General features: G+C 32.3%; 8 protein-coding genes across 9 annotated transcripts; 2 read left to right on the top strand and 6 right to left on the bottom strand.

Annotated features, from left to right (window-relative positions):
* Nucleotides 1–4,983: 4,983 nt before the first annotated feature.
* LOC143066681 (universal stress protein in QAH/OAS sulfhydrylase 3'region-like) lies at nucleotides 4,984–11,054 on the top strand. The gene is made up of 4 exons (XM_076239516.1): nucleotides 4,984–5,269; nucleotides 6,426–6,506; nucleotides 8,211–8,302; nucleotides 8,718–11,054. Exons 1-4 carry the CDS (start codon nucleotides 5,203–5,205, stop codon nucleotides 8,940–8,942), a joined length of 465 nt encoding a protein of 154 aa, XP_076095631.1. The 5' UTR covers nucleotides 4,984–5,202; the 3' UTR covers nucleotides 8,943–11,054.
* A 2,896-nt stretch (nucleotides 11,055–13,950) lies between these two features.
* LOC143061942 (uncharacterized) lies at nucleotides 13,951–16,293 on the bottom strand. The gene has a single exon (XM_076233806.1). It carries the CDS (start codon nucleotides 16,291–16,293, stop codon nucleotides 13,951–13,953), a length of 2,343 nt encoding a protein of 780 aa, XP_076089921.1.
* An 11,260-nt stretch (nucleotides 16,294–27,553) lies between these two features.
* On the top strand, nucleotides 27,554–37,281 carry LOC143066666 (uncharacterized). The gene is made up of 10 exons (XM_076239512.1): nucleotides 27,554–27,652; nucleotides 28,602–28,829; nucleotides 29,442–29,675; nucleotides 30,295–30,466; nucleotides 31,767–31,953; nucleotides 32,813–33,002; nucleotides 34,323–34,487; nucleotides 35,015–35,087; nucleotides 36,304–36,359; nucleotides 36,886–37,281. The coding sequence occupies exons 1-10, from the start codon at nucleotides 27,640–27,642 to the stop codon at nucleotides 37,071–37,073; spliced, it is 1,506 nt and encodes a 501-aa protein (XP_076095627.1). The 5' UTR covers nucleotides 27,554–27,639; the 3' UTR covers nucleotides 37,074–37,281.
* LOC143061931 (uncharacterized) lies at nucleotides 37,129–55,131 on the bottom strand. Its single transcript, XM_076233797.1, has 20 exons — nucleotides 55,118–55,131; nucleotides 54,184–54,782; nucleotides 53,647–53,662; nucleotides 52,905–53,002; nucleotides 52,348–52,543; nucleotides 51,571–51,804; nucleotides 50,902–50,942; nucleotides 50,102–50,197; nucleotides 49,542–49,558; nucleotides 48,752–48,782; nucleotides 47,960–48,013; nucleotides 46,755–46,912; nucleotides 46,367–46,493; nucleotides 45,823–45,954; nucleotides 44,749–44,861; nucleotides 44,003–44,077; nucleotides 41,714–41,799; nucleotides 40,899–41,115; nucleotides 39,825–40,099; nucleotides 37,129–38,927 (listed from the first exon to the last, which is right to left on the bottom strand). The coding sequence occupies exons 1-20, from the start codon at nucleotides 55,129–55,131 to the stop codon at nucleotides 38,819–38,821; spliced, it is 2,688 nt and encodes an 895-aa protein (XP_076089912.1). The 3' UTR covers nucleotides 37,129–38,818.
* A 2,201-nt stretch (nucleotides 55,132–57,332) lies between these two features.
* LOC143066654 (uncharacterized) lies at nucleotides 57,333–72,119 on the bottom strand. Its single transcript, XM_076239508.1, has 17 exons — nucleotides 71,273–72,119; nucleotides 69,581–69,769; nucleotides 68,926–69,054; nucleotides 68,143–68,243; nucleotides 66,125–66,204; nucleotides 65,739–65,789; nucleotides 65,266–65,302; nucleotides 64,748–64,801; nucleotides 63,680–63,843; nucleotides 63,177–63,306; nucleotides 62,805–62,930; nucleotides 62,400–62,512; nucleotides 61,962–62,036; nucleotides 61,363–61,448; nucleotides 60,627–60,843; nucleotides 59,770–60,047; nucleotides 57,333–59,406 (listed from the first exon to the last, which is right to left on the bottom strand). The coding sequence occupies exons 1-17, from the start codon at nucleotides 71,392–71,394 to the stop codon at nucleotides 59,343–59,345; spliced, it is 2,016 nt and encodes a 671-aa protein (XP_076095623.1). The 5' UTR covers nucleotides 71,395–72,119; the 3' UTR covers nucleotides 57,333–59,342.
* Nucleotides 72,120–72,857: 738 nt separating this feature from the next.
* LOC143061920 (uncharacterized) lies at nucleotides 72,858–90,860 on the bottom strand. The gene is made up of 9 exons (XM_076233788.1): nucleotides 90,553–90,860; nucleotides 85,030–85,103; nucleotides 82,060–82,170; nucleotides 78,439–78,498; nucleotides 76,833–76,913; nucleotides 76,223–76,274; nucleotides 75,111–76,043; nucleotides 74,574–74,658; nucleotides 72,858–73,590 (listed from the first exon to the last, which is right to left on the bottom strand). Exons 1-9 carry the CDS (start codon nucleotides 90,704–90,706, stop codon nucleotides 72,858–72,860), a joined length of 2,283 nt encoding a protein of 760 aa, XP_076089903.1. The 5' UTR covers nucleotides 90,707–90,860.
* A 10,377-nt stretch (nucleotides 90,861–101,237) lies between these two features.
* Nucleotides 101,238–116,994, bottom strand: LOC143066634 (uncharacterized). 2 transcript variants are annotated; one of them, XM_076239495.1, is made up of 6 exons: nucleotides 116,871–116,991; nucleotides 115,695–115,849; nucleotides 114,116–114,619; nucleotides 109,047–109,132; nucleotides 108,028–108,209; nucleotides 101,238–101,405 (listed from the first exon to the last, which is right to left on the bottom strand). In XM_076239495.1, the coding sequence occupies exons 2-6, from the start codon at nucleotides 115,810–115,812 to the stop codon at nucleotides 101,315–101,317; spliced, it is 981 nt and encodes a 326-aa protein (XP_076095610.1). In that variant the 5' UTR covers nucleotides 115,813–115,849; nucleotides 116,871–116,991; the 3' UTR covers nucleotides 101,238–101,314. The 2 variants fall into 2 exon arrangements, with proteins under 2 accessions (XP_076095610.1, XP_076095616.1); XM_076239501.1 differs by lacking the exon at nucleotides 115,695–115,849 and having other exon boundaries at nucleotides 116,871–116,994.
* A 3,466-nt stretch (nucleotides 116,995–120,460) lies between these two features.
* LOC143066622 (uncharacterized) lies at nucleotides 120,461–128,711 on the bottom strand. Its single transcript, XM_076239486.1, has 6 exons — nucleotides 128,551–128,711; nucleotides 125,092–125,436; nucleotides 124,563–124,645; nucleotides 122,646–122,827; nucleotides 121,512–121,629; nucleotides 120,461–120,828 (listed from the first exon to the last, which is right to left on the bottom strand). The coding sequence occupies exons 1-6, from the start codon at nucleotides 128,651–128,653 to the stop codon at nucleotides 120,622–120,624; spliced, it is 1,038 nt and encodes a 345-aa protein (XP_076095601.1). The 5' UTR covers nucleotides 128,654–128,711; the 3' UTR covers nucleotides 120,461–120,621.
* Between the last annotated feature and the right edge of the window lie 15,468 nt (nucleotides 128,712–144,179).

Below are 144,179 nucleotides of genomic sequence, written 5' to 3'. Positions count from 1 at the left end.
CAAAACACAACGTTAATAATCGATGGTTTTAGTTCAAGGAACAGGGGCTATGTCATCGATTTTGGTATAATTTGTATACAACTTTAGCAAACGTGGAATGAGGATTATATTATCAACTGATTCTAACAGCATTAAAATATTGATCTCTGATTTCGTTATAATACATATGAGCTAGATTGAGAATTATAATACACCAAATTAGTACAACAGTAATTACATAAGTTTATAAACAAATAAATATGCTGCCAAAAATAAACCAAAATAAAACATCGCACCATCATCACACGTGTTCATGACGCTGTATTGATTACATTCGGTAAACATCAGCAGCAAAACCCGAACATCAATTTAGTTACAGCCAAAGTTTTCGATCAGCAATCATTGAAGGAATCTCTTTTTACCCGATTATAGTTATGGGTTCATTATTACAAGAGTTTCGAAAGATACCAGAGGGACATTCGAAAGATACCAGAGGGACATTCAAACTCGTATGTCGAAAATAAACTGACAATGGCTAAAAACGAAAAAAAAGACCAATAGACACACAATAGTAAACAAAAAACAACTTAAAAAACTAAAGACTGAACACGAACCCCACTAAACATAGGGGAGATCTAAGGTGCTCCGGAGATCATGCTCCACATCTGGCATCTGTCGTGTTCCTCATGTTATTTCAAAGCAGGTAATAAGTTTAATTCGGGAAAAGGGTACGGGATTGTAGCTACGACATTAGGAACATATCCGTTATCATCTGTGAAACGGATATTTCATAACGGTCAACCAACTCGTGTAGGCGTCCATAAAACCTACGAAGCGATGACTTTAACTTTACCACGTTAAACTCGGGTTTACTAGTAATAGTTTCCTTTTGAGCAACAACCCTCTATCAAGGAAATCATGATAGAAAATACAAGCCAGGGGCGGATACAGGATTTGACGTTAGGGGGGCGCAGAATAAAATTTCGCCGAGCGGAGCGAGGCGAAAATTTTTTTGAGGTTAAAATAATCAAAGTTATTGCATGAGCTGTTTATCCACCTCTCAACTCTATAACACGAAAGTGTAAACTTCTTCCCGCAAGATTAACGGTACTGGGTATTTCATTTATAAGCATATAACCCCTATGTGTGGATATTGAGTGGTAAAGATCTGTACCAAGTTGAAGGATATGATCAACGTCAGATGGAGTAGATGGTTCGTGGGTAACAGATGCCATGAAACACAGGGAGACACAAACGCATTGTCTTCCACCATCTACTAGCATACCTTGATGATGTGATCCTTTGCAAACCAATCTACAATCATGACATCAGCACTTGTTGTAAACTCATCTATATAGTAATATTAGGTAAAATCTACACTAAACCTTGCAAGATATGGCTTTTCTCATTGTTGAAGCCGTATGGTGACCTATACTATAGTTTTTAATTTCTGTGTCATTTGGTCTTTTGTGGAGAGTTGTCTCATTGGCAATACAACAAATCGAAGTTTTAAACGTTTGAACAGGCCTTACACGGCCGGTAGTTGCGACCTAAAGAGATACAGGATTTCCACAAAAATAATGATCTCTTGTTTTGCACAAAGTCGATGTGTCTAAGCCAACTGTACATGGTTTCAATAATGTGGAATTAAATCGGTTAACTTTAAAATTACTTTAACTCTCCATAACCACTAGCCCTGCCAAACTTCAATTTCTTGGTTAAGACGAAGGAAATGTGAAGAGTTGACAGATAGACAGTCGGACCGACAGACGCAAAGTGAGACGAAGCAAATGACGATAGCTCATCTGACCAATATAAGATTTTGAAAACGAAAATTATAACTGGTACATTTTATTTGTCAATTCATAATACGTGTTTTTATTTTTGTTCTATTTTCGGAGGTCGGGCTAGACTTTTTACTTACTGTAAAAAAAATTGGCCGCTAACCACTAAAATCAAAATGAGATCCTTAAAAAAATTGTGCTTATTTTCTTGGGATCCCATGTAATACTGTAGTACCTACGGGTTTGGTCCTTGACCGTTTATGCATGCTTCGGCAAATTTTATATGTTGCAAGTGAGAATCATATATTGTCACAGAGATATTAAATAATGAGTCAAATTAACAAACTAACCTCTCGCTTGAACCATAATCTTTATCTTTCCTTAAGAAAGAATCTAACTTAGACTGCTTTCTTGGTTGTGCCATGATAAAATAACCCAAATAGCGGGTAGGGCACTCCCACCTTCTTCGTGGGAAAGTGATGTAGGGATGTTTTTGAACTTCGATTATCAAAGAAATTGTTTATTAAAACTGCAACTACAATGTCACAAAAATAATCGTTTTATTCTAACTGCTGAAAGCCTATGATATTTGTCATCAAACGCAGTACCGCGTTTGACACCTTCCTTTGAAGTGTAACATGTTTATAGAACTTAAATAAACAGTAGGTCAGTTGATTAGTAGTTTAATAGTAATAATTCTGTTAAACTACTGTTTTATATAGTAATACTTGTTTGAATGTTAAAACAGATTGAATGCAACGACATTAGGCTAGCTTTCGTCGTCTCTTCGGAAACTTATTACGTGCGGATAACCCATGCTTTGCAAATTTTAGGGGGGGCGCACGCCCGCCACGCCCCCGCCTAAATCCGCCCCTGCAAGCCCTGGAATATCGTATCAACTTGGAGACATATTCTCCGTATGCAGGCGTGGTTGGAATGTTGCTACATAGAAATGGAGTTTTCAATTGGGATGATGAAATCATCTCTTGTTGTAAAGGTTTGTTTTTAACTGACCCAAATGTAAGAAACATGCACAGAAGAAACAGTTCAGTATGTATTTATCCGTTGGTTCAATAGTTTCCTTAAACATTATACAATTACCAGAAACTTGTTTTATATGACTTTAAAGTTGGACACTATAGTCATGTGAACCATATTATCTGACGTCATTTGTGACATATTTTCAAGACAGCTTATCTTACTGATTCATAAGTGAGTTTTTAATGAAAAATACCTATTTGTGTACCCAAATTATAATAAAATCGTGAAACCTGCATGAGAAAACGAAATCAGGCGTAAATACAAAATTAAATCCTGGAATCTATGAGTTTATTTACAACCACTGGGTCGATGCCATTGATTGGAGAGTTTTAATTCCCCGAGGGTATCATCAGCCCAGTAGTCAGCACAGAAGTGCTGACAAGAATTATCATTGATATGGTCATATTTATAAATTAACTTTTGAATTTTTGAAATACTAAGGCTTTTTCATCAGGAATAAATTACCTTAGCTGTATTTGGCAAAAACTTTTAGGGATTTGGTCGTCAATGCTCTTGAACTTCGTACTTTATTTGGCCTTTTTAACTTTTTTGGATTCAAGCGTCACTGATGAGTCTTTTGTAGACGAAACGCGCGTCTGGCGTAAATACAAAATTTAATCCTGGTATCTATGATGATGCCTCGTTCACACGTACCTTTAATTCGAATTGAATTCGAATCGAATTCGCTAATCGCGTTCACACACTCTTCTTTTTTAATTCGAATTGATTCGAATTGACTTATTCGAATTAACTAATTCGCATTATAGAAATACGTTTTTGTTAATCCGAATTAAAAGTTAACGTCGTTAGGACAGTAAAGCGAATTTGATGCGTATTCCAATTCGAATTAGAATTGACGTTAGGACGTTAAACGTTTCGAATGCGAATTAAACTAATTCGAATTAGTTAATGCGAATCGAATTCGAATTACGTGTGAACTCAGCATGAGTTTATTTGAAAATCAGTAAATCAGAATTCTAATATGACGTGCTGCTTACGTTTGGGGATGAAACTTAACGTGTTAGTTTTGCCAATCACTTTTTAACCGTTTAGTTTCTCTTTCTATTCTGTATGTTTAGTTCTTGTGTAAACCAATCAGAATCTTTCACACAACTATGGTTGATTTATAGTGCTTCCGAGTGATAAGATTAACATGGACGGAAACAGACGTTTTTACAGTGCATCGGAAAGACTATAGACTATTGTGTAAGAATGGAAGAATTTGATGTTTTAGAAGAACTTATAACAGCATTTTCCAAAAGGACACTGTCCCAGTTTAAGGGGTGTCTTTAAAAACATTTCAACCCCGCCACATTCTTTATCTCTATCCCTAGTCCGGAGCATATATTTCAGCGGTTGTCGTTGATTCGTGTTCGTCATAACTGTTTTTCGTTAAATATTTTTGTTATAATTACGCCGTTGGTTTCAATTTCATTGCTTTATATTTTTCATGTCATGACCTTATGGTTACCTATAATTGCTTACATCCACTTCATTTGAATTTTAGATCACAACTGTCTCATTGGAAATCATATCACAGATCCTTATTTTTATCTTCAGACAGTTCGAGTCTCAAGGAAAGGGTTGGGGCGGGGGGGGGGGGGGGGACTTACTATTGGTAGAATATTTTACAACTTAATATTTTCAGCTCCATGATATATGATTAAGAGAAAATAAGATTACGAGTAAGCTTATTACATCATTAGTGTCTCATTATCAGATATTTGTCAAATCTGTTTATCTATTTTGTTAGTAAGATAAACAGTACTTCTTTCTGTAAGTACTGACTTTTATTGTTATTGTCTTACGAAATCAGTCCGACAACGAGTTGATAAATAAAAACATGATTAATGGTAATAAGACCCGTCACGGATTGGCTGGGGAATTGGGTAGGCAAATGCTCACATTAATCTGTACCGATACAGGCTCCAAATGTCCTCCTTTATACGCCATAACTCATGGTGGTGCTCCTATTTAAAGGAGGTTCATACGGAGACAAGACAAGATTAATTAAATTTGTAAAATCTGTAATTTTTCTATTAAAAGCTGAAATAGGCACATTATATTATGTTGCTATGCTCGGCGAACTGTTTTGAAGTTGACAACCATCCAATTCTGATTTAAATGAACTACTAAAAAGTTAATCCATGTCAGTTATTTGGACGAAGCAAATGTAATCTTCGGAAATTTGTTAAAAAATCGTTGTAGAGAGGTTCTTAATGTCAACTGAACGAATCAATCATATATACACAACTAAAATTACGATCAATACACACTGGCATGTTTACCACCTTGACTGCTAATTAGTTTCGATTCACAATATAACTGGTTATCAACTTAACTAGTTTATTATTAACGTTGAAGGTATCGTTTTATTCATCGTCTTTGAGGAGGAACTATGGCAGCAGGGAGAGTTGTTGTGGTAGCTGTAGATGGAAGCGTCCATTCGGACAACGCACTTAAATGTAAGCTAGATTTATATAGTTCTTTATTATTCATATTTCTAACAACACGGCTTTCATAAAAATCAAGTTGACATAAATTATATTTTAATTTTAATAGGACTGCCAGGGATTACCTTCTATAAACTCGTAGGTCACAACAGCATATCAATTGGTGTTTATAAATTGGATATGTGTAAGATATGTGTGTGATCTTTGCTTTGTATTTATTACGATACTATTTATTTATAAATATTTTATAGTGTCAAATACTGAGGTGCTGTTAAAAATCATAAGATAGGCTTACAGGTAGCATATTACAATACATTCACAAATTACATTTGCGCTGTGAACAAACCATAACCAAAACTTTTTAGGGTTTTATTGACTCTTTTAAAGTGTTTACCTTTAGGGTGTATTCATATAAAAACCAGGTGAGCAAGACCTTGATATACTGCGGTCCAAAACACACAAGGCCATGTTGATTGTCACCATAAGTATGACGTGAACAACTTTTCGAAAAAGGTCAAAGATTTAAGTTAATTTATTTCCAATACATATTCAAAACACATAAACTTATAAATGATCATAAATGAAAATTTCATTTAATTTAATTTAAAATTGATTTAAGATTTTTTCATAACGATCTTTATTTTTAATGCATATACTACCTATTGTGTTGGTATATTTTTAAGGAATGACGATATAAATAAGAAGACTTGGTATGAGTGTCAATGAGACAACTCTCCATCCAAGTCACAATTAATATAAAGTTAACAAGTATAGGTCAAAGTACGGTCTTCAACACGGAGCATTTGGCTCACACCGAAAAACAAGCTATAAAGAGTCCCAAAATGACTAGGTGTAAACAATTCAAACAGGAAACTAGAGAAAAAAGAGAAACACCTATGAACCCCACAAACAAACGAGAACCACAGAACAACAGGCTCCTGACTAAGGACAGGTGCATACAATACAGAGGGTTTAAACGTTTGAAAAAACCGCAAGCCTTCATCCTAACCCGAGGCAGTAGTGTAACATTACATTATATCAGTAAATGACGTCTTTATAGTTTTTATTGTTTAAATAAAAATAGACAAACAGACAAATAAGAGGATTGCAAATATCTAAACATTCTCCAGACGCATGGAAATTATATATACTTCTATTTTAATTATAGATTACATTGATCGCGTGCAGATACCTGGTGATAAACTTCTGCTGGTGAATGTTCCAGAGGAATATAACTTTACTGATGCCAGTGAGTTTTTATTTTGTCATTAACAAGAAGAATGTTCTGTCATTAAACGTCGCCATGCGATACACAATTTGGGAGATCTTCAACTATAGATATAAGTTGTTACTAGTAGTTAAAATTAACCAGATGAGTTTTTGTATACTGATGCCATGATTTGATACTCTCCGCATATTACTTTGTTACTAGATCCATATATTTTTGTAAGGAATTTATAAGATCCTTCCTGGCTTTTTATTACTTGAAACAATACAAAAAATCTTTTACATTTTGATTTCTTCAAACCATTTTTGGGATACGATTGCTTTCAAGCAATCTGTAGACTTATACCGGTGGCTCAGAGCATTTCCCTCACGTCAATCGTTTTATTCTAAACATTAAGGAACATCTCGGATTATTATGATTGTCTTGCTTTAAAAGGTAAAAACAAACAAAGGGATTGAACTTAAACAACTTTCCTATAATGTTCTTTTCATAATCTTCATGTTTAATAATTCCCTGGACTTATATGCGTGTTTTTAACAACACGGAAAATCAGAATTAAGCAGTATTTATATTTAGTGTATTTATAAATTTAGAAACACGTCAGAGGGAATTCCCAGTTTTGGTAAAATGCGAGAGTTCTCGGAATTCCGATCAATCTATTTCTGTCATATAAGAACTGAAGTGGAGTTTAACTTATATGTTACCGTTATGAAACTGATATTTGAGATTGTAATAGAGAACCATCTAGGTCGTTTAATAAACATTTAATATACGTTCTTGCTTCAGGGTTTGTTTTGGAAATTATGCGCATGCGTATAGTTTTCTTGAATTCAAGGGGTTTTAGAGTGAATGGTTGCTCTAGATTCCCCACTCAAATATTTAATTTATAACTCCTGTGATCTTTTCTATATATTCCGCTATTGAGGGTTATTGTTGTTGCATAATTTTAAATCATATGCATCATTTAAATTAGAATAAATATCGTCCACATCGTAAAACACCCCTTTCGGCGAAATGGAGTCTTCCATATTATCGTATCGAGTTGTCTCCCTTCCGGAAGTAAATTCCGTGAATTCTGAAATCGAGTATTAGCTCGTTCTGTCAATAAACGTGGTATTATATTAAAAACGAATGCAGTTTAAACCGATAAATGTGTACGGAAAGGAGTCATGATCACTGACCCAAAAGAAATTAAATATTTAAAGAGTAAGGGATGGGGTGCCTCCACAGGCACTTGTTTCTATCCATTGGAAGACCCACTAGTAAATGTACGTTGATAGTGGGTCTTCCAATGGATAGAAACAAGTGCCTGTGGGTGCCTCCTAGAAATAACGTAGGAAAATAGGAGATAATGTACGAGGTGAAATACCTTCTCTCACTCTGAGTCTCGGTGACTGCTGTGGAAAGTAAACTTGGAATTGATAGTACAAAAATAAAACACAATAGGTCTAATTACATTGTTTATACACTTTTATCCGGGATTGGCTATTTTGTAACTATTTTACACGTGCAGTTGAATTAGTTTTAAAAAAAAATTATCCAGCTACATGTATACATCGGTGTCAATGAAACAACGGCAATCGTATCCCTCGGGGCAATCTGCTTGATTTTTCAAATACTGTGTCAAAATGTTCCAGGCACATATAATTTAGAAGTTGTCGTTATGAAAATCATATTTTTGTTGTTGTCTATCAATGGGAATCTTAAGTTGCCATGTTATTTCAGGTCCAGGCGTTATACATGAATTATTAGAAAAAATGAAAGAAAAGGCTAGTGAAGTAGAGAAGACATATACAGACAGACTTAAAGATATCAGTGTAAGATTAGCTTCTTTTAATATAAAGGGGATACTTTATTTACGAAGATACAAAGGGGAACGAAATGGACGAATACACCATAACGGGGGTCGGATTTGGTGGAAATAGGAAGTTAAAGGACTGAAAATAATAATAATAATAATAATGACCAGGAGAAACACACACACTTAAGAAATTTGAATGAATGCAGGTGCTCCGGAAGGGCAAGTTACATTCAGGTTAAATCGTGAAAGAGGAAACTTATAAGTACGAAAAAGGCGTTAATATCAGGGTTCACTTTCTACCCATATATTAAAACTTTTACATTTTTATTTTCAGTATCACCTAGCTTGTCGAGAATCCGATTTGTTAAAGAAATTTCTTCTTAATAATAGGGAATGTGGATTACATTTATTCAATACTTATACAATTGCAGGTTGATTTCCAGTTTAGATTAGTATACGGACACCCAGGTGAACAAATAGTTAAAGTAGCCGAAGAAGAAAAGGCGTCGTTAGTTATGGTAGGAAGTAGAGGTCACGGCTGGTTACGACGAACAATACTGGGTAGCGTTAGTAATTATGTTATTCATCATACCTCTATTCCTGTGCTTCTCTGTAAAAATATGGAGCCATTGGAGTCATTAAACCAAGAAAATTAACTACAGTGAGGCCAAGAAAGTTTATTTGTAGAGTCGAAAATGTTAATGTTGGAATTCAATTGGGAAAGAGGCCTGGACGTTTTATCAACATGTTGAGTTTTGTACAGCGAAAGCTTCTCGGTAAAATACGGCGATTGAAGGAGAAAAATCGTAGTGATCATATTTATGATTTCAACAATCAACCAATTACAAAAATTAACGGATTGGCATCGAGAGGGGCCATTCATATTGGCAATCTTTAACAATCAACCAACTACAAAGATACCCATTTGACAACTATATAGAGGGTGACATACAATCTTCAACAGTTAACAAACTACAAAATTAAACCAAAAGACATTTAGAGGGTGACATACAATCTTTAACAGTTCATAACCTAAAAAAAGAAACAAACTACCAAAAGACATGTAGAGGGTGACATACAATATTAAACAATCAACGAACTACAAAAACAACGAAAATACATCTAGAGGGCACCGATCCAGCTGACAATCTTCAACTATCGACAAACTACAAAAATAACCATTTGGCATTTAGAGGGCGACGTATAATCTTCAACAGTTAACAAACTACACAACAACGAAAAGACACCCAGAGGTTGAATCACAATCTTGAACAATCAACAAACTACGAAATTAACCATTAGACATTTATATAGAAGGCGACATCCAATCTTCAGCAATCAACTTACTACAAATACATCCAAAAGACATCTAGAAGGCGGCACTCCGACTGGCAATCTTCAACAATCAACTTACTACAAATACATCCAAAAGACATCTAGAGGGCGGCACTCCGGCTGGCAATCTTCAACAATCAACTTACTACAAATACATCCAAAAGACATCTAGAGGGCGGCACTCCGGCTGGCAATCTTCAGCAATCAACTTACTACAAATACATCCAAAAGACATCTAGAGGGCGGTACTCCGGCTGGCAATCTTAAACAATCAACTTACTACAAATACATCCTAAAGACATCTAGAGGGCGGCACTCCGAATGGCAATCTTAAACAATCAACTTACTACAAATACATCCAAAAGACATCTAAAGCGCGGCACTCCGACTGGCAATCTTAAACAATCAACTTACTACAAATACATCCAAAAGACATCTAGAGGGCGGCACTCCGGCTGGCAATCTTCAACAATCAACTTACTACAAATACATCCAAAAGACATCTAGAGGGCGGCACTCCGGCTGGTAATCTTAAACAATCAACTTACTACAAATACATCCAAAAGACATCTAGAGGGCGACACTCCGACTGGCAATCTTAAACAATCAACTAACTACAAATACATCCAAAAGACATCTAGAGGGCGGCACTCCGGCTGGCAATCTTAAACAATCAACTTACTACAAATACATCCAAAAGACATCTAGAGGGCGGCACTCCGGCTGGCAATCTTAAGCAATCAACTTACTACAAATACATCCAAAAGACATCTAGAGGGCGGCACTCCGGCTGGCAATCTTAAACAATCAACTTACTACAAATACATCCAAAAGACATCTAGAGGGCGGCACTCCGGCTGGCAATCTTAAACAATCAACTTACTACAAATACATCCAAAAGACATCTAGAGGGCGGCACTCCGGCGGGCAATCTTCAGCAATCAACTTACTACAAATACATCCAAAAGACATCTAGAGGGCGGCACTCCGGCTGGCAATCTTCAAAAATCAACTTACTACAAATACATCCAAAAGACATCTAGAGGGCGGCACTCCGGCTGGCAATCTTAAACAATCAACTTACTACAAAAATAACTAAAATATATCTATAGAATGACATACAATCTGAAACAACGAAAAGTTCTAAATCGTCAAAGATTTTGATAAAAATAGCACTTTTAATCAAATTGGTGTGTCCAAGGCGCTTTTCTGAATTAACCTTCACCAGGAACGTTCGAAACAAAGAACTGAAAAACAGAGAATGTGTTAATATTTAAAGAGCTATATGTCACGAAAAGACCAAAAAAAGATAAACCATGGCCAACTTCGCTTTTCAATGTTCTATATGAACACAGACAAAAGGGCCGTAACACATTCCTATCTACTTGTTATAACAACATTCTTCGTCACAATATTGCAGATTTGCTAAAGAATAGCAAACTAATAGAATTGTATGAACATAGACAAATATAATTGCTATTTTAAAGCCGTAATATATATCAACATCAATGTAAATCATTTCTGTTAATGTTTTCTTTTTGTAAAATAAAAGATTTTCGTCTAGGAAATGTGATTTATTTATGAGTTGTAATTAGCTTAGAAGTAGCTTTCAGAAACTGAATACTTGAGGATCGGTACGTTGTTCTTTATAGTTGTTTTGAGTGTGCTTTGTGTCGGTCTGATGAATCAAACCATTTCCAAACGATTATTGATTACTCTCACTTTTATGTTGTGCTGTTACGTCAATGTCGCAGGTAAATGGAGAATTTGGAGCTGGCAATAAAACTGAGAATGGAATGTTGAAACATGTTTAACCCCGTCACATCATGTATGTACCTGTTTCAATATTCTTTGAGAAATATATGGTGAAAGAAATATATCTAGAATAGAGAATGGAAACGGGATATGTTTTATAGATACAAAAACCCGACCAAAGAGCAAACCAATGGCCACCAATAGATCTCCAAGGCATCGAAAAAATCCTGCACCCGGGAGCTGATTCCTAAACAATAGTATGTACTAGTTCAGCGAGATGGACGCTACACTTAACTCAGAAACAATCAAATGACCGAAAATTAAAAAAAAGAAGAAAAGAAAACACAAGAACAAAAGCTAGAGGTTCCAAAATATGCGGCCTGAGATCTCACCCCTCCTAATACCTCTAGCCACTGTGGAAGAAATGCATGCTCAATGAAGCAGTAAGCCAACGGCATAATTAACTAAAGACATCATACAGTCTTGAACAAGAGAAGGTGTATTTTAAAGTTCTTATTTTATCCCGGTCGCATGTGTTCCATTTTAATTTCCCCTTAATTAAAAGAATTAACTTTTGTGAGTAAACTTGCTCTCAATTTGAAGATGTTTGTGTCTGAGCAATTTTTCTACAGTGTGTCAGTTGTTTGATGAAAATTGCTCATTTAGTTTTAACCTCAAAATTGTTGAGTGCAACTGCTCTTGACTTTTTTTAACGAATTTTAAGATAAAAAAAAAAGAATTTACTTTCTTTAATTTACTTTTTTTTTACAAATTCACTGAATTTAATCAGGAAATCTGTAAAAAAAATCTTAATTATTTCAGTGATTTTGTAAAATACCTTGTCAAAATCAGGGATTTTATAAAATCACTAATCAGTTCAGTGATTATACAAAATCCCTGAAATTTTAGTGATTTTACAAAATCCCTGATTTTACAAATTCACTGTAACATATAAACAAAGTCTTCATACATTTGCTATTTTAGCAATATAGAATATGCAACATTTACCAGCTTGAACTAACCATACATAATGTGTATGCATCCATATATTTGCTATTTCATCACTAGCATATTTAACATTTACCAGATTGATATAAAAGTACATATATACATGTGCTGGACCTATACACATTGGGGATACACCAAGAATACCGCAGAAGGTATATTATATACATGTATGTTTATTCTTTGTGCATTATACAAGATTTACATTTGGAACTTGTACCTGATTTGTCACTGAACACCTTTATCTTAACATTTGGAAGATTTATCAGTCAAAAATGAACACCACTGATTGTTTATTACGACAGCGCACCTATATCATGAATTACAACGTAAGCTGAATTTGAACATCTCCTGGAAAGTAATTTCTTAAGAGATTGATACGGCAATTGCAAGGTGAGAACGAGCGTACAATTTTTGAAAACAGAAGTACAGAGATTGAAACTATTACAAACACTGCATGATTACAGATTCCTGGCTTGGGACATAATCATACAGAATGATGCGGTGTTAAACAGTATTGGTGGGTGGCAAACCATCTCGTAACATGATACAGTGTAACAATATAACAAAACAAAATCCAACTGTACAACACATTAAGTAAACCAAACTAATTTAGCTACTCAATGTTGTAATGTTAAAATAGGAAATCAGTTTATTTTTTCACTGAGTAAAAGGATATTTTTGCTGTACGAAAAAGTCGATCGCCTCTTTTGATAATGTCCTTCATCATTCACGATCTCCATGAAAGTCGTAGTGATTTATTTTCTATTTGAACTATACTTCTCCGTTATGTTTTCCGCGTTATGTTTTCCGTACTAGGTTCAATGATATTCGCGTAATCTAGTTAGGTTTTGGCTAGATCAACATTTTGCAAATTGATCTGACAAAAATCTTTTGTTTATAGTAGTTGACCATTGACACCATCTCATCTTTTACACGGGAGAATTATTTCGATGACAGAGATGCACAACGACGAGATTGAAGAACTTGATACAACTACTATAAACAAACTTTTTAGAAGAAAAAGACTTTTTTCAGACCAATTGGCTAAATGTTGATCTAGCGAATACCTTACTGGATTACATGAATATCATTGAGCCTACGGAAAACATAACGGAAAAGTATAGTTCAAAGAGAAATCAAATCACTACGACTTTTATGGAGATTGTGAATGATGAAAGACATTATCAAAAGAGGCGATGGACTTATTCATGCAGCAAAACTACTCTTTTACTCAGTGTAAAAATAAATTTATTTCCTATTTTAACATTACAACATTGAGTAGCTAAATTAGATACAGTTTGGTTTACTAAATGTGTTGTACAGTTGGATTTTGTGTTGTTATATTGTTACATTGTCTCATGTTAGGAGAGGGTTGGGTACCCAATAACACTGTTGAACCCGGAACATTCTGTATGCTGATGTCCCAAGCCAGGAATCTGTTATCATACAGTGTTTGTCGTTTGTTACTGCATATCATCTGTATTCGGCTCTTGGGTTGATATTCAACTTTGGGCTGATAATACATCTGGTATAAAAAAAATGCGATGTTAAAATCTGATATTATTCTTAATTCTTTTGTGTGATATATAGAAAGGTTTTTGTCCATGCAATAATGAATCTTAAATCTTTATCATCAATAAAGTTCCTCTGGTACAGACTTTCATATACCTCTTTCATACTGTTAAAACTACTGTTTGATAGCAAGTCGACAAACTGAAGGCTCTTTTCGTATAAACTTAACTCTCCATTAAAGTCAGCAATAATTTTATGGGCAGTTCTTTGGTGGTTAACATAAGGTTTGGTAAACACCAAAGACAGTCCAGTCTTGTGAAAAAAGAAGTCTGCTATATAACTTCTCCATATATCACTTACCCGACCATTCACACTTAAAGGCAATGCCATGTACATAAATGCTTGTGGAAACCACATCGTTGCCTGGGCATTGAAAGGTGCATATTTGTTCTTTGGTAAAACAATGTATCTCTCAGCAGTGAAATTGAAAGGGAAGTCATGTGTGAAGCGGTATATAGCGTCAACATCTGCTTGGCCATTAGCTAATGACTGTATAACACCAATGTTGATTGGTTTGTCTATTTCACAGACTTCTGGGAATGTGTTCTGGTCTTTTATGCTCTGCAATGGAAATCCTCTCGGCCAAACACGAATACGCGGTTGAACAAAATACGGATAGGGGTTGAAAAGATTGATATCCATCTCTCTACAGTTTGTTGAATATTTTGCAGATTTAAAATCGCTCAAGTCGACTATCCCTTCGTTATCGTCGTCGAAATCCCATATGACTTTGGCTTTATGTTGAATAGCATATATATATCCTATGTTTTTTCGTCCAAAATGTCTGAAGGGAATAACGCTTGAAAGCATAGGGTATAACATTTGTTGTTCTTTCACAGAAAGATATTTGATTTTCTTTTGATTTCCTTCGGTAATATTTTTTACAAAGTTATCTTGTGGTGGCGTTATGACGTCAGCCACAATAACAAGACACCAATCGGACAACTTTGAAATGAAATGAATGGCTTTTGTCGGAGGAAATATTGTTGTAACCACTGCCCAATTATCACAGAGAGTAAAACTATCGTGATATGCTAATTCCATGTTGTTCTGTTCTAAAGTAGCGGGAAGAGTTCTTACCACTTTCCCGGTAAAACTTATTCCTGTAACAGAACCAATACTGGAGATTTTTGAAGCAAATGTATTATTTACCACTTTCCCGGTAAAACTTATTCCGGTAACAGAAACAATACTAGAGACTTTTGAAGCTAATGTATTATTTTCATTATAATTTTGTAACTTAAGCATTCCGTCAATGGAAATTTTATGAATGACTACTTTTTTCTCGCAAAGATTTGACTTTATTGATTTCCTATTTAGCCACGGAAAATGTTGAATCATTCTTCCATTGTCACTTTGGAAGTCGATGTCTGTATATTCGGCGAGCCACGCGCCAAGTGACGTACCTCCATTATTTGTGTCGATCAGCGTACCATTCGAGCAGTTTTTGCTAGGACAGTAACTCCTATTTGATATTCTTGTAATTAGAGTTTTTCCAAAAACAACAAAATACTCATCTATTCTTACTGATATCGAAACTTTCTTGCCAGTGCCATGCTTCAAGCCGTAATACAAATTATTAGATTTGACATTGTTTAACCTTTCAAATATCTGAGGCACACACAAATAAGCATCATCGTCTAATTTCGCACCAAGTAAAACATCTGGATAACGTTGATGAATATATTTAATCCACGTATACAATTTTTTGCCAAATTTAAAAGCCCGCCCTCTATCCGTTATATTTAAAAACAGGATATCTTGATGAATATTGTTTTCCTCTAATGTGTTTTTGGTTGCCTCATCAAGTAGAAATTTATACGTTATTCGGAACGGGAGGTAATTTTTTAGTTTATTCAGGGTTTTAATCCACGTGTTTCTTGAGGCTTCTCTAAAAATGTTATTTTGTGGGACACTAAGTATTCCCATAACCATGTGAGGACGACTATCATATCTTTTGTAAACACTTGATGTTAAAACCTGGTTTAGTGTGTGTCGACTGTTACCACTTGTGTTTTCACTTGTGTTACCAGTTGATGTTATAACCTGGTTTAGTGTGTGTCGATTGTTACCACTTGTGTTTCCACTTGTGTTACCACTTGATGTTGAATCCTGGTTTAGTATGTGTCGACTGTTATCACTTGTGTTTCCACTGGTTGTTAAAACCTGTTTTAGTGTGTGTCGATTGTCATATCCTATGTAATTACTTGTTTTTATAACGTGGTGAAGTGTTTGTCCTGATCTGTTTAAGTTTGGTAAAAACTTCCATGACAAAAAACTGACAATTAATAAGGACAAAATTATCTTCTTTGAATGATGACTTGCACGTTTATTCATCCTGATTAAAAAGATCCTTCTGTTAAATAAATATCTGGAAAAACAAGAAATGGACAATTTATACAAAAGCATATTTTCTTTAGGTTTCAATATGGGATGGGGTTGGGAGAGTTTCATATGTCATGATTGACGAATTCATCTGTAGATGATGTTTTACACATATCAAGATCCGTGTGCTTATCTTTATGCAAATTTGATGATTTTAGTGTATCGTCATTTAGAGTGCATGTCTTTATGGTCATTTAGAGTGCATGTCTTTATGGTGGTCATCTATTGGTGTTTATATTGAATAAACCGGTTTGTGTTTAAACTCTTACGTATTTCGAATTGGTCAAGCAGAAGTAGGAAAACCAACCGTCTAATCTATACAATGTATTAAAAACGAAAATCAAGAATCTGAAACAATTATGAACCACAAGAACAAACGATATCCACTGAACATTGGGTTCCTGACTTAGGACAGGTGCAAACAAATGCAGCAGGTTTAAACGTTTTAATAAGTTCTAATCTTCATCCTACCTGAGACAATAGTTTAACAACACAACATAGAAAGACATACTATAAAATATCAATTGAAAAAGCTTAACTCAATCAAAAGACAAATTGACACAAACAAGTGAACATACACTGAACGAATAAATTTGATCTATGACACAATGTAAATATAAAATCAATGAATTATAGGGTTAGATGTTAAACAATATAAGAAAGACAACAACAACATTGAACAAAATGCCGCTAAATAGAAAAATGTTAACAGCTAAATGAAAATAATTTTGATGTTAGTTATAAATTGATGGAATACGGAAATATTATTTTGCAAAATAAAATATAGTATAGTAATAATTTTGTTGTTCATAGTACAATAACAGAAGTGAATATTTATAGTCATACCAATCACTTATGACCAAACTCAGTAAAGATTCGTCTTAAATTCTCTTAAATGTTTATAACACTTATCGATTTTTTATGATATATTTTTGGCGAAGTCAAGAACTTTCTAAATATACTGTCTAAATTTGCTCAAAGCAACTACTTTAAATAAATCAAATATGAACATCAATATCTGTCCTTTTCAAGATTAATTTAGATATTTTAGTTTTACACATGAACTACATAAATAATACGACAAAAGAGACGATTTTTCGTTTCTTATTGCGCATTCCCATTTTTTATATGGTAACATTCCTTTGGTGCCACATTGGGTTGTTTATATCTCAACTCGTTTCCTACGCCATTGTCTATAATAACGATTTGCATTTCAAAGAAAGTAATCTCTGTATTACTGATAAATTACTAAGCGAGGACTTTGTAACAACAAACTGGCTTTCAGTATCGAATCTTTTACCCTTTTGAAGAAAAAAAAAAATGCATTTTTATATTTTGGTAAATTCGGTGCATAAGTATTAAGGGGACGACCATTTGATATTCTGGGGAGGATTTGTTTTTGATCGGTTATTTATTTTTGCAAACTAAGAGGACAGATTATTCATTTTCTGTACTATTGAAGCAAGATTTTTCATTTTCATTACAGCAAGGGACTGATTATTCATTTTCACAACAATATTTTTGATATTCGAAAACATACAATTTTTTAAATGTTTTGTTTATAAATAATACATATAGTATAGTCAAGTCATTATGTAACATTTAATTAGATTAACCATCCCCCTCTACAGAAATGAATCTTTTAAATTCCCAACTGCATATACACATAGTATTAAGTTTAGTTATAACTAGGCACTTTTAAATGTTTTGGCAAACCTACTACGCCGAGCGGAGCGAGGCAAAATTTTTTTTGAAGGGTTTTGGAGCCACTGAAGGCCCAAGAAGCTATAGAACAAATGATGCAAAATCATGCTTTCTGGGTGTTCGGAAGAACCTTTCATAATCTGAAAATGAAGTTTTGTTTTAAAAATTTTTTGACAATATTTTGGTCTCAAAGCAAAATGTATAAATTCAGTGTAAGACTGAAGTTTCTAGGGAAAACATCAAAAGACCAATGTGCATGATAAAGCAAAAATAGAATTCACATAGTTAAGCCTGTGGCTGCTGTTTTTTTTTTTAAACTCATGATCAAGTTCATAACAAAATTACTAGATTACAAAAGGAATGCAACATTAACAGAATACAGAAGGGCAATCAATGAACAAAAGACAAATAAATAAGAAACATTGATCCCGAAAAATCAGGGCTATAAGTCTGAGGGAAAACAGAACTTTCTTCTTGCAAGGCCGTGAACACAATTTGATATGGAGACAAGCGTTTGGTTTTGAAATTTCCTACATGGAGTTACGGCCCTGTTAAAATAAAGGCGAGGTAAGGTTTCCTGAGACAATATACTTCAAGTTAAATGAAACCAATTTTCAGACATTTAAAGTATATTTAAATAATATTTATACTTTTGTTATTAAAAAATTTGGGAAGTGTTTCCAGATTTTTTTTTTGGGAAAAAAAAATGAATTTATGAAGAATCTGGTGCCATCTCATACGTTCGATTAGACCTGCTGAGTTATTTATTTTCTATACATTGCAAGTCAGGTAATTTATTTTCAAACTACCACAGAACAAACCATTTATTTTTGTGATTATCAAGGCTGAGTTATCTATGTTCAAAATCCTCCTGCCCCCCCCCCCCCCCCAGAATATCAAATGGTCGTCCCCTAACTATTATATATAATTTAATTTTAATGTTAAGAAATACCATTCGACCCTCCGCTTCCTGAAATGTATATTAATAAATGTATATTCTGTTTATTTAATCATAAGTATAAATCTACAACCATCTTGCTTGCGAATTCCTATAACTGTGACTTACATCACCAATAATTGTTTTATTCAAATCCTTCAATATAGCTTTCTCGTACCAATTAGGTATTACAATGTTGATGCTTGAGCAACATATAAACATTTTCTTTTATCTTTTGGACTTATACCCTGACAATTTATTAATCCTAACAATGTATTAATTGTCATCAGTTTCTTAAAGAAAGTAAAATGTTTACTCAAGTATAAATTAGCAACATATTTTAGTGACATGCACAGCCAACCTGTTTTATTAGTAATATAATGTAACACATTATACACAAACTTGTAAATTCAATAAAATACATAGTTATCACATATAGTATTACGATGACAATAACTTACAAGTGTCACTGTATTATTCCATGTTTTGTTAAGTGGAAACTTCAAAATGTTTCTATTACAATTTTCAAGATAAATTGTGAAATTTCCAATTTATAAAAAAAGTAAATATTTTTTTAAAACATAGTAGATCTAGTTTTTATGATACAATACAAATTTAAGGTAGCACACTACAAAGATTTTTTTACTTCCAATCACTAACCTTTGAAATGCTGTAACTTTCTTATGAATGCATAGAAAATAATAAAAGAGGTATACATAGATAGATAAAAGATTAATCTTTTAAATGAATGCAATATTTTTATTATACAATCATTATGTAATCAATTATTATGTAATTAGTGGCCAAATCTGGGTAAGTTCACTTGAATGAATTTAGCTCTATCATTTCTTTAACTATACAGAAAATTTTAACGAAATCTTAATCAACATATCATGGGTTTCAAAAGGTTGTCTCAGATTGTCTCTATGGTATTCCATTATCTCATAAATCTCTAATTAGTGTAAACATCCTAACCACATAAAAGAAGATAATGTTTAATTAGGTGTAAAATTTGTTCTATACATTCTATCTGAAATCTGAGACACCCCTTTGTAGATAATGGCCATAGGAACAACATATAATAAAATCAACCCTCTAGGGATACCTATGCAGAAGCTAATTTCATTTGAAAGTGGAAATTTGGTGAAAAATATTTTAGACACAGTTAACATTATATATGGTTACATAATTGTTGCATGATACTAACATTGCATTAATTTGAAAGAGTAATCTGTTAGCTATCCAAAACTACCATTTTTATAAATTTTCAAACATTATTAAGAAAGTTACAGCATTTTAAAACTTGGGAGTTGGAGTCATAAAATCTTTGTATTGCTACCTTAAAGACTAATAAATCATATAGAACTTAAAGGTTATTCTAGTACTTGTTTTTCGAACTATTGTATTTAGGCGTTTAGAACCTATGATGACCCCTCTATATCAGTTACACTGAGAAACCGAAAAAAAGATTTTGGTCATTCTTGAAGAGCAAAGGACAGGATTCTGTTGGAGTTGCACCACTAAAAAAACAAGGAAGGCTCATAAAAAGCGACAGTCAGAGTAAAGCCAATATCTTGAATGAACAGTTTTTTTCGGTTTTCACCAAGGAAGATGGCAGCACTATTCTCGATAAAGGTCTTATAGTAACATCAATTCTATGAATGACGTCAAAGTGAATGAAAACGTGGGTTTCAAACTACTTAAAACCCTTAGACACCAACTAAGCATCACGACCAGATAAAATACTGACCAAAATACTGCAAATAATTGCTGCAGAATTATCACCAATTCTTACAAGAACCTTTCAATTTCCAATTAACACAGGAGAAGTTCCCACGATTGGAGAGGTACCAACAGTTTCATTATATAAGAAAGGATATTTACCCAGCGGCCAATTATCGTCATGTCTCCCTTAGGGACGACATCAAAAATCAATGAAGGATAAAACACTAAATTCAAATAGTTTGTGGGTGAGGCGTCAAAATTGCTACAACTTTTTTTTTAATTGATATCGATTTAATATAGATCCTTATTGGTCAATCAATTTTTTCCCAAATTAAGTTAAGAGAGGGGGGGGGGGGGGGTAGGGAGTAAGGGGGTCAGTAAAAAAACTATATGAAGTTTTTTTATCCTACATTGAACTTTTGATATCGTCCCTTACCTCCATAACTTGTGAGCTTTTAGAGCAAATAGTTCACAGCAGCATTATAAAACATTTTGATCAACGAAATATACTCAGTGACAACCAACACGGTTTAAGGAAACACATCTATCATGTGAAAGCCAGCTTATCATTACCATCGATCATATAGCCAAATACATTTCAAATGGAAAACAGGTGGACATCATACTCCTGGACTTTCAAAAGGCTTTTGACAAGGTTCCTCATACGAGACTTCTGTACAAACTTCAATTTTATGGAGTAAGGGACCGGACAAACTCCTGGATCAGTTCGTTCCTATCAAACATGAAGCCCACAGGTAGTATTGGAAGGGGTTAATAGATCTCAACAAGATGATGTTCTGTCATGAGTGCCAAAAGAGCCGAAAATACAATGTGCATATGGTGAGATCGTTTTTACTATATATTCTCTGAAAATGAATACAAACTGTAAAGAATTGATTAAATTAATATCGTTATTAAGATGAAGTTTATATTCATCTTTACAAATGTACAGCTTATATCGATCTTAACATGTATAGTATATATACACATCCAAGAATACATTCTAACAGATGCACAGTCGTTTTATATACACCTGTCTTCACATTTGTACATCTGTAAAGGGTTCTTTCGATTTAAAAATCGTGGAAAAAAATGATCTTAAATATTATGAAATGAAATCCTGACATCTGAATACAATCCAGGTATAACGTAAAAATTTCTCATGAAACTTTAAAAAAAAAAAAGAAGTTTCAAGACGAAAATATGATATTTATAAAAAAAAATAAAAAAAAAGTAAAGTTAAGTTGTCATGTTGCCAATGTCGTGTTTGAAATTGTCAATTCTAGCATTTGGTACTTTTTATGTTGTGTTTGGTTATGTTTCTCATGAGGAAATTCAGTTCCACAATTTTGATTAGCAAAAAACTGCATTTTGTTCGGGACATCCAAGTTTTAAACTGATTTCCAAATAATTGTATTAGAGACATTTATTAGTCGTGTTTTAAAACTTTTATTGGGTAACTCCAGTCAATTTCAAATGACAAAGGTTCCATATCGTGAAGTTGTCGTCTTTCAAATCAGGAGACTATGAATACATGAACGGTCACATACTTTATTTGTCATACATGCAATGTTTTTACAGTAACATAATATTTGTACATTTTGTAAATATAGTTTTATACTTTATAATCTAATTAAAAACAAATTCTGCAATGTATATACCAAAATTTTCAGGGGACCAGTAAAGTTCAAAGCTAAATTATGAAAAAGTACACTTTGACAATGTCACTGTTAAATATAATTTAGGATTGAATTGTTTCTAATTTGATAAACAAAAAATATAGAAATGAAAAAAGATAAAAAATTTCAATAGATAAAATAAATAACTAACCGTGGACAGATGAAATATACTGCACTACCAATGAAAATTACCGTATGATAATGATTAAATCAATAAAATGTTAATTTGAAATCATAATCAAAGCTGTTAAACACACAAGACGTACATTCAAATTAAAACGATGGCCAGATGGATTGATGTATGGGTATATGTGGACTGAAAAGTAGCAAAATATAGACCCCTGGGTTGACTACACATCAATCCAACTGGAAAAAAGTAAAATCACAAAAATACTGAACTCCGAGGAAATGCAAAACGGAAAGTCCCTAATCAAATGGAAAAATCAAAAGCTCAAACACATCAAACGAATGGTTTTATTTTTATAGCTAGCTAAACCTCTCACTTGTATGAAAATCACATTGAATTCTATTATATTGACAGCGATGTGTGAACAAAACAAACAGATATAATAGCTAAAAATGTCAAAAATATGGGTTCAGCAGTCAACATGGTGTTATAATCTTAATCACTATAAAAACACACAAATATGTAACACAGAAGCACAAAAAAGCATATAGACAAAGCATATTAGCAAAGCAAAAACGGAACGTTGTTCCAAATAAAACAATAGGGAATAATGGTTTCATGAAGCTATGAGGAAGCCTTAGTGGCTATAGTGTGGATGATGAATTGGTGTTGGAATGAAATTGTATGAAATTTGGCAGTTTAGCTCCAGAAATATTATGGTGATGAGTGACATTTTTGATCAAATTTGATAAATGTCCAGAAATTATGGGCTTTTTGTCCTAGATGCTGAGATTATTTATCTGATCTATATGTAAAGCGGGATGCCATTGTCTTAGCATTATTTCTAAATCTGCAGCGAAAAATATAGATTTCAATTTTAATCAAAAGTGGTTACAGTTGATTCTACTACTTGAATATCTGAGAACGACCTATTTCAGAAAACTTCGAAATCATAATTGAAAATCTCCAAAAGCATAATGTTCTAAAGAATTTTTTTCAAAGAATATTTAAATGTATTACCTTATAAGAACAAATAACTTAATGTAAGTTTAAAACTGCATATCACCGGCTACCTTTTATATAGAAACAGGCATGGAATTGTTAGACAGGGATGTTAATTCCCTTGAAGGAAGTTATTGATCTTAATGAATTCTTAATGTGACAGGTCTATAACAGAGCTGAGGGCCCTCATGGGGTTTTTGATTATGTGATTACTTGGCCGTTTTTTTAATGATTATTTGATTAATAAGCCAAATAGTTCATGATTATTTGATTACCTAGGACTGTATTTTTAGTTTATGATTATTTGATTACTAAAGATAAGCAAATATTTAATGATTATGTGATTATATTGGCAAAAAAATGGTGATTATGTGATTACTAGGACCCCCCCCCCCATGAGGGGCCTCAGAGTTTTACGAGAAATAAGAACCTAAATATTGTTTCAGTATATTTATGTACTGGGAAAAGATGCAAAGAATGTTTATTTTTAAACAAGACACAATGTACTCTCATTAGCTTAGAGATCTTATGGCTAGTCACATATACATATATGGAAGCTGAGAAAGGATATGAAGTTTACATTTTTGTAAAACACAAAATGAATTTTAATTGTCCATGAACAAAATTGCTTATAAAAAGGGAGGAAATATGATGAAGTCAAAATAATTTTTCATAGAACGACACTATTGAAATAACGACTTATTGTTATACTAGCTCTAAAGTTTTGGATTTTAGTCGATTGATTATCTTACTACAAATCTCCTTTAAACGTTTCTTGCATTAACTGGAATGGATTTTTTCTCTTTAACATATGACCATTACATTCCATTAAAAAAAATAATAAACTAATCGTAAAAAGCAAAAAAAAAAAACCCAAAAATCTTTAAAGTATGCTGCTATTGATGATTTTTTAATAAGAGAAATGGTATCTCTTTCACAGTAACACGTGACTTCGGGGTCTCCTTCCCTATAGGTCCTTACCAGCCCGCTGAAGGTTTGCGCATACATCTAAACATAGACATAGCTCCACTTTTTATGGGTTAAATTCGGGATTTCCTCGATACATTTTTCACTTAATTCCGAAGTTATCCAGGAAAAAGACGAAAAAAAACCCACCCCAGAACAACAGTTTGGGATTTTAAATTTATCGAAATCCATGCATAAAAGTTTAAGACTCATATGGAAAAGAATTTTATTTTCCATGAAGCAAACATGCATGGAACTATAAGAGATCTACAAACATTGGAATTCAATAATCATTCTAAATCATATAAAGGAAGAGTGATTTGCATGTAGAATGGGCTTTATTTATTGGTTTCACCGCTTGATGATGCAGTAAACAACACATAAGAATATGTTTCTCTCTATTTTATTCAAATCAGATATAACGATCGCAGTAAAACAGTAACATAAATTTTATGAATTTTCAATAATGACTATCTATGAAATAAAAAATAAAAACAAATCAGGGAACGGTATGCATGTCGGATGTCTCCTTGTCGTGTTTCTTTCAAGTAAGTCATGTATATCTTTGTCAGTTATAACCATTGATAATTCAAATTTGTTTGTAGGAATTTGTTTGGAATTATTACATTTTTTTTACCCTGCAATTCCAGCGGGATTTTCAAATAGAAAATTTCAGGATACAAATTAGTTTTTTTTGCCCTATGTTCACCAACGATGATCAAATTCAGACATGATTTTTTACAAGAAATTTTATAATGAAAAAATAACTTTAGTGTTGAAAAGTAAAATAAAGAAATGATTTTTTTATTTTTTTTAAATGTGTTCCTATAGCTGCCAAAAATGTAATATATAATTGCAATCTTGACCATGAAGACAAGAATAAACTGTTTCAACACTCTCTAATTTATGTCGATTATCATACTTAACAGCTTGCAGAGGAGAATTTAATGTTTCCGGACGGATAGATGTGGAGAGGAAAGTATCCACATCAATTGATAGATTGAAGTCTCGAAATTTTAAGATTGGGGATGTAGTGAATTTCAGCTTTGTCCTCAATTTCACTGGTACACAAGATATAAACTTTATTGACGTACTCATATCCGGGTCTTCCATGAAGGTTTGTATACATTTATATTATCTACATTTAATGTTGGTCTTTTGGTGATAATTGTAAATTTCAAGAGTTCTGCTATCTGAAATATCATAATTACAAGTTGTATAGTATTGTTGAACTGTCTAAAGAGTTACATCTTCCGACCGGCAGTCAAACCCTTGCAAAGTTGCAAAGTGGGGCGTCTGTTAGGTTGTGCGGGGTGTATCAAGTAAGCGGTCACATTCAGTAAGAATTGGAAAGTTAAATTCAATGCTTAGTTAAAGAGACTGCCATCTTCTCTGCACACCAGGAACCCTCGCAACAACTCTTTGAAGATTCCATAAGGGGCTTGTTACAAGGCCACATTTCTGTCCCTATCCTTTTAATCCCCATTTCCTGTGGCAGTCCCCGATCTTCGTCCCGGACGGGCTCTACTACAGAAACTACCTATTGTATTTATTGTTAATTTTTTCTTGCCCTGAACATGCATTAGATATTTGGTACTGAACGCTAAGCAACGCATACTCAATCAATCATTCTGAAATGGAAAAATGAATGTCAGGATGTAATTAAATGACTTGTACAAAGTATGATATGAAGTCAAATTTACTATATATCTGATATATTTTAACCTCTATTATTCATGTTTAACAAAATCAGTTTGGAAAATATGAATTAATTCTTTTAAAGATAATGGAATGAATTGGTAAATTAAAAGAAAAAAAAACCCATTCTAACGGAAAAGAAGACGTTTAACTGATATTCAAAAGGGTCAAATGGATCTGTTGGATACGACAGTTCAGAATGTTTTAATTATGTATCAATATATTGTTCCCTAAGCCAAAAAAACATTTCTACAAGAAATACTTCACTCTTTATTTGTGTTTTAACTTTTAAAGGATTTTTTTAAACAACAGTTATATATCTGATATATTATTCAAACAACTTAGATTACAGCTTTATTAATTTGTAGATGACATGGGCAATACCAAACGGAGGGATACATGTGAAAATGAAATCAGAATTAGTATCTTCCAATGTCCAACTGACCCCCATGTCTCAGGTAATTTTTATTGATAACAACTGACCCCATGTCTCAGGTAATTTTTATTGATAACAACTGACCCCATGTCTCAGGTAATTTTTATTGATAACAACTGACCCCATGTCTCAGGTCAATTTTTATTGATAACAGCTGACCCCATGTCTCATGTCAATTTTTATTGATAACAGCTGACCCCATGTCTCATGTCAATTTTTATTGATAACAACTGACCCCATGTCTCAGGTCAATTTTCATTAATAACATCTGACCCCATGTCTCAGTTAATTTTCATTGATAACAACTGACCCCATGTCTCAGTTAATTTTCATTGATAACAGCTGACCCCATGTCTCATGTCAATTTTTATTGATAACAGCTGACCCCATGTCTCATGTCAATTTTTATTGATAACAACTGACCCCATGTCTCAGGTAATTTTCATTGATAACATCTGACCCCATGTCTCAGTTAATTTTCATTGATAACAACTGACCCCATGTCTCAGGTAATTTTTATTGATAACAACTGACCCCATGTCTCATGTCAATTTTCATTGATAACAGCCTTAACTATTGCATTTTATCAAATCACTTAAAAAGTGCTTTCTTAAACTAAATTATGATAAATTCGACGGATATAAAAGTTAAAGTTTACGTGTCAAACGATTTTTCACTAATACTAGATATTTAAAAAAAAAACCACACCCAGTTATACAATAGAGAACGGAAACGGGGAATTTGTCAAAGAAACAACAAGTCGACCAATGAGCAGCAAATCCACAACCATACGAAAGAAACCTCTAACCATTGTATAGGCTTGTTTTCGAAGAACCATAATTTGTTTCACAATTTTAGCTTAATTACACACGATTTCCTTTAATTTCTTATGTATGAAAGTACGTAGGTTATAGCTTATATGTTATTATTTTAGAAAATAAGACCCAGTGATGACCGTTCCTTTGCAATCATCACGCTGAGGAATAATAAAGTACCTCTCAAATCAGCTTTTGGAACATTCGTGATGAAAGTTGACGGTAATTATATAATAATTGTATTTTAACCAACTTCTCCTTTCTTAAGCAGATAGAATTTTTCCACACATTTCTTTGTTCAGTTGTAAAACTATAATCCTCCATACATTTTTTTTTATTCAATTTAAAAACCTTTGAATAAGGAAAAAACACAAATACGGTGTTGTGAATGTAACATCTTACAAAGGATAACTCAAACCGTCTGATATTGCTGAATTCTCAAACATGTTGTGGTTCAAATCTCAAATCTGTTCAGATTTTGATGATATAGAACTGCATTCTGTAAAAAAAAATATTTGATGGACCGAAACTTACCAGACCAGACTGGGTTTTAGAAAGCAAACTTAACAAAGGTATATGGCAAAGATAAAAGGGAACATCCAACATCCAAGTTAAAACAATATTACAAGAAATATAATTGAACAAATAGGATGCAGTTCTCTTTCATTAAAGTCCAACAAAGTCTGGGCTGAATTTCCGACGAATGATTGATGTTTAACGCAACCTTCAGCACTTTTTTGCTATGTCGTTGCTTTCACTTTTTCTTTGCGGAGGAAACCGGAGGAAACCGGAGAGAACCACCAAACAAAACCACCTCTGGAATTTGAATTCACAACCTTAGAACTGACAGGCAAGAGATACAATAGGTCGACTACTTAGACCACTCGTCTACCAGGGCTCCAAAATTTCAGACGAAATATATATTAATATATATATAAAGATATAAAGAATTATATTTGACATTATTGTTTAAGTACAGTCAAGGTTTGTTATATGTGTTTGTCTGTAAGTGTTTCATTTGGAATCCTGTTTATGCAATCAAAAAACTAAACTAATGTGTTTTTATGTCTTGTATCATTCATTTTATCAACCCAAAAACAGCTCAAGCTGAATTAATAAAATCCAGGATAATAAGAAATTTACTTATTTGTTTACAATTATCTTATTTCAGATATTATAAACATACGTAGTGTATTGGAAGTAAGACCATCCACTGGCACAACATCGATGATATATTCTGAAACCATTCCAGTTTTTGTTCCAAGTTTTAACGTAACTCATACGTCCCCAGAAAAGATCAGGATGAGGGAACAAACGTCATTCAATGCAGACATAACTCTTCCCCTATTTGGTGTCAACAACGCCTATGCTAAACTCTATATGCCGTATAATGATAACGGTAATTTTAAAGTCGATAAATACAAGTATGTATGGCTGTTTATGTATGTTCTATGGGCAGTAACTGAGTATGAAACACACATTTTATTTTAAATTCTCTACTTCCAAATTATGCCCGATACATGTAGACATGTTCTTTTATAAACTGGAGTCAAACGAGTTTGTATCTTATGTTTGTATGCATATATTATAACGAAACTGTGTGTAGTTGTCACCGTAGATTGGGTACCAAAGCGTAGAAAAAGGACAAGTCAAGTACGATGTGATAATTCAGCGTTTATACAGAGGAACGTTCACCTAATTGATAACCTGAGCGCGTAAAGAAATGATCTCGTCCACTCTGTTATGAAAACGATTCTGTATGATATGTAAAATTCTAAATACCAGAAGAGCGACGAAAATATGTCTATAGATTAACGGAGACTACCATATATCTAGCATTGACACCAACTTCATTAAATTCTAATAAATAATTTTTAAGATAAATCCTAAAAAAAGAAACAATGAAGACGTTTCTAAATTGGTACATGCATTTAAACAAGAGTGGGGTATTGAACTATTTGTTTTAACTATATTTCTCCAATAACAAAAAGTGATAGACTTTATATTTCAGAAGCCAAAATTACTATTGCTGACTTTGCAGTATCTGGTATATCCGGAGTTGGTATTGGTGCAACCGATATTCTCAATTCACGACTTAATTCCGGGATAACTAAGTTTTCCCGGAGTATGACGTCAGAGGAAGATACTGCGACTATCACATTTCCTACGCTCAATATTACAGACGCTGATAACGATGTTATAATGCTGACGCTGTTATGTCAGGGTATATTACAGGATTTTATGGGTATGTAACTGTTTTAAAAAGTTTATACATCAAAGAGTAGATGAATTAGAATATCTGTCTGTCTGTCTGTCGGTCGGTTGGTATGTCAGTCGTTCGGTCGGCTGTGTTTGTATGTTTGTCCTCTTCTCATTGAACGAAAACGAAATCCAATTGTGAAATTGAGATCAATTCAATCATAATTAAAAATTCCTAGAGCGAACCCAACAATGTTATGGTTTAATTAGATAGTTAAATCAATGCATTTATTTTTTTCTCTCAAAGTTATGTATTGACGATATATTTTAATCGAAATATAAGTAGTATTGTTTTTAGAAATTTCAAAATATTTCAAAATAATAGTTGTTAAAAGATAAAATGAAATCAAATACTGCTATTAGTAAATTTTGTGTATTTGAGGGTACCTCTGCAATGCCAACCGATTACGATCCCTTGAATATTATTCCTAATATATACAACAAAAGCTCAATGCAAGAGATTACAAATAACATATGACATACAAAAAGCAACTTGCACTTACAAAATGTGTGTTTCAATGTAACACTTTTTCAACACGAGACCCAAATTAATCCATGTATCATTAATATTCAAAACAAGTTATATTGACTTCTGATTTTAACAGGATACTCTGATGGACAGAACATGGAGATGGATATTGGGTTTAAACTGAATGAGGATTTTATATGGATAGGTAGTACCAATGTAAGTATAGATGATGATACTGATGCTATGGATCAACGACCACTTCTATTGGCGGAACTAACAGAGATTCACAGATCTATACATCATGGGACGTAAGTAATCGTTTCGTGAAAATTGGAATATTTAAAGCACAATACGACTGAAAATGTAATTTTCTGCTAAAACTTATAGACACACTTATTACCTTTCGCAATCTAACTTAAGTTTGCCTCACGCAAATTCATACTCAATGATAAAAACTAGAACGCAGAGACATAGTTCGAATTTGGGCAGTGAGTCGCTTACCGTTTTAGATTTATTCTGCTTTATATAACTTAGTAACTAAGACAATTTCAAATGTTTTCGTTTCTGCAATCTAACTTAATTTTCCTCATGCAACCTTTATGAAACTCATATATAATGCTAAGAACCATAATACACAGACAGGGATCGAATTTGGACAGAACGTCAATAACCATTCTATGCCCATTTTTAACTTGGAAAATTGCAAAGCTTGAGCTGGGCCATTCATGTTCTCAGACACATTTTTGTTTTTATTTCTCTTCTTTCTCATCTATGCGTCTTTGGTGTAATACCACCATTGACTGATTTTCCTCTATTCGTATTTGTTAAAGTACTTTTAAAAAAAAAATGTGCGGAATTTATTTGTTTCAAAAAAAAAAAATACCCCGGTACTTGGCATAAGTAAAGTTTTATCCTGTCCAGTACTATTGAAAAAAATCACATAATATTTCATTGCATATAAGAAAATAACCATCACTTGAAGTTAACCAATCAAATGACCACCTCTTCTTAACCTGTGTATAAGCTCTAGTGACCATTTAACCTGAAGTTATCAATATTATTCTCTGGAAACCACAATTAAATAGAATGGGGCTTTGAAATACCAAAGACATATTTGTTTATGACCTAAAATTGTTTTACTGCAAGGAAATGTAGCATTTATTACCTACAACTGTCAAATTCAAGGGAACATATTTTTCGACCTATTTTTGTATGCAACCGGATGACGTACTACAACTTGGTGGTCTTACACCTATTATGTTTTCATGGTTTGACATGTTTCTTGTATACTTTTACAAAACTATATTTGCTGTATTAACATTGACTTCGTTTTCGTTGATCATCATTTATGACGTTAAGTGTATGTGATACCTGTAGTAAAACTTTATTCTTAGAATTAATAATATCAAATAAATCTTGGTTAGTAAAACAGGCGAGACATTTCAGCGTCTGCACTGTTGTGTAAATAGGAACGGAAACTAAAGCTCATGTGCTTGGGTAGAGAATTCAGAAAATGTTCTATCGTAACTTATTTCTACACATCGGTTACATTTGTTTTTCACCAGTTTTGATAGCCTCTTAGACTAATTACCCATTTACAACTTTCAGGATAAATTGTAAAATGAAACTGTCGATAATTCATGACGACAAATCATTAGGAACAGCCTATAACATAACCGTGATCATGTACTTACCAACCACAGTGACATTTGTGTCATCAACAAGACATGTACACTACTATGACGTTGTTAAACGTGCACACCAGTTTGAAGAAGATCAGACAGTGCGTTTTGAGGTAAAATTATCAATCACAAGAGAACCCAGTAATTTCGAACAACATATTTACTTCAAATCAGAAGTTAAACAAACACTTTTAAAGATAAAGTTGACTACGCAACTCAATCCTTCAGAGTCTTGTGACTCAGGTGAATTACGACGAACATTTTTAACCGGAAATTTTAGTCTTCGTATTGTCATCCAATGAAGCTGTAATTATGGGATATGTTTTTTTGTCTTTTTTTCAACGCTTTCAATAAGTATTTTTCGTAAAAATTGAACATTATAAGGTATGGTGAAAATTTGGACTCTATTTTTTTTTGTCATCTGCTTGACCACAATACTTTTCCCCATGAAATAGGGGATCAGAATATTTTTTTTAGGAAAAACACATACCCCCATGAAGTTAAATTGTCGTTCCCTAAAGGTATATCAATTTTTAATGTCTACATTCAACGTATACCAATTACTTTCTTTCAAACCATTTAACATGAATATTTTTTTAAAAGACGTTAATACCATTAAAATTTACGGTAAATCTTAAACGTCATTATAAACATGGACCACCTGAATACATTGTTCTGAAAGGACATTGGTCAGAAAGGGAAATAGATGTATATAGCAGTACTGCTCTTGTTTCTTTATCCCAGTTTTTTCAATTTCTTGTATGTTTCTTACTTATGTAATCCGGTAAATATACATAACGATTTTGCAATATGTTTACACTATTAGTTTAAACATGTTTAATTATAGTGGATTGGGAAACAAGTTTTGCAACTTATATTAATCCCTTTCCACTTTGCGGGTGCGAGTACTTTACACTATTGATATCACAAAGTAGAGAGACTACAGACAATTATTTTTGTTTAAAATTTTAGTTACCTAGAATATCATTTCCACATTCATCACGTATAATCTTCAATGTTACTATGGATACAAAGACAGCACTGTACCTTAACTCAGACAACACAGGTATTACGTATGAAGTATTGTATTCAGGTTGGAGAACGGAAGAGGTATTTAGCGTTTCTCTGCAGTACTTTGAACTGATGATTGACAATATCAAAGGTAAATATTTTCAAGGGAATATTCTAAGGGGACAATGAAAACTCATAAGTCAAAGAAATAAAACACGATCTTTTAAATAACAGTTTACAAATAAAGGCAACAGAAGTATACCCTGTTCAAAATTCCCATATCGATTGAGTGAAAACAAATCGGCGTTACAAACTAAAATCAAGGAAAACACATCAACTATAAGAAAAAAAAACAATGAAAGAACAGAAACATTTCACAGAAAATTACATTAAGCTTAAGAAAATGCATACCTCTATATTAATTAGGAAATACAAATTGTTAAATGTAGGATAGAAGGTGAGGGGATGGTTCATTACGACAAAGGTAGACCATCTCAAATAGTTTCCAACATATAGCATTTTAAAATAAGAACCAAAGTACAGTTATATTGTTTCCTCTCCGTAGCAAGAAATCGGAGAATATAACAGAAAAACTACATTGTTAGCAATGGCACAGCAAAAGAGAGAATGGGAATAATGAGGCGAAGCATTGTTCGTTTGGACAAATCTCAAATTTTGAATTAGATCTGTAATCTCTGAAAAGACGACCACATTAAAAGGTGATAAAATGAAAAGAGAGAGACAAACACAAAACTAAAATAACATAAAGACATTTTATAGTTTATGTGACTGGAATACACTAGAGAGGTGTGACTGGCTATAAAACAAGGTTTAAACCCTCGTTTCTACATAAGAAAATGCCTATACAAAGTCAGGAATATGACAGTTGGTATCCATACGTTTGGTGTGTTTTAGCTTTTGATTTTGCCTTTTGATTAGGGAATTTCCGTTAAATTTCCTCGGCGTTTGGTATTTTTGTGATTGAGCTTTTTACCGGTTATACTGATATCGATTTCTTCAGCAACACAACCCATTCTGATGTCAATACCACAGGTAATATAGAAGAGTATCAAGATGTCTTCAGCAACACAACCCATTCTGATGTCAATACCACAGGTAATATAGAAGAGATATCAAGATGAAGCTGCAGACGCTTCACCCGTATTGTCCAGTTGTCAAACAAAAAAAGAATCAACGCTGACAGATATGTTTACACATGAAAATTGAAATATTGCTAGTGTGAATTGTGTAATTGAATTTCTTATTATTGAAGTTTTAAGCGGATATTTGAATTTTATAAAGCCTTTTTTTTTTTTTTTTTTTTTTTATCTCATATGATATTTTGTTTTATTCTATTAAAGTATTCACCTGTATGCAAAAAGTAGTTGCCACATATTACATAACATGATGATTCCTTTGTAGACGGGAATGTCTGGCGTTTAAATTATAAAGCTTGTTTACTATTTTTCAGATGAGAGTACAGAGTTAATTACAGGAATGAAGTGTTCTTGTCCTGGAGACAGTGATGATAAAACATGTGCTTGTTGTAGCGAAAATGCTTGTCAATGTGGACAACAGAATCCCTACAATTGTGTACCGTGTGACTCTCTGTATCGGTGTGCAGAAACCATAAAAGGTAATTTGAATATGATGATGATTATTGCTTAGAAAATAATGTAAATCATTTAAATGGTCTTTAAAAGCTGTCAAATTCTTTGTCTCATCATCGATTATTTTACCTGATTAATAACTGTTTTAACGAATGTCCTAATTAGAAAAACAAAACCCAAAGCAACCGGTCATTAACAATGTATGTACTCATTATAATTGTGTATTTTAAAATGTTTTGGTTTGATTAACAACTCATTTTGTCGTTCGCCTCTTCTCAAATCATAAGGGATTCAAAATTAGTTTTAACTTAGATATTTTCTCCCGTTTTGTTTGCTCTTCCTTGAGTGGTCTATAAATACAGGTCTCACTGTGCTTTAAAAGTTAAGGAATTTTCACCGATGAACCATGAAAAGTCTAAAGAAAAGATAGCTATCTGACTTGGACTGATGTTTTGTCTACATGAACAACTGGGACAACGAATTGACCTATTATGATTGATACATAACTGATGTGGTATCTTTAAAGACTTGTAATAATTATAATCTGTTTTAGGATACTATCAATTATCAACACTACAAGGCATGAATGGAACTACATACCATTGCGATGATAGAACAAAACTAAGGTAAAAATGAAAACCAAACAATGAGGTTTATGTTGTTGACCAAAAACACTACAATAGCCTAAGTGAGAAGAAGAGACTTTATAGATATTCAAACTGATAGATTGAAAATACTGAATACAATATTTTGTTGAAAAACCATCCGTTATGATTAAGGACAAAGTTCACATTTGGGAAGCCAAATACCTAACTGATTGGACTCATCAAAATAATAACATGAAACCATAAAATATAGATAATTTCAATTTTAGAGGATTCAACCTTTTAGATTTAGAACACGTACATATCAACAATAAGTTTACCAAGAATTGAAAACAAAACAGTAATTATAATTACTAAAGTATTTCGATTTACATAAACCGAAAAATGATAATGTGTTTTTTTTTTAAATGAAACATAACTATAGAATTAGTCAAAATTCTAAGATTTGTTTTGTGCATTTTGATACAGTTGTTTTTGATCTTGTGCCAAATTTGCTGTTTAAAGATCAGACTAAGATCGTGAATAGTTGATTTGGTCTAGCTAGTCGAGTAAAGATCGTGTAAAGATCGTGAAATGAATTATCGAATAAGTATTTATTTTGTTGTCGGGATGGAGTCGTAATGGAGTCATTAAGGAGTCGTGAATGGTTGAGTTAAGGTCGTGTACAGTCGGATGGCAGTCGGGTAGAAGTCGTTAACAGGTACGATCAAGAATTTGGTTGAGCTTGGTGGTGGAAATTTCGACAATCGGGATCATCGAGTTGATCTGATCGGCAGTGTAAACCTAGCTTTAGTGGCTACTTTAGCATGTTTATTTATAATAAAATCATTTGAAATGGATTTGGAAACGATCCTGTTCTTTAATAGACCGACAAGCAGAACTGACCATATCAAGAAGGGAACAATCATTTATCTTAAAGGAGGAGGGGGTTATGTTTTTTTTTTAAAAGAAAAAACTCCATTCTAGAAAAATAAATAATCGCAGAATTGACCAAACAAATATTCTGTTTTACAAAATGATGAAAAAAATATTCTGGTTAAGGTTCAAACCAATTGATTCAAAGCGTTGCTAGAAAAATCCCAAGCCATTATTATCGCAAGAATTTGGTTAAACAGGGATCATACCACAAGGCGAGCAAATAACATAGGAAATCATTACTGAGGAATAAGAATTTCACTTAAATTTAATCTTAATACTGCTCCCTATAACGCATTTTGTTTGTCTGTTTTCATTTCAGGCCACCAAGAGTATTTGCCTCATGTATGGCAAGATTTTCTTCTGGAACAGAAAAAGGTAATTTTATAGAACAAATAGTATATGGTACAATAGAACCGGTAACGTATATACATTAGGTACTTCAAATTGACAATTAAAACATATAATATCAATTTTGTTGAAATATTGGCATTTATGATATATGCCATTAGATTAAAAATATACTATTATCCGAATCAACCTGCACGAAAAATCGACAAGGATAACAAATGTCATTACAGCTAAAATCTAAATATATGCACCCTTTTTAACCTGATATAATCCTTCGTCTCGATGGTTGATATTGTGTTGTTTGAAGATATTTTGATTATTAGTATTACGTTAATTATCAAATGATGCTGTTCACGTTTTATTTGGAAGAATAGAAAATACAAATTGATAAGAATAATAAAAATCAATTGCTACACACTTTTGCAAAAAAACACAAATGTAATGGCAATACTGTATACACTAGTTTAAAGTGTACAATCGGCCAGTTTAAATTCACTTGTAATACATTTTTATTTTGAATATTTTTTTTATATATTTATATTATGTATTCCAGTACTGTCTCCGTTGGTGTCCGTATTACTTGGACTTGATTATGACAACACAATTTTGTATGGACTGTCAAACAACGGTCAAGGTTATGTTTTCAGTTCCGATCTTGGCACTAGTTGGATGTCATGTTCAAGAGCAGTTTATATTAGTGCTTTGTACAATGAAAACTTTCTAAACGCAACACTCAACTAGCTGATTTTCAATTGGTATTAAATAAACTATTTCTCATGAATAATAAAGCATCAAGCTATTTAATCACTCTTTTAATATCTAAGAACTTACACCATTCAACATTACATTAATAATAAGAAGTAATTGGTAAACTGTTTTGCAAAAACAATATATTCATAAAAATTATATCATAGATTAGTTCAACAATAAAATTAAATCAGAAATGATATCAAACAACATGTTACAATAATTTAATTTTGGATGTAACGCATCTTCTGATTGGCTGACGTTATTTTGTTATGAGCCCATAGACATAATTTAGTCATGTGACCGTGAGGTCATCAACGTTTTTTCATGGGTTTCTACGGTTTAAAATGGAATTTAGAATTAAATTATAAGAAATGACTGTAATATTTTTTCTGTCTATTCGAAATAACATAAAAAATGTGGTGCACACTGTCAAATAACCCGCTACGCGCGTTATTCAGTGTGAGACAGGAAAAATATTAGAGTCATTCCTTAAATGATTACAATAATAATTAACATATATACTTCAAATTAAATTACAGTTACATCATACTGAGTACAAAGACCATAACACCCAACATTTTAAAATAATTACGAACCGACGAATTAACACATAAACTACAGACAATACTACTCATACATTTCAAATTTAATTACAGTCACGTCATACAGTCAGCGAAGCAATAGTTTTCTTCACTCTAGCACTTTAAATGCAAAATTCTAAATAAATCCGCATCATCACAGACAGTTCGGAACCAAGAATTAGTTTGAAAACAAAATTTTGTAATAAAATTGTTTTAACAATAACGAATATATGACACGATAGTCAATAAATTAATACTTTTTCAGAAGCAATACAGCTTATACAATATACATTTTTACGATCATTTTTAAAATATCCTCTTTATAAACGGGTTCCTGTGTCTGCGACACGTTTCCCGTTTCCATTCTCAACTTTACATGTGTTTAAGCAATATGCATTGGTTTTTCTGACATAATCCTTGTAGGTAACCAGTATGGGTGATTTCCAATAAAATCTGGGAATTTTCAGAAAAAATAACAAATAAAACCGGTATTTTGGGCGGTAGTTAAATGGTAATAATACTACATTATGAACAATTGTTGCTAATGCTATCTATCATATGTCTTCGAAATGAGACCATGATCGAATATTCAATGTAAAAAAAATCGTTCGTTTTCCCTTTCTTACACTCGAGTTATTGATACGAGTCTTAAGTAGACGAAACGCTCGTATCGTGTACCAAAATATGAACCTGAAATCTCTGACGAGTTCTGAAATGAAAGAAATCTTTTGTACACATTTGACATGTTTCAAATCTGTATAACAGTAACTCACATCCTTTTACTCATACAATACAGAACATAGCATCATAAAATTTGAAGGCATGCTGAACAAAATATATCTATTATTACAGATTGTTTCAATTTTCAATGCACATTGCTTGTGCATTTTTAGCACACTTAAATATTGGATTTCAAAAACAATCATTTCATGGAGCATTCACATCGTCTCACTACAGATCAAAGTATAAAATCAACACTGGTTTGGTTGAGAAACCACCGTTTCCTTTGTTTCTGAAAGTAATAACATGTTACTCATTTCGTTCTCAACTAGTCTAAGAATATTTAGATAAATAAACGGATCGAGAAATCATACTGAAAATAACTACTTATTACTACACAGCATAAGTGTATGACGTTCAAGAAACGGATCATCTTCAGTACACCCTGCTCTTTTCTCTGTAGAAAGAACTGCCGCTTATGTACTCTGACGTGGTTGAAACGTTTGACGGTTGTCGTTGCAAAATGTGAGGTATATCTGGTAACCTGTAAATAAAATAAAAATATAAAACGCTTGATTTGGTGATGTACGTCTTCAGTGAAGTCTGACTGCTGTTTGTCAACATATGGTTTGTCTATGATTATTCGTTTCACTTAAAAAAGGTTTTTGATTATTCCCTTGAAAATTTTCATTTAGTCGTTTAATTGAGAAAAGTGAATTGGTGATGTCTTTTTTGTTTGAGGGACACTTATCTCACAGAAGAACGTGTTTAAATCATGCCTAGAGAAGAACAAAACTAAGTGTTTCCAACATTGTGGTGCTAAATAGAAGACGCTACGTTAACGCAATTTGCGATAACAAAGCCCACGTTTAACACAAGACAATCTAAAAGTTAAATACTAGTATATTTATTTCCCAACTCTCATCAAATACAGATTGAAATGTGTCTGATATAAAACTAGTTGTACTTGTTTAATGAATAATAGTTACTGTAACTGTAATAAAACAGTTATTATAAAGTTTTATACCAAATAAGGAGATATGGTATGACTGACAACTATTCACCAGAGACCAAATGACGAGACGTTATTAGCTATGGGTAATCGTGCAGCCTTTAACAATGAACAAATACCATACCGCAAAACAAATTACAACACACCCAAATAGAACAAAAACTCGATCAATTATAAAGCATCGTCCTGATTAATGAACAAAACAAAATCCATTAAATAACAAGTTCTTGACTAAATATGTTATCGCCAAACTTGAGCTAAATCTCCATTAAATAATTCCAAATTGATTTTGTATTTGTTGGAAATGTGTTTTTTTTTAAAGTCTGAATTGTGATAAATCTAGTATTGTTCCTTTGATTTAACCCAATTGAAATACACTATTCTTTATATTCATTATATATCTAAATGAAAAGTTTAATGAATACGTACTGTGCATATTTATTGACCCGTTGCACGTATTCCTTCGTATAATGATCAGGATTAGCCGTCCCTTCTTCGAAATCAACAGCTTGTTTCCTGAGCAAAAATGCAGACTGTTTACTAAGTGGCTGAGATAAAGGATTCATGTCCCTCTGAACAGAAGGAGGTCTACGACGGGGAGGCAGTTGGTATTTCTGATTTGACATGTCCAAAGGATTGTCGCAAATATTGTCGTGCATCGACAAAAACAAAGGTATATAACACATGTAGTCCAAAAACGAGATCTGCAATATAAACAAGGTAAAAACTGCTTGTATTTGTTAAGTTGAATTAAACTTTAAATTACAACTAGATACTCCATGGAATCTGAATCACTAAACTGGAGTACTTTGGTTAAAATGAAACACAACCAAAGTAATGTTTCGACTTGTTTTTTCATCAATCATCGATCACCTTAAAAATATTTATTTTGAAAATTGATCAATCAGAAATAAATAGTGTCCACTATAGCCATGTTTTAAGATCAGAATCAAAGTAATGTGTTGTGAAGGACTTTCTATACATCAACTCTGTCCTCACTCCGGTCACTGGAATTTTTATACATTACTTATTCAAATTTTGGATAGTATTAGCGAAAATTCAAATAAAATGTTTAAGAATTGATTTCTCATATGATTGGCGATAAAGAATTGATTTCTAATCTCATTGAATAGGAACTTTAAGCTATCAATGTTACCACATTTGCCATCTGATTAACATTTAACTAGCCTCGTTTGTAGATATTCCCCCAATCATTCATTTTGTAAAGTTTCAGAATACTTCACTTTGTAGTTTCATAGAAGATTTCTAAGATATTGGTTAATTAGAATCAATGATTGCCTTTACATATATTCTGTTTAAAGTGTGTTGAGTTTTACGGTTCTAATAATTCGACATTTAAACACGGATATACAAGTTCTCACACATAATTTATTCAAAAGCAATATCTAGTAAATGCAACCAACTCTACTGATCTGCTGTATACCACATAGATTTAACATGACTAATTGTAATTTAGTGTTATCACATTCATGCTAGCATTACCTCGCCAAAAGTGTTAGGTTCCATTTTCTCCATAACATACTCTTGTTGCGACCAGTTAAGACCACCGGCCATCAACTCAATCTTCAAAGACTCTTCCGTTACATAATTACTGTCCCGATACGTGGGTACATTGGTGTAGAACATAGCTTTATATAAATCTAACTTCCGCTCTATGTCCAAAAGATTACATATTTCTAGTAATTGGCGGCTCAAATCGCTGAAATTAACAAATCCAGATTAAGAATGGAAAACATGATTATAATTATGCATAAATTTCAATATATATATATATATATATATAAAAAAATATATATAAAAAACAACAATAAGTTACATTTAATGTAATTTGAATATCAAACAGAGAATTGATGTATCGATATATTTTTGGTTAAGAAAGCTGTTTTAAATGTTTTTGTAATAAGTCAACATTTATATTTGCTTCAAATAGCGTTTCTGGTTAAACAGTAAGAACTTGTATCGAACACCACTCGATTTTGAAACTTACACATATCAATTATCAGCTATCAGAGTCAACACCACTTTTGCGTTTAAGTTTTGATTTTAGATTTTTTCATATTTGAGCATAATTGATTTTTTTTAAACGTCCCCCCCCCCCCCCCCATTCTTTTAATGAACATATTTGATTTACAAAATGGTTAAAAGAAATTAAAAGCATTTTTATAATTCCAGGAATATTTAAAAAAAAAGTGAAATATCTTTTGAAAACTGTAGATGCCAACATCATGGTGAAAATCAATTGTCTTCGCATATATTTATAATGTGCACTTTAACAGAAAATGAGTGCTATAACTTACTCCATTGTTGAAACTCTTTCGCATAATGCTGTGAGTACTGCGAACATTCTAAATGTAACACGAGTAGCTTCATCAATATTCAAAACCTGGCGAGAGATATGAATACATTTCATAATTATTTCTTAATCGAATTATGTCATAGTATAAACGAAGCTCTGCAAATATATATGTTGTGTACAAGTTATCATTTTGTACAAATTATAATTTGTACAAAAATATTGTACAAATTATAATTTGTATTTTGACTTTGTACAAATTGTAATTTGTACAAAAAGTGTTTGTACAAATTACAATTTGTACAAAAACGGGCAAAAAATCACTTATAACTTGTACAATAATTTATCATATAAATTTTTGTAAAAAAAAGCATGTTTACACATTATTGAATTGCTATTAAATGACTTCTTTATCATTCGTTTGAGCAGGTGATGTAGTGATTTATGGAATCGGGTTTTGCTCAACATTTTTTTGACTCTCAAATCGATGACGACCTGTTTTACAGGCAAATTTTAACTGCTTCACATAGCAAGCGTTGAAGCTCATGAACCACACTGTGAATAAAAATGTGTATTTCACTGCCTCAGTTAGGCGTTTAGACAAATAAATATCCCAGAAAGAAAGTGAGATTAAACCCACGATTTGGTTAGAAATATGACTTTGCTAAAGTCAGGAATATGTCAGTTGTTTTTCTGTCGTTTTTTATCAATGTTTATTTTTTCAACAAGGATCTTTGTTTTATAAATATCTATGACTGTGCATGAAACTTAACGGAAATCAGTTGAGGCAATACAAACTTTAAAAACAAAATACAACTTATGCAGAACAGACAGACGGACTTTTATTTTTATAAGAAAACTAGTTGGTGTAGTATTATAAAAATCATCAGACCCAATGGCATTGAACCATTTATCTTTTCACAAACAAAATTGAAGTGGAATAAGTCATGTAAATCCAATCTTTTGATGTACCAATTACAAATATAAATCATCACTTGTTTAAAGAAATCTTTGATTGTTTCCATGGACTTTTTGAAATAACGAATAAGTGGCAACAAATCTTTCGAGATCCTTTTCACGATCCATAATATCAAATTTTACAAATATACTCGTTTTTGCAAAGTTTCTGAATTAAAAAAAAATCCAAATAGCAACAAGAACTAATTATGCAGTACTATTTATTGATACTTTTTTTCTAAAGGAAAAGTGGGTTATATATTAAAAATTTGAAAAAAATCGTATTTGTTTACTTTCTTTCTCTCAAAAATTTCGAAAATCAATCTGCCTTTTGTAGTTTTGTGAAAACGGTGTATTTTGTTAATAAGGTTTAATGTGTGGTCAGAAAATTACAATTCTATCCTAGCTGTGAATCAATGCATTTTTCACAAAAATTCATATTTAAAACTATTGTACAAGTTATAAGTGAATTTTGGTCAAATTTTGTACAAATTGTAATTTGTACAGGCACTTTTTGTACAAATTATAATTTGTACAAAGGCAAAATACAAATTATAATTTGTACAATATTTTTGTACAAATTATAATTTGTACAAAATGATAACTTGTACACAACATATACAATATAACAACAGAGTACAAACAGAGTACAAACTTACATTTTGAACAACGGAACACACTCCACGAACGATTTATCAAGTTTTATTTGGATAAATAAGACTTTATTTTTTAAATCAGAAGTTACTCCTCTTTAGTCTGTTTTTGTCATACGGCACTTCACAGATTTAGACATTTTTATTTTTTGGGGTTTGAGTGTTCCTGGTGAGATAATCCTGAAAAGCGCTTTCTTAAACGCCTATATGATTTATAAAGTGAAATTTTCTTTTTCAAATGTACTGAAAAATCCATATGGCACTGTTTTCGTAGTAGCAAAAAGTCATATTCTATACAGACTGGTAGATGCAGTTCGTGAGTTATATATTAATAGTTATCAAAGGTACCAGGATTATAATTTAGTACGTCAGACGCGCGTTTCGTCTACATAAGACTCATCAGTGACGCTCATATCAAAATATTTATAAAGCCAAACAAGTACAAAGTTCATAAAATAACTGTTTTAGGAGTAAAAAAATGCGGCCAAAACACCGTATTTTGTTTGGTTGAATTCTGAACCTCTTACTTTGATAATTGTAATATAACCGCTAGGCCTGGTCTCGCTTATACTTAGGCTAAAAAAAATATAATTTTACAATGTTTCATTATTTTCCATCCAATTTGAAAGTTTAAAAAATATATGTTCAAAACAAACGCTTGAAAAATGCATTAGACGACTTACCCGAAAGACATATTCCATTTGTTTAGTCGTCATGTGTTGTATTGATTCAATACCATCAAGAGCAGATTTTGTGTTCTGAAATATGTATAGAGTTATAATGTGATGATTGATATAGTTTAACAAATAAGTATACCCATCATTCAAGCTCATTCGTCGCCTCTAAATGAATCAAATAAATTCATTTTTGTATGCATGTGCATATATATTGTAATTTTAGTTTTGTAAATTTTATAAATTTTCATTCTTAAAAACTTTTTGCCATCTTTCTTGTTGCGAATGTTTTTTTTTTTTTTTTTATCAAATTATCATTTGAACCTATATTCCTTCTTTTAACTTAAAAACTCAAGTATGTGGCTCATCGGGAATTTGTGTACTGCACTAGTTGCTTTAAATTTGAGTACCCTACTTTTTCCAGTAGTAGTTGGTTTACTGCATTAAAATAGATAATGCTGTATTCCCTTTTTTATGACATTTTTTACCAGTTATGTCTGCTTGTTTTGTTCACACATCGTTGTCAATATAATTGAATTTTATGCGACTGTCATAAAAGTGAGTGGTTTAGCTTGCTATAAAACCAGGTTTAATCCATCATTTTCTACATAAGAAAATGCCTGTACCAAGTTAGGAATATGACAGTTGTAATCCATTCGTTGTTTGATGTGTTTTAGCTTTTTAGAATTTCCGTTCTGAATGTTCCTTGGAGTTTTAGTATTTTTGTTTTTTAACTTTTTAATATATATAATTACATTATAATCAATAAATGTATCAAAATCAGTGTCTTCAACAACAAAAGCTTTAGCATATCCATCAACTTTCTTTGGATCAACAAGTCGGTAATGCGCTAGGAAATCTATAGATCCTAAAAATAAACAACAAAAGCTTGAATATATCCAACAACTATCTTTGTATCAACAGTTCGGTAATGCTCTAGGAAATCTATTAATCCTCAATTACACATGCAACAAAAGCTTTACCATATCCTTCAACTTTCTTTATATCCCAAATCTTTTATACTAGGATGCACAACAAAAAGCTTGCGCATATCCAACCAATTCCTTTGGATCAACCAGATGGTTTTGTGCTATCTTCTTTAGAGCAGACATTTAACCCACCCTTTTATGGTAATGACCAGGTGTAATAAGTAACATATCCGTCGGTTGTATCCATCATTTTTATTTGTTAAACTTTATTCCGATTTTAATTCTTATTCGATAACTGCATATTAGTCTTGCGTTCATAAAACGTTGCCAGTGATAGCAAAACATTCCCAAACTTCAATTGGGATGTTACAATTAAGGTTTTATCACATATATGTATGACCAGTATTCAGAAGAAAAAAACACTTGTGTTGTTTTATCATTGTTATATACACGAGTGTTCGATTAGCACTTTAGCTATTGAATACAACAGATGATTTCTTAAGCTTGAGCCACTTATATTGGGAATCGTCAACAATAATAGGAATTCCATTTTATTTCTTTAGTTCCTATATATAAATACGGACGAGATGTGAAATTATAGGTCTACCTTCTTAAACGCCTCGTATTTGATTTGACTGTCTCATTATGTTGATTATATATAGCACCTGATAAACACAGGAGACAAAATGCGCATGAAAGCAAATTGAAATTTAGTTTTTTTGAGTGTGTAGATTTAAATAAGTACGTCATCAGATGATTTTCTAATCTTAAAACTAATTATAAGATGATCCTTCTTTATTAACAAACTTCTAGAAGTGTTTAAAATTGCCCAACAATAAGTGTATCATATTGTCAATCATGTTTTTAATTTTCTATTCTAAATTGTTATCTGTTTAATACCTTGCTCATCAATACTTGCAGATTTATATGCACTTTCATGAAGTCGACATTCGGCTATTATTCTCAGCATATGGCGTCGTAATGCAGAGCCTCCTCGCTTCATCAGTATATTTATTCTTCTTTGACCATTTACTGCAACACAAAGGAAATATGATTCCAAACTAGTCAGGTTAAAATAAATTCACATAATGCAATACAGCTAACCATATTTGTCTAATGAATTACCCCATGGTAACCGAATCAGCTCCGGTTTTTGGAAGGGTTCGTGTTTCTCAATCTTTAGTTTTCTATGCTGAATGTTGTTTACTTTTGTTTTTAGAAGGTTTGCATTTGTTTTGCCATGCTGAGTTTGAATTTATCTTTGGTATCTATGACCTCTCTTTTTGGTGTTTTCTGGCTCTTCTTGATTTGCATTTTGACCAAATAACTTAAGGATAAATCTCGAAATTGTAATTCATTTGAAATCATTTTGACGTCTGAAATACAAATTTATGTTAATAAAAAAGGGATTCGAAAAGAAATGTGTATGATAAAGTAATCTTACATGTAGATACATCTAAATCCTCTTGCTTAGCTAGTTCGTCATCATCCATATCTCCAAAGTCATCAGCATGTTTTGTTCCAATAAAAAAGCTCCCCTCTTTGATTCTTATATCATTGCCAAAAAGAGCCTGTAAAAATTTGTTTGCATTTAATATAAAAAAAAAGAAGATGTAGTATGATTGCCAATGAGAAAACTATGCACAAGAGACCAAACGACACAGAAATTAACAACTATAGGTCACCGCATGACCTTCAACAATGAGCAAAGCCCATACCGCATAGTCAGTTATAAAAGGCTCCGAAATGACTATAGCAGACTTTAGTCTTCTAATAACTTTTTTAAGGATAGCTAACAAACAAGTTCATAAGTAGTCTTCTAGTAAGCTTACTTTTAATTTCCTTGCAATTTCTTTAGCAGTAAGTGTAGGGTCAATTCCAAGTCTTCGCAATGTTTCATCATCAAAGTCCTTTAAGTCTATCATTTGTTTCTTTAGTCGCAGTTTTCCGTCCGCTCCCATCTCTAATACCGACTCCCACTTTGATTTTTCTACAATTTAAAAAATTAAGGTGGTATGGGTGTCTTCCTCCATCTTGGATTGTAAAAAACAGAGAATCAAAGGTCCAGATTTTCCATCAAGTTAGCAAAATTTGATGCAGGAATGCAGATGTTTAATGTACATTTTCATTTAAAAGTACCAATTTATACGAATATAACTTCTAAACATTGATATTTTTGCAAATGTTAATTATTTTTGGTTGTTTTTTTTTTTTTTTTTAAATTGGCATTTTAAGGGGAGGTAACTCTAAAAAAGTGCATTTTCTGAAGGATTCTGTATGGAATTTTCTTTTTTCGTATTTTAGCCGGAAAAAACGTACGGTGACCCTATCTTTTCTTTTGATATTCTCAAAGCAGTGTCTGAAAGCTATCTTTTCCTGAAGTATTTAACAATTCTATCATTTTGTTTAGTTTCTAATTACAAAATGGTGTTTTTTCCTGTATAATCCATACAAAATGTGTCATTTTGTCCCGTCCTGTAGCTTGAGAAAATGCGCGGTGACCTATCATTTTTATTATATTTTTCAATATGTAGCAATAGATACAACGTTTTGGCAAAGTATGAACAAATTCTATCATTTTTATTTTAGACTCCCATACCACCTTAAACATTTTAAATTTTTTTTAAAAAGTGGTAACAAATAATCTCAACAACACAAATAAAATTATTTATATAGAAATATTTTGTGCTTCTGAATATACAAAAAGCGCAAAAAAAGACCAATAAAGCTGACAAAATCGAGCCTTGGACTTGCAATCAACTAACGTAACAAAAGGAAAACAACTGTCATGTTTTTTACTTGAACAGGCATTTCAGAAAAAAAATGGTGAGTAAAATCTGGTTTTATAGCTAACTAAAGCACCCACTTGTATGACAGTAGTTTTAAATATTTGTTAGTATATATATATATATATAAGTAATGAGCATGGGTTCGAATCCCGGCGAGGGAAGAACCAAAAATTTGCGAAAGCAAAGTTACAGATCTAACATTGTTGGGTTGATGTTTAGACGAGTTGTATATATATATATATATATACCTTCATCGCCTTTATTTCTTCTTTTCAAACTGTCATCGTCGTCATCACCCTCATCTGAAGTAAACAAGATGTTTTATATTGGCAACAGTAGTATACCGCTGTTCGAAATTAATCAATCGATTGAGAGAAAAGAAATCCGGGTTACAATCTAAAACTGAGGGAAACATATCGAAGATAAGAGGAAAACAACGAAACAACAGAAACACTAAAGTGCAACAAAAAATCAAACGACAATGCAACACACACAGAAACGAACTATACGATAACAATTGCAATTTTCCTGAGTTGTTACAGGACATTTTAAAAAAATAAATTGGGTTGAACATGGTTTTGTGGCTAGCCAAACCGCCCGTTTTTATGGCAATGTTAAGTATAACACTAAATTGACAAACTTAGTTTGTAAACTGTATAGTTATTTATAGAAATGTTAAATTCATAGACAACTGTACAAAAATTAACTTTAACTTCTACATATCTGTACTCTATTTTATTTTTTGTTTGTTTGTTTTTTAATTATACGTTAAAAAAAGTGTACAAAAAACACAGCAATATAACATAATATGTACTGAAATCAGAACCCATAATCACAAATTCCTGCTACTTGTCATTTACACATTAAGTAACTTCTCTATAATTAGTAGATTATCCATAATTTCATTTGAGAGGCGACTTAGAATACTGCAGTGATGGGTTCTTTTCATGGAGGAGACATACTAAAAGGCGTTTAATATATTATAGTTTTAACTTAATTGTTGTTATTTGACTAATATTGTTATCATAATTAATGCTTACATTGGGATGAATCTCTTTCGTCCATGCCAGGCTACAACGATAAATGACTTATCATTAAAATATAAAGTTTATTTAAGAATTGAATGCTCTTTTTTGTAAATTTATTGGGGTGTAAAAGCGTTGACCGAAGTACATTTTGTATGAAGCGCGGAAGCGCTTCATACTTAAAATGTGCGCACGGTCAACGCTTTTACAACCCTATAAAGTTACAAAAAAAAGCATTCAATACTTATTATAACATTTTTACCTATAGGATCATGAAAATACGCCTTTTATTTCATTTACCTGTGCACTTTATTGTGGGACCTCGTGTCATCATGAATGAAAAGTTGCATTGTGTAATGCAATTGATTAAGGAATATCACGAGATTGCTAGTTAGCCAATCAGAATAACGTATTATAATGAAACATACATCTAATGTAAAGTTTATTTTGAGTTATTCTTGACAATGTGAAAAAAGTCTGCGCATCGATATTACATGCTTGAAATAAAAAAAAAGTTTCAAACTAAAATTGTGAAAGGTTTTGTTAATTACAGCTATGTTAATCTAAACCGTGGGTAGACTTCTAGTCGCTAATTTCAGAATTCAATATTCACAATATTTTCAAACAAATGAGTTTTATATCTTTAAACAACTAGTTACCTCTTTGCCATATTTCCTTCTCTGACCATAAATATTAGATTGATTATTATGCACTATTGAAAAACAGAACAAGGAATATAAAATGTTTCTTTAAATAAATAGGTTACTTTATCGAATACTAGATGATGAATAATGATAATAGTTACCCTCTTCTTCTTTGTAGCTGAAAATACACAAAAAAGAAATGCCAATGACAATGCTCATAACATATTCTGGTTTGATTATTAAGACGTCTCTATAGCTAGGATAATCTTATTTAGATGGGAGTTTTGCTTCAGTTCATGATATGCAACAAAATAAATAAAAAGGCAACAAACGCATGGTTGTTTCCAAACTTGGTATGTACAACATGTTTCCAACGATCAAAATCATTTGAAATTTCACTAATTTTAAACACTTCCCATTTATAAAAGTACAGATATATTAACGGCAGCATTCATCACTAGATATATACGTTTTATTAAGAAATGTTTAAAAGAATAGATGTGTTCGTGTATGAGATATCAACCAAGCGACCTAAAAAACAAAAGACATAAAAACATCGTCATAGGGTGTTCAACAATAGACCAAGTGTCTAAACAAGCTCGTTGTTGAGACAGAACAAGTGAATTGAAGCCTTCAAAAAGGGAAAATAAAACAACATAAAGTATAGTCGTCGGCTTTAAAAAGGACCTGACTTGAAACATAAGTTTATTAATATATCTACCTTCAGCTATCTTTCCTTGGGGAATAGTTGGCAGCTTCTTCAACATTGTAGTTTCCCTTCTTAGTTTATTGGGAACAAAATCTGCATCACTGCTACCTATTTACGAAAAAAAACGACAGACATATATTAACAGTTACATTTAATTTAGAATATACTTCTAAGTCTGTACAAATACAATCATTATAGCTACCAGACTTAAATTTTGTAAGCCAGGCACGCGTTCTGTCTACAAAAGACTAATAAGTGACGTTCAAATAATAATAAAAAATGATAAAAAAGTTTAAACTATGAGAGCATTAAGGACCTAATGTACCAAAAAGGTTTTGCCAAATACAGCTAAGGTAACCTATTCCTAAGAGCAAAACAACGACGAAACACATCATTCTATGAGGTTTCAACTCCCTCCAGTAATAATTACCTAATTTAAAAGTGGATTTGGATATTTCTCAGACCCCTTTCAATCATATTACTCTGCAAGTTTTGAAATATTCATACAGCTTTGGCATTTAAATTATTTGATTGCATGTTTCTTGTAAAGTTCTACAAAAGAGCTACGGACAAACTTAACTTATACGGCTTCTATTTAATTTCCTTCGATATTGCATAAAGGTATTTCCAGAATATATTCCATTTGATCTGGAAATGAATCCTGGAAAATAAGCATTAGTTTTGGAAATATAGAAAAAAACATTTTTTTTATTAATGTATTTTTTTCTATTGAAAAAATAGTTCTACGGATTATTCGTCGGATAATTCCTAGGATTTAAATTACTACTGGGAATATTTTTTGAATTTCTTACCTCTTCGAAGGCTCATATCTGTCTTATCCTTTTTACCCCATCTGCAAGGCAAAATACAACGAACAGTTTATTACAAAATCAAATCAAAAGAAGATAGAATTTAAAACGTTGCAACACATCTTACATCTCTTTTTCTCTCACATCCATAAAATGTTACAATGTCTACAATGTGGTCCAACAACAAGAAAAGCAAAAACTTCACTGATCGCCTTGATCATTTTCAAATTGAAAGGTCGAATTCACTGCATATTCTCTTCATGAACTAAACACACATATGAATGAATTATAACAAGAAGCTACTAGTTGCCTTATCTGCTCATATGCCAAATGTTGAAGTTGCTCAAAGAAAGATAACTTCTGACAAATTCATTGATCAGACGAAAGCAAGGAGTATGGTTCATATGGTAAAGATGAGCTGCTAAAAATAATACTTTGCGTATGAAATAAGGTGCATTCCAACAAATAGAAAGGACAAAATCGAGAAGGGCCATTAAATTGATAACAGTAGAATAACCGATATTTGGCACCATCTTCTTTATTATATATTACTTCAAAATCTCAGATATTTTCACTGTGTCGTCAGTTTTTAAATTTCATGTTCACTGATAAGAAATTCATACATTGTTTAATGTAAAATAGGAATATGCCTGTGTTTTGTAAAAGACTTACGAGTCGTGTGCAAGACCGTGTTCTCTGCTATCAAATGTTTCCTTCCCGCCTGTTTCTCTGGGTGGTCCTTTTTCATATGTAACCATACTTTTAGCTGGTTCCTTTCCTTTACCAAGAGAATCAGAAAACTTTCTGAGTGATGATTTCCTTCCACTTGTTTTGTCATCCTTTTCTTTTTGGTCTCTTTTTTCTTTATCTTCATTTGACTGTTCTTGTTCTTGTTTTTCTTTTTTTCTGAAATTGATAACCCATCATATTTTTTATATTCTTATATAATAGTTTTAAAATTTCTAGAATAAAAAAAGAGGCAATAGTAGTTAACGATGGTCAAATACCGCAAAACCATATGAATACACAAATCAAGCATAATAAAAACAGAAGGAATCACAGCATATCCTTTTTTTTACACTTTCATTAAATAGGTGGCACATAAAGGAAACAGTAGTATACTGCTATTCAAAAGTAATAAATAATTAGAAAGAAAACAAATCTGGGTTACAAACTAAAACCAAGGCAAACACATCAACTATCAGAGGAACATCAGAAATATTTAAGTGCAACAAAAACAAACGCCAACATACATAGAAGCGAACTATTTAATAACAACTGCCATATACCTGACTTGTTACAGGCAATTTTAATAAAAGAATGTGTGATGAACCTGGTTTTATGGTTAGCCAGACTTCCCGCTTATATAACAATGATACAAAATATTGCTAAAACAAACGATGACCAGGATATAAAAGTAAGACATCGTTCATAATTAAAATTACTTACTCCTGCTTTTTCTTCATTATTTCATCATATTTATCTCCGTATTTAGCCCTTCTCCTGGCTTCTCGTTGCTTCCTACGCTCCTCTTTATTCTTAAAATACTCTTCCTTTTCTTCTTCTGTCATCTTAGATAAATCAACATCATCGTCATCGGTTGTTGCATCACTAAACCCAGAAGGAATACGTTCAAGATAATTTTCTAAAGAAGAAAAACTTAGGACATTTCAGTAAATACTTACAAAAATGAATAAATACATAAATAGTTTATTAGAATGCAACCTCAGTGCTAAATATATACAATATAATGTACATTGAGTATTTACACAATGATTCAGACAGCCAAGTACGTTTTTGATGCACTTACAATCCCTACCCTTTACTTTACATGTAATTTTTTAACATTAACAAAATGGCATACAAATTAGCAATGTCGTCATTAACAGCACAAATTATAACGTATCACGCCTACTCTTCCCTAGCAATGCCAACGCTAGATAACGACCTCAAGTTGATTATTTACTAAACTAGGATTTTTTATTCAAACAATTTATCAACTATACCTGGCCAGTCTAAACTGTCTTTCATTCCATTATTTTCGTTGTGTTCAATCACTTGTGGACCAAGCACATCTTCAACATTGATCCGATCTTTCACAAAACTTAAAGAAATAAAAATTAACCATTTTAGGATTTTCTCATATAGTACTCATTAAACCTGCCACATAATTGAATGCCATAATAGACAATTAAGATAAGTTTATTATCTATAAATGTGCATCTTAAATTAATGTTTTTATTTTATTATTTAGAGAAATGCAATGCACTTACTTTATCATTTTATAGTTCAAATAATCAGAGTAACATGCGAAGTCTTCTTAAACATGTAACATTGTATATTGAATTTTCATGAGCCTTAAAATGTTTCATTTAAATAACGCAACTGATTGAATAATACCCCGTCAATTATCAAATTACCGAATAATACTTATAGGAATGAAAAAGTAAAACTGAATTCTATATACTGTGTTTTTGAACTGAGTGGTGTTTCCCCAATTTATCATAGATTGTACATCATTCATTGTGTTTTGCCCTACATAAAGATGAAGGTGGGAAAGAAAGATGGGCGTGTTTTAAAAAACAAGTAATTCTTGGAAGGCTTGAAACCGAATTTTGCACCATTTTTGTAAAGTAAAAATGAAAAAAATACATAAATTTCAAGATTAAATTTAGAAAAATATTTAAAAAATATAACAAGACCCGTCGGCACAAGTGGCCTGATTAACGTAATTATTAATTGACTCACCTTCCATCCATTGATCCTGAAATAAAAAAAAGCATCATATATTAAAAATCAGCTTGGTAGAGAAAAAATACAAAAGTCATCGACAAAATACATATATAGACAAAATATCGGTTCGTATTGCCGGGAATTGTCGAATCGGTCAATATTTGATGTATTCTCAATATTACAACATTTATATCTCATGTAATTAGTTAATTTATCGATGCAACTGATAAAACCTTACACCTCTCCTTTATTGTTTTTTTTTAAATTACAAATTGTAAAGGCCCCAATGTTTACTGATCTCAACATCACTGTCTATCCGGACAAAATAGGCCAATATTGGTAAATAATACAATAAAACCAATACATTAAGGTCGATGGTTCAAAATTGAACTAAAAAAAAAATGCTTTTGAATGTTTTCCATCTTGAAAAAATTTAATTAACACGACCATATGCCACCAGTTATCTATCAACCATAAAAGCTACATATTCTTTTTATAAAGGAGAATAATTATTTAATAATAATAAAATCTTATATATTAAAAATAGTACACCTCGTCTTGTTTTTACAGATTCTGTATCACTGAGATTATCACCAGCTGCTTCTTTTTCACCATATCCAATAATATTTCCATCTTCATCTCGAAGTCGTTTGCGTTTGACTTCGTATCTCGTACCACCTTCGCTAACTTCACTTGCGTAACTATAATCACTGTCTCCATCATGGTGATGATCTCGACTTCCATTGCTGGTATTAGGGTTAGAACTATCTCCTGTTTCTGTATCGAGATCTCCTCTTTCTTTACGACGTTGGCGTCGTCGTTCTGCGCCATCTTCGTCCTGACTGCTATGGTATGAATCACTGTCACTGTATGTGCCGTCTGCTCTTTTACGTCGACGTCTCACGTGACGTGTGCCGCCAGCACTGACAACACTTCGATAGCTAAAATCACTGTCACTGTCAGCATTTCTCTTTCCTGCCTTCAGTCTTTGTTTTTCTTCCTTCGTTAATTTCCCCTTCCCTCCTTTTGAACCCTTTTTACCCTTTCCGCCTCCACCATTTTTGCCCTTTCCACCTCCACCATTTTTGTCCTTTCCACCGCCGCCATTTTGACCTTTTCCTCCTCCATCATTTTTACCTTTCTTGTTTATTCTTTTAGAAAAATAGCAAAAATATGGTCAGAGACAAATTATACATGTATGATATGTATCTGATATGGTGAATTTAGAATAATTGATAAAGTAAACAGTACATTTTAATTGTATATAACGTAACGGTACCCAAATTGCACCGAGTACCCAAATTGCACCTATTTAGCAAAACTAGCAGCGAAAATCTTACAAGATTTCCTAGAGACTAAATAATTGGTATTTTTATGATTTGATACTAAGCACATCTTTCAACATAGGTAAAACTATTTAGATATGCACAAAACGTTCACAGTATTTATCAACAGAAGAAGTATTTACTGAAACAACAAAATGTACTGAAACGTCGCCATGCGACGTCATCAAAACGTCATCTTTTTAAAATGAGCAAATACAATATGTTACAAGTATCCACTTAAAAAATAATGAAGAGTAAGCATGGACTAATATCCAATTGTTCAAAATATTTGAAGAAATTTAACAAAAGCTCTGTTATTAGACTTTTGACGATGTGAATTTAAGCATGGATGCAATTTGGGTACTCCTCATTTCAGAATCATTGATGGTTTGGAGGTCAGTTTAGACCAATTTTTCTATGATTCCATATGGAATAAAAATCAAATTGGTGTACCTTTATAATAAAGAAGGATACGGCTACAAAATAAACACAGAATGGACATGTTTGTCTTTATCATAAAAAAACGTAGATGAAAAAATTGTCAAAATAGGTGCAATCTGGGTACCGTCACGTTAGTTATAACCTGATAATTCAATTATAAATCATGATTTAAAAAAATCACAATTATCCTGGATACTCGATGACGCATCTAACTCAGGAATTGTTCAACCTTATTTTATAACAATGTTTCTCTATTCAAACACAAAAAAAACCCAAGCTTTTTACAAAGGAAAAAGTAAAATAACAATATTACTGAACTTTGGAATCTTGGCGACGGAAATGTATCTCCTAACATATCGAACCCTAGAACAAATTATCTCCAATATAAACGTTGACATATTCATTAAATGTTCTTTCAAAAGCATTCTAGTAAAAATGTAATGTAAAAGGAAATGAAAAATGTTTCAATTTTGGGGTTGCACACAATTCTTATTCAACAAGAGATAGGGTACCACGATTTCCCGAGAAATACAAGAACAACGAAATTTCCCCAAAACAAACTGATATATTCTGATAACAAAATTTTGAATGGTGTTATACTGTGTAAAATTAGTGTAACAGCATACAACTATAATGTTTAATGCGTTCATAATTAATAAAAGTACACACAATCTTCAGAAAATCGATTTATATATCTTGTATGCAAACTCCTTGTTGAAAACAATATGGCGGACGTTATATTCTGTATACAGGACATACAAATCGAATTCTTGAAGTGAAATTGCACTTTTATTGAGTAAAAACGAGTAATATCTTTAATTAATATTTTGTAATGGTATATACACGTATCAACCACAGAGAACATTTTGATATTTTAAATAAACTATGAAGAACAACATTTCACAAACATTTTAACATTTGAAAATAAAAGATGGAAACAATTCTTGAATTTATTTTTAAATAACAGGTGCATATTTAACTCCAAAATTACACAAAATTGGTATCTTCATCTGGAAATGTTGCTGAAAAAAATAGGTTAGAAGTGTCTTGTAAAATGAAGGAAGTGACAATCCAGAATAACTGGTGTATACTTTCAGTTGTTATCCGTTCGTTTGGTGTTTGGGTTTCTGATTTTGCCATTTGTTTATAGACTTTCTTTTTTGAATTTTCTCGGAGTTCAGTATTTTCGTGAATTTACTACTTTTCAGTATGTGAATTTTTCTATGACGTTTCAACGATCAGAGTGTCAAATTGTAGGTTTCATTAATGATATACGAAACAATTGAATTTCTTCCTGAAATATATCAAATGGCAAAATTAAAAGCTCATACACATCAAATGAATAGATAACAACTGTCATACTCCTGACTTAATACACGCATTTTCTAAGTTAAGTAGAAAATGATGGATTGAACCTGGTTTTATAGCTAGCGAAACCTCTTTTTTGTATGACAGTCACATACAATTCCATTATATTGACAACAAAGTGTGAAAAAAAAACAAACAGACATAATAGGTAAAAATTAAGTGAGTGAAGGTTTTAAATTGTGTCTTAAAATAAGGCAAAGAGAACTGAATTATAGTTTGTTAAATGAAGGTTGGAAGATGTGAATTCAGGAAAATTACAAATAGTGCAATTGTTAGGCATCTAATTTGTACTCACTTAGCTTTCTTCTTTTTCGCTTCTGTCAATGTATTTTGAGAATGATTATTTATCATGTACACTTTATAGTTTGAAATGCACGTCATTTCAATGTGATTTTAATGTCATTGATATTTCAATAATGTAACGTATCAGTACCAGCAATAAAGGCGATTTTATGAAGCAACATTTAAATAGTTTCATCGATCTAAAACTTCCTAGAATAGTCGGCCCGTCAATCGTGGTTAAGAACAACACAATTCACGATAAAAGACGAAAACAAACACTTTGACAACAGTAAAGAGTTTTATTCATAAAAGTAACCATATCTCTTATCAAACTGAAAAATATAGAAATTGCTATGCAGCAGCAAAATCTATGTCTTTCTTTACAAAATCATCTCACAGATTTTCAAAAACTATAAATATATAATTAAGTGCAGGAAAAACAAGTGCTTTTGTCATTAATATCCATGTCAAATAGTACACAATAATATATTTTGATAGCTACACATGTTCAAAAGAGACATATACCAACTCAATATAACACGTAAAGATGTGCACATCAAATCCTAATTATGCATATAATATATTGTTTTGCTCTTGCGTAAATTTGGTATAATTGCTGATACAATTTTTCATCATTGTTCGTATTCTCTTAATACACGGTGATCAAAACACATATCGAAATATCTGATAGTTTTCTGAATAATCATTGATAATATAAATATGTAAAGGCGTTCATCATGTTCATCAATATATTATATGCCAAATCACCAAACGTTTGTGTTGATGTGTTTACATTCCCGTTTTTTCTTTGTTTATTTCATTATTAATGTTTTCAACTTGATTCACATCTGACGTTAAAGACGTAGACTAGCCATTATGTATTCACCGAAAAAAAAAACACGCATGTGAAGTGTATGTACTGTAAATTTAAGTTTTATTAAAATATCTGATTTGATCATACATTGAAATGTACTATACCTGTTTTGACATACAAACAAATAACAAACTGTTTTTATATAATTAAACTATCAATCATGTTACCGGTTTCTATCAGGATGTATTATTAAATTGAATAGGATTGAGAGACATTTAAAATCTGCAGAAGATAATTTTATACTGTTCTACTTCGTTTCATTTGAAAAAATATATATTAAAACTCACATAATCTTATTAGTTATATATACATTAAAATGCACTTTGGTATGTAAAGTTCTCTCTAAAAACAAAACGTATAGCTACAAATAAAATATGGCACAACAGAAAGCAAATATACACACAACAAGTATCTCTTTTGGTAACATTACATGCAGCAGTCAATATATATTTACGAACATCTGGACACTTTAGATTTTTATGAGGTGGCATTCCCGGGTTTTACCTTAACCTTTAAGAGAATTCCTACCTAAATTTTAAATATAACAAAAGGTAATTTTTATACCCATTTCGAATATTATGGATTAGCAAAATCTGAAACACAATTTAAGTAATTCAATAAAAAATGAATTGATTTATAAATTTGTATTTCATATATAGTAAAAACACTAGATATCTGAAAGCCTCAGCAGCTTATCTAAAGAGGTGTTTAGCGTGTTAGACCCATTGACACGTGTAAATTGATCAAAACAAATGAAATAACATTAACTGAATTTGCGTTCTTGACTTATTGTTAGTGAGGTGCAACTCCACTAGATTTTGGAATGAAATAGAAGTAAGATTAAATAGAATAGAAAATGTGTCAAGAATATTTTTTATAACTATTGATTAGTATTTCATTTAAAAAATCTATTGTTTTATCGTGCATTGTTATAAGTGTGAAATGTATTTTTGAATTGCTAAAAAGGGAGTTAAATTACTTAACAGGTTACATATTTGTAAATAAGACCAGTTGCTACAACGTTACAGGGTATCATTTATTCAACACATAGCATTTTGTCGATAGCACTAACCTTATAATCTTAAAGATTTTAATCTTGTTATATACATACAGTAAAGTTAACTAGTTTTAATGGCAATAAAAATAACAAACAGAGGACAAAGAAACATCTAAACGGCTAACGACTACTTTGGCACATTTTATAAGAATAAAAACATCAATTTATAATGATTTACATTTTGCTAAAAAAAAAAACAGGCAAAGATAGGATTTAGGTTTTGAAACATACTGTAAATCAATTCCGACAGCGGTAGCAAAAATTATTTCACAAGCATATGATTTCGGATTTTATAATTTAATTTGTTTTCTTTCGTTATTTATTCCAGCATCATCAGTTCTAATGATTCGTGAAGACGTCCAATCTATTTGAGTCCAGGAGGTGATCCAGTTCTTGGAAGAGGCGTATCTGCTAAAAGGTCAGGCAATCTTAAAATATATAAATAATAAACGTTAGTACATTAATAAAAATTCAAAAACAATAATTGCATGAACTATTCACAAATGAATCAAATATAAAGTACACAATTCAGAGAAATGCATGGTTAACGGTCAAAACATTGTCTAAAGATATCATGAGCAGAAAAATAATTTTATCTGATGTTATGTGGTTTATAAAAATTCCCAAACATATTATATACCCCCAATCTATATCTTTATGAACAATTAATAAGCAATTCAAAGTACAAGAATACTGGACTGAACAGAAAACTAAACATGTTGTTGATTAAACGTGGATAGACAACATATTCACTCATAAAAGAAAAATAAATTAAAAGGTATCAGACATACTTATTGTATTTGTTCAGTAGTTCTATTTGTTCTTTCCTGAGGTCATCCTTGCTTATTCTACCCTCTGCAAGGTCTTTGGCCCTTTGTTTTAACATATATGTTGACGTCTTCTTTAATGGCTGACCAAGTGGATTAATATCTCGTTGTCTGAGTGCACCAGAAGGTTTTCGAAGCGATGAATCATACTTGTTATCAGACATGTCTAACGGATTATCACATATATTGTCATGCATGGACAGAAACAACGGAACATATACCAAATAATCCAAGAAAGAAACCTAAAACATACAAAAAACGTAATATATGAATAGAAATTAAAGTAAATATGTTAAATGCAAAATTTAGTAAAATTGGCAAATTCTTCATTTAATCGAAGTACATTAAAAAAAATGGCAGGTCCAATGAATATGATAAAAATCAGTGTTCAGCAAATCTTTATATCTATTTGGCATTATTAATTCATTTTGATACATCTAGCATACATTGCTCGCAAATGTTTAACTTTTTTGCATTCTAATATTTGGTTTTTGATTCGCGAGCTTTCTGATAGTAATTCCAGTAACAATTTGATTACATCAAATCATAGCATTTCTTTATTTTCAATTTCTAGAGAAAAAAATCAACAGTGACTATGAAAAAGTTTTAAACATATTAAAAACTTTGGAAGGCGTTTTAACTTTTATTTCCTGACCTTATCTTTTACATTCTGTATGTTTTCATTAGGGTACATGTATGATCGTTACGGTTGTTTTAATATATATGCCCAGCATCAACAAAAAATACTGCAAATTAAACATGATGTAGAATGTACTAAATGCTTGCCAAAGGTCTGAAGATTTTACGCTGTAAAGGTTTACCTCGAAAAAGCTGTTTGGCTGCAATCTTTCCATGATGAATTCTTGTTGCTTCCAGTTCAGTCCACCAGCAATCAGTTCTATCCTTAAGGATTCCGCTTTTATAAAATTGTTATCTCTTTCCGATTCCACATTACAGTAAAACATAGCTTTGTATAAATCCATTTTCCTTTCTATATCGAGTAAATTACATATTTCCAATAAATGTTTGCTGAGTGGACTAAAAATAGAAATTTTATTTTTTGTTAATTAGGAAATCCTACTTTACGCCATATTATTTCATAAGGATTTTTTTGATATATTTTAGGAAAAAAACATATTTACGTCTTGTTTCACTGTAAATAAACTCGTCATAGATACCAGGATAGAAAATATGTATTTGTGCCAGACAAGCGTTTCGTCTACAAAAGACTTATTTGTGATGCTCGAATAAAAAAAAAGTTAAAAAGGCAAAATAAAGTACGAAATTGAAGAGCATTGAGGACCAAAAATTCCTACAAGTTTTAAAATATAACAAATAAAATATTTGGAAATAAAAAGTATGCATTTTGATAAATTCCATCTTTAACTTCAAACAAATATCATAGCAAAACAATTGAACATCGCTGAATCTTATAATATTCAAAGTGAAATGGCAATGGGAAATGTGTCAACAATCCACGATCAAAGGGCAGAAACCAGAAAAAACGCCTTATCTATAGTGAGACAAAATTTATGTTGAAGTTATAAAAAAACTTACTCCATCATTGTTACTCTGTCACAAAGTGCTGATATCACAGCAAACATTCGGAATGTTACCCTTGATGCATCATTTAGATTCAAAACCTGCCAGAGAGAATGAAATATACATTAAATTAGTTCTTATTTGATGAAAAAATAAGTCAATTAAATACAAAATTATCAAGTGAATCTATATTCAGGTTTATCCTTTTTATATTGTGTTAAAATTAGTAAATTAAGCATAAATATATTTGCAAAGTAGTCATGATTTGTAATTGTTATTCGTGGAATGTGTTAGAAGTGAATTTAATATCAAATATCAATTTTGTATTGTTTAGAACAATTATTGATTGACTGTCATTTAGATAAAAAAAAAAAGAAGGAAAAATCCGCAGAAAACTACATGGAAAACTACAGACTGAGCAAAATGATCTCCAGATCTCCACCAAAAACATAGGAGAGAACTCAGCTGATCCGGAATGGTAGCAGATGGTAGGCAGATAAGTAATTCGTAATTTGTCAATAAATGAAATGAATTATTCATGTCTATCGAAAAGTAGACCCTGAACTGTATGTGTTATCCCAAATATAATTGAACATCTTTAAACTAATACTCACACTCAGCACATAATCCAGCTGTTTATTTGTCATTTGTTGCACACTAGGTACTCCATCCAATGCTACGTTTGTTTCCTTAAGACCAGAAAATTTACAAAATCAAATATCACTCATATGTATCGCTTTAAAATGTCTATATCCTTTTTTTCAAGGGTCCATAATCATAATGAAAGTTGCTCTCTATCACGGTACAATTAATTCTAAATTATAATGGAAGAAGCTATGACTTATATAATAAGTAGCTCTGAATCCTTGAATCTCGTTATAAGCAACTCTTTGATTAATGTAAGTAGCTCTTAATCTCAAGTAATTTTCTATCATACTATAAATTATTGTTAATCAATTAAAAAGTTATACCATCTAATGATATAAGGAGCTCTAAATCATAATATAAGAAGCTCTTAATTATGACATAAGTAGATGTGAATTATTATGTACCTTAAACGATAAAACCGTATCCATGTCATCATCTTCTACAACAAATGCTTTTGCATAAGATTCCACTTTATTGGGGTCAACTAGACGATAATGTGTTACAAAGTCAATGTCACCTATAATAAGAAAAGCAAAACTGTCATTATGAATGCTAGTGCTGAAAAATACAGTATTTTTTTTTGGGTCATATTTTGTATGATTCCTGCAAAAGTCTTTGCTTATGGTACCTGATTAGACAATTCTGAATTTTGCAATTTTATTAAGATATGAAATGTTGATTATGTTCAGTATATAGTTTCTGCATTTGAATTTATTATATGAAGTTTTCAACCATCAATCTGTTTGAACAGGGAAACAGACGACTTAAGGAATTTAATGTTTGGGAAGAAAAAATATAATTTTGCTTACCTCTTTCATCTAAATTTTTGGCTATTTCTTCTCTTAGGCTTGACTGTGTTATAATCTTTTTCATGTGATCTATAATGGCTTGTCCACCTCTCTTCAGTTTCACATTTACTCTCTTGTTTCCGATTACTTAAATAGAAAATATTGTATTCAAAATTAAAATATGTGAATCATCAGCATCAACTTCAATATTAACAAATATGTATGTGTTATTAAGTAAAAACAACAAACTTTATCTTAACAAACAGATTACAATTATTCGAACTTAGCTACATGTATGTCTGTAATTTGTCGCTATCTATCCTTTTCCAAAAGACACATCTGTAGATAATGTTTACTGTATTTTGATAACAAACTTCATTAGTAATAACCTACATGTGGAAACATCTAGGTCACTGTCATTTGCCATGTCATCAGTATTAGCATCACTACCATAATCATCCATATTTTTTGTTCCTATCTTCTTCTTTCCTTCAGTAATATCGATATCATCACCGAATTTTTCCTATGAAAAAAAGTCTTATATACTAAAGCTATATCACTAATTAAGCTATGTTTGACAGTGTTCTGAAGCTTATTCAAGTGCTTTAATAGTAAACTTATACTGGCTTTAATAATTTCTATTTTATACTTATAGTATACTGCAAATTCATTAATTATTCGGATCATACTAATTTTTGCATACTCTGCATACAGATATATGTATAATATGTTAGAATGCGAGTTCTTATCATTACAATTATAAATTTAGCCGCATTATTCGCATAAATAAAAACCTCGAAATAATTTCTGAATTTCAAGAACTTGTTTTTGAAATTGAAATTTGCAATTATTTACTCACAACTGAAATTAAGGTATAAATTTACGTAATATGTTACCTTTAATCTTCTTGCAATTTCTGCCTTTGATAACGTTGGATCAATTCCCAATCTCCGCAGATCATCATCGGTAAGCTTATCTAGATCAATTTTCTTTTTGCCTGGTTTTAATCTTATTTTACCATCAGCTCCTACTTCAAACTGTTCGTCATCGGAATCATCGCCTATTAAATAAATATGTCGTTGCCTTACTTTACATACTTTTGTAGCAATTTGTACTTCAAATTTAGAAAATTAATTCTTGTTCCATATATCATAGGTAATGATACAATTTATTCCTTCACTATATTTTTATGAGGTAACCTTGGGTATTTGGGCTAGTAGAAAAAATTAACAAGAAACTGAATATCCTTCTAATACATTTTAATTGGTGAAGTTAATATGCTCTATCTTGACATTTGAATAATTATAGTTCACAGATTTAAAATATTGATCTCTAATTTTACGGTATATATAATGCTCAAACCAATTTACATTTTTTAAGTGTTTCATAGGAATGTCATTATTTTCTTTTAGACGAAACAGATATATGGAAGTGTTATTCATAAGGAAACGTGAACTATGCAAAATAATTGTAAGGACAAAAGTCTACGTTTTAGAAAAGGCACTCGGATCATGTTTTTTTTCTTTCTCTTTTTTGAACTATACGCGATGTCTGCTTATCAAACATTATAACGTGTGTACCAGTTATTGTAAATGAACAAAAAAAAAAAACATAACCCGGTACGAAACAAAAGTTTGTAAATTCCATTTGAAAAAATAATTATCTACAGCTGTTTTGTTTATTACTAATACACCACAAGACAGATAAAAAATGCACCAAAATAAAGATTCAGTTATTTGTGAGACAATATTAAATATGCTAAACGTATTTCAATATGATTACACGATATTTAAAAAATTTGCATTTGATGGGATGGTTTAAATGAAACGTTTTAATTGAAAAAAGTGATTTTCTAAGAGAGTGTTCAATACTGTTTTGTCATTTCGTAAAAAGGGCGTCATCAAATAAACTAGTAAGAAACGCAATAATACCTGTTGAAATAAAAATAATGGAGTAATACATACCTGCACCCCCTTTCTTCCCCTTTGTTTTCTTAACTTTGACATTACCGTCTTCATCTGTGAGAAAAAAAATAATGGCGTCTTTGTCAGATATATGTGTAGTGATGTTTCAATTGTTAAGGAATTTGTTTGATTTTTAATAATGTTCTTTTGTATTCTTGTGATGTATGTAAACACAAGTTTGGCTCTTTGATCCAAATTATTGTCATGTTAGATAATTGTGTCTGTTTGGTTTGCTTAACAATTTTGGAAAATGTCTGTACTAAGTCAGGAATACGACAGTTGTTTTGCATTCGTTCCGTTAGTCGTTATACATGTAGTCCAGTACTTGATTTTGTCATATTCAAATGTTTCCTTTTTCAAATGTCATTGGAGTTTTGTATATTTGGATGAGCTTTTATACATAAAACCAAGTACAAAAAATGTACTGGAAAAGTGTATCTGCAAATAAGAATTTCTTTATCCATTGATTACAAAATTAGTCTTTGCATTCTTACAATTAAACATCTACTTATGCCTACCATAATCATATTCGTACTCAGATCCTTCATCACCAGGCTGAAAAAGAGAAATCAAGCATTCATTAAATGTAATTACTGACATATTAATTATATCAAACGTTACAAATGAATCAAATATCTTTAGAATTAGAATAATTAGCTAAACCGTAATTTTTCACAACAATAAAAAAATTTAACCACAAAAAATGATTACTTCACCTGTATTTGAAAAAACCTTTCTGAATTTTGTCTCCTCTATGATATCCAGCTTCGTACTTAATTCTGCCCTTTTTTAACATTTTGTATTTAAGCATCACTGATTAGTCTTTTGTAGACCAATCGCATGTTCCGCGTCACATTTTCATCCTGATATCTATGATGAGTTTATGGTAACACTAATTAACCATATACAACAAACCATTCATTTTTGGAAATTAATATCCATTAAATCTTACAGTCCATCATATAATTTATGTTTTTGCAATCTGGCATACCTTAGCATTTATCCTTGTTTTTCGTATAACTCTCCCTTGGTCATCATATTCCTAAAAGAAAGCGAAGTAACATTTATATGTATTACCAATATTGTCTTGAACTTTATTGCTATATGTGTCTAAAATTTAAAGAGCACAGATGTTTATAGTATTTGTGGTATGAGTAGATTGTATTCTAGCAATCGTGTGCTTATTTTGATAAAATACGCATATCAATTATTTATTTATGTTGTTTAATAACTATTCAATAATCAATAAAACCATGCAATATTATTACATATATGTTTGCCGAGCGTGCAAGACCTTCGTGTGTAGCGAGGGTCGTTAACCCTCGCAACATATTGCTGTATTGAAATCGTGTTTTCTTGCCTAATTAAACAACTTACATATTTGTATTTTGGTTCTTCTTTGCCATCTTTTTGTTTAGGTCTCCTTTTGACTTCACCCGTTACAGGATCAATATATTCTGTAAAAATAACAATGATATTGAATCAGATTCATAAGTTTACTACATATGATATGTTGAAAGAAGGTAAAATATTTCTATTACATTAAATACACGGAACGAATAGTTTATGCATGTTCAAATCTCTTAAATTATTTGGAATAAATACAAACATTATCATTTTCAAATGATCCTTTTACAATTATTCCTTTACTTGAACATTATTAACTGGGGAAATTAATAAAACAAAAATGTTATAAATTGCTTATCCAGGAGATAAACACTATTTATTTCTATACTATTTATTTTAGCAAATACACAATCAGGTTGATGTTTCAACAGTGCGTAAAATCCACAGCAATGTGAACAAAACCTTAACTTCGGGAGGATAAAGCATGCTAGATTAAATTGAAAAAAAAAACACAGTTTTGAGAGGTAATATTATCTCTTTTTCGTCTTTTCAGTCAGTTAGTGTAAGGTACTATTTTGTGTTTTGTATCTAACTTTTAGCCTTCTTGAATCATTCAAGATTATGATCATGCTCTTGTGAAAAATGAAAAACAAAAATATCGAACTCCAATGAATATTCAGAACGTAAAGTCATTTATCAAATGATAAAAGCTTAAAAACAACAAACAAAACGGAAACTACTGCCATTTCCCTGACTTAGTACAGGCACTGCCTCATTTAGAAAATGGCAAATTAACCCTTGTTATATAGCTAAACTTTCCTTTGTATGATAGTCTTTTTTTTCTATTCTGTTTTTGTCATTATTACAATGAAACGTCGTTAGTTACCAGTTTCGATCATGTCATAAGTTTGGCATCACATAATTGGAAATTGAGTTGTAAAAAAGTCAGCAAACAAGGAATAGATGTCTTTTTTTACACCAATGGTCAATAAATAGGGGAAACATGCATCGCAAATTACCTGTATTTCATGTTTTAACCAGCTTAAAATTAAAATTACACAATATATTATTCGACAAAACACAAGTATTAATTCAGGAACAAGTTATAATATTAGTTTTCAAGCATATCAGAAAGTTAAGTTTTGTTAGGTAGCAAATCAAAAGATGAAAGATGGAATCTTTACCTCATTTATATATGTGGTCCCAAAACCAATCTTGCAATGTATAAACGCGATTAAACAATTCCACGAATACGCCGGTTTAAAGCTACTTGCATATAATATTTTAGCGCACTTATGTTATACTTTACATTATATCATGTCAGTCTATTCAAAGAGATTACATATTTGTTTTGAGTATATTGAGTCGACGAATAAGTTTCTAGCATTATTATTATTAACATATACATATTTATTGAACCATTGACTCCAGACAATTGCAACTGGCAGGCTTTCTACTACTCAATTGTATAAATATTAATATATACATCTTTTAATTGTTCAATTAAATTTACTAGAAAGGAATATATCGAAGCAGTATGCTATTACCTGGCTGTCTATATATTATATAATTATAAGAATACATCTGCTAGCATGGGTACAAAGTATAACAAGAATAAAAGGGAGTATGCATAACAGAAATTTCAATATTTCCGTATGAGTAAGTTAGATCAACTTTGTAAATGCATACACAGCATTGCATCGATTGAGTTAATGTACGTTTACACTACTTGCAACTGAGAACTTCAGAGTTTTCTATGAAAGTTAATTTTATTTCAATAATTGTAAATATGAGTCGTGCAAATAGGCAAACATAATGTTAAAAATATACCCTAGAGTATAGAAAATCTGTGGACTCGAAATTAGTGACTTGACTGAAAGGAAAAATCATGCATTGGTAGTTCCCTCCAGATTAAAATCTCTAACACACAAATATAAAGCTAATTGAAGATGCAAAAATGATCTCCATATTATGAAAGCTTTCAAGCCAGCTACAGCAAACAGCTTATTTCTTCTTAAAAAAGTTCAGAAGACAAAACTTGAACTGACCTTCATCACTTTCGTCGTCTGCTTCATTACCATCTTTATTTTTCTTTCCTTTCCCGCCTTTTCCTCCTTTTCCATCTTCTCCTGGTGGTCGTTTTCCTTGCCTAGATTAGAAAAAAGAAGAAAAAAAGAGTGCAGTATAATCTTTAATAATGTTATTATCAATGACCACAACAAATTTCTTTTTCATTTTCACAAATATTTGCTTCTATCTATTGAAATTTTAGGCTAATTTTGAGTTCTTACAATATGTAATCTAAATATGTTGTTACACAATTATTCTGTAACTGATTCTTGAATACTGATGTCCATTTTATGATGCCACGTATTCACATGCTTATTATCAAGCTAGGAATTTATATAGTGTTGTCATTGTTATCATCTTATACAATATCAAATTAATCAAGAAAATATACAAACCAAGTTTCTTTAGGATAGAATTTAATCTTAAAGTGAATCAGAGTTATCTTTCTTCTGCCTTAATTTTGAGATATAAAGAATTACGTTACGATTTAGACATTGATGCCATTTATTAAGTCGCATAACTCTAATTTGAGTTAAGTCACATTTTGTGAAGAGTCTATGTGCTTTAACGCTAGCAATTCGTTGCTTGTTTATGTTGGAAGCAATACACTAAACAAAAATCAATAATTTTGAATTTCATGATTATAATAACTATCCTTGTAAAACAAACACAAAACAAAAAAGTCACATTATTATACATTAATAAAATTATTGCAAAGAAAACGCACTGTTCTGTTGGAAAAAAAACCCAATTCAACTTACTTTACAAGCTCAGATCGTCTGGCTGGTTCTCCGTCCGAATCCAGGGTCCAGTCTGAAGAAGGACTAATCAACCCCTGATCCCGAAGCTCTTGTAATTTCTTTTGCTTTTTCTTCTCTTTTACTTCAGCTCTAATGAAAATAATTGATATATCGTCAACTTATGAGCACGATGCAAGATGTCTACACATACATAGCAGAATGGAGAACTGGCGAAGTTTAATATATCACTAAATGTAGTTTTAAATGTGTGAAATTGAATGCATTGAAACCACTTTCAGCATCCCAAAATGTATAACTCGATATAAATATATATTGAATAGCTATGTGTGTAAAGAATGCAAATACGTATACGATACAAAATTTATTTATGAATAATAATTGCTACATTTGCGTCATATTATCGTCCCAATGAAAATCGAATTTTCATCCTCAATTTTATGAAATAACACAAGATGTCATAATGTTTGATAGCAAAACAAAAATTAATTAGTAAAGTGATTATCAAATGATTAACCAGGTGGTTTAATCAACCATTTGCTACATAAGAAAATGCCAGTACCATGTCAGGAATATGACAGTTGTTGTCCATTCGTTTGTTTTTATTTTACTTTCTACAACTAGTATTTAGAAAAGTTCATGTTCTATAAATTCATACTTTTGAGCTTTCCTCAATGGTTCTCCAGTGTCAGAATCGATGGTCCAATCAGATGACGGACTTATCAATCCTCTATCACGAAGCTCTTGTAATTTGTTCTTTTTGAATTCTTCCTTAGCTTTCTTCTTGGCTTCTTTCTCTTTTTTTATCTGTTCCTTTTTCTTTTCTTCGGCCTTTTGTTCCTTAAATCTAAAAAAGAGTATCCATCGAATTTGATTTCTATTTGTAAATATGCAGCTCCCTCATCTATATTATTGGAGTAATGAAATGTAATACTAGTTAGTAGTTCATCAGTAAAATAATGTGTAATTAAATAGGGTTTCATAAAAAAAAATTGTTCCAATTGGTAAAGTTTTAAAGCAGAATAAAATATAAGCGTACGTTTCTAAAATAAAATTGTTCCAATTGGTAAAGTTTTAAAACATAATAAAATTTAAGCGTACATTTCTAATATAAACCATTGTAGACATCTGAATTCAAGATTAATTCAACTAACGTGATTGTTTTAATTATATGGAAAACTATGAAAAATAACATTAAACAATGATGACAAAATGTCCATCTCAAATCATTAGATGTTAACAATCTGAATCAAAATCAAAGTAACACACACCAAAAAGCAATGGTTATGTTAAAAAAGACATCACTATTTACTACATATTACTTAAAAGACCCATAATAAACATTCTTGAAAAAAGGGAGATTAGTTATATATATACATAGAAAAAAATATATTAATTAGAAATACAATACATCATCATTTTATATTAGAAGCTCAGTCCGTGGTTCATGCAAAGTCCGCTTCAAGTTAATATATGACAGTTTTACAAACTCAACCATTGAAATCCAAGGAAAAGTTAAGAATTTGCGTTCAAGGTCTGCAAACTAAATTTTAATATAGGCTATATCTATATTTGACTTACTGCAACAATTAACAGTTAAATTTGCCCCACTTTCACAACTGACAACTTCCAATCAATAACTTGTTTTACGCTCTAGCATTTCCCTTGGAGTGTAAAGGTTTTACAGAAACGTCTGTGGTGTCATTTACTGCTGACAATAGTCATCAAATTGACCAGGCTTACAATTTGATACGCCAGAAGTGCGTTTCGACTCATCAATGACGCTCAGATCAAAACAATTTCAAAGCCAAACAAGTACAAAATTGAAGAGCATTGAGGACCCAAAATTCTAAAAATTTGTGCCAAATACGGCAAAGGTAATCTATGCCTGGGATAAGAAAATCTTTAGTATTTCAAAAGTTGCGATAAGGTGTATATCCGTACTACACTTCACTTCGAAATTCAAGCAAATTTGTCAACTTTCATATTTGGGACCAATTTAAGGGGATGCAAGGCACATAACACCCCCTAAATAAGGTTTTAATCATTGCGATCCATTATAATGAACAAGTATCCATTATACAACAAACTATATCTTATTTAATGTCATTTTCAAGATGATTTGAAGTATATTCTACCTTTAAAACAATAAAGCTGAATATAGTATTATTTATACTGAGAACATATGAATTTTGAGGGAATGTTATAAAAGCAATTATTAAAAGCTGCCAATTCCCTTGGTATACATTATATTTGTGCTTGAGTGGTTAATGCATACGAAGCCACTAATGTATAGTTCAAAATGTTAGTGATACAAAATACACATCCAATTCCCAAAATATACTCATACTCGGCATGTTTTGACATCATTTCATCGTATTTATCCCCGTATTTTTCACGACGGCGTGCTTCACGTGCGGCTGCACGTTCTGCTTTGCCTTTAAAATAGGCTTTCTTTTCTTCCTCGGTCATATTTTCAAGGTCAACATCATCAGAATCTGTTGTACAATCACTATCACTAAACACTGCATTGGGATCTTTTTGTTTCTTCTTTTTTAGACCAGGGATATCTTTGCCGCCTTTGGCACCTGCCTTCTTTGGGTTTTCTTTCTTTACTTTAATTTTTCCACCTTTTCCATCCGATACTTCCGTGTATACACTTAATTTGAATATTGGAAATTGTTATTCTTTGAGTTTTTTTTTTATAGTATTTTAATATTAAGTCGTTTTACATCTGTTAATAATGTTAACATGCAATGTTTGTATTATATCGCTGATTTAAAATATTTTTGGAATCCGAACTGTAAAAGACCTTAATTTTTGTCATTAGTGTATTTAAAAGACACCGATTTTAATCCTTATATTTACGTTCCATTAGTTAAAAATGTTTTAAGTTTTAAGTATCTATCTTGTACCGTTCGAATTCAAATTTTGGATATCATATTTATCTTGTTTTTGATCGGGAGAGTCTTTACTAAAAAGTTAAAAGTAAAGACTATCCCTGTTTTGGTATACCTTTCAGAGATGTATTATATAACAGAATGATTAGATAAATAATAAATTGTAAAAGAACAGCTTTTTGTAACAATCTGTATTTGTTTTAACCATTGATACACGGTTGACAGTGTGACGAAGTGTTTGACTCTTGAATTATAATTAAAAGGAATATATACTTCAAATTTTCACTGCAAACAAATTGTGCATTAAAGAGCTTAAGAAATTGTACTTTAATATTTGAAGAACTGTGTATCTCTTAAGAAAGCTTGAGAAAACTACACCCCCTCGTCTGACGTATAAACAAGCTTTGTTTAAATACTGTAAGATACTTTCATACATTGACAGTAAATATGTTGAGAAAAAAAAATGAAAATTGATATGTTTTTAAAACATATTAAAACTGATTAAATATCTACAGGTTATTATTCTCTTGATGATTTCAACGTTTTCCTGGTAAACGATAGAAATTTCTAAATACATAAATTATTAATTGCCGAATAAATTAAATTCTTACCTTTCGTTATCTGAAAAGAAAAGAAGGAGAAAACCATTATACATTTACAAATAAAATTAGACACACAAATATATGGCAAAATGATCGTATAGTAAATATGCTTTATTGTAATTTCTTTCCGAAAATCCAATTTCTCGTGTAATGAATAGTGGCTAGGTCATTATGTTTTTTTCTGGTAATTGATGGTATGTTAATAAAATCCAAAATAACTTCACTAATGATCTTTCTTAAATTTATGTGTACCCCACACTATTCAAATGATCGGTTTGATTTTGAACATATATCAATGCTACATTAAACCAACAACAAAATTGAACTAAATTGACATCTATAAATACCTTTTTTGTTAATAACCATTTTACTAAAGCTTATTAATTTATGTATCATCATCATCATATTTATATTTAACTGATAATTTAACTATTTACCAGCATAAAGATATCATAATGACGCAACACAAAATATCGCGGTATTCAAAAAGGTTTGTTTTTGTTTCTCCCTTACCAGAATGATATGATTCAGCATCACCATAACCAATCACATTGCCATGCTCGTCTTTGATTTTCTTCTTTCTCTTCACAGTGCGTGTGCCACCTTGGCTAGTTTCACTGAAATAACTATGATCACTTCCACTACCATGCCTCTCCTTTCTAGCTTTTCTTCGTTTTTCCGCCTCTTCCCTCTCCGTCTTTTCTTTTTGTTTCTTTTTCCGTTCTGCAAGACCACCTCCTTCTTTGTGACTGTCCTCGCTGTGGTAAGATTCCGAGTCCCCGTATGTTCCGTCAGCATTTTTCTTCTTTCTTCGAACAGTTCTCGTGCCACCTTCACTTGTCACACTGTAATAACTATGGGCACTGTTTTGATGTTCTCTTTCACGTCTTCTACGCCTGCGTCTGGCTGCTCCCTCTGGGTCTTTGTCACTATGGTACGATTCGCTATCGCTGTACGTGCCATCGGCATGTTTACGTCGGCGTCGGACATGTCGAGTACCCCCAGCACTTACAACACTTCTATAACTGTAGTCACTGTCACTTCCAGCATCTCGACCACCTTGTTTTCGCTTCTTTCTTTCCTCTGCTGTTTCCTCTTTTCCTTTCTTTCCTTTTTGCATCGACGCAAACCCACTATCTATATCAGATTCTTTTCCTCCAACTCTCCTTAAATGAAAGCAGTTATGAAATGAGACAATACCCGAAAAAAACTCTGTTTCGTTGCCTGTATATCAGTGAAAACTACAAACAGTTGACCCTTTTTGTGTCAACCATTATTTTTTCTTCTTTTACTGTTTGACAAGAATCAACAAAAATGAAGTCAATTTATAATATGTCTTATGTATTGAGACTCGTCCAGATTCATCAGATGCTAGGGAAAAACAATTGAACCCATACAGTTCAGATGATAGCTATATCTTATGGTATGTATTTCACAGGGTTTTGAAAGAAACTTTCACATGCGACACAGATCAAATCATATCTTAATCGGAATAAAATTAAGAATAACAAGAATGTGTCCACAATACTCGCACTATCATTTTCTATGTTTAGTGGACCGTGAAATTGGAATAAATTCTCTAATTTGGCATTAAAATTAGAATGATCTTATCAAAGGGAACAGGTATACTAAGTTTCAAGTTGATTTGACTTCTACTTTATCAAAAACTACCTTGACCAAAAACTTTAACCTGAAGTTTGCACTATCATTTTCTATGTTCAGTGAACCGTAAAATTGGGGTCAAAACTCTAATTTGGCATTTAAATTAGAAAGATCATATTATAGGGCACATGTATACTAAGTTTCAAGTTGATTGGACTTCAACTTCATCAAAAACTACCTTGACCAAAAACTTTAACCTGAAGCGGGACAGACGGACGAACGAACGGACGAACGAACAGACGGACGGACGAACGAATGGACGCACATACCAGAAAACATAATGCCCCTCTACTATCGTAGGTGGGGCATAAAAATTGGGAATGTGTCGAATAGAGAACAACCCGAATAAAGAGCAGAAAACAGCCAAAGTCACCAATGAGTCTTCAATACAGCGTAAAGATTCCGCACCAGGAGACGTACTTCAGCCGTCCCTTAAACAAAAGTGTATACGTCTAGATCAATGATAATGAAAAAACTTTCTACTTACTTTTTGTATTTCTTTCCCGTAATTGGATCTACCACGACCTCATAGATCTGACCATCTTTTCCAACAATGCGTTGTCCTTCCTTAGCTTTAAAGATTAAATTATAACATTATTACATTTAGATTTTGATGTTCAAATAAGTTCTGGTGGAGAATCGTCTCATTAGGATTCATACCGCATCTTCTTACTTTCTAACTAAATTGACGAACATGAACTAATGGCTGCTTTTAAATAGGTGATATATGCGTAGTAGGATAGGCTGTACACCAAACATATGCTACTTGTGTGACATATTTTGCTTCTTTCGTGTAATGCACGAAAAAAATTCAAGATACGTGTTTAAGATAAATTCTTGAAAGAAATAACTTTACGATAATTTTTGACTTATTTGTTATTGTTTTATCGTTCATACTACCTAAACATTGTAAGAGAAAAAAATTGTCTGAATATATATAAAATAGTTCAATAGTTTAGTTCAAAAATCGTCACTTAATAGACTGCTATAAAAATATGGTACATTATAATTGACAAATAATTACCATTTCTAACATCTGACCCGGCAGAGTAGACTGTTGAAGCTTTCTCCCAGCTATCAATCACTTCACCCGCTTCTAACTTTATAAATTGTTTGAGGAAATCCGGATCACCTCCAGATTCCTGAAATCTTCTATATTCCTCTTCAGTTAAAAGAATTTGTTTTTCAATTAGTCTACCACTTTTGGTTCTAATGAATGTTTTAACTACTTTCATGGGATTAGATGGAGCCTTTTCCCATCCTTCAATCTTACCATCGTCATCGTTCATATATTTCCCAAGAATTTCGTTCATGTCTCCGCCACCTGCTATTAGTTTATCATAGTCCTCTGCAGAGACATACACTGTCTTTTCAATTAAACGCCCACTTTTTGTTCGAACCATTGTTTTGATGGCTTTCATTGGTTCAGCACTAGTCCATGATTCAAATTGTTCACCATCATCAAGTGACAGGTATTTTTTAAGAATGTCGTTCGGATTCTTTCCGTCTCTAATCATTGCGTCGTAATCTTCCTGTGATATCATTATTGTTTTCTCAATTAGACGTCCACTTTTGGTACGGACATATGTTTTAATCGTTTTCATCTTGGCTTCATCCCATCCTTCTATTACTTCACCTTCGCCAGCATATTTCTTCAATAGATCTTTGGCGTCTGCTGCGCCGCTGGTGATTGCGTCATAGTCAGATTTAGAAACATATACCACTTTTTCGATCAGCCTGCCACTCTTGGTTCTGACGTATGTTTTAATAGCTTTGACTTCATCCTTGTCCCATGATTCCAAACCGGCGGCTTCGTCTTTCGATAAATATTTTGATAAAATGTCGGCGACATTTTTGCCTGCTTTGAAAGCTGCATAGTCCTCTTCTGATAAGAATATGATTTTTTCTATAAGACGACCACTCTTAGTTCTTATATATGTTTTTATAGCTTTCACTTCTGAAAAACACACCAAAAAATAAATGTTAAAAAAGCAAACAATTTTTAGTTAAGGTCAACTTTAACATGTAAACTCTATCACTATTCGGTTCAAAACGTTTTTGTATCTTTACGTCTTACTACTTTGATACTGACTTTCTTGAAAGTTTTTCCATGTTTTTTTTTTATATCTTACATACCTTTTTCTGTTATTGCTTGCAATCTCTGTTGACGAATCAATTCTCGTTGTCTCTGTAAATATGAAGACAAATCTAAATATTTTATATCTTGATATTTCACTACAAAAATTATTTTAGATTGAAGACATATCATTAAAAAATAAACATTTATCCTGCATTACCAGTGGGAACATGACATTTGTACCTTTATGATGGCATTCTGTTTCAATTTGTTGGTTAAGGATTTTCTAATTTTTTTTATTTGCAGTTTTCTGTACATAAAAAAATATATATATTATCCTTAAGTTTATACAAAGACATTTCTGAATATTCCGAGCCCCAATTCAACTGAAAATGTAGTTTATACACGGGTCACAGTATAATATGATTTACATCACTCTTCTTATTATACCCTGGGTTCGATAATTATTTTTGTTCCGTTCACATAATATTTCTGATTTTTTTATTTTTATTTCCAAGAAAGACCGCGGTTTTCCCATTAAAAGTATCACAATTAAATATCAAAATGGTTAACAATTAGAAGAGGCTTTTTAACATTCCTCTGCATATCCTTTTACAAATACTCTGCTCATAAGTCCTTGAGAACTGAGTACATTTAACCATTATATACCTGAAGTTCAAGTTCCTCCAACAGGGTTTTAACATACCAGTAACCATGGCGATAACCACCTCCTACTCTGATATACTTGTGCTGAAACATATTCATAAACCATGTATATACATTTGTAGTCAATGATTTGTTTACCAGATGGTACATGTACCTCAAAATGAAAATATACAAAGGAAAAACATATAAAAAATCAATCAATATACCAAGCAAGTAATCAATTCATCAAAATATTTTACACGAGTTTTCTTCCAACTTTTCCAAAAAATTGGTTTTATACTTAAAAAGGTGATCGGACAAGTTTGTATTTTCCCCCAAACATTCAAATAAGCGAATAATAAAACATGAAAATGTCTTTGAAGCAGAAGATTCATGCATTATACTTGAAATGTATTATCAAGAAATTACTCTCTGCTTAAAGTTCGAAGTAAGAAATTTAAGATCACTGTATGTGTTTATCATGGCATTGGTAACCAATGAGAATGCAACGAATAAGAGAAATATCATCATAGATTTCTTACAGATTCCTTTACGAGCATAAGCATTATTCACCAAAACTTGACCTGTCTTAATACCTCTTGAAAGATATATACAGAAACTTAGATAGATTTGACAAGTGTCATTATTATAATTATTTTCTAAACAAAGCAATTTATATATGTTGAAACTAGGTATAATATATTCCATAGACCTCATTAATTTCCTTAATTACAGTAATGCATGTGCAGAAATTAGAGATGCATAACCCCCATTTCGAGTTCAATAAAATGTCTTATAACTTTCAAAACAACCTTGATATAAAAAATATGAAAGACGAACTACGTTTCAGTTTAAATACATATTCAAATATACACCAAAGATCCGTATATTCTTGGAGGCATATCTGCCATTCAAAAGGTCAAATGATTAACAGAAGTTAAAGACGTATAATATATAAAACACATTATCAACGCAAGTAATTTACATTTAATTCTTTTTAATGTTAGTGTACTTCAAAAAGTTTTTAAAAACCTTGAAATGAGCATGATTTATTTAATCTATATCAAAGTGATATCAATATTGATTTGAAAAAATAATTTGACTACTTAACATTGAAATTTTTACTTTGGCTAGCAATTTATCTATGCAATAATACCATAAAATAACAGGTCTTTTTCTAAAGAAATGTGATTGCAACTGGCCAATGTAAGTTTTACATTGACTCGGTCATTTTTGACGCGAATTACTTTCTACTCTCAAAATCTGACTAAATGACTTTTAGGACTACCTGGCCTGTATTTTACATATGGGTCGAATTCAAAATTATACCAACAGCCTCAAAAGCCTTCTCCGATCGAGTGGAGTGTATAAAAGTCATGACTAGAAACTTTGCATATAAATATAACATGGAAAACAGTCGAAGCTTATCAAAAAAGTTCTATGTTACTAGAAGGGCTGTTCCTCGGGTAACTTTCAGCAGATTTAATCTCTGTATCTTTGAGATGAATCTTTGTATTCTTATGAACATTTGTGGCCACAAGTGACATGAACTCCTGCTGTCTCTCCGATACACAATAACAAAATATTTAGTGTTACGAAAAGTCTTTCTGAATATTTTTTCTGAACTTACCGATTCACACCTCTTGTGAGGAACCTTTAATAAGCATTTGAGACATTCCTCAGATTCAGACTGAAATGAAAAACATCCAGAATTAAAACATGTTGCTATAGATAAACATGTTATTATAGATTGTAAATATCTTAATCTATAAATTGAAATATGCTATATTCGATCACTTGAAAGATGATATTGGTTTAAATTTATTATTTCATTCGCAACCACAGACATTCAACGAAAGCCATGTTTTGTGTGTGTGTTACATGTATTGTTATCATGATTCAGACAAAACAATGTACTCTATACATTAGTTTTAAGATTGGAAGGCTGCATCGTTTCTTCACATATAACATTATTTTTCAGAGGAGTTCTATGAAATATATCTACACATGGGCCACCAAAAATGAATTACGTGGGGGGTAGTACAACAAATAATGATAATGAGTTGCATGTAAAAACTGATATATGTTGTGCTTTGAAGTTCAGAAGGAGACTATTTATACTGGATAAGTTATTCAATTTTTTACCATTAAATGCAAAATGTTTAATAAAACATCTGAGTTAATGGTATCGTATCATTGACGACATTTTTGGACGGTTTTATTGCTAAAATCCGTTTAATTTAGAGTACTAAAAGTGCAAATATAAAATTTAAAGCACAAAACGCACATTTTCTGCATTATAACTGTAACGTTCTACTGAACTTAACAAATCATGCCAGTACATATGATTTTGAATCACACATTAAATTAAATTGATTTTACAGTTAAGAGGATGCAAATTACATAACGACTGAAATACTTAAATTTGGCAATTACATGCGACATAAAATTTAACTTTAATTTATTTTAATTAAACACGTTGAAACTAGCCTCATCAAATAATCATATTCATTTGTTCGTGAAACGTTGGATAAGGTTTAGTATATAAATTTGACTCTTTTCAGCTGGGCTACGATGAAATTACATACATTTATTAAGTTTAATACAACCAAGATTAATCCGTATGGAATTTTTGATTATTTATTTAAATGTTGGTCTGATAATTAAGCCGAACAAACATGGTGATGACTTACGTGGAATTTGCAGACATAATTGGTAACGGATTCATATTGAATGATGACGGATACTGTTTTTACAACAAAAAAAAATCACTTTAAATAGTAAAGGGGTTCCATTTGTTCTTATACATATGTTTCACGAAAAAATCAGGTTTAATATAAACATGAATTGTGTGTTAATTTGAGTTTTTTTATATAGTTAAGCCTTCCAATTGATATTTTATAGTGTGTCTTTCTATATTCTGATGTTGTATTTTTGTTTGTCCTTTCAGAAAAGAGAGAAAGTTTGGTACCATTATAACGGTTTAATCCCGTTGAAAATGTTTGCACCTGTCCTAAGTCAGGAATCTAATGTACAGTACTTGTCGTCTGTTTATGTAGTTCATACGTGTGTCTCGTTTCTCATTTTTATATAGATTAGACCGTTGGTTTTCCCCTTTGAATTGTTTTACACTAGTAATTTTTGGTGCCCTTTATAGCTTGCTATTCGGTGTGAGCGAAGGCTCCTTGTTGAAGGCCGTACCTTGACCTATAATGGTTTACTTTTATAAATTGTGACTTGGATGGAGAGTTGTCTCATTGGCACTCATACCACATCTTACTATATCTTTGAAATATTTATTTTACACTACAGTACAATGCTATGCGTCGTTGCTGAAACCACGTGACGACATATCTTGAGATTCTTTAATTGGGACTTATTGTTGATAAAAGTAAGTTGGTTGATTCTTGCTTTAAACAAACCTGACAAAAAATACCTTTTCATGTATAATGGTTTCTCTTTAACTGAAGTGGGCTTTTTTTACAGTTTCTTTTTGAAAAAAAAATGATATTTTGGTTTGTGTGGTTTGGTGAAAAAAAAGGGGGGGGATAGTATTCAGGATAGGCGTAATAAAAGTTTGAAACTAAGGTACAGTGCTCTTAAATAAATTAATTGCTGACTCGTTCTTTGCCAGTTGACTAATTGCAACAGTGCCAGATTGGTTGGTTGCAATGATGACAAAGTTAGTATAATACAGTGGTCCTTGATTCCTTGATTCCATTAGAATTAATTTCTGTTTATTTTTAAACAAAACAGTTGTCAATGACCTCATTACCCAAATTGAAAAAAAATATGCAGTTCAAGGTGGATTAAGAATAGAGATTATCATAATCGGTTATTCGAGGAATTATAGATTAACAAAAAAGCACTTACTTAGTCACGGAAAACACACTTGTTTCATTGAAGGGTGATTAAAAACAAAATTCTAGCCTCCATGACCTCTTAACTCTAAATTAATTTCTCATGTTACGACCATTAAAACAACATTTGAATAGTAAGTTAAAATGCACTCGACATAGTGGCTGACAATTGATTGTCAATTCCATCCAACCCCTCCTCAACCAAGTATGTTTTCACAAACACCCCTCCAAAACATGATATATGATTTGCTTCATTACACCCTATATCAACAGAGATGGTTTAATATAAATAAAATAGACATTTAATTATGAAATACGTGCCGCAAGACGTTAGCACAGACAGCAATATCTCAAAAGGCGCAAATATGTAACCAAGTGTCTTCGTGAAGTTGTTAACAATTCTAAACCGTTATGGCTAATACAACACATAAAAGATAAAAAAAAAAAGAGATAGTCTTGTGCAAATACAAATCCAGAATACCTATATAAGGTATAATGCATATTTGCTTTGACCTGATTCATAAGATCACGAAAAAAGGCTCTGTATTGCAAGGCTGGGATTGTTGTCCAATTTTTATAAACTGGATGGTTTTACCTACTATATTCAACTTTCCGTTACAGTGAACTTTGACCTGAATTTAAGAATTGGTGGTGTAGCCTAACTTAGATTTAGTAAACTTTTGCTTGATTTCTAGTTATGATTAATATTTTTTGCCAAAATGAGAGTTACATAACATTTTTTTGATGATCCATATATATATAGTGAACTTAGCCCCAATTTTAGCTATTGATTTTTTAGTTGTGTTGAGTTGAGTTTAAAAGGTCACATTGTTTCGTGCTCACTTGATTCTTAATATATTTTCTTTACGTTTTATTTTGTCTCAAAATTTCAACAAACATTTCTTTAAAATAATTGCCATCCATGTATAAGTGGTAGGTTTGACGTCTTAAAATCTGTTATCTTTTACCAAACGTTAGAAAGTGCAATGTTCCGATCCAAAATCTTAAAGTGACTTTAATTTATAGCATCACAATTTATGCTAATTGAGATTTGTATTTTACATTTCATTGAAAAAAATTTCTTTGGTTTTTTTTTTGTACTTCCCGGAGCTACCAGCATTTATTATCTTACATTGCAGTGACGCTTGCTATTTTGAATTAAATATGTGCCCGTTGATTTTTAGATTTTCCGTTTAAAGAATCAAGTTGGAAGTTTTCTGATGAAAATCTGCGTACTCAGACGTTGTTGTTCTTTTAAACATAATTTAAAAGATACATTTTTTAAACACTTATAAGCCACTGGTGTGGAAAAGGAAGCAACCATGTTTGTTTTTAACTACTAGTAATTGTTATAGTATTTATAAATATTTTATAAGAACGGTGTCACTTACCTTGGGCAAGAAAGGCGAGCTGGCAACTTTTGTTTGGCTGAGATCTGATGAACTTCTATACTTGGCAGAATATTGTGAACTTATTTCCGAGTTAAGACTGTTTGGACCTCCCTAAAAAAAAAACTATAAATATTATCTCGACCTAAATCATAACAAATGAATTGATTAAAACTTGAAGACATACTGACGGTTTCACAAATGCTGAAATAATCTTAATTAGTATCTTGAATATGACAAAAATAAAATTGAAAGGAAAACAATTCTTACATTTAGCTTTGGAAACACATGTACTGCAGACGGGTATGACGGACATAGAAATATATCCAATTTGTGTTTTTCATGTGTCAGAGGTGGTAGCGAAAAACTGTTTCCTCTACTTAATCTTTCGCAATCAGAAAACGAAAACGCAGACATTTTGCATCACACAGTATGTAGAACACTATATCACATCCTTGTTAGTGACTTTTACAATATTTTGAATTGAATTAAGAATTTTGACACGGGAAATAAATCATGTATCGTCTGCTCAACCCACTTCTCAATTTCAATTTCAATGAAATACATTATGTATGTATTATAGAAGGGTAACAACAACTGTCTCTTTAAAGCATTTAATAGAATTGATGTAATCTTTTATTTCTAAATAGACTTATTCTAAGTCAAAGAGTCAAAGGCTAATACTTCAGACACTTCATATCAACATTTTCAAATGTGTGTCCATGTCGTTTTGTGTTAGGATGAATACATATGATTTAGAAAATATGTTTAATTGAAAAGTTTACGTCAAATTCAATGACAAACCCTTTAAATTCTAGCCTTGAGACAAATTTAATATCAGAGCATTTTGAAACTTCAAATATCTATAAACTGTTCGGTGTCTGAAATATACAAGATCAGTTGCAATAACAAAAAGTTTGATTGGAATAATAAATATTCTGTATTCTATATTCTGGTACTACCGAAAGGTTATCAGATCCTGCTCTATATTTGGCATTTAGCTTTTTAATTATTTTTTTTTAAATTGATGTTTGTTGTTTGGAAAGAGGTCTTGTGGTGCAACTTATAGTTGGTAATAAATTATGCACTTGTGTTTCATTTTTCATCGTATCTAAATTTAAAACAAAATAGATTTAAGAGATTTCAACATCGTTGAGCGACTGTTGTCTTTCATATATTTTTCAAGAGTCAATAACTCTTTTTAAATTGAAACTTTATCTGGACCGGTTGTATCGAAGAGACACATTGATTTGTTTCAAGCTCGGTTCATAGAGTCAGTACGGCTGATGTTTATCATGTTTGCTCATTTATAAGCACGATTATTGAATAATGAACATGTACATTTGATATGGTTTAATTAAACGAAATTTGATATTTTCTTATTTAAACTACGTATAGAAGATATTTGAAGTTTTTTATTTCTTCTTTAAAAGTCAAGTAAAGTATTTAACTGAAGCAATGAACTGAACATAATGAATTGATAACGCCCAACAAAATAATGTAAAATATAAATAAAATAATTTTATGCAATATATAAACTAATCAAGATGATCGTTTTCTAAATGTGCAATTAATCATTTTTATAGTCACGAAAATATATATAAAGGAATAAAAACAAGGCTTTAAAAAATATGGGAGAAACCAGTAAACCTTTATTCTCAGGACAAACATGTTTTCGTCTATCGAAATATGTCGTTTTTTTATTTATTAGATTTCGATTTTAATATTATCAAGAAAAACATTGAGGCCGATTCAAATTGAAAAATTCAGGTAGTCTTTATATTGTGTATCTTGTGGTTTTAAGACATGTTGGGTCCAAATTTAAATATGAACTGCATTTTATTTATTATTATAAGGTACCGATGACTGTGAAATACATCACTTTCTGGTTTTTATTTGTATTTTCACAATTGAGAATGGAAACGGGAAATTTGTCCAAGGGCCCAAAACCCAAACCAATGGGACTTCAAAACAGCGAGAAGGTCCCGCAAACGGAGGCTGGTTTTAGCTGACCCCTTAACATTAATGTATACTAAGTCAGCTAAAATGGACGTCACACTAAACTATTGGTATCGGAATGGGTTATATTCAACTATGATGTATTTTTGTTTTGATTGTTGATACCTGTACTACTGTACAATCCTGATCAGGTCGTGAAAACCGTGAAATAATGCACTATGCTCGGTATGATAACAAATGTGCAGACATAAGCATACTACAGTGACACATTTTGATATAAGAACAAGATATCAAAAAGAAAGTATTGGAGTTTTCCAGATTTGACTTTTATCCAAGTTCAGATCACGAAACGAATATTGATTTGTTTAATAATTGACAGGTGTTTAAGAACGTTTATATTTGTACTGATTAGCTATGAATTAGACCACAAATGACCTCCAAAATAAACATATGCACGTCAAATGACCTCCAAAATAAACATATGCACGTCAAAAAAGGACAATCTATTACGGGAACCATGTGAAAGCTACTGTTTGTTGTAACTTGCAAAACCGTTGTAAGATTTATTAAGATAAGATATCCACAAAGGTAAACATATCTTGTTTACTTTACGTTCCAATTTATGTGTAACAATTTATTAAAAAAAAAAATAACAGATTTAAAACTTAAAGAGAATGCGATATTAAAAATAAAATTCTTAAGGCACGATTATTTGAATTGTTTGAAGCAGTATTTTGTAAATAAAATAGGTATGCATGGTATAACAGAAGTCAGTATGTCAACATCTGGCGGCTTTTTTTATTTTCTTTGTGATGCTGCTATTTCAATGGAGTTGTTCAACTTGTGACATCCCATCCTTATCGAACTGTAACTTAATCATGTCGAAATTCGAAATGCTTGCAAGTTTAACCCTGCGCTCTCCATAAAAGAGTACAACAAAAGAAAAAAAAGGAAAAAAAAAAAAAAAAAAACAAAAAAAAAAAAAACTGTGCGATTGTGTATTCGAAACTTTACCTTATGTCTGAGTGAGGGTAATTTTGAGTATGAACGTCCACTAGATCGTGTGGGTCCACGGAAACTGCATATATCTGAAAAAAAGAAGAACGCATTTTTATTATCACTGTATTAACACAAGCAAGGTCCTCTAAAAAAAGATTACGTAGTGTTCTTACAATAGTGATTAATCCACATTTTAGAATATACTCATTTACGATAGGTACAAACTTGGTCAAATCAAGGATTTATATAGTTAGACTATTTGGGTGAATCCATCCCTTCTCTTAATACTGACATTGGTATATTGTTGTGCAACAGACAAAACATAACAATCAAATATTAATTAAGCCGTTTTTTAGGTTCATTAACCGTAATGTTTCGTTCTATGACAACGAAAGAGAGTGACTTTCATCCATTGAGAAATGCACACACGACACACTGTGAATATATGATGCCACCCTTCTGCTTTATCTCGATAATTGATCTTACTATTAAGCGTACGGGACAATCAGTAATTGATACATGTAGTGTATTGAGCATACATGTAGGTTTTGAAAGTAAAAGCATAAGGGTTTAGTCTGCTAACATTGGTATTTATAACCCCACCAGTCCACATTCTGTGTATATCTGCCCTAAGCCAGGAGGAGCCTAATAATCAGCGGTTGTCGTTTATTGCTGAATAATATCATATTTGTATTTCGTTCATTGTTTGTTTTTTTTAAAACACAAATCAGCCCGTTGGTTTTTCTCGTTTGAACTGTTCTATATTTGTCATTTAGGGGCCTTTTTTAGTTGACTATGCGGTATGGGGTTTGCTCATTATTGAAGGCCGTACAGTAACCTCGTCGTTCTTAACTTCTATGTTATTTGGTCTCTTGTGTGAAGAGTTGTCTCATTAGCAATTTATAAACCACATCTTCTTTTTTATACAGAAGTATCTGTATTTTCAGTAAAACAGAAGTTTGAGTTACTAGTACACTAAACTAATGTAACGTTGTTCATGAAAGTTTGGTGTTTGCATGTTGGAAGTTACGATGTGTTTTATTATATTGATAAGTTCACATTTTCCCTTCATATATAAAAGGTTCTGCATGTTTTTATTAAAATAAACTGCAGAAAAATGTAATAATAGAACGTTTGAAGAAGTATGTAAGTGAAACAGACAATTCTGAAACTTATAACCCAACAGTAGAACTCATTTTCTTACAGAATTATTTCCAAATTTCACACAGAGAGTTAATTATAGTAAGTCAATCATAGTTGAATAAAATACATTAAAACATAAAATTCCATCATCCATCCCGTAGAGATTACTCGAAGTAACGAGTGAATAATTATTTAATTTGAAATATTTTCATTTTTTTGTAGCGTCATTGATCAGGACATTATTCCAATATTCTTGTCATATCGTTCAGGGCAATAGATGTCAACATGTTTACGATTTTATCCTTGATTGCATTGAAACACCATTGAATAACCATAAATATGCATGATTACCATTAAATACCCCCTTTAAGAATACACGACGGCCAGTATTTAATTTTAATGTACTAGGTTTAATAATCAAATTCTGCAAACAAATTAATAAAGATCTCAAAGTTGTAAAATAAACACCATCTATAAACCTTTTAATAAACTTTAAGTTAACCAAACAATATTTTGCATTAAATTCCGATTTATCTTGTTGTTCTATTATCGTATTTTTATGAAAGATGTTGATAATTTAATCTGCGTACCTCGTTTTGATTCCACATAATATCACCCTTAACCATCAAGTACATTGTAAGTACTTTTATCTCTTTGATATATAGGTATGCGTGTAATGTTTAAAATTACGCAGAAAAATATATTATTATAAAATTCAATAAGCAAATCGGCAATTAATGATAATTAATCTTGTTTGAAGTAGCATAGAATTTTCTGGACTAACATGGAACAAATAGGACATACGTTAAAGACTTTCAACATTGAAAACATGGATAAGGGCGGGGTATCGCATTCTCACATTTTGTATTGAATGTTATGTTTGAAGTTCAAAATGTAGCAAAAATTGACTGAAATACTCTCCAAAACATACAACAGACACCAAATGTATGGTTTTTCTTTATTCTCACGATAAAAAGAGACGCATATTAATTCTATTTATGACTGAAGTTTTCACATTTTGGAAGGTATACGAGGTGATCACATCTTAGGCAGAGTGTAGATTCTACTTGTAAGTTTACTCAATCTATCTGAATGTCCTCTTTGGACACATGTTTTTTATACCCCACCTACGATAGTAGAGGGGCATCATATTTTCTGGTCTGTTCGTTCGTTCGTCCGTCTGTCCCGCTTCAGGTTAATGTTTTTGGTCAAGGTAGTTTTTGATGAAGTTGAAGTCCAATCAACTTGAAACTTAGTACACATGTTCCCTCAAATCTGATCTTTTCAATTTTATTGCCAAATTAGAGTTTTCACCCCAATTTCACGGTCCACTGAACATAGAAAATGATAGTGCGAGTGGGGCATCAGTGTATTGGGGACACATTAATGTTTCACACTGGTTTAGAACTAGTTGAACCTTTGGAAAATGGAAACGCACCTCTTATTTATTTTCTTGTTGTAGACTAAATTAAAAGTGAATTTTCTGACAAAAGACTACACGATATTCCCATTACCTATACACTGTAGAATTAACTGTCTTTTATATACCGATAATTTAAAGGTGTCCTATTTAATATACTATTTTAGGGATAAATATTTTAAATATACCTTTCAAGACACAATTACATATTTATTTAAGTGAATACTTATTTGTACAAGAGTATGACTTTCCTTTTTGATTGAGAAGCAGAAACAGCTTTCTCTATTTGTAAAAGTAACAGTTTATTAAAGGGGATATATTACCAGGTTTGTAATTATTAACTGCTACTCCTCGTTATAATAACATTTTCATATACTTGAACAGGAGTGTTTCAAGGAGTTGTTATTACTGTTGATAACCAAAATAATTTTACATAATTTTTAAATCTGGGTCTCTATGTCAAGCTAAAAAATAAAATACAATTAGATTTACGATATTATGGCTACATTAATATGACCTTAATATCGTCAGTTCCCTATAATTTGAAATGAAGGATTACCGATTTGAGATAAGATTTAAGCAAAGAGTGTGGATATGAAGAAATCTAAAAGCAAAAGTTCTGTCGAATATGTGCATTTAAGTTTCCGAATTACAAAACCCTCAAATGTTCACCTGTTTAGTAAACGGGAAAATGCCTCCAAAAGAAAATGTGCATATAAATATTGCCTTTTATGTATGCCAGATATTTTATATAATACTGATGCCCTTCTCATTAAGTAAAAGATGTATCAAAAATTTCTCTTCCCTTCCGTCTACTTAGATTGTAATGTATATCACAATACATATACCAAATCGGTTATATAAGTCCATATTGTTTATTTTTCATGTTAATATATATATATATAAAAAGAATGAGTCCCCAGTACACGGATGTCCCATCCGCACTATCATTTTCTATGTTCAGTGGACCGTGAAAATGAGGGAAAATTTCTAATTTGGCATTAAAATTAGACAGATCATATCATACGGAACATTTGTACTAAGTTTCAAGTTGATTGGACTACAACTTCATCAAAAACTACCTCGACCAACAACTTTAACCTGAAGCGGGACAGATGGACAGATGAACGGACGAACGAACGAACAGACGGACGCACAGATCAGAAAACATAATGCCAATAAATGGGGCATAAAAAAATCCTCAGACATTAGAGAATAAATTTTAAGAGCACTCTCTTATAAGTAAACCATAAACTTTGAAAGCTTCTGTATTTCAAGATCGAATCTAAAACCAATATGCATGTATAAGAGCTTGTTTTGACTTCTTGTTTTATTCGAAGTTAGGGAAAGGATTACAATTTATTGACCTCGTGACATTTTTACGTGGCCTTAGCCAAGGCTGGAGGATTGCATTCCACTTAAGGACTGGTATAGTACGGCAACAATCAATCAGAAAGTAAAACAAAGGTAGCGTGTGAATATGTCGTCTGTAGTTAAATAGATAAAACTAGTAGTCCTCTTGAAAAACTATTGATTTACAGGTCAGTTTAACTTATTTATCGGCTGGAAGTTTGACTTAAAAACAGCAACTAGGTAGTTGTACGTGTTATAAATGTAGATTTATGGACTCTCAACACTCCAAATAAAGTAACTAACAATAGAAATCGATGAATAGATACAATAAATACCATGTAACGTATGAGAGAAACTTATTAAAACCAAAACAATATTTTAGATAGGTAAACATTGGGAGTAGTTAGGAAAATTACAAATCAAACATTCAACACGAGAAAGATCCAGTTGGTTTGTGCAGCAGCAAATATCTTAAATATATCTAGAAGTTACTGTGTTAACTAGGATCCCTGAACCTATTTAAGGGCTAACTAAATTGATTACCACTGAAAAACCCAAGGAGGTTAGAAATTAGTAACACAGGAGGTACATGTATCTAGGAACATAAAGAAATTGGAGTATGTATAATGAAATAACATGTCACCCAACGAACATATAGATCAGTGTTGAAACTAGATAATGACCTCGACATACATATTTTCCTTATTTTCCTTACATTTTTCTTTTCATATTTATTAATTCACTTATGGAGGTAATTAGGGGAGGGTTAAGATATAAACACCATTGTTTACCCCCCCCCCCCCCCCCCCTACCGCTAGAATGTCTTTTGGTATAACCATGCATAAATTTGTGCAGAGGTAGAACACGAGGATCGGATCTCCAAAATGAAAATTGTTTACACAATATACACAATTTTGGTCCTTATAATTCTATTTTCAAAGTCTGTCTGACCAGATATAAATGGTCAACTCATAAATCTAATGGCAAATAAAAAAGGATTTTTGCATATTCCATTCAGCAAGTAAAAAAGTAATTTTAAAAGAATAAATAAATAGCTTTATTATGTGCATTGATCATATGTACACTATACTGCTGCCAGTTAGAGGTTAAACAAAATACTAAGGACTTTTTGTGAAAAGATGTGTTTATCTAAGCTTCAACCCGAAAGAGAGGATATTATCGATAGTAAACTTCGCAATTCATTTATTTATACAACATGCGTGCATATAAGATGAATTATTCTTGTCTTTGATCAATTTTCAATAGGATTTACTTCAGGTCAATAGTTGTAAGTTTCCTAAAATTTACAAATTAAAAGATCACAACATGCAAGAGGATGAGTCAAACCCAAATAATTATGATCTTAAATGGGCGTACGATGGTCTCTTTTATCATTCTTTTTTGTGGACCTAAAAATGCTATCCTTCATTATATTACATACAAGTTCAAGCCAAGAGATGTTTATCAAAACAATTAGACATTTTCATGAAACATAAAACCATAAAATTACAAATTTATTTTAATGTTACATTTTATCGATACAATTCAAACATTATTCTTTCAAATCATTAAATATTAACAATGTAAAAAAAAAAAATAGAAAACAATCTATATAGACTTACCGTGCGATCCATAATATACGTGAGGAACTACAGTATAACCACTAGCATTACTACTCGAACTCAAGGGTCGAGATCTTGAGTCAAATCCCGCGGGTAGGGATCTGGTGTATGACGGAGCAGCGCCAGGAATGTGTGGTAAAACTACTCCACTCATTATTCCGGAAAACACAGATATTTATTAATTACTATGTATATCTCCTTTTTTATTCAAATCCAAAAAATATCAATCAAGATGTTTCATTATTATGTCCCTCCGGCAAAATTGTTGAGTGTTGGGTCTTCGTTCCTCACTTCATACCCACACTGGCAGAAATCCATATATTACATTTTAATTTATGTATAGTTTTCCTGTTATCAATTTACAAAGTTGACTTAAAACACATTGATTTTTCTACACACAAACAAATACGATACCCTTTTGTCCTCTACAGATTTTTGTCAATTTTTTAAATTAAGACCCGCTTGATAAAGAATTGTCTTGTTACCAAGCTCAACAGGGCTTGGATCCAAATGTAAAATATATACTATCGGATGTAAATGGTTTTCTGTACTGTGACATGCCTTTGTATGTCCGTGTATTGAGTCTTTTGTAAGATTATGATTTAAATATCTGATACAGTTTATATATAAATCGCTCGGCTGGAAAGGATACAAATTTGCAAATGCGACTTGATCTTTTATGGGGATTCAAATATAAAGCAGGGCTTTAAACGGTTGAAATTCAAATTTTAGATTCTTAAGACGTAGATTTTAAGGGTTATATTTTGTGTTAGATACATCAGTCTAATCCTTATTAATATCGCTTTCAAACAAAAGAATTTCCATAACAAAACTTAAATCCGCAAACTTTTCAAACTTCAGGCGGTTTATTAGAGTAGTAAGTTTTATGTAAAGAATTATAAATTAAAGTATATGATTTCAATTAGATTTATTTACGGTCAATAGATTTTGATCTTTGTCAGTTATGGTTTATTTATTTGTTTAAATCAGAGATTTTTAAACGTAATATCTAATATTAATTAAAAGAGTAACATTACGAAGTATTTTATGAATATCTTCAAGAAAGCAGACATCTATGATAATTCGTAATAATGCACGGTACCTAATGGGGGTTGTGTTCCGGTTTTCTTTGTCATCGCGCATACTGAAAGTCAGTTGTTTGGAGAACTGATGATGCGCACAAAAATAGTCAAAATTATACGAGTTCAAGTCTGAAAGTTAAGAATAATTCAGTGTTTCTTGAAAGGAAGGGCATCAACCAGTCTCCTCCTTTGTCAAGATAAAAAATGATATGTATTCCCAGCGCTGGCGTCTACTTGCGTTCATATAATTAATATCATTAACGGTGTCATTTTTTTGCAGAAGTTTATTAAAATATAAGGAGCTTATAAAACAAAAAAAAAACAAAAAAAGACAAAAAAAGACAAAAAAGTATAGGCAAAGTTTGGTAAATTTTAATTTGACCGATCCTAAGAGTAACAGTTCTAGATACATGTACATGTATGTTTGAAACATACTTCTCGGCTCTCAATACAACTTTCAGTATAACAGATGTCAACGAAAATCAGAACACAACCCCCCATTCGGTATTTTAATGTCACTTTGTTTTATATTGAGGAGAAGTTTACAAAATTTCAAATGAACTCTTGGAAGAGGAGAGTTCGACGAAGGTATATGTTTCTTTTTTTAACTCTCGATTGGTTTTAATTCTTTATTATCATTATTTAATTTGTTTGCAAACAATTTGGGATAATATATGGTCAATTTTGTTATGAGAATACGCACCATTAGTTAACAGTGCCTGCATGGAGAGTGAGGGTTTGTGTTCTTGTTGTTCTTTGTCCTGTTTCAATGACATGTTATAGACGTTATCATATGTTCATCTGCTATTATTCATAGTTGATTATACAATATCAATCGATAAAGATAACTATCTGAATTTCATACCTTCCATACACATTTTCTAAAAGAGTCATACTTTCTGATAAAATATTAATGTCTTTTTGAATATGATCATTCGAGGATCTGTCTTTCAAATGGTTTACAAGTTGTTAAAATCAATCAAATGATATTGGGAATGAAGTCATATGATTTTGACATGGAGTGCGGTCGATTGTTTTTATCTTAGTTACAAATGTAGCGTATATATGTACTATATAGATCGAGGATTAAGAAAGATTAACGATAAAACAATCCCGTGTAACGAAAATGACATTATCTTTGGTTTAAAGGGGTTTTCAAATAATACTGAACACGAATAATTTTTCTTCTTCTTGTAACTGGAGTTAAAATATTATTTTATCATTAAACTGCGTTTCGAATTCTATGCAACTGTCATCCAAGTGAGATGTTTAGCTAGCTATAAAACCAGGCTTAATCTTCAATTTTCTACATAAGGAAATATCTCTCTCAAGTCAGGAATATGACAGTTGTTTTCCATTGCTTGATTTGTTTGGGCTTTTGAATTTGACATTTGATAAAGGACTTTCAGCTTTGAATTTTACTTGGAGTTCGGTATTCTTGTAATTTTACTTTTTAGTATTCAATAAAACATTTTGCTTTAAGCAGCAGGGGAAATTTAAATACTGGAGAGAAAGAATTGGGTGTATCTCAGAAGTATGAGAAACTGACAAGATGGATGGCTTCATTGAGACAGGGGATCTTTTAAATGCTGTGAATAAATGCGGGCTATATACTCACATCATTTGACCTCTCGTTTCAGGTTGTCTCATTGCCAATCATACCACATCTCCATTTTTTTTTTTATATTTATCATTTATGAGAAATCTTTTCCTTTTGCAAGTTTTTATTCGTGTCTTCCTTTAGCCCTCCAAGTCCCGTAAAATGGCGAAAATTGACACGGACATATATATAATATATTTGTAAAGGGTAGGTGGACAAAGAGGTAAAATTGGGTCTAAAATTTCACTGGTTTTTTTCAATCAGTTCAAAATACTACAATTTTCACAATGTCATTTATGATATTATCGTTTATGCAAAATATTTTTTTTCTGGCACATTATAAACTTCTTAGTCAGGACCTTTAATCGTCATACATAATGTGTGTTCTAACGATAGTTCGATCCGATTTCCACATAATTTATAGTCGTTTTTAGAACGCTGGTTGTTAGCCACAACCTCAATCCGAAAAATGTAAAATCGTCAAATTGTGCTGCCTTTTGGTGACTAAATTTACTCTTATCAATTAAAGATTTGTTTTACCTATTATCATTTAAGGGTTTAAATTCAAATTTTGTCCTTTCGATTTTTTTATGATCAAGCTCAAATTCAAGGCCACATTTTGAAGAAGAAAAAAAAACACCTTAGTTTTTGGCTTATTTATTTAAATGGTAATATCTAATGCGTTGGTATGGTTTGCATACCCGAGTTAAAATTACACACCAGGCATCCCGATCCTAAATCGCATAGGGATACAAATTCAGGATTTTGCTGTCGTCCTTAACATGACTATTACCGATTTAAATTGGTCATAAGTCTGATCAAGATCGATGTATTAGTGCATTGACATTTTAAAAAAACCATCTAGAAAATTGTATGTTATCCCGACAACAATCATGCCTGGCACAGGCGCTTTTACTGCTCGAGTTAGTCACACAGGTTTGAATACCGCTGAGGGAAGAATAAACATCTTACTTACAAGTTATATAAATTGACTATATTGATCATATTTATCCATAAATATGAAAATAATGAGATGTTATATAATTGGCAATGAGACCAAAGGACGAGAATGTTAACAGCTATGAAGAACTGTGCGAACTACAGCAACGAACCAAACCCAAAACGAAAACAAGATTAAAAATTTCAAAAAGTAAAATCACAAAAAAAAACCTGAACTCCGATAAAAAAATCAAAACGGAAATTCACTAATCAAATGGAAAAATCAAAACCTCAAACTCATCAAACGAATGGATAACAACTGTCACATTCCTGACTTGGTACAGGCTTTTCTTGTGCAGAAAATGCGGGATTAAACCTGGTTTAATAGCTAGCTAAACCTATTGTATGGCAGTCGCTTCAAATTCCATTATATTGACAACGATCTGTGAACAAAACAAATAGATATAATGGTAAAAATGTCAAAAATAGGGGTTCAGCACTCAATATTAAGTTATAATGTTAATCACTACAAAAACAAACAAATATGTAACAAAGATGCACAAAAATCCATATAGACAAAGCACATTAGTACAAATGAAAGACAAGAATACAAAAATTTACAATAGCACAATAACGGGATGTATAAGTACAGAGCCACGTCATATGTAAAGAAACACAAAAAGACATATAGACAAACACAATTAGCAAAAGTGCAAGACAAGCCGAAAATGCAATATTCTTCAAAAGAAATAACCAAAGGCTAGATCTATGATACTTAAAAAAAACCCAAGACATACAGGAACCAATGACTTTCACATTGAGGATTACAGTCTCCAGACTTATTAGTGAATAATTGGAAATGTATTAATATGTATACATAAGAGAAAGATAGGCCTGGTTTGTGCGGTTTATTTGTTTCGAAAATATATTTACGTCCTTTTTCTAAAAATGTTCATCAGAAGATACCAAGGTCTTGTTGATAAATATTCCGTATCAACTTCACAAATGATACACGATGGTTTTGAAGTATAGGTTTTGGGTACTGATATTGTTTATCATCTTAATAACGTGTTATAGTATTGTATTGTCTTTTAGAAGATCCATACTTTATAGGACCACCTCTAATAATATTGAAGTAGAGTATAAGTCGCAATTATTCTATTTACAATGTTTTTCGTTTAGAACACAATACTTTACAGAGAGGTAGCTGCCCTTAATACCTTTCTCTTGCTACTAGACAAGGCGTTGAGAATTGTATTTCTGCCTACGTGTAAAGAAAAACACAATCTACGTCTAAGGTGGTCCGGTAGGTTTAGCTTGTGAGTACAGTTACATTGTACACAGAATACAGCACTCGGGTTCAATATACATAATGTATCTATTGTTTTAATGTCATTTGATGGAACACTTAGTACACACAGAAATTTTAAGAAGGTTGTAATATTAAAGCAAGAAAGACATGCGTTTTATAGATGACAAAAAGATTGCATCTTGTGAGAAAGTCTGGCATGTTGGGTCTAAGGCAGCAACCATTTGATTTTCTGGGGGGGGGGGGGGGGGGGGGTGGCTATGGTTTTTTTTTGGAAAAAAAAAGTTTGTTTCCATTTTTTGCAGAAAAAAATAATTAGTTTTTGATTCTGAGAAAAAAAAATTGTTTGTTTCACCCTCAGCTGCCACTATATGTAATGCTAAAATTGAAAGAAAAAAAGCACCCCCCCTCCCCCAGAAAATCAAATGGTTGCTGCCTAATGATTCTGGTTGAAAGCTGCTCTCGTACTATGTAGTAAGTAGGTTATTGTCATAAGTTTTAGCTTTACCGGTAGTCTTGCGTCATCTCTATTCGTTGTTGTATTAACACGTCTAGCTAATGCCGGATGGAGAGCTCCAATGGCGTATTGGTCAATTCCAATATAATGTATCTTATTATACAGAGTTACAATGTCTGTTATATAGCGTATCCAAGATATTGCATTATACACGATTTTTCCAGACATTTGTTGTTGGAGGATTGTCAAATATCTCAGTGCCAGATATTCATTGATTGCTAGTAGTTGCCTTCTTTGGGAGAACCAAATACTGTCGTTTATTCCTTTGAAACATTATTGCCTTTCTGCTATTTCTTTTTCTATTGAATTCTCTGATCTGCATCATACATTCTAAGGGCTTTCTTGTGAATGTTGCTTTCTAAAGGATCAGCTCCGGCTAGAATGTACATGTATGTTGCTGAATCTGGCGTTGTACTTGTTATTGATAGTACTTGTTTCAAGGTTTTTTCTGTAGAATATTTCTATTTGCGTGCAACTCGTTTCTCAAAGAAAGAAGGATTTCTAATCCATGTAACAGAATCTGGAGTACATACACTTTTAGTAGGTCAGAGAACATCACATTGTCTTACTCCCTGTAGGATTGAAAAAGGTTCTGTGAATTTATTATCCCTTTGACCGAGGACATTGCTCAATGGCTCAGTAGGTATGTATGTATCCATAGCTTTCAGGTGAAACCTACCAGAAAGAGCTTTTTATATACGCTTGAGCGGCCTACTGCATCAAAGGCGGCTTTTGCATCCAAAAAATGAAACGTGCAATGGGACCTTCTTATCCACATCTTCTAGAATTAACTCATTAAGGGTTTTGTAAGACGTCAATCAGTACTCTCAGTCTATTTTGGAGTAGGAATTACAGGCACTTTCCTGTTACTGGTAGAACAGTGATGCCTCTATGATTCTTTGCTTCGTGTTTCATACCTTTTCTTTTGAAGACTGGAGAGAGTATGCCCAACTTTATGAGATCTGGGATGTTTTGTACCTCACAGAAGCTGTTTATTATTTCAGTAATACAATACATCAAAGCTGTTACACCAAATTTAAGATGTTCAGCTGTAAGAACGAATACATCTGGTGATTTGTTTATTTTCAACAATTCAATGGCCTCTTTAACTTCTACTTTACTGAAAACTAGTTCTTGATAATCGTTTTCGTATAGATCGAACCTTACATTTAGGTTCAAATCCGTATCAGTATAATTATCGGCTTCCCTGTCAGCTGGAGTTGCCAGGCTTTAAAAATGTTCTTTCCATTCCTTGATGATATTCTCTGGTCTTTTCGAATATTACTTTTACCGTTTGATCTGTCTTTGGAGATATCCATTTGACGTGGCTCGGTTCTTGTTCATCCCGTCATTATGTCGTTGTGCTATAGTTGATTTTTGCGTTCTTGTCTTTCTGTTTTGCTTTGTCTATATGCCTTTTTGTGTTTCTTTGTTACATATTTCTTTGTTTCATAGTGATTAAGATTATAACACAATGTTGACTGTTGTACCCCTATTTTTTTACATTTACTTTTACCTATTGTGTCTGTTGTTTTTTTTTACACATCGTTGTCAATATAATGGAATTTTATGCGATTGTCATACAAGTGAAAGGTTTAACTAGCTACAAACCCAGGTTTAATTCAGCATTTTCTGCATAAGAAAAAAATAATGCCTGTGTTCCAGGTCGGGAATATGATAGTTGTTATCCGTTCGTGTTATGTGTTTGAGCTTTTGGTTTTGCCATTTGAAATATGAATTTTCCCCAGAGTTCGGTATTTCAAATGCATGCTCTTGCCAATTGCCAAACATTTAAGACTCTTCTTTTTTTTATATTTACACCCGGGTTTGATACAGTTCTGTGTGGATGCAGTGAGTAAATAAAATGTGTCTGTGTTGTATGCCCTTTTATTTAACAGTTAGGGTTTTTTTGCTTGTCTATATATTACATTATATGAATTTTCTATTTCTTTTACATCATATTTTTTCTGTGTAATTTGGTCTTTTGATGAGAGTTGTCTGAATGACAATCCTACTTCATCTTTTTATTTTTATTTCTATAAACCCATTTTGGATCACATTTCAGAATTATTGCTAAATTTACGATGAAACATTAATTATTTATTGATAATTACATAAGCTTAATTTATATAACGATACCGTTAATCTTATAAAAAATAAATATAAACAAATTGGAACACATACTCCCAAAATAAACATAATTCGAAGATTAATGCAACATTTTACCACCGTAATCGCATGTTGTAAAAAGCTGTCTAACCTTTGGTATTTATATTAAAAAAAACTAACAATTTAATCACTGGATTGTGCAGTGACTTGTTATTTATATAGTATGTCTTTGAAAAAAAGATATGTTAGACCAATAAATTTCATCAAGATATATTACTAGTATTCTGTTCTTAAACTTGATACTTAACAACTTGATCTGAAATCGTTACTCCTTTCATGTAACAGTTCAAATATTTAAAAGCGTTAAGTCTGTATGTAAACCCCCGTGTGCAAATTTCGTAAATTCATTTTGAAGATACAAACCATGTGAAAATATTAGGGAATCACATGAATTCCAAAAGGGGCTATACAGTATACTAGGCCAGTCCAATGAGAAATGGGAAGTTTATAATGAGGAAACTGAAATCGTTACGTTTGTCATACAAGTAGATCCTAGTTTGAGTCGATCGTCTGTGTTGAGAAAAATCATTAAAATATTAAGTACTAAATTGAGAATGGAAATGGAGAATATGTCAATGAGACAACTACACGACTAAAGAGCTGAAAACAGAAAAGCAGACCCATTGATTCAATTTTCTTTTCAATTTTAAGTTCGCTAAGGCTTTTTCAAACATACTATTCTAGAAAATTGTCTTGCAAATATTATTAAAATAAGAATTTATCATCTGTACAAATAGTATTATAGTTGAAACTCGTAATATCCTAAATCAATATCGTTTTTAAAAAAATTGTATGTTACATGTGTTGCCTCAGATTTTGTGTTACTATAGCAAGAAATCAAACAGATCTCAACAGTGTAAGTTAAAAGCTAAATTTAGATCATATGTAATGCCATATATATATGTTTTGCATTGTGCAGTTGATACAAGAAATTAATTCGCATGACTTCCAACGACACAAAGAAAAACATATGAACAATATATTTGTCTACAAAGGTTAATAACAATTAAAAAATGTTAATGCCTTAACAAATGATCATATATCAATGCAAAAGTAAACACAAGGTCAACAAAGGGAAAATAACCGGCTTAGTATGGATTAATGTGCACATTTGTAATCTTGTTATTTTATTAAGTTCTAAATATCAATTATAAGAAGGTTACGTTAAGAATTGTTTCATTTTTTTCCTTTGAACTATAACTATTTGCAGAAGAATCTTAAAGAAATGTCTTTGAAGTAGTAAACAAATTTCCCTTTATCATAAGACGATAAAAACAAGGTAAAGTATGCCGAGCAATGCAACACTTACAGTACACAGTACGAAGTGATGTTTTCAAAAGAATAAACGAAACTTTAATTGTTTCATTGAATTTGGACCATCAGCATTTTCACAATTTTGAAGGTTATCCTTTTACACAATTTCTAGAGATCTTATATATGTGTGTCATCGTTCAAACACTGTTTTAAAGACATGAACCTGGTGTGTGAACCAATAAAACCTGAACCTGATGTATGAACCAAAAAACTGAACCCGTTGTGTAAACTAATAAATCTTGAACCTGGTGCGTGAACCAATAAAATCTGAACCTGGTGCGTAAACCAATGAAACCTGAACCTGGTGTGTAAATTTTTAAAACCTGAACCGGGTTCGTGAACCAATAAAACCTGAACCTGGTGTGTGCACCAATTAAAATCCAAACCTGGAGTGACAAAGAGTGTGGACACATTAAAAACCCAAACTGGTGAGTGGACCAATCAAAACCCGAACCTGGTATGTGGACCAATAAAAACCTGAACATGGTGTGTGACTTTTGATCTTACATGTTAATGGCTTTTGTTCTGCAAATACAATGTTATTATATATCAATGTTTTTGTCTAGATTAAATATATAACTGTTATGCAGATGTGTATAATCATACCGTTTATGTGTTATATTCTTACCTTATTTAGGTTAATACACATTTTTCTTCTTCATATAAAGATTCATAATTATGCATGTAGGTATAGTATACATGTACCATACGAATATGAGAGTTAATAGTTTAGCAGACTAGGTTATTAGGCTATGATGGAAATTCCTAAGTAATCAAGTCTATCGAGTAATTTAATTCAAGAACAAATAAATTTCAATTAAAACTTGAAGATGTCCCAAATTATGAGACGATTAAACGTCAACTGATACCCCTTCACATAACCATATCGGTATTGAGGTTCGTGCCAAGACCAACTACGAAGGTGGCATACAGTTGTCTTTAAATGTATGATTTCCAAATTACTTGAAAGAACAGAAGTTCTCAATAGACAAACTTTGTAAATTTTGAATTAACCTTGATAAAGAAAAAGAAGGGATACGGTGTATCATTTTGTGACCCAGATCTTCACACGCACGTGACAAAGTCCCAGCCAAAATACAGTGGTTACATTGCTGTTCTCAGTGTTTATTCAATAGCAAAGAGTGTATTTGTGAATAACAACACGGCAAAATTTTAAAACAGATTGATTGAGCTACGCACAAAGAATATGAAAATGATACGTTCCTCAAGGTTATCATGACCTTTAACGAACGCAGCGACATACTTTAATGTTTATATTAAATGTTTGTAAAAGACATTAGTACAGATTGCCTTGTACACAATTAATCAATTATTATTGTTAGTATTAGTAAACTGAATTAAACATAAAATGTGCATTTTTATGTGCATAGTATATGTCCTACAATGCATGTACATGATTTACTGGTGATGTGGAAAAGAAAACACAGTAATTAAACAAGAATGTGTCCATAGTAAACGGATGCCCCACTCACACTATCATTTTCTGTGTTTAGTGGACCGTGAAATTGGGGTAAAAACTCTAATTAGAAAGATCATATCACAGGGAACATGTATACTAAGTTTCAAGTTGATCGGACTTCAACTTCATCAAAAACTACCTTGACCAAAAACTTTAACCTGAAGCGGGACGAACGGACGGAAGGACAGACGGAGGTACGAACGAACGGACTCACAGACCAGAAAACACAATGCCCCTCTACTATCGTAGGTGGGGCATCAAAACTAACACAATACTTAATTTTTTTTTTATATTTTATGTACATTTGTATAATAATATATATATTTAAGTTGTTATGAGTCTGCTCTTCTAGTTACACGGCAAGCACTTTTAGGACCGGCTTTACTGCAAGATACTCATCAGCCATCTCCGCTTTTTTCAAAATCTTCTGATCTCTGGTAAATCTAAAAAAAAAAAAACCACACACATATAGAAGTACCATGTTGAAACATGAATATAGAACCTAGTACATGTAATCATGTAAATATACATACATAAAGTGTTAACGTACTAAAACTAATATAGTTGTGCAAAGAAGAAAACAATATGGTATTGTTCTAAAGCTAAGGTTGCAACAGCTTCAAGCAATGGTGATTTTATATTTTTGGCTTCATAATTTTGATATTTTGTATAACTGATGAATTTCACGAACTGTAATCATACAATAATTATGTTCACACAAAACTGATATTGATACCACTGTGTTGATGCTACTGTCTGATAACTATCAATACCCAATTGACAATGCATCGGTATTGCCATGATTCATATGGTACATTTTGTCTGTAATTCCAACTTCTAAATTGGAGAATTTTGCTATGGTTTTTGTTTCAATTCACTCAGGCAAAGTTAACCTTATGAAGATACTATTGCCAATAAGAAAACTAACCGTTAGAGATAAAAATACTAACATGTAAACCACTACATGTGACTGTGACATTATACAGTTATGGCTGATATACTAATGATTTTTGTGGTTTTAAACTCCCCAAATAGAAATAACAAAAACACCAGGACAAAAACGAAAAAAAAAAAAAGACAACACCGTCACAAAACAGAAGGGACTGGTAAAACTATGAACAAAGAAAGACAGACAACACTTTGACCAAAGAGAAAAAAAACAGACAACACAAAACTAAAGAGATAGAACATACAACGCCAGGACTAAAGAGAAAAGATAGACAGCACCATGAACAAAGAAAAAGGACAGACGGCACGATGATCAATGAGACACAACACGAACCACTACGACCAAAGAGAAAGAAAAGACAACACCATAACTAAAAACAAAGAACAGACAACACTACGACTTAGGAGAAATGATAGGCAACATCACACCTTAGATGAAAGGACAGACAACAGCATGATCAAAGACAAGAGAACAAAAACATAATTTCAATAAAAAAAGAAAAGAAAATGAAAGATACAACATTACGAAAGAGAAAGAACAGAAAACACCATGATATAAGATAAAGGGCAGATAACATCATAACTAAAGAGAAAGGACAGACAGCAACACGTCGATAAAGAGAGAACTGAAAACACCATTACCAAAGATAAAGGACAGACAACCCCATGACCTTAAAGAGTGGCTTGCACTGTTATTGGTATCATGTGGAAATTAGAAAACTAAAGACTAAACAACACAAACCCCTACAAGAACTGAGGTTTATCTCAGGTGCTCCGGAAGGGTATTGGGTATGACTTTGTCAGTTTATTATCGCCTTATGAGTTTAAAAGTCCCTCTGTTATCTTTCGTCACTCTTTGTCTTTAACAACATTTGAAAAATAAGAACGGTATTTGCATGGAATAATTCATATACTAAGTCAGGAATGTGACAGTTGTACTCCATTCGTTCCGTTGGTTTATATACGAGTTTCTTTTTTGTTTTTTTTTACTTCCCCTTTTTGGCTTTACCTTGGAGTGTGGTATTTTTGTTGAAACTTTTTTATTTATTAATTACTTGTCTTTATGCTACGATTAAAAGAAATCTTATTCAACGTACCACGACACTCCTTTTAAAGAGTCTCTTATTCAGTGGGTTTTGCTTTCTGTCGGTTTAAAGGTAATATCACCCTTTTTGTCAGAGGAAATGTTACCAGGGTCGCCGATGTGTCTAAAATTATTTTTAAAACATTTGGTTGAGTGCTATGAGAATTACTGGTATTGTTACAAATCAATGCATCATTTGTAAGTCAGATTTTGTTGTTGCTGTTATTGTTATAAGACTTTCTAAGAGCAACATGTAAATTAACATGTAATGCATACATTTCTTTAAATATCAAATTCAGAATAGTTTTCTCAAGTGTATAATATATCTTGTATAAGGGAAACAACTCAATTTAATTCATGTTCAATAGCCCAGTTATTTTAAGGTGTATTACAACATGCTTCCATAATTTACGAATGTCATTAGAACAACATAACTTAAAGACGGAAGCCACCTGTGGAGCAGCATCTGCTTACTCTTCAGGAGCACCAAGACCACTCTCAGGTTTTGATGGGACGGCTTCGCTCAGTCTTTTAAATTAGTTTTTTTTTAATGTGAAATTCAGAATTTCGAAATATATTTTACATAATAGCCCGGTATTTTTTTTGAGAAACGCAACAGTCGTCTAGTATGGAGACGGTTCTGCTAACCTTCCGGAGCACCTGTGATACATTGTACCCCGGTTCGGTGGGGATCGTGTTGCTCAGTCCTTAATTTTAAATGTTGTGTTTTGTATACTTTTGTATGGTTTTTTTTGTCGTTTTTGTTCATAGCTTTATCCGTTTGTTACTGAATTATAAGTTAAATATCAGTTTATTACTGAATTATAAGTTAAATATCCCGTGTTACTGAATTATAAGTTAAATATCCCTTGTTACTGAATTATAAGTTAAATATCCCTTGTTACTGAATTATAAGTTAAATATCAGTTTGTTACTGAATTATAAGTTAAATATCAGTTTGTTACTGAATTATAAGTTAAATATCCCTTTATCAGTTTGTTACTGAATTATAAGTTAAATATCCCTTTGGTATCTTCCTTCTCTATTTGAATTTTTCCTTATTCGTCGTCAACGCACTTTGCCACTCCTATTTTACAAATTATGTAAACGTTTTGTTAGATAATTCCAATTACGTTATTGTAAACTTAATCATGTGCTTATAAAAAGAGTTAAGGATGTTTGCTCCTCTTCTTTTTGAATTTATGTCAGGTAGTCAGAATAATCTGGTTCCATCCGTCTGATTGCAATTAAATAGTTTGCCCACTAAGGACTTTTATCTTTTCTTTCGTAATTCTATTACAAATAGTTTCAAAAGTCATATTTGAGAACTTATAAAATCCTTGTTAAAATATTTTTTTTCAGAAAAATCTAGAGAGAATCATTTCCCGCCAAATGTTCAATGTCTTATATCTAAAAATCAAGCACACGAACTCGTAAGCAAAATTGTATCCGGGTGAAATTTTATCCGGTGGAGAAATTGTCACAGTAATTGTTGTTTTTTTTTATCCGGAGGAAAATATTTCGCTATGCTATTTTTTCATTTGCCGTGAAATTCTATCTGGGTAGGTAAACTATTGAATAGAAAACAATACTTAATCTTTACAAATACTATGAAATAATAATAGTGTATTTGAAGTTAAGCTATTTAATTGGTAAAAAAAATATATTATAATAGGAAATAATTTCAAAGATTATAATTGAAAATAATATCTTGAAATATTCAAGTAAATATCATTCTTTTAAAGGGGTACTAGCTGTCAAATTCATGTTCACCGATTTTAATCAAATTCATATATTTTGTTTATAACAATGTTAAACATGTATCCAAACTATTAAGATTCGTAAATGAACAATTAACAGAGCACGGGCATAAAAAGACGTAGCTTCGTTTCGTGTATATTGTGAAAACGGCAATCAAATTATTTATCGAGTTCACCCCTAAAATCATCCGATGACCATATAAGCGATGTAAACATAAATAAACATAAAAATAATGATGGATTATTCTAGGTCTATTTAATTTCATATCATAGATGAAAAATAAATGTTTATCATCGTTTTTACCTGTATGAGAGGCCCGAGAACACAGTTATTTCGTAGTGCATTTCTTTTAGACAATAAATTCAAATTAAAAAAATTACACCTGTGTCCTGCTCTTTCTCAAAAAGATTTTGCCAGTGTAGTGAACTACCAGTGAGACAAATAGTATCAAAATCATAGAAATTTCTACCAGCTCTAACTCAAAATATTAACAACTCTGTGTTAAGGGGGTGTAAAATTCAGTTTGACAGCTTCAGACGTGATAAAAATTTACCTATTAGAACTGGACCAATTCACTACTTAACATAAAGATTCAGCACCCAAATTTTTTTGACATGTAATTACATTCCCCTACTTAATATTTCATGCATTTAATATCAAGAAATAAATTGGAAAAGTGTATCAAATAAAACATGCAAGTTATATACTGTTTACACTAGGGACTATATAGACAACGAAAACCAAGGGACGATAACTGTAGACAACGAAAACCAAGGGACGATATCTGTAGACAACGAAAACCAAGGGACGATAACTGTGTCCTTGGACCAAGAATGATATTTTGTAGATCGAATCAGTCAATCAAATGATTTAGCTTTGTTTCACTTTTGATGTTGACATTCTGTTCCTTTAAATAATTTTACACATACAATTCACGTATTATTCCTCTCAAGCTAAGGGGTTAAATTGAAGTTCACATGAATACGGATTCAATGAGGTCGAATTATTCACAGTGAATAATTAATAATCAATGTTGTTTTTTTTTTTTGCATATTTTGTCAAAATTGAACCATATAATACATTTGATTTTTTTTGTGTTTATTCAGGTAAGATCTTGAAATATTTTAACGTGTTTTAAAAAGCATTTTGTTCGAAATTCGTGTTACTGCCCCACATTCGCTCCTATTCGAGAGCACGCAAGAGTCGTTGATAGGCTCCCTTTTTTTGCAAAACACCTTCATTGCAAATATTGAAAGTTTGTGTTTGATTATTTTGAATAGGATCCAATTAGATAAAAAAAAAAAACTAGAGGCTCTAAAGAGCCTGTGTTGCTCACCTTGGTCTATGTGAATATTAAACAAAGGAAGCAGATGGATTCATAACACAATTGTTTTTTGGTGATGGTGATGTGTTTGTACATCTTACTTTACTAAACAGTCTTGCTGCTTACAATTATATCTATCTATAATGAACTTGGCCCAGTAGTTTCAGTGGAAAATGTTAATAAAAATTTACAAATTTTATGAAAATTGTTAAAAATTGACTATAAAGGACAATAACTCCTTAGGGGGGTCAATTGACCATTTCGGTCATGTTGACTTATTTGTAAATCTTACTTTACTGAACATTATTGCTGTTTACAGTTTATCTCTATCTATAATAATATTCAAGATAATAACCAAAAACAGCAAAATTTCCTTAAAATTACCGATTCAGGGGCAGCAACCCAACGACGGGTTGTCCAATTCATCTGAAAATTTCAGGGCAGATAGATCTTGACCTGATAAATTTTTTTACCTCATTCAGATTAGCTCTTAATGCTTTAGTTTTTGAGTTATTAGCCAAAAACTGCATTTTACCCCTATGTTCTATTTTTAGCCGTAGCAGCCATCTTGATTTGATGGCCAGGTCACCGGACACATTTTTAAAACTAGATACCCAGTGATGATTTTGGCCAATTTTGGATTAATTTGGCCCAGTAGTTTCAGAGGAGAAGATTTTTGTAAAAGATAACTAAGATTTAAGAAAAATGGTTAAACATTGACTATAAAGGACAATAACTCCTAATGGGGTCAACTGACCATTTCGGTCATGTTGACTTATTTGTAAATCTTACTTTGCTGAACATTATTGCTGTTGACAGTTTATCTCTATCTATAATAATATTCAAGATAATAACCAAAAACAGCAAAATTTCCTTAAAATTACCAATTCAGGGGCAGCAACCCAACAACGGGTTGTCCGATTCATCTGAAAATTTCAGGGCAGATAGATCTTGACCTGATAAACAATTTTATCCCGTCAGATTTACTCTAAATGATTTGGTTTTTGAGTTATAAGCCAAAAACTGCATTTAACCCCTATGTTCTATTTTTAACCATGGCAGCCATCTTGGTTGGTTGGCAGGGTCACCGGACACATTTTTAAAACTAGATACCCCAATGATGATTGTGGCCAAGTTTGGTTTAATTTGGCCCTGTAGTTTCAGAGGAGAAGATTTTTGTAAAAGTTAACGACGACAGACGACGGACGCAAAGTGATGGGAAAAGCTCACTTGGCCCTTTGGGCCAGGTGAGCTAAAAATGAAGCACAACGTAAGTCTTAAGCTCGGGATCACATACTATTTTTTGGTCTATCTGCAGATGCGTATACGTCAACGTATATGATACGGTTGATACTTTTTAGATGACCGACCTCTATTAATACTAAGTTTTTTGTAAACATTGTCTGCATTGAGAAAAAAGTATTTCCGCAATATCATTTACGTAAATTATGAAAAGCAAGGGTCTGGGGACAGAGATGTAGTAGTTGATGATAAATGAATTTAAAAAAGAATATTCAAGAAATAATTTTACTATGAAATAGATTCAGGAATAGAGAATTGATATCTTTAAAACATAAATTGCTCCCTTTGATTGATAAATTATGCAAATTTGTTCTACCTTTTTGAAACAGTTATTATCAGGTATATATATTGATTGTGAGTAACTTCCATAGTAGTCAATGTGACTCTATTTCACAAGGTTTTGTGAAATATTGAATGGAAAATATATACTGGTACGTAATATCCGTATAAGACAGATAGATTTTCACTCCTCTGGAAAAAATTACCTGTGAAATTCCATATCTGGTAAAAAAAACTGTGACAAATTATCCCTAGAATAATATATCACAGGGGAAGAAATAAACCGTTACACAAACATCCTCAAAATGTAAAAGTATACAACATCACGCGAGATTTCAAGTAGTCTCGTAGAAATCTATTTATTTACCTGATTCCACATTCTTTAGATCCATGTAATTTTCCATGATGATTGTAGTGAGAACCCAAGGAATCACAGAAATCAGTCTGATCTCCAAAGGTATGCGTGTAAAAACCATTAATTAAGGAAGCACTAGCTGCATTCATCTTAAAACCATCTATGTTCAATTCAAGTTCTACTGGATTATTACCCTGAATAGACATTTATGTAACTTATAAAAGATCAAACTTGAATATGAGTATGTATCATTGTAGATTCTGAACCGTTTTAAAATCAATTTCTCCCCAAACTGTGTAAATGATTTTAATCTAATTTTTGCTTAATGTGTAATTGATTGTAACCATGCTTGGTATATATGGTCAATTATTATTTTAGGTTACCTCGTCTAAGATCAAGGTCAAAGTTTCCAAAATAGTCTAAATTTTATGAAGAAAAGAGATGTTCAGACGCGACAGCAACTGAGTACTAATTGCTATATGGTCACTTGTTGAAGGCCATACAGTTACCTATAATTATTGATATCCACTTCATTTGAAAATTGGTGGATAGTTGACTCATTGGCAATTAGATCACATCTCCTTATGTATATACATATAATGATAGCAAGATCTCTATTGATTCTGAGGTCAAGGTCTTAATTACCAAATCAGAAAATTTGTGCCGAAAGTAGTTTCCAGATGCTAAAATACGAAATGTTACACCGTACTTGGATATATGTAATGTCAGGAAGAAAAAAAATATCTTAAAATAAACAGACTGAAGAAAAACTATGGCATTAGGTCAATATAAGCGTTCGCCTTTTATGTTAGGAATGTGGGTATGTGAGCTTGCTCATTGATATTTCTTTAATTCGACTTGCCAACTCAGTAATAGGTTATCTGGTTATCGGTTATGTAAGAGCAACCCAAAGCTTACAATTTGTGCAATTTAAGGAAAAAATTATCATAAAACAGTTAGTCGTCCCCCATATGTTCACATATAATGGGAGAAAGATCCATATTGATATTGAGGTATACAAATAAACATACCTTTTGCGTAAAGTGGATATTTCCTCTGACACCATGTTCAGCACGTAAGTTCAGACGAGGAATAATTTCACGATGGGCATCAGTATCTAAAAGTACATAATAACTAATTTTGACTCTGATGAACCATTATACCACAAATAGTCAAATACTGTATACATCATCTATGATACGATCAACACAAATTTGGAATTCTGTGGAATTCTACAAGATTTCTACTATAGAAGCACCATCACGGACGAGTAACAAGCCATGCACACACCATGCACATAGCCTGTCATGAAGCACCATCACGGACGAGTAACAAACCATGCACACACCATGCACATAGCCTGTCATAAAGCACCATCACGGACGAGTAACAAGCCATGCACACACCATGCACATAGCCTGTCATTATCCTCATCACGGACGAGTAACAAGCCATGCATACACCATGCACATAGCCTGTCATGAAGCACCATCACGGACGAGTAACAAGCCATGCACACACCATGCACATAGCCTGTCATTATCCTCATCACGGACGAGTAACAAGCCATGCACACACCATGCACATAGCCTGTCATTATCCTCATCACGGACGAGTAACAAGCAATGCACACACCATGCACATAGCCTGTCATTATCCTCATCACGGACGAGTAACAAGCCATGCACACACCATGCACATAGCCTGTCATTATCCTCATCACGGACGAGTAACAAGTCATGCACACACCATGCACATAGCCTGTCATTATCCTTATCACGGACGAGAAACAAGCCATGCACACACCATGCACATAGCCTGTCATTATCCTCATCACGGACGAGTAACAAGCGATGCACACACCATGCACATAGCCTGTCATTATCCTCATCACGGACGAGTAACAAGCCATGCACACACCATGCACATAGCCTGTCATTATCCTCATCACGGACGAGTAACAAGCTATACACAAACCATGCACAAAGCCTGTCATGAAGCACCATCACGGACGAGTAACAAGCCATGCACACACCATGCACAAAACCTGACATTATCCTCATCACGGACGAGTAACAAGCCATGCACACACCATGCACATAGCCTGTCATGAAGCACCATCACGGACGAGTAACAAGCCATGCACACACCATGCACATAGCCTGTCATTATCCTCATCACGGACGAGTAACAAGCCATGCACAAACCATGCACATAGCCTGTCATTATCCTCATCACGGACAAGTAACAAGCCATGCACACACCATGCACATAGCCTGTCATTATCCTTATCACGGACGAGAAACAAGCCATGCACACACCATGCACATAGCCTGTCATTATCCTCATCACGGACGAGTAACAAGCGATGCACACACCATGCACATAGCCTGTCATTATCCTCATCACGGACGAGTAACAAGCCATGCACACACCATGCACATAGCCTGTCATTATCCTCATCACGGACGAGTAACAAGCCATGCACACACCATGCACATAGCCTGTCATTATCCTCATCACGGACGAGTAACAAGCCATGCACACACCATGCACATAGCCTGTCATTATCCTCATCACGGACGAGTAAAAAGCCATGCACACACCATGCACATAGCCTGTCATTATCCTCATCACGGACGAGTAACAAGTCATGCACACACCATGCACATAGCCTGTCATTATCCTTATCACGGACGAGAAACAAGCCATGCACACACCATGCACATAGCCTGTCATGAAGCACCATCACGGACGAGTAACAAGCCATGCACACACCATGCACATAGCCTGTCATGAAGCACCATCACGGACGAGTAACAAGCCATGCACACACCATGCACATAGCCTGTCATTATCCTCATCACGGACGAGTAACAAGCCATGCACACACCATGCACAAAACCTGACATTATCCTCATCACGGACGAGTAACAAGCCATGCACACACCATGCACATAGCCTGTCATGAAGCACCATCACGGACGAGTAACAAGCCATGCACACACCATGCACATAGCCTGTCATTATCCTCATCACGGACGAGTAACAAGCCATGCACACACCATGCACATAGCCTGTCATTATCCTCATCACGGACGAGTAACAAGCCATGCACACACCATGCACATAGCCTGTCATTATCCTTATCACGGACGAGAAACAAGCCATGCACACACCATGCACAAAGCCTGACATTATCCTCATCACGGACGAGTAACAAGCCATACACACACCATGCACAAAGCCTGTCATGAAGTACCATCACGGACGAGTAACAAGCCATGCATACACCATGCACATAGCCTGTCATTATCCTCATAACGGACGAGTAAAAAGCCATGCACACACCATGCACATAGCCTGTCATTATCCTCATCATGGACGAGTAACAAGCCATGCACACACCATGCACATAGCCTGTCATTATTCTCATCACAGACGAGTAACAAGCCATGCACACACCATGCACATAGCCTGTCATTATCCTCGTTAAAGCTTTTTAGCGTATAAAGTGCAACTCCTATCTTATCATCACCTTTCATTTCTACGAGAAAAGACACATTAGGCCAGTATGTGGGTTAACTTCTAACGATGTACGAGTGCTATTCCAGATAGGAAAAGAAAGTATAGTGAAATTACAAGAGAAATAAGTAAGTCACAAAAATAATACACTCCGAGGAAAATTCAAAAGGGAAAGTCCCTAATCAAATGGCAAAATCAAAAGCTCTAGCACAGCAAACGAATGGATAACAACTGACATATTCCTGACTGTCGAAATGTCAAAAATATAGGTACAGCAGTCAACATTGTGTTATTATCTTAATCACAAAGTCAAAATGTATCAAAGAAGCACAAACATGCATTTAGACAAAGCACATTCGTAATAATGAAAGACAAGACTACAAAATTTACATGGCACAATAACACAACGACGGGTTGTATAAGTACAGAGCCACGTCATATGGATCAAAGAAACACTAAGAGACTTAAAGGAAAAGCACATTAGCAAAAATGAAAGACTACAACACAAAATGTATCATAGAACAATAACACAATGACAGGATGTATAAGCACAGGGTCAAGTCAAATAAATATCACCAAAAACAGACTAAACAGTAAAAGTAATATCAATAAAAACAAACAAACAAATTCAATGTAGAAAACATCAAGACAGGGAATTTAGCGCAACAAATTTAATGAAACCAATCATTGAGGTAATATATCATACTACCATTTTAAAGTATGCATTATTGAAGATTCCGATCCGTTTTTAAATCCAAATCTACCAAAACTGTGTAACTGCAGATTGTAATCAATACGTGGGTTGGAATCCGGCTAACATGTTTAACCCCGCCACATTCTGTATGTATGTGCGTAAATGTCCCAAGTCAGGAGCCTGTAATTCAGTGGTTGTCGTTTGTTGATGTGTTGTATGTTTGTTTTTCGTATTATACGTTTCAGGGCCTTTTATAGCGGACTATGCGGTATGTGATTTGCTCATTTTTTAAGGCCGAGAGTTGTCTCATTTGCAATCATACCACATCTTTTTGATATTTGATATATGTATATGGTCACATATATTTCTAAGTAATCTTGTGTAAGACCAAGGTCAAAGTTTCCAAAATAGGCCACATTTTATGAAGAAAACACGTTTTCAAACGTGAGCTCAACTACTTCTTGATATATGGTCACTTGTTGAAGGCCACACAGTTACCAATCATTGAGGTAATATATCATACTACCATTTTATTCGTTATGAAATTCAGAATAGAATTACTTAATTCTTCTGTATAATAGATAGGGGTAGCATTCCATGACACAACATCAGAACATGGATAGCAAACAAACAAACAAACAAAACACAAACAAACCCCCCACACACAAAGATAGTATTTTTTAGCAGTTAGTGCGGACCATATCAGAACAATCGAGTTCAACCGCTGGTACTTTTGGTTTTGTTCTCTGTTGAATTCTCTATGTAATATTTAAAAATACAATGAATGACCAACTGATTTAGGACTCTTTCGCGGGTTTAATCCAATAAGGTTGCTCACTTTGTAGTCGTATTAAACGTCTAATCTGTTAATACAACGTTGCCACATGTTATGTAAAAAAGTATTTGTCATATTATATTTCATTGGGCCACATCGTATGTGTAATACAACACTTTAAATTTCTTATACTACATTTCTACTTAGAACCAGCTCAATTGTATTAGGCAATTATCGCATAATAATACGTGGAATTACTATAGAAAAGCGAAGATAATCTACGTACTATAGAAATAAAGCCGCTAGTTCACTTCAAAATGTGGTCATTTACAATAATGAATATTTTAAAGGGTAGATATTTTTTGAAGTTCAATTGGTGAAAAAAACAGTTTATGATATTTCTCATGTGACAACAGAATGAAACGTACATGTACTTTACAAAAATATTTTTTTAACATTCAAATCAAATTGTAATACTGGATTTGTAAAGGAAAGTCTACCTGAGCAATAGAAAATTAAAATACACAGGGTTTATTTGTTCATGGGCGTAACCCATGCATAGTTTTTGGTTCAAGACTTTAATAATATTGCTCAAAGGTAGAGAAATCGTAGTGAAATTCAGGCGTGCATTAAAAAAAAAAAAAACAGATGAAGAAAAGGGTCATTGAACGTTGAGGGAAATACTGACAAGTGAATATTTATATATAATAAGACATATTTGTCCTGGGAGCCATCCTTTCCCTTGTAATACACTTAGTTTTCAGTTTTTGTCTGTTTTTCCTCGAATCAATTTTTTTTTAAATTGATTTCGCTTGGCATATGTCCTTTTACAGATACACTTATAAAATCGTTTTGTAGAGAGTGCTATATTTTCAGTTTCCAGGCGGACTTTTTATGGCTTTTTTTTTTTTATCGCTCGCAGGAAGAGGGTTTACTCCGTTTGATTCTTAGTTCTTGTTTGTTGTATACACAGATTTAGAAACAGCATTGTGTAGTTATATCGTGCCGTTAACTATATAACAAATATTCAGATGTATGAAATGATTGCAATAAATGAAGAAAGCGATAGTTTTAGATATCTTATAAAATATTAAAAACAATCTTACTTTTTTGACACAAAAGACACATATGTCCTTCCCGCAGTAATCCAGGGGAAGACATGTATGTTCCTCCTGCAGTAAGAGGCTTAAACTTGTGACCGTCAAAATGCAAATGCATATGAATATGTTGTCCCTTATCATGATCTTCATTATCGTCGTCATCGTCATCGTCAGCATCACCGTCGTCATCATCATCAGTATCATCTTCGTCACTATCTCCCTCATCATCATCGTCGTCGTCATCCTCATCATCATCGTCGTCGTCTTCTTCTTCTTCCTCGTCATCACTATCGTCATCATCATCGTCGTTATCAATGTCATCGTCGTCATCATTATGGTCATCATCAGCATCATAATCATTGTCGTCGTCGTTATCATCATCATTATCGTCGTCGTCACTATGAATATGAACTTTGTTTTTATTTCGATCTTTTGTTTGTTTCCTTAAATCCGCGATCACTTCTTGCATCTTTTTCATCAATTCCTTGAATTCTTCATTTTGTTCAAAATCTGTCAAAATTGAAATAAAAACTATTAATAAAAGATTGTTCGCTACATCAACTACTAAAAAGAACAAATAAATTAACAAATATAAATTAAACCCTATCGTTATCTTAGGATTTTGGGGACAGGACATTTTTTTTTTGCCGTCTCCCTGTTCAAAATGCGTCATTTTTGTTTTGTTTTGTTTTAATTTTAATAATTGTCGCGTTTTTCTGTATTATATGAACACAAAAATACTATAAGTGAATCATTGTCTACCTCTTGTAGAGGTCTATAGGATGTCTGTTGGGATAATTGCTCCTATTCAACATACACCACCGTGTATTCTTGTTTTTGATTAATATATAAATATTTTCACGATATTATCTTCATCGCGAAAATATCAAAAATAATATTTCTTGTTACTTTTCAACAAATATAAATGAGCTATTATTAATCTATTTTTAAGCTCCGATTCCTTGCCCGGCTTTGTCTATTCTTTTTGTCCTTTTTGGTTTATTTTATTAAGATTTTCAAAGATTTTGGCCTTGAGCATCCATATCGCAATGAAGAGACATTGATTGTCGAAATGCGCATCTGTAGCTGTATATATACATTTCTATTCACACGTGACTATCCAACATTACTTTTAACTGACTAGTGCAAGAATTTACACACTATTACATATTTTTAATAAGGCCGTTTTAATAAAGGTAATTAACTTCATCATTATTTTCTTCCATATACATTCAATTATTTCAATTCAAATGGATACAAAAATTCAGCAACAATCTTTTGATGACCAGTCAGCGGTGTTAGGTTCACGTATAGCTTTGATTTTATTTTATTTTAAAGAAATCAACTTGTTTGTAATACCGACGTTCAGATAAGAGCATCTAAAGAAGTTATATCACTCACAATCGGTGCAACTTGGGGAAACAATTAACTGTTTTCCAATATTTTTTTCGTGCTTAGAAAACATCAAATAGTTAATTCTAGTCCCCGATTTCGCCGTTTTTTTGGAGGATTTTCGACTTATTGCTGTCTTCTCCTATATTGATCTTTTATCCTAGATTGTACAATAATTATAATGAAAACTTACTTTTAGAATTAGTTTCTATAATATCACGTGTCGGGAAACTGACGTTGAACGTTCTAGTTATGCCTCCTAATTTATTTTTTCCTTCGCAAACGCGATCCCGAGCATCTGTTTCGGTCATCGTCTTTATGTGGAGTTTCTTTCTAGTTTAAACATATCTGTAACAAACAAATATGAAAGTATAAAGAATCAGAGACAGAATTGTTAGTAATACGTTGTTTCAAGTGTATTACAAATCTTAAATTTGTGTAGTTATTGTAATTCCAGAATTTTACTATCTTCTCATACATTTGTCACATTTGACTTTCAGAGATTTTAAAGAATAAAATTGTCTTGTCTTGTCTTGTCTTGTCTTGTGTCTTGTGTCTTGCCTATGTCGTATGGACTTCAAAATTAGCTTGGCTGGTAAAAAAATCTAAAAGAGTTTTTAAATTAATATATCTTTTTCGATTTCGAATTTCATGGCAACTCACATTTACAAAAATGTAATTGCACGTTCATTTTAATGCACACAAATTATTTAAAGAAAAATAAAACAATAAAACATAAATGCATGAGTTAAAAAGTATATATAATAATGATTTGTGATTCTCTATATCTCTGTTCTTGTCCGCATCATAAAAATCTGTAGTTATTTTAGTATGCAGTTGATGTACAGATAGCGACTTATATATTTTTATACTATGGTCGGTTGTGCTAAACAAGTAACTTCGTAAAAATATAAAAAAAAAATTTGCATAATTTGTATGCGTATATATATGGTACTGCATATTTCTTTACTGTAACTCTTAATACCAATGTCATGATGAAATCAAATGAAACTTACTATTTGATTGGCACTAATGAAATGGTACATGATGAATATATCTATTTTATTTTACTCGAGACACTGACTATTTCCCGACGTCCCGTGGAGGGAAATAACTTGTGTCGAGAGAAAATAAAATAAATGATATATCTCGAAATAACCTATTTTAATTTCATGTAAATTCAGATTACTAATTTATGAAACAAGAAACGTAAACGGATTTGAATGAGTACTGTATATTTTCATCACTGACACTTTCTGAGTTTAGATGAAAAGTTGTATACTAATATAACACTCAATTTCAAAATATGACTTTGAAATGTGTTTTCTGTTATAATGGTTATGTTTTAAAAATAACGAATAAGAATTACCTGGTAAGAGCGAAGAATTCCTAAAATAACTAAAATTTTATCGAATCTGAAATCTCATGGCAACTGTCAAATAGTCCAACTTAAAATTATAGTTGCCGATTTGCATATAAACGATTACAGGTTTTACTTCGTTTTACCAATGAAATGCCTTGTTACATAATTACCTAAACAAAACGTTTTAATCTTTTTTTAAACACTTATTTATTTACATTATTTTATTTATTGATACTTTTGATCTAAATTATTGATTATATATACTAACGTTACTGTAATATGTTTGCTATGGACAATAGGCCTAATTGTTTACAATCCCTTTTTAATCCAATTTGTGAAAACATAAATTATTAGTGAATATTATCAAATCTTAGCTTGTTCAATATGAAAAGATCACGCATAAGATAAGCAATTAATGACAATTAACCAATCAAAGTCCATAATTTCATATTTGCTGTATCTACAAAAAATAAGGTGCTAACTTTTGCATACAACAAGGTCAAACGTGTCCCGAACAGTGTTCCTTAACATATTTTTGGAACATTATGTAAACTTTAATGTATATGCACCATAATATAAAAAAATTACCAAATTATCATATTTACAAAGTTGTAATATACATATTCGTAAATTAGGAAGTTCAACATATGTCAATAACATATCACCTCTACTGTTAAGTAATTAACCCCCAAGTCACAAAACACCAGCTAAAATTATATATAATTAAAATATCAAAAGGTTCAACATATAAGTAAATATCCAAGTTTTTTTTAACAATATAAACATTTTCAAATAAGTTATAGTTATTGAACAAGCAACTCGGCATGTGTCAAGGTTTGAAATTTATAAATCATTAACTTTTTTGTCATACTAGTATTCCGACTTTCTCAAAATTTGTTACGTTATTAAGAGTTTAACGTTTTAACGGCATAACTTTGATTGTTTATATGTAGACACCAGTCTATTGTAGAAGACTATGCTGCCCTCTACATGTATATGTTTGTATGTTGTTTTTGTCGTTTGATAGCTTTCTTGTTAACGTTTAACTCACATCTCCATCAAATTTAGTCCTGACTGTTCGAAGTACTATTAAATCGGTTCATGACAAACCTCAACTTAAAGGGTTACTGAGGAAAGATTTTTTACTTTCCTTTCCTTCACGTATATGCTCAGAGGAAGATTAATCAAAGAGGGATGTACATGTACCACAATTCATATTCAAAGTTAACAGAAAAAAATTCCACTTTTCACTCTTTAACTCCGCCTCCTTCCACAATCTTTTCAACATATATAAAATGTTGTAGACTGTCACATGTCGCCTCTGATCGAAGTCTGATTGATATGCAACTATCTTTTTCTTGCTTTTTTTGCACATACTTCAGATATGAACCTCATCAAATTCGACAAAAAATTGCCACTAAAGAGGAATAGGTATTTAAAAAGTTGTTAAAATTCTATTGAGCACAAAACTAATCCAAATTGGATTTCACTTATCCGGATATTCTAAAATAAAGTTATGTTTTGGTAAAATGTAACAAAAAAGATCAATAATCTTGTTTGACTTTAAAGCATCGATGTTCCCCTTATGATTGGAAAACAAATATTTCTTTACTTCGTCGACTAAAAATTGTAGTAGCGCTAAGCTTGGCGGTATTTTTTTCATTTTTAAAGAAAACCTTTGGAAATCCTTGTTCAGGTAAAATCAGAAGTCGAAAATAAAATAAATGATTGGGAGGTACAAGTACCCGGTCATGTCCACTCTTTGTTTTTGTTAAAAACGTATTTCTATTTGTAACCATCTGATGCGTTGAGCATTTTTCAACTGATTTTTATAGTTCATTCTTATGTTGTACTGTTGCACCATTGTCCCAGGTTAGGACCGCTAACATGTTGGACCCAGCAACATTCTGAATAAATGTGCCTCTCCCCAAGTCAAGAGCCTGTAATGTTCAGTGGTTTTCGTTTGTAGCTGTATTTCATAATTGGTTTTCGTTCATTTTTTTGAACATTAATTATTCCGATAGTTTTCTCGTTTGAATTGTTTTGCATTTGTGATTTCGGGGCCTTTTGTAGCTGACAATGCGGTGAGTACTGTGATCATTGTTGAAGGCCGTACGGAGACTTATAGCTGTTAATTACTATGTCCTTTGAACTCTTTTAAAGAGTTGTCTCATTGAAAATGATACCACATCATTTTTTTTAAATAACAACGCCTTTGCCAAAAAAGGACAAAAAAACAAACAAAAGTATACAAAACACAACATAGACAACTAACAACTGAGCATCAAGAACTCCACCAAAACATAGACAACTAACAACTGAGCATCAAGAACTCCACCAACAACATAGACAACTAACAACTGAGCATCAAGAACCCCACCAACAACATAGACAACTATCAACTGAGCATCAAGAACTCCACCAACAACATAGACAACTAACAACTGAGCATCAAGAACTCCACCAACAACATAGACAACTAACAACTGAGCATCAAGAACTCCACCAAAACATAGACAACTAACAATTGAGCATCAAGAACCCCACCAACAACATAGACAACTAACAACTGAGCATCAAGAACTCCACCAAAACATAGACAACTAACAACTGAGCATCAAGAACCCCACCAACAACATAGACAACTAACAACTGAGCATCAAGAACCCCACCAACAACATAGACAACTATCAACTGAGCATCAAGAACTCCACCAACAACATAGACAACTAACAACTGAGCATCAAGAACCCCACCAACAACATAGACAACTAACAACTGAGCATCAAGAACTCCACCAACAACCGATGGTGATCTCAGATGCTCCGGAAGAACAAACAGATCCTGCTCCACATGTGGCACCCTTCGTGTTGCTAATGTAAGAACAAATGATTCTTTTTTGGTAACTCACAATCGGGAAAATGGAACGGGATTGTGGTAACAACAATTGGAACATATCGTAATTGCGACAATAAACTTTTCGAAGGGATGATTTTAACTTCAAAACTTTGTCGTCTTGTTTTAAAAGCTTTCTTGTCTGCGACAACCCTCTATTATAACGGAAGATTTTGTATGTGTTTATGATATGTTGCGAAGTAGAAAAACCACCTCGACAAATTCTTAATATTAAAAGAAATTACAAATTTGATCCATATTTTTTTTTAGTTCAAATCGTGGTAAACCCGAGAAAATATATCGAATAGAAGTTGAACATTTTCATTCTGTGTGCGAAAACTGTTTTGTATGGGTATTTTATAAAAAAAGATTATATATATATATATATATCAATTTAACATTGTTTAACCAAACCGAAAAAGTGGAAGAGCTGATACAGCAATTTTGTTGTTGTGAAAGGTTTAGCTAGCTTTAAACCCAGGTTTGATCCACAATTGTCTGCATAAGAAAATGCCTGTACCGATTCAGAAATATGACATTTGTTATCAATTCTTTTGATATGTTTGAGCTTTTGATTTTGCTATTTGATTAGGGACTTTTAGAATTTTCCTCGAAGTTCTGTATTTTGTGATTTTTTTTCTCATAACGAATACTACCATAACTAAAAAAATCTTGGAGTGAGAGTACAAAAGAAATTTCAGTTATTGTATACATGAATTTTATTAAATTTTTTCATCAGCTTCGTCCTTATTCTTAAAAGGCATGATACATCTATGTTTTTTTTGTACAATTATATGTACACATGTTCTCGGTGAATTATTACGAATTTGCATATTATAACCGTTTACTCTCCGCTATCTGATCACGGTTTAACTTCATGGATGTGTAATCCAGTGTGACCCTCATGTTTAGCAACACCTTCTTGATCATCACTGTTAAAACTGTGTAGGTGATCATGAGTTGGATCTGCAAGTGCTATGACACAACACGCAACCTTAGGTCCAGCATTACCTCCCTTTAAACTTCCAGCATCACCTCCCATTCCTAAGTCATCAGGTCCTTCATGAATCTGAAATACGTGGAATAAATACAATTTTAAGCTTTTGAATGAATTTTGAATAGAATACATGAGAAGTCCATTACTGATCAAGAATATAACCCATTCCGTATATCTGTATTTATATTGAGGTTGTTCCATTTTGTTGTTGTGAGAATATTGTTGATCAATTATTGTTAATTTTCGAGAATAGTGTGATCAACCGTTATTTTTGTAAGAATCGTGTTTGAGACTCGTATTGACCATTTTGTTACAATTGCGAAAAAAAAATGTTGATTAATCTTTTTTTTTTGGTGAGAATTATGTTGATCAATCCTTATTTTTATGAGAATCATGTCGACCAATCGTTATTTATCAATCATTCTATGTTTTTAGAAACATGACATCAATCGTTCTTTTTGTGGGAATCTTGTTGGCCATTTGTTATTTATTGCGAATATTGTGTTGATAAATATCTATGTGATAATCGTGATTAAAAAATCGTTCTTTTTGGTGAGAATCGTGTTGACTAATACATGTAGTTATTTATCAATCGTTAAATCGTGATGATCAATTGTTTTTTTGATAGAATCGTGTTCATCAATCGTTATATTTATTATAATCGTGTTGACCAATTGTGTTTTGTCAATCATCCTTTTTTATGATTGTAATGCATCCTGATGATCAATCGTTATATAAGTATATAAAAGACTCACCGCAATACTTCTACCAATCAGAGAATTTTCCCCATGAAGGCTGATCGTCTCATCTGTCATTTTATAGTCAATATTTCCATTCATATCACAATCAATATTACCAAGGTCGCCTACATGCCTAAATTTTTAAAGTTGAAATATTAATTTATTGACAAATATTTGAAGTCCATTTAAACTTATTTTTAACCTTAACCCCGAAAACTAGAATCAACTCTTTTCTACATTTCATCATAACCTTTCAGATAAAATTAAGAATGAAAAAAAAGGAATGAGTCAAAGAGACAAACAAAACGATCTAAGAGGAGAACACATTTGTCTTAAACACAGCGAGAAAATCACGCACCCAGAGGACACTAATAAACCTGTGCATTGGAGAAGTATTAGGACATAAATGGTTCTAGATCAGGTTTATTTTATAGGCATGATGATACAGAAATGTACGACATTTTGTGTTGTAGATGATAATGATCTATATAATTAAAATATCAATTTTAACTTTTTTTGTAATGTCTTTAGCACAAACATTTTAATACGCCTTATACAAGATCCCAGCCAAATCCTACAAGAATGTAGAGTTACTAATTGATTTTTCAAATAAATCGAAAAATTTTCATCCGATGTATATGTGCATACTTTTAAGCAGACATAAATCTGCAAGGAGCACACTTAAATTCTCATTTTTTTTAATTATGCTAACGCAGATTTTAATAGTAAAGTTTTCCCGAATTTCGACATACGTTATTCATTTCAACCTTATCCTTAATTATGTGGTATATGTTTCAACTTTTTTTACTCTATTCTCCTCAATACTATCCTTAACAGTATCAAAGACCCTATCATTTCAAGTCACTGAAATTAACTAGTTGTTTCTATTTTCTAAACTCATTACAACTTAAGCAACACACCTAAAGCAACACACCTAAATCACAACACGAAAATAAGAAAGCAAATGAAATACAATGTGTGAGCATCTTGTGCTTCGTGTGAACTCTCATCTGGGTTATAATGGGTCCTTAATGAATTACATGAGTTGGATATATAAATACCTTGTATGAGCATATTGTGCTCCGTGTGAACTTCCATCGAGGTTATAATGGCTTCCTAATGAATCACATGAGTTGGATGTATAAATACCTTGTGTGAGCATCTTTTGCTCCGTGTGAACTTCTACTGGGGTTAAAATGGCTTCCTAATGAATCACATGAGTTGGATGTATCACCGTATTGGTGGACATGGAAACCATGGGAATGCTTTGGATTTTCCTTCGTCATATCAAAACCATTTAATGCAATATGGATCTCCACAGGATCATCTCCCTATATTAAGAAAGTGACATTTTAAACACTTTCTTTTTTGTTATGTCTACATTTCTACGAACCTTATGTATTACGTATTTGTGTTTTTGTCATTTTCATTCTACGCGTGAGAGAAACTTGGTTCCTAAAACAAATCTTTTTTGAGAACTGGAATTAACATCATGATATAACGTCATTTCATGTCTATATCAAGAAAGTATCTTAGTGTATCAAAGCTAAACAAATAACTATTAGCTCATGGTAAGTTAAGGGGAACCAAAAACATAGCCCCCCCCCCCCCCCCCAAAAAAAAAAAAAAAAAAGGAGATGCATTATGAAATTGTTTGGTAGAATTTGAGAAAGTTTCATTAAAGTATGATAAAGCCGGGAGTATTCCGAGATTGCTTTTACGTCTGACGGTCCTACTTCACGACTGGATATAGGGCCAAGATTAAATTTCGAAACCGTACTACAACTGTTTTCTCATTCTTCATGCAGATAAATCTGACATAATTCGATGACGTAATTAATTAAGTCCGAAAAAGACCGTCATATGTCAGTTCAATATCATACTAGTTCAAGAATTGCAGATACACAATCGGTATCCCCATCACCTAAATTAAAGCTAGGACAAAGTCTATGCTTTTGTTATGGTTTAAAATTTGTTTTTGTGCTTCTCCAACAATCACGAGGTAGTTATGGATAGGAAAATGGTTGATCGGTTCGTAGTCAGTTGATTACTATGTCGACCGCGGTGATACGACTTTATGTGGACTATTTTAAAATTTTGAGAAAGCATGTTATATAAATGTCATTAAAATATTTGTGTCCTGAATGCGTTAGTAACATTTGCCACTGCACGTTAAGCAAACATCAATCAATCAAGAGAATAAAACATGCAAAGAATAATAATTTTGCACACTCATGTTATAAGTCAAGTGATACTTAGCTATAGTCTGTGAGAACACAATTAATTTATAAGTTGTTTAAGGACTTGAACAGGTTTTTATAAACTATAATAAGTACCCTTATATCGTGTCTTTGTGTCTATTACTCTGTATGATAGCTTTAAGTACCCTTATGTCGTGTCTTTGTGTCTATTACTCTTTATGATAGTTTTAAATATGTGCTTCGTAACACGGTATGGAGTTTAGATATTTGCAGATGATTTTTACACGTTTTTTCATGTTGTTACACTACTGTCCCGGGTTAGGGAAGGAAAGACTGCCTGGTTTATAACTCCTCATTCTTTATGTGCCTGTCCAAATTCAGAAAATTTTGATGACAGGCTAGTGACATATACTGATCACCCATAGACACTTATTTCAAAATGAAGGACACTTATGAGTTTGTACATAACGTTATTTTCCACATAACGTTATTTTCCATTTAGAATCTTCTGTCTCATTATTTGAACCATATTATTTGGCTTCTACTTTAGAAATCAATATAATGTACTGAACCATATTGTTGCAAAGGCCGTAAAAAGGGACAAATAACATTTTGAAAAACTCCGAAGAGCAGTAAGGCACCAATCATTCATCTTTTTTATTTAAATCGTTTTGGAAGGGAAAATATTTAATTTTTATTGATAATTCGGTTGAGAAAAAACTCAGATTTTAGTTTTAAAACACCTTCTTCAAAAAATGTTTGTCTTTGATTAATGCCGTGGGGAAATATGTCCGCCAAAAAAAAATTAAAATTATGCCAATACAAAAGATAAACTATGAACTATTTTCTTTTAGTATTTACATACTTTTTGTAACAAATGGATTGCGCCTCTGATGTCATCGCCATCTGCTACGTTACTGTTGGGGAACACTTCGCAATGTGCATGGACTAAAAACGAGTATTTATACAAATTAGCATTATATCTACCAGATTATCATAAGTTCTAAACAACTTACAATTTAATATCAAATTATAATAAACATTTAACCAGATGAAGCAAAATCTAAAGCAGAAAATTTAATTTGAAAGTTATATTTGAAATAATGGGTTTATAACTGACATAAGTACAAAATAAGAAACATAATCAATTGTAGTTATATCATTGACAATATTTAGTTTGATTACGAACATGTAGAAAAATGTCAGTCTAGTAAAACCAATTAAATATAAGATTGAATTAGTCCAAATTTTTGAATCGGTGAAACTTGCATTTCACCCTACCTGTCAACTGTATATTTGTCTCTTTATACATACCGATATTCTTTATCCATCCCCTGAACCCCACAAATCAGAAGACCTAGTTTATTAAGAAAGGGCAATTCTAGAAAACATACCTTCGTCATCATGCTTTTTATGACAGTCACTAGGTTCCAGGTGCATATGCATATGAATATGCTGCTCGTTCCCATGTGTTTCAACATGGGCTTTGTCATGATCATGATCATGATCATCACTGTCAAGTTCAATGGCGCCCTCTACCCGATGGACAGATGTATTTTGATGGTCCTCACTGTCTAATGCCAATCGAGTAGAACTCTCGTCATCATCATTTCCATCACTCATATGTATATGTACGGCGTTTTTAGGTAATTTTGCTATTTGTTCTTCTAGTTTTTTTATTTGTTCCTCCATTTGCAAAATGATAGGTGAAGATTCTATGCTGGATGGTTTTCCGCGCACTACAATACATTACATTGATAACTATATCTGATTCGTCAGGTAAAACAAATAACAAAATTAGATCTATGAGAACACAATATAAACCCAGCCTTTTTATTTGCTCTTGTTGTCAATCAAGTCAATCAAAAGCCAATGGAAATTCCTGGTTCATTTTCTGTTTTCGTCTTATTTTGTTTTCTGGTGAGCCATGGAGGTACGAAAAGTTTTAAGAACTCAGATGGTGATGAAATACATTGTCAGGACTGATGTAAATTTTAGTTCGTTATATTTTTAACGAAAAGAAAGGGAGCCATTAGATCTATATGAATGACAGACTATCAATCCGACCTTCTGAGGACAATCATTTGTGTTGTTTGCATTGCGCGTTTACGATTCTTAGTTGAAGAGTTATGCAGTTTCACACTGCATGTAACAAGTTAAAGCCCTCATGCAATAATGTAAAACAAAATGGTCCGAGACAAATATAGTCCCTAGTGTTGACAGTGGGTTACTTGCCATTAATTTTTATACCCCTTCCAAATTAATTTCTCCATGTTTAATGCCTCAAATTGCAAGTAAGGGGGTGAAATTACACTGTAAATAAATTTGGATCCAGAATTTTAAAGGAAAGTAGTGATTTGGTCCAGCTGGAAAAGGTTGAAAATTAACACTTCGGAAGCTGTCAAAAGATTTCAAGACGCCCTAAACATAAAATTGTCCATATTTTGAGTCGATGACGTTTTCTATAATTTTGATATAATTTGTCCCAAAAGTAGTACAACACACTGTAAAAGTTTCTTTGAGAAAGCGCAGGTGGGACTTTTTTTATTTTCATTTACAAATGTATGTTCTAAAAGAAATGCACTACGAAATAATTGTGGTCTCGGACCAAATTCAAAATGTAAATACTGATGTCTGGGATACAAATGTCACAGGTACCATGAAAATTATATTTGATAAATTTATATTGCTTCAGTGGCCAAACAAACTTGTCTTTATTGAGGTTTATACTGGATATAAGAGGATTCATTGCCAACGTTTAAACAACGAAGTGAAAAATCTGTCTTCGTGATAAAATTTGAAGTTAATTTCTTATCAAATTTCATACACGTGCCATGAGGAAATTTTGAAACCCGTATCATATATTTTAAGCATTATGAAATGTAAGAAATCAAATTAACTGAAGGTGTACAAGATATAGCCGTAAAACGTTGAGAACTACGTTTTATTTAGGACCAAATTCACTTGGTAATAAATTGATTAAAACACCGATTACGAAGACGGCTACCCGAAGACTATTTTATACCAATCAAACAGAAGTTTGTGCATCAAACATATAAGATTGAAACCTTATCATTAAAGCCTTATGAAATGTATGAAATCAAATTAACCGAAGGTGTACAAGATATAGCCGTAAAACGTTGATAAGTACGTTTTACTTAAGAATAAACTCACTTGGTAACAATCCAATGACGAAGTCGGCTACCCGAAGACTGTTTTATACCAATCAAACAGAAATTTGTGCATCAACACCTTTACATTTATTTTAAAGATAATTTGTGGGTTGTAATTAGATATTCGTTTTATTTTAAGATAAGCGACAAACGAATACACCGTCGTATATATGCAAAATATTAGAAATATAAAAAGCACTTTTCATTTATAACTGCACGAGACCAACTCACGGAAGTTATAGCGAAAATAACTTCAAATAGCTTTAAAAAAAAAGATCCCCCTAACGGTATCCGAGCCCTGAGACCATCAAACATCATGTGGTAGTGTTGTTCAATTTGAATGAAGTGGGCTATCTAAATATAACCAACAGCTGTATACTCTACTTTCAATTTACCTTAATTGAATTGCGCAGTATAAAAACAACAGTTGTGTGAACGAGACACAAAATTTGGTCTTTGAGAACTTGATTAACTCGTAGGGTTATTCGACGTTGAACTATGTCTAGCATTCAGTACTGAGAGTTCTCTTAGAGCGATATGTTTTGTCTTTTGTATAAATGTTAGTTGCGATCTTTTATGGTCTCAGGGATCGGATACCATTTATGGGGTCTTTGTTTTAAAAATGTTAATTGAACAAAATGGCACTATTACTTCCGTGAGTTGGTTTCGTTCAGCTATTAATGAAGTGGGATTTCCAAAGTATGTCTAGCAGTTGTGTACTTATTGTCGATCGGATGAGACAAGGCATTTTTAAGTGATTTTTAAAGTTTATTCTTATGTTGCACTGTTACACAATAAATTATTGTGCCAGGCAAGGGAAAGATTGAGCGCTGACAAAAATGATTAACCCCCGCCACATTATGTTCACAGTAAGGAGCATTTACTTAGTAGATGCTGTCTGTTATATCTAAAAAAAATTATTATTGTTTAGTTATGAAATCAGGGTTTTTCTTCTTTGTTTGAATTGTTTCATGTTTTGTCATATCTTGGATTTTTATAGCTGACTATACGCAATATATGTTTTTTGTTGTGACATATTATGGCTTAAATCTACATTATTTTGACTCTTTTGGATAGTTGTCTCATTGGCAATCATATCACATCTCCTTATTTTATATACAAGTACAAGTAATACTAATGCAGAAAATAATTGGTGTACACGGTTAAAAAAAACTACAAATGTCAATCAAGTTTAATCTGCCGGTCCTGATAGTGTGTGCAGACTCATTGAATTAATGAAAATAAAATGTATATATAAATTATTATAAGCGCAATATGGTATATTTGTATTTTTGACGCAAATTTCATAATTTTGCTAAATTAGTTGGCGCAAATGGGTTGAAGCGCAAACGGATTTTCCTAGATATAAATGGTAACCTGAAACAGGTAGACACGTTTTACTCCGTCAACAAGACTTTAAAAAATAGGAAAACGGTAGACCTCGGCATTTCACAGCCCCTTAAAATGTGTTAGCGTAGTGAATGCATACTAGTACACGATAAGTATAAATGTATAGCATGCCAAAAGAATGTTCGAGACGCATCTATAAAAACTTACTTTGGAAATGTTGATGAAGTTTGAATGTTTAACGCACCTGAAACAGTAAGGCAAATAAAAAACTACAAAAAAAAAATAAAAAAAAAAAAAAATAACCAAAAGACGTGCACAAATTGTAGTTACCTTTGTTTGCAATCTTTTCTTTTTTTCTGTCCTTCTTTCTGGCCAAAGAATAATCCAAAATAACGGAAACCAACAAAAGAAGTGCTAAAACTCTGACATACATCTTAGTAGAACAACGTGAGGGTAATGATAAAGCGTATGTAGAGAAAGGAAATATATACTAGAGTCGTAATCTTACAAATCTCATGAAGAGAAGAAAAATATATCAGATTTCTTTATAATTATAAGTACTTTAAGTGTGTCAAGTTGAATGTACTTTCAGAACTGGTTACAGCGAGATCTTGCAATTACGCAATACTGGCATGTAGTTCAATGTAAATATCCCTTATGTTTTTTTGTTTATTATAAGAAAACTATTATTGATGGCAACACGAGTTATTCTGTTTTTTAATTAGAGAATAGCTATAATAGTTCAATTTTTTGAATTAGGGAGCTACCATTTGATTTATATGGGAGGGGGAGGGGGCTAGGATGAAAATGTTGTCCTGCATATTTTTTTAGTTGTAATCTCTGTCCTGCCTTTTTTCATTTTTGATTCTATTCGGTCCTACCCTTTTTATTAGTTTAACCTGACCTTTTTTTGTCATCCTGCCTTTTGTTTTTTTTTGCAAAGTGTCTCGTCTTGCTTTTTTTATAATCAAAACTCCTGTCCTGCTCCCTTTTTTTTTACCCCCTCCCCTCTTTACACCCCTCTCCAATAAAAATCAAATGGTAGCTTTCTTATAAGGTAAAGTTTCATGTTAAAAAAAAGTCGGATAAAGGAGATATAACATAAAGTGTACCATAAGTTTGTCATGAATGTTTTAAAAATATTCAGAATTAGTTGAAAAATTTAAGAGTGCAATATATGATTTTTTCCCGAAATTAACAAACTCAATGCACTCCCAGAGCCTACCCAATGATTTAATAATCAAATGGTTTCCACCCTGAAAACTGAAACCGGCTTCCTAAACTCATCAAACTGGTTTGCACATGATCAGAATCTGTTTGACAGCAGGTAAACAGAAACCGGTTTAAACCAAACAACAAGTCATTCAATCACCGGAACCGTATGATGTAACTAGTTTGACTGCAACAACTACGCTCTTATAATACACACTAAGCAAAACAGTATTTTGATTTTTTTTTTAATAATTTTTGTCAAAAGTGAACAAAAGAAGTTTTTTTTATCTAAAATTATAAATTAAGCGTTAATTTTTTTTCGAGTTATTTATTTTTCTCTAAACCATGCATCTACTTTTGCAAATGTTTTGACTAAACCAATCGAGGAAAATCAACAGTTCTGCTTAATTAGGATGACTATATTGATGATAGAACGATAATGATGATAATACATTAACAGAGAATCTATTTCGTGTTTCATGGCGATTCAAAAGGTAATAGAATTGCTTGTGTTGTTGGAAGAGCTATAAATAGCACGATGAAAGGGATAATTTTAGTGAGCTATTGATAGTACATAATGATACCCCCCACGTAAGATCAGACCTAACCCCATATTTCCGGACAGGAAAGTTGATTATTTTCCTGATCGTGAATAAAAACAGTGATAAAAGACGATAAATATGTATAAGAAACCGGACGTTATGAAGGAACATTAATCTTTATTGATGATTGAAAATGTTTTTAAGGATATATATTCTTTAAACTACCACGCGTAAAATACTTTGGATTAACGATGCTATCGTTTAAGAATAATTTTGATATAAAAAATGTATGCCCTGGTTTCAACTCACTCAGTTGACCATAGATGGATTTAGCTATTATTCTAAGATCCAGTTTGGTCATATTACTCTTCAACTGTTTAGGTTCTTGTTCATCATTAGCTTTGACATATTCGGATTTTAGCGATCCTGTTAAGGTTAATTTAGGAAAGCGCGTCGGACGCACGGAATTTTTAAAAAACGCCTCGATTTCATTTTCTACAGGACTAGGTTGATACCTCTATTGGTGAACTATAAGGGTCCGAGAGTATCATACACTCAGTAGTCAGGACTTTGTTTACAGACTTTATATATATTAAACATATCTAAAATTGTCCGTTTATACAATTTGAATTTTAAAGAAACTAAGATTTTAATTACCTTTGGCAGAGTTGAATTTAGTTAGATTTGTCCGTTTGTTTAGGTCCTTTTTGATTATATGGCTCTTCAACTGTTTATGTTCTTATACATCCTTGGATTTTTTAAAAATATTCGGCTTTGAGCGCTGCTGGTGAAGGTAAATCCAGAAAGCGCTGCTGGTGAAGGTAAATCCAGAAAGCGCTACTGGTGAAGGTAAATCCAGAAAGCGCTACTGGTGAAGGTAAATCCAGAAAGCGCTACGCACGCATGCCATTTATAACGTGTTGTTTTCATTTCTTTCATAATTATTATCCATTTAAACCTTGTATTGCTCTACATCTTTATTCCATACATAAACATGTAGAGAAATAAAATTTTCATACGTATCTAAGTTTTTTTTAGCACTGACAGAAACAGAAATGATATTACCTGTTACAGCGTTTATTATTTAAGTAAAAACGAGTTGTCTTGCATTGAAAAGTGTTTCCATGATTGTTGGGTGTACAAATGTTAAAATAAGTTTTTATCCTTTTTATTTCAGCATTTATTTCGATACCACCGAAATATCACTTTACTACGTAAATCAATCGAAATAAAGTATGGTGTGTTAATTCTTGACACACAAACGCAAGATGCACACAAGAATAAAAGTAAATGCGTTACCGCTTTTATAATTGCTAGTGTGATATATAATGCTCTTGGTGAGTTATTTTCTCGTCTTTCCATTTGTTGGAAGTACTATTGTTCGGTAATTTTCTTGATGATTTATACAGACAAGTTGATCTCTTCTCCACGACTTGAGGGATTTTACTTTCCCAGTTTCCTTGAGACTTTAATTTATCAGTTTCAGGTCATAAGTCCACAAGTTTGGGGAATGTATTTTCTTCAAGATTGTGTAAGAGTTTGATTTCTATTGTAACCGAGGAATGTAAGATCTACTGCGCATAGGAATGTAAGATCTACTGCGCATTAAAAATTGTAATTTTTTGTTTGCCCAAGTTTATAGTATATATATTTTTTTTATTATAGCATGTACACAACATAACCGTGTAAACAAAAGATATAGGAAGATGTGGTATGAGTGCCAATGAGACAACTCTCCATCCAAATAACAATTATAAAAGTAAACCATTATAAGCCCAGATGAGAGAATGATGATCAATCTAGAGAACACACTTCTATCATTGTCATTGTCATGAGATATCTTTGACAGTCGTTGACTATATTCACGTTGTAATTTTACGGCTCCTAAATGAAAGGCAAGCATTTCGTCTACCAATACTGGACACTTTTAATTTCCAGAACATTCATTTGTAAATCCGCCGCCCCCTTTTCAATATGTTTATAACCAAAATGTGCAGAATGACATGGGATTTAATAAATTCATGGATTGTTTACTGTTATTATTATATATATTTGTAATTTGATTAAAAAAAACATAGGATTGGCATTATAACATGGCGTTTTGTTTAAACCCTATGGGAATTTGCCCTGTACAATAGTATTATTGTAGTCCCATGGAATATTTGTGGTCAGTCTTTAAACAGGAAAAGGGGGGGGGGGGCATAAGCTGTAAAATTATGTTGATCGATTTTGGACTCAAATACAACAAGTAATCATTGGATGTTGTTAAATAATTTTGAATTTTCTTCTTTCTTTTTTAAATGAAAATCAGAAACTTAAACTATATATTTTCATTCTTAAAAAAAGATGTTTGTTACTTAAATATGTTTTGATAAACTAAAAATTACATTTAGTATATGGACTCATTTCTTTTTCAAAATCGTGATTTCAAATATTTGTTAAATAAGATAGTATCAACATATTTTAATTTCAACAGGAATTATCTATCAACCATCGTTAATGATTTCCTATGTTATTCATATTTTCAAACGGAGATATAAAGCACAGGTATGTTTATATATAATTTTTATGTTTTAAGGGAATGAAATATTAAAATTTTGCCATTTTGTTCAACTAAATGACATCCAATATTTACAGTATTATTGCCACTGCTGGTTGACGTTTCGTCCCCGAGGGTATCACCAGCCCAGTAGTCAACACTTCGGTGTTGACATGAATATCAATAATGTGGTCATTTTTATAAATTTCCTGTTTACAAAACTTTGAATTATTCGTAAAACTAAGGATTTTCTTATCCCAGGCATAGATTACCTTAGCCGTATTTGGCACAACTTTTTGGAATTTTGGATCCAAAATGCTCTTCAACTTTGTACTTGTTTGGCTTTATAAATATTTTGATATGAGCGTCACTGATGAGTCTTATGTAGACGAAACGCGCGTCTGGCGTACTAAATTATAATCCTGGTACTTTTGATAACTATTAACATGACTAATTAGATGTTGATTCTTGAGATGAAGAAAAAAACCCAACAGGCAGAATAGACATACCATATCACTTGCAATAAATCACCATATACATCCGTTAGGTCATCGACCAAGATATAAATCATAACAAACTTAGGTTTATTAAGTATTCTTGTGGCAAACTGTAAAAAATGGCATGGTGATTTGGTACAAATTACTTTACCATGATGAACAATTGGATAATTTTGTTTTAATATAAGACACTTGTAACAGTAATGAATTAAACATGATATGAGTTTACGGTTGACAAAATTAAATTAGATAATCTAAAACACAAAAAAAAAATTATATATATATATATATATATATATATATATATATATATATATATATATATATATATATATATATATATATATATGATAACTCTAAAACCTAAATACATGTACATGTATCTATAAAAATAGGTTCTGACGATGACAGATAGTTTAATTGACACATTTTATACCTTCCATCATTACCGTACTGAACAAAGAAATAACACGACGGGTGCCGTATACGGTGCAGGAAATGTTTACCCTTCCGGAGCACTTGATTTCACTCCCGATTTTTAGTTGAGTTCGTGGTGTTTCTTATTTATTATTTATAACTGTTGATGTAAATGACTTTTGGTTTTACAAGTCTTTCTTTACACCTTGATTTTGATTGTTATTGTCTTTTTACATGTTTTAACAGTAATCTTGGATGATGGATCGGCTACAAACACTTGGTCAGCATGTCATAAGGAACATTCATGCTATGTTTGACTTCATTCCAATCAGTGGTTCTCTAAAAGAAGACATTTGCATGCATTTCCTATAGGGTCCTATGTTAAACTAAGTCCCCCACTGGCGGCCATCTTGGATGATGGATCGGCTCAAAGTAACAACACTTGTACCTCATAAGGAACATTCATGCCATGTTTAGTTTCATTCCATTCAGTGGTTCCCTAAAAGAAGTCATTTGTATGCATTTCCCATAGGGTCCTATGTTAAACTAAGTCCCCCGCTGGCGGCCATCTTGGATTATGGATCGGCTACAAAGTAACAACACTTGGTCAGCACCTCATAAGGAACATTCATGCAATGTTTGGTTTCATTCCATTCAGTGGTTCCCTAGAAGAAGTTCAAAATGTAAAAAAAAAATAACGCCGACGACGGACGACAGACGACGGACGCCAAGTGATGAGAAAAGCTTACTTGGCCCTTCGAGCCAGGTGAGCTTAAAAGGTAAGGCAACACAATAAATATAATGTCCCAGTATTGCTTATGAAGTTGTGATTCGATTGTTCTTTTAAATATTACAAAAATGAGTCGAAAGGTAACCATAGAGATAATCAAACTCATGAGTTGTAACTTAACTGACAATGCCGGCAAAAAAATGAAAATGACTAAAAGGCAAACAGTATGCAAAACACATCAAAGAAAACTGAAGACTGAGCCGACCTGAATCCTAGGGTAATATCAGGTGCTTTAGAAAGGTAGACTGAGTCGACCTAAATCCTAGGATAATTAATATCAGGTGCTTTAGAAAGGTAAGCAGACCCTAAACCACCACTTGTCGTATACACAGTGCAAGATATCTTACGTTTACAATCCAGATAATATATTAAAAGTTTAGCTGCATTCAGTATTGTATTATTGACCAACCTTTGCAATTTGTTTTAAGATCCCAATAAAAAATGTCGCATCCTTATATGACAAAGACTTATCTATACCAACAATATTTGCTAGTTTCTGAGAAATTAAAAGTATCCGACATTACTTAATGTATTTGATGAATAGTGATATCTCCATTAAATCAAAGGTAAAAAGACAAAAGGTAAGATGGCACTGTCTTTTAAATTATCATTGATATCATTATGAATTAACTGTTTACAAAACTTTGAACTCTTGAAATCCTGAAGTATTTTCTCCCTGAGGTGCATTTGGCAAAACTTTGAGGAATATTTGGTCTTCAATGCTCTTTAACTTTATATTTTATTTGGCCCTATAAACTCTTTATTATTCGAGCGTCACTGAAGTGTCTTTTGTAGACGAAAAGCGCGCCTGGAGCAAATATAAAACTTCAATCCTTGTATCATTTGGATAGATTTCAGATAATCAAATATTTGACTATCAGAATTTATAATGTTGTTAAATAACTATCAATTCGATTGGGGTTGGATGGGTCGCAGCTGTTAAAACCTTGTTATGAAATAACGTAATTGTTTTCTATATCTAATTAGTATTTATTTTATCACCTTTCAACTTTTATATTAATTTGAGGATAATGTTTTTCTCTACAAAACTCACTTTTTATTGATTTTACAGAATCCCCTACTTGTCCTTAAAATTGTTTTGTCTTTGAAATAAGACTCATTTGAACGATTTTCTTCGCTTTTGTCCGAAATGACACTATAATCTGGCGTTGAAAAGGTCATTTATATTACACAGCTGCTCAGATGTATTTGATAATGAACCTAATAACGAAAATTACATAATATCTCAAACCACTTGACTTCCTCGAGAAGTATCATAGAGAAGTGCACCAACTTGACTATTTTACTACGTGTTACGCAAAAGACAAAAATAATCCAAGCCTGATATGATAAATTCAAATCGTTCCACACTTTATTATGAAGTTCTTTGATCTCTCTGAACTAACGGGGAAATTCACCTAAGCGTTCCATCAAACCGGAAATAAGGAGTTAGTTATCAAGGTACCAGACTTATAATGTTATACGACAGACGTGCGTTTCGTCTACAAAAGTCTTATCAGTGACGCTCAGATAAAAAAAAGTTTGAAAGCCAAAACAAGTACAAAGTTGAAGAGCATTGAGGACCCAAAAATTCCAAAACGTTATGCCAAATACTTTTGCAACCAGTAATGTATAAAAATGACCAAAAAAATGATATTCATGTCAACACCGAAGTGCTGACTACTGGGCTAGTGATACCCCCGTGTACGAAACGTCCTACATCAGTGGCATCGACCCAGTGGTGTAAATAGTTACTAAAAGTACCAGGCTTATAATTTTATACACCAGACACGCATTTCGTCTATACAAGACTTATCAGTGACGTTCAGACCAAAAAAAATTGAAAGCCAAAAACAAGTACAAAGTAGAAGAGCATTGAGGACTCAAAAATTACAAAAGAATGTGCAAAAGTATTTCGAATATTATATCATATAATACCATACCTCACAACATTCATATATACTATAGTATGGTAGCATGTACAACTGCACCGTACCATTTATGCATACATGTAACATGGAACTGTGGTATTTATTCTATAAAGTGACTAAACCAAACCATAACACATACCATACCACAGTACCATACCATGTTTTACGGTTTGCCATTTCGTGTTGTGAAACCCTGTGTATTGTAAAAAGCATTTTTATTCGTTCAGTCATTAACTCCTTAGCAAATTACATTAAACAGCTTCATTACGATGGTCTTAAGAAAGGAACAGTGTTACATTGGCGACTTTGTATTGCGTGACTGTGAAATGATATTTTTTAGATTTCAAATCCAGACAGTCATTGTTTGATCTTTTCGTGATGGTGACAGGTGGACATCACAGTTTAATTGATGTATTTATGAATTAAAATTTATGACATTTATACTGTTTTATTCTTTACAGGGAGTGACGTGTACTGGATAAAGTCACAATAGATACCAGGCCAGACACCTGCGTTTCGTCTACATAAGACTCATCAATGGTGCTCAAGAACTAGGATATTGTTCATAATGACATTATAGTTTGACTAAACGCAAGCAAGGGGTATAATTTCAAGATTGATTGACTATTTCCCTCTCTTAGTTTGCCATTTCATTCCAATTAAACTTTAATGATAATGAACCCATTTCTTGTTTTAAATTCTTCAAACATGAACATTTTCAGAAAATCCACAGCCATTCAATTTGTACACTCAAATTTAAATATTCGCAAAAGTATAAGAACTGAAAATTGCTGCATGAAATATTGTCACTGATTGCCCTAGGACAATTTTTTGTTAGTGGACCTTTTCCAGTACACCTTTTAGGGAGAGCTTGTACTAACAGACTCATCACGTGGTTTTATTGAATTATACAGGAAGTTTTACATTTTTTTATAAACAATGACCGATAGTTTAATATGGACTGTGGCAACCCGTGAGAATCCTTGTAAAAAGTCAAATAATGAAAGTACCGAGCCCCGAGGAAAATTCAAAACGGAAAGTCCGTTTAAATCAAACGAATGAATAACAACTGTGATATTCCTGACTTAGTACAGGCATTTTCTTATGTAGAAAATAGTGGTTTAAACCTAGTTTTAAAGCTTGCTAAGCCTCTCACTTATATGACAGTTGCAAAGTTCCATTAAATTGACAATGATGTGTGAATAAAAGAAACATACATAATAGGTAAAAATGTCAAAAATTGGGGTACCGGAGTCAACATTGTTTTTATCTTAATAAATTAAAAACAAACTTATATGTAACCAAGAACCGCAAAAAGGCATATAGACAAAGCAAATTAGCAAAATGAATGACAAGAATACAAAAATTTACCACAGCTCAATAACACAATGAGGGTACAGAGCCACGTCATATACAACAACAACAAAAAACAACAAAAAAAAAAAAAAAAAAAAAAAACACAAAAAGGCATATAGACAAAGCACATTAGCAAATATTAAAGACAAGAATACATTTTGTTTTACCGTAGCACAATACCACAATGACGGGATGTATAAGAAGACAGCCACGTGAAAATGATATGATAAAAATAACCCGGAATAAACAGTAAAAGTAGTATTCATTAAGACAAATAGGAGAATACTATAACATAAAATTGAGAATGGAAATGGGGAATGTGTCAAAGAGACAACAACCCGCCCAAATAAAAAACAACAGCAGAGGGTCACCAACAGGTCTTCAATGTAGCGAGAAATTCCCGCACCCGGAGGCGTCCCTCAGCTGGCCCCTAAACAAATATATACTAGTCCAGTGATAATGAACGCCATACTAATTTCCAAATTGTACACAAGAAACTAAAATTAAAATAATACAAGACTAACAAAGGCCAGAGGCTCCTGACTTGGGACAGGCGCAAAAATGCGGCGGGGTTAAACATGTTTGTGAGATCTCAACCCTCCCCCTATACCTCTAACCAATGTAGTAAAGTAAACGCATAACAATACGCACATTAAAATTCAGTTCAAGAGAAATCCGAGTCTGATGTCAGAAGATGTAACCAAAGAAAATAAACAAAATGACAATAATACATAAATAACAACAGACTACTAGCAGTTAACTGACATGCCAGCTCCAGACTTCAACTAAACTGACTGAAAGATTATGATTTCATCATATGAACATCAGGCACAATCCTTCCCGTTAGGGGTTTAGTATCATACCATCATAACATATATGAGAAGAACATAACCCGTGTCATGCCAACAACTGTATTTAGAATAAATGTGTTTAGTTCCGATGCAAAGACCTTATCAGTGACTCAATATTAACGCCAAAATATGCAATCTTTAATGACTTGACAACAGTATCGTAATTATATCCCTTCTTAATAAGTCTATTCAAAGGTTTTGTAAGTTTCTGAGGTGAATACTGACACCTTTGTGCTTTATAAAGAATATTACCATAAAAAATTGGATGTGAAATACCTGAACGTATTAGAAGTCTGCATGTTGAGCTATATTTACGAATGATGTCTTTATACAGATGATAAAATTTAGTAAATGTTTTGACTAGTTTGTGATATCGAAAACCCTGGTGTAATAATTTTTCAGTAATACATAAATTTCTCTCGTTAAAATCTAAAACATTGTTACATACACGAGCGAATCGTACAAGTTGAGATATATAAACACCGTAAGATGGTGACAAGGGAACGTCACCATCTAAAAACGGATAATTAACGATATGAAATGAAAAATCATCCCTTTTATCATAAATTTTAGTATTCAGCTTTCCATTAGTGATATAGATATCAAGATCGAGAAAAGGGCAGTGGTCATTGTTAGTATTAGCTTTATTTAAAGTAAGTTCAACAGGATAAATTTCATTAATATACATACTGAAGTCGTCATTATTGAGAGCCAAAATATCATCCAAATATCTAAAAGTATTATTAAATTTGTTTATGTTATTAAGATGATAAACAACGTCAGTACACATAATCTATATTTCAAGACCATCGTGTATTTTATGTGAAGCTGATATGGAATATTTATCAAGAAAGTCTTGGTACCCTCCGATAAACTTTTTATAGAAAACGAATGAGACGTTCTTCGACATACCCCTGGTTCATCAACTTTCTACTAATTTGTAAAATAAGTTATGAAGTCTGTAAAAATCTTGTTTGGAATTGCCATAAAATCCCTAATTTTCATAAAATACAACTTTGAAGTTTACAGTTACAAAGCCATGATGAAAGGGTCTGTAGGCCATATCAATCTGACCCATGTTTTTATTTACGAGATCTTCCGGAGCACCTGAGATAACCCCAGTTTTTGGTGGGGTTCGTGTTGCTTAGTCTTTAGTTTTCTATGTTGTGTCTTCTGTAATTATTTTTTAGCCATGGCGTTGTCAGTTTATTTTCTATCTATGAGTTTGACTCTCCCTCTGGTATCTTTTGTCCCTCTTTTACAAAAGATGTATAAATTTGAACTTGGCACTATGTTCTCTCAAAAGGAGACAGTTGAGTCCTTAACGTTTTCGTTCATAAGGATTAATTGCCCGTCATTGCTTGCGTGTTTCTGGTACGAGATAATGATGATCTCTATTTCATTTTGTTTTTTACATAATATAATCCCTATTTGAACAATTTACATCTTCTTTTTTTATCTCACATCTGCCATTTTTTATGCATAAAAGACCATTAGGATGATAAGGATGAAAACAAACTTAGTCATGATTTTGATGATATATTATTATTTTGTATGGTTAAAAGGGTAAGATTATTAGAACGTCTGCACTGAACGGCTTCGTATAAACATATCTGTATTTTGAATTTCAGACTCTAGATTTTTTGTTCATTTTTTTTATACGTTTTTCCACTAAACCTGTAAAAAATCAATAAATTGCAGTGATGTTTTGGAGTTTGCATTTATTTGTTTAAATACATGCACTACGTTAATTGTGCTCACGGACGCCTAGTGGCTTTTGATGGAATGTGACATCTGTAAACAGAGATGCGACCATAAGAAGCTCCGGGATTACAATACCAGCATAAATTCTCCTGACAGGTCATGGTAGGGGCATAGGTATGAAAAGGACAACGGCATTGTTTCTTGAGAACCATTCAAATCTTTATATTGTTGAAAGTTAACAACGTTTTGATCTTTTAATTCAAATGGCTGAATATGTACCTGTTGAAAACGCCATTGAAATGTCAATACGGTATTTGAAATATATGTTATAAAGGTATGAGTTGTGTAATCGCAACACCAGCATATACTAGTCAATATCAATTAAACATTGCAGTCAAATCTTAATATATTATCTTTATTGGCAATAACATTGATTTGGTTATTGATAATGCACGCGTCACACTGTCCCGATTTTTATATACGATGGACACCCGAATGCGAAAATTGTAAGTTCGTACGAAGTTGGTCCCGATCTCGTTAAAATACCCAAAAGTGACCGAAGCAAGTACGATGAATAACGAAGTCTATACGATGGTGCCGAAAGTATATACGATAGCAAAAGATGGACATACGAAGGTTAACCGAAGACGGTATTTAAGCTTCATATCTCAGCCGAAGCTTACAAGATGGATCACGAAGGCTACACGATGGATTACGATGATGGCGCGATGGCCATACGATGTTTAAAAGACGTCGTGTACAGCTTACGATGCATTTAAATTATATGCCGAATGCATCACGCGTTTTAAATTGTTTGATCAATATTATATTGTACATTTAATTTTTGATTTAATCATAAGACGGAAGACCGTGGGTATTTCCAGTTACTGAATAATTTGGTTGATTTCTAAAAAAATAGTTTATGTATCAAATATGCGTATTCAATTTACCATTTTCTGCATGTGTCATATACAAATATAGTGTCCATATTTGTCCCCAATATGTTACATACGAAGGGATGCCACGCTCGGCATTGCCTTGTTTGAACTGTAAAATGTGTGCACTAGTCTGAATAATCACCCATAATTATGCCCATGTTTACTGATCTATCTTAAAGGTAAGGTAATGGGTTCGTTGATTCCTTTTATTCAAAAAGAGCTCTTTCCAGGAGAATATCATAATAATATAGACAAAAGGAAGGATGTGAGGAAAGCAACAAATGCAGCAAAATATGACATATAGAAAACAAAATGTTTATGGAGTAAACATTAGTGTGACAACAACTCAGACGATACATAAAAAATCAGAATAATGAAGAAAAAGTTGGTTTCCCTATATACGTGTACCTGCAGTGTTGGTATACGAGGCGCGTTTATGATTTTTATTATGTTATTTGATATGAAAAATTGACAAAATATAATATTTTATTTGTAAAAGTAAATCCTGAGCCTGTAATACCTCAGTGCTCTTCTTGTTTCATTTGAATTAATAGAAACAACGCTGTCGCCTTTCTTGTTCTCATAAAATCATATGATATGAGGTCCATGTTTTGTGAACGTCTTTCTTAACTGTCGTATTAGACTGAGCAGTGTATATCGCGCATGGCACTTTAAATGTATTTAAGCGCGAAAATTAACTTACATTTAGCTGGATTTATTGCCGTCGTAGTTCCATCTTGTCACCTTCGTACTTTTATTCGATGGCATCACGACGAGATTACGAGGTCTTCACGAAGTCGTGTTGCCATCGTAAGACCTTCGGTTAGCTTCGTGATTCATTCGTGTAGACATCGTAATGTCAAAACTGCCCGATGGAAACACGAATGCAATACGGTGTTCAAAGATGCATTCCCGGTGACATTGCAATGGTGAGGATGGTGATACGAACTCAATACGAACCCTTAACATCGGACGCACCTTCGGGGATTTTTTAACATGTTAAAAAATTTAGAACCCTTCCCGAAGTTGTCCCCGAAGGCTAGAAAAAGTGGCCGATGGTTCTACGATGGTTAAAGATGGCACTACGAATAGCCCGATCTGGATACGATCAGTCCCGATTTTGAAAATATCCATAATCGTGTTGCCATCGGCGTAAAAATCGGGACAGTGTGACGCGGGCATAAAGGAAAACATAACTAAACATATAATTACATATAATGAGTACATCCTGTCGATACTACTTTCTTATATTTTTCATAGGAGTTATTGAATAAAAGTACACAGTTTTGATTTATTGGTTTATGTTTATTTTTTTAAAGTAAGCTCTAAAACATATATATACACTTTAGTGTTTCTGTTGTGTCGTTGTTTTCCTGTTATATTTGATGTGTTTCCCTCAGTTTTAGTTTGTAACCCGGATCAATTTTTACTCAATCGATTTTTGACTTTCGAACAGCGGTATACTACTGATCTGAACCTGACCACCCCTAAAAGAAAACAAAAATCGGTGTCTATGCTGGAAATCGAACCAATATATTTCGCATAAAGATCTACAATTCATGCCCCTACACTAGGGGAAATTGGCCTGTGAAAGTGTTTGGACGACTGAATATAATCTCTGTTAATTTAACACATTTAAACATTATGTCCGGAACTCATACTATATTGTAATATGTAAAGGAGTTATCCTGTCCGGCCTTATGGTAATATTACAATGACTCACTGCGTACTCGTGGGATAACTATTACTGAGAACAAAAATATTCATATCAAATAGTTTTTTTTTCATGGCCATCTACTGTAGTATTCAGTTTATTTATAATTTGCTTCTAAATCTTCTACAAAGTAATACATAGCGCTGAAAACATTTCAAGTTATTAAAAGTCTTAAAAGTTTATCAATATTACAATTTCACTAGACTGTAAAGTTCTCTGCGGACATTGATCCTGACAGTAAGATAAATTCAAGGATAAGCCATAACTCTTTCTTTCAAATATTTAATTGATATCACAGCGGAAAATCGTATTTTACATATTTAAGAAATTGTGTAACATATGTTCTTTAAATTGAACATTTGGTCGGTCATTGACCGCGTTAAAGCATGGAATAACATATGCTATCACTTAAAAAGTTTAAAATATTTTTTTTGTACTAAAATGTCACTGACCTAATGGCGTTTAACTATTTTAGATTGTTCAGTAGAATATATTGACAAGTTATACAATCGTGCTTATATATGTGTAGATATAGCTATAGGGGATGGTCTGAGACTCTATAAAATGGTTAACCCACCACATTTCGAATCTGACTCAATCCATGTATTGTCCCTATGCCCGTCTTTTCTACTGCTTTTTCTTTCTGTTAAAATTTAGTTGTTTCGATTGGTGCGAGTTGTTGTTCTGAACAACAGGTTTTGTAGTTTCTATTCTATTTCGTTTGTATTATTTGAATGTGGGTTCTCATATTTGCGATACTTATTTTGTTACATAAACAATGCATAAACATGAATGCCAAAATAGCCAAGGAAAACTAAGAACATATTGTCAGTTTAAAACATCATTTTGTAAAGAAAATTATTTAAATATCTTGAAAAATTTTGATTTGAGAAAAGCTATCACAAAATTCAGGATTTCATCTCATAGACTTAAAATTGAAACTGGGAGATATTCCAAATTAGAAGTTCATCAAAGAATTTGTGATAAATGCGATTTAAATAAAGTGGAAGATGAACTTCATTTTCTTATAGAATGCCCTGTATACTCTAAGGATAGAGATATGTTATTTGATCTGATATTTAAAGAATGTAAAAATTTTTACTCCTTGGATATGGTCAATAAATTTATTTGGCTTTTAAACTGCGAGTCTATTAATATTTTAAAACAACTTGGCTATTTCTTATCAAAACACCTGCCTTGAGTAAACATTTATAATATAACACTTTTTAAAGCATACTGTTTTGTTGTTTTGCTTTATTGTATTTGTAATTGTTTGTAACTATATATTGTCATGAATGTATATGCACTATGCCCCTTGTGGGTACCTCTTATGGAAATAAAAGATATTCTATTCTATTCTATTCTAAACAAAAACATTGATTTTTTTTCAATAAACCGATTCTAGACGAGGTTATGCCCTTTCATAATTTTCATGTTAATATCACTTTCCATATGCTTTTAAATAATA

Source organism: Mytilus galloprovincialis, chromosome 1, assembly GCF_965363235.1.
Source record: "Mytilus galloprovincialis chromosome 1, xbMytGall1.hap1.1, whole genome shotgun sequence".
NCBI lineage: Eukaryota > Metazoa > Mollusca > Bivalvia > Mytilida > Mytilidae > Mytilus > Mytilus galloprovincialis.
This window is presented reverse-complemented; position numbering and strand designations above follow the sequence as displayed.

Bases quoted from the DNA above. Each gene is read 5' to 3' on its own strand.
- LOC143066681 (XM_076239516.1), top strand. From the start codon at position 5,203: ATGGCAGCAGGGAGAGTTGTTGTGGTAGCTGTAGATGGAAGCGTCCAT. The intron at 6,507-8,210 runs GTGAGTTTTTAT...ATGTTATTTCAG, and splicing joins ATATAACTTTACTGATGCCA to GTCCAGGCGTTATACATGAA. The intron at 8,303-8,717 runs GTAAGATTAGCT...ATACAATTGCAG, and splicing joins ACAGACTTAAAGATATCAGT to GTTGATTTCCAGTTTAGATT.
- LOC143061942 (XM_076233806.1), bottom strand. From the start codon at position 16,293: ATGAATAAACGTGCAAGTCATCATTCAAAGAAGATAATTTTGTCCTTA.
- LOC143066666 (XM_076239512.1), top strand. The intron at 30,467-31,766 runs GTAAGTAATCGT...TACAACTTTCAG, and splicing joins AGATCTATACATCATGGGAC to GATAAATTGTAAAATGAAAC. The intron at 33,003-34,322 runs GTAAATATTTTC...ACTATTTTTCAG, and splicing joins GATGATTGACAATATCAAAG to ATGAGAGTACAGAGTTAATT.
- LOC143061931 (XM_076233797.1), bottom strand. The intron at 44,078-44,748 runs GTAATTATATAT...TACATATTTCAG, and splicing joins ATACATTTATTGATTATAAT to AACACAAAATCTGCTCTTGA. The intron at 41,116-41,713 runs GTAAGTTATAGC...TGTTAATTTCAG, and splicing joins GAAAGAGTTTCAACAATGGA to CGATTTGAGCCGCCAATTAC.
- LOC143066654 (XM_076239508.1), bottom strand. From the start codon at position 71,394: ATGACCGAGGAAGAAAAGAAAGCCTATTTTAAAGGCAAAGCAGAACGT. The intron at 63,844-64,747 runs GTATGTATTACT...TTTATTTAATAG, and splicing joins GGGGAAGAAAGGGGGTGCAG to GCGATGATTCCGATGACGAA. The intron at 60,048-60,626 runs GTAAACCTTTAC...TGTATGTTTTAG, and splicing joins AGCCAAACAGCTTTTTCGAG to GTTTCTTTCTTGGATTATTT.
- LOC143061920 (XM_076233788.1), bottom strand. From the start codon at position 90,706: ATGAGTGGAGTAGTTTTACCACACATTCCTGGCGCTGCTCCGTCATAC. The intron at 78,499-82,059 runs GTAAGTGACACC...TTTTCATTTCAG, and splicing joins GCTCGCCTTTCTTGCCCAAG to TCTGAATCTGAGGAATGTCT. The intron at 76,044-76,222 runs GTATGTAAGATA...TGTGTTTTTCAG, and splicing joins GCAAGCAATAACAGAAAAAG to AAGTGAAAGCTATAAAAACA.
- LOC143066634 (XM_076239495.1), bottom strand. From the start codon at position 115,812: ATGACCGAAACAGATGCTCGGGATCGCGTTTGCGAAGGAAAAAATAAA. The intron at 108,210-109,046 runs GTATGTTTATTT...ATGTCTATTCAG, and splicing joins ATATCCACTTTACGCAAAAG to GGTAATAATCCAGTAGAACT. The intron at 101,406-108,027 runs GTAAATAAATAG...TTTTTTTTTTAG, and splicing joins TCTAAAGAATGTGGAATCAG to ATTTACCAGAGATCAGAAGA.
- LOC143066622 (XM_076239486.1), bottom strand. From the start codon at position 128,653: ATGTATGTCAGAGTTTTAGCACTTCTTTTGTTGGTTTCCGTTATTTTG. The intron at 124,646-125,091 runs GTATGTTTTCTA...ACTCGTTTTTAG, and splicing joins TAAAAAGCATGATGACGAAG to TCCATGCACATTGCGAAGTG. The intron at 122,828-124,562 runs GTATGTAAATAC...TTCTTAATATAG, and splicing joins CAATCCATTTGTTACAAAAA to GGAGATGATCCTGTGGAGAT.